The following is a 144179-nucleotide window of genomic DNA, read 5'->3' as shown; positions in this document are numbered from 1 at the left end:
ATCTTCTTATTCAAAAAGCCCTGGTCTTCGGGCTGCAGAGCCTGGTTTTCCTTCCCTATCTCAGAGGGCCCTACAGAAGGTAGGTGTGAAAAACCAGTGGGACAGAGCAGATTCTCAAGGCGGGGAAAGGTGTAGAGAGTAAAGCCTTTGTAAGTCCATACTCTGAAATTGGGCCCCATATCAGTGGTCAAGAGTTTAAGTGAAGGTATATTCCACTGCACTCTCATGAATATTGGTCTTACAAACAACACTGCACTCAGAGCCTTGGCCTGCCCAAGAGCTGAGCGTGTTAATTAACTCTGAGGAACTCCCAAGAAGGCCAGAGGACAGACAGCTCCTGGGGCCTTGTATGAAGCACAGGTAGCTTGAGTTGGAAGAGCCCCACCCTCTCCCACCCCTGGGATAACCTGGTCCAACCTCCCCTTACAGATGAGTAAACTGAAGCCTAGAGAGGTAAAGAGACTTACCCAAAAGACATAGCTGGACGCTGTTAAAGTTGGAATTTAGAATCCAAATTTCCTGACTCTTTCCACTAAATAAATCCCACTGCCCTCCTGCTGCTCCAAATGTGTGTCTCATCTGTCAGAGAATTCCAATAAAGGAACCAAAGAGAGTTTGAACACTGAGAGAGCGCTACATTTCTGGACTTCTAATCTCTGAAGAACACATTTTACCAAAGGAAGAGAATTGTGAAATCATTTGTTCTATTACATGGGGCTTCAATAACATTCAAATAATTTTCAGCTGAATTCTTGCTCATCAACAGTACAGCCTTGACCTTAGCAAACACATCAGGCAAATTGAGTGGATTCAGTTACACAATTATCTCCTCTTTGGTTTCTTTAGGGGTAAATGAAAGGAAATTGCTTTACCACCATTCCTAGTGAGGAAATTCACATCACAAACAAAAGCTGTCATTCTTTCTGAACTCTGCACGTATTCTCATTTTAGGATCTTTGCTCTTGCTATCCCTTCTGCTTGGTTATCCCAGAGCTTCAGATGGCTTCCTCCTCATCTTTGGGTCTCAACTCAAATACTCTTTCTCCAATAAGCCTTCTCTTGTTGCCTCAATTAAAGCAGTTCTAGGGCTTCCCTGGTGGTGCAGTCGTTGAGAATCTGCTTGCCAATGCAGGGGACACGGGTTCGAGCCCTGGTCTGGGAAGATCCCACATGCCGCGGAGCAACTAGGCCCATGAGCCACAACTACTGAGCCTGCACGTCTGGAGCCTGTGCTCCGCAACAAGAGAGGCCGCGATAGTGAGAGGCCCATGCACCGCGATGAAGAGTGGCCCCCGCTTGCCACAAATAGAGAAAGCCCTTGCACAGAAACGAAGACCCAACACAGCCAAAAATTAATTAATTAATTTAAAATAAAAAGCAGTTCTATGCTCAGCCCCAGTCACGCATCATCTGTAGTAGGTTGAAAGTGTCCCCCCAGAATTCATGTCTAACCAGAATCTCAGAATGTGACCTTGTTTGGAACAGATGTAATTAAGGTAACTATTGAGATAAGATCATGCTGACTAAGATGAGCCTTAAATCCAATGAGCATATCCTTGTAAGAGACAGAAAAGTACACACAGAGACACAGAGAGAAGGCCATGTAAAGATGGAGGCAGAGACTAGAGTGATGCTGCCACAGACCAAGGAACACCAGGAGCCACCAGGAGCTAGAAGGGGCAAGGAGAGAGTCTCTCCTAGAGCTTTTTTTTTTTTTTTTTTTTGCGGTACGCGGGCCTCCCACTGCTGTGGCCTCTCCCTTTGTGGAGCACAGGCTCTGGACGCACAGGCTCAGCGGCCACGGCTCACAGGCCCAGCCGCTCCACGGCATATGGGATCTTCCCAGACAGGGACACGAACCCCGTCCCCTGCATCAGCAGGCGGACTCTCAACCACTGCGCCACCAGGGAAGATAGAGTGTGAACCTGTCGACATCTTGATTTCAGACTTCTGGTCTCCTGAAATATGAGAGAACATCCTATTGTTTTAAGCCACCAAGCTTGTGATAATTTATTACAGAAGTCCTAGGAAATTAATACACCATCATGCTACCACCCACATTATCTTCTCCACAGCCCTTAACCACTTGTGGTTTCTTCACAGCTGTTCCCATCTTCCATCTCTTTCTTCTTCATAGAGACTCCTGCTTGTTTGGGGTGTTTATCCATCCTGTGTGTTCAGAGAAAATGAGCCCACCCCTGACCTGGGGGCAGAAGAATGACTAGTCTAAATCCAGTATAGTCATTTCACTCCTCTGACCCATGATTGATTTCAACATGGGCATAAAATAAACCCCTGGACAAGCAGTAAGAGGAAGTCTGTGGTGAGGCCTCTGATTGTCTTAGTCTGCTGGGGCTGCCACAACAAAATACCATGGATCAGGTGGCTTACACAACAGAAATTTATTTTCTCAAGATTCTAACAGCTGACAAGTCCAAGATCAAGGTGCCAACTGGTTTGGTTCCCAGTGAGGCTTCTCAGCCACCATCTCACTGTGTGCTCACTTGACCTCTTCTCTGTACACATGAAGGGAGACAGAAAGCAAGCAAGCTCTCTGATGTTTATTCTTATAAGGGCACTAATCCCATCCTGAGGGCCACAGCCTCATGACCTCATCTAACCCTAAGTACCTCCCAAAGTTCCCGTCTCCAAATACCACCCCCATTAGTGTTAGGGCATCAACATACAAATTTGGTGAGGACATGATTCAATCCATAGCAATGGTCATAAGAGATGCAATGAGGAGAAGCAACCATTCCTGTTTTGGGATATGTGAAGAGGTGGTACTTGGAGCTACAGGAACCAAACTGGTTCATGAGAGATAACCCCAAGGAGGAAGCCAACATCCTAAGGGTAGCCATGCAGTGGATGGAAGAGCTAGGTCTTCAGTTACACTGTTGGGTCTATGGATTAACCATCTCTGGAATGGCCCTCTCTGGGTTGTTTCTTGTTTGGGAATGTGTGTGTGTGTGTGTGTGTGTGTGTGTGTGTGTGTGTGTGTGAGTGATTATCCTTTAGGCCACTTGTAGTTGGATATTTTGTAACTTGAAAGCATCCTAAGTGATTCCTTGGTATCTATAGTTATAGAATATTGTCTATTTCATTTCTTTGTGTGCTTCTGTGTTCCACACGTTGGGGTGTAAGCTCCTCAACAGCAGGGTTCATCCACCTTGCTCCTAGGACTCTCTAGTTTTTAGTCTATGCTTAGCACATAGCAGATGTTCAGAAAATATTTGCTGAATGGTCTTACTTTGACAATTCTTCCTAAATATGTTCCCTTATATTCCTACCACCATCACCTTAGCGTTTCTTTATTAGCCCACACCTGGACTATTGCTAAAGGCTTCTAACTCATTACCCTCCCAACTTCTTCCCACATAAGAGCATATTAAACTCCTCTATTAGATTAACTTTATTAAAATCTCTGGTGGATATATCTCTTGCCTTTTTGAAAACATTTGGTGACGCCCCAGTGCCTGCAGAATAAAATCCCAAATCCTTCTATCTTCCTTAAAACCCTCCATAACATGACTCTCATCTACCTTGCCAGTCTTAGCTTTGTGGATTGTCTACACTGACCGTCCACTCCTGGCAAACTGATCTTTCTACTGTCCCCAAACTTGGCTTTCACTTTTCCTCATGCATGTCTCTGTCACATCCATTTCTCTGCTAGGGAGCTTCTCCTCCTCACAATTGAACTTGTCCACATTTTACTCATCCTTCAAAGTACGGTTCCCATCACAAAAATCTCACCTCTTCCATGGAGTCGGTCCTGACATGGCCTCACAGGAAGTAATGTCAGAGAGACTCTAGCACCATTATTTGCACACATACTCATGTTGCCCTGGTGTGTGTGTGTGTGTGTGTGTGTGTCTCCCCATTGGGATTGTGTGCTCCTGGAGAGCAGGAGCCATGTTTCAAAGTTGTTCGTTTTTGTTTTGTTTCATTTTTTAAATTAATTAATTTATTTATTTATTATTTTTGGTTGCACTGGATCTTTGTTGCTGTGCATGGGCTTTCTCTAGTTGCGGCGAGCAGGGGTTACTCTTCGTTGTGGTGCTCGGGCTTCTCATTGCAGTGGTTTCTCTTGTTGCAGAACACAGGCTCTAGGTGTGCAGGCTTCAGTAGTTGTGGCACTTGGGCTCAGTAGTCGTGGCACACAGGCTCTAGAGCACAGGCTCAATAGTTGTGGCGCACGGGCTTAGTTGCTCCACGGCATGTAGGATCTTCCCGGACCAGGGCTCGAACCTGTATCCCCTGCATTGGCAGGCAGATTCTTAACCACTGCACCATGAGAGAAGTCCCTGGTTTGTTTGTTTGTTTTATTTTACTGAAATATAGTTGATTTACAATGTCATGTTAGTTTCAGGTGTACAGCACAGTGATTCAGTCATATATACATGTGTGTGTGTGTGTGTATATATATATATATATATATATATATATATATATATATATATATTCTTTTTCAGATTCTTTTCCCTTATAGGTTATTACAAAATCAAAGTTGTTGTTTTGTTTGTCTCTTTGTTTTAGTTTTGTTGTTAGTGTCATTTTCTGATTTATCCTTCCAGAGCCTTGAATGAGATATAGAATAAGTGACAATATGTGAAATAAGTGACAGATTGCCTGTGTTACACAAACAGATGCACAGCATGATTCTCTGCTGGCTCTGACCCTAAAGCCTCCCCAAGTCCCCCTGGGAGTCTCCCCTGGAACTTAGGTGTGTTCTTACACAAGTCCTCTCAGCCACCACCCACCCACTGGAATGCAGTCTTCATGTGGCTTCTTGGACAACATTACCAAATGGATTCAGAGGTAGAGAAAAGGGCAGAAGGTGGATCCAGGTAGGACTGAGATAATTTGAGAAGACTCAGGAAATACCTCTTTGGGACTCCCAGAAACAACTGGGGAAACATTTGGATTGTCCCACACAATCAAGTGAGGAGAGTCAGAAGAATATGCTGCTTTACTTTGGGGTCCCCACTACTGCCACCCTCACTCCAGGACTTGCTTCCTGCTGTTGGCTGCCTGGAGTCACAGGGAACCCAAACCACATGTCACTGACCTACCTCTGCAGACAGAGAGCATACACCTTCTACACACACACAAACACCTAGATCATTCTCTGAATCAATAATCCTAAGCAGGGCTTAGGTCCTCCCAAAGTCTCAGAGATTTTGCATAACCACGAATTCAGTTCTGTGAGCTGCACCTCTGCCCCAGAACTCAGATGAACCCAACAAGTGCTGACTCAGAATGAAATCTAGCCCAGATGCCTTAGTGTCCTGCATTCCTCTGCCCGTCCCTTAGAAGGTATCTTCTTTACCCCCAAACAACCTCCCTCCTTGCCCCAAACACCCTCCTTTCTCTCACCTTTGCATGCTCACAGGCCCTTTAGATTCCACAATCAGTCATTTCAATACAAGGCTTATTTTTCACTTTGAAACTTTAAAACTTGAAACCCAGGGATCAAATGTTTACCCACTGTCAGCTTGAATCTGTTCACTGTGAGATGCTGCACCACTGAATTTTGCCCGTGCCACCATCTGTTTGAAATACAAGTGTATGTGAACGTTCTATCTAAAATACTTCTTCAGGGCTTCCCTGGTGGTGCAGTGGTTAAGAATCTGCCTGCCAGTGCAGGCAACAGGGGTTCGAGCCCTCGTCCGGGAAAATCCCACATGCCGCGGAGCATCTAAGCCTGTGCGCCACAGCTACTGAGCCTGCGCTCTAAAGCCTGCAAGCCACAACTACTGAGCCCACGTGCCACAACTACTGAAGCCCAGGCACCTAGAGCCCGTGCTCTGTAACGAGAGAAGCCCGCGCACCGCAACGAAGAGTAGCCCCCGCTCACCGCAACTAGAGAAAAGCCGCGCGCAGCAACAAAGACCCAGTGCAGCCAAATAAATAAATAATCTTTTTTTAAGTGGGTAGGTTTAAAAAAAATAAAAAATAAAATAAAATACTTCTTCATGAAATACTCAAGTCATCAAATAATTGAAAGCCTAGACCGCTGATCAGGTTGTAAAACTGTGAAATTCTCTCAGTTGTCAGAAGTAGTTTGAAATTAAACTGAAAAACGTCTTCTGGTCTCTAAGGAACAGATGTTAATTGTGGGAAGAGCTACAGAGAAAATGATGTCCTCCTGTAAGGTGCCAGCATTCTTCCTTAGAGTTCTTCCAAGGTCACAGGGCTGATCACCTCTTTGCTGCCATCCATGGTCCCCGTGTGGCTGGGAAGAACTCATTCACCACCGAGTTTATTTCCAAATAGTAGTTTACCATAACATACATAATTTTATTTTCTGAAAAAATACTTCAACCTTGTATATTGACCCAAGCTAACTATAAACATACCAAGGAAAAAGGTCCCATATAATCTGGCCATTTATGGACATAGTACCTGGGGGGAAACTTCAAATTCTCTATGTCATAGAATAAGAAATTTCTCTATAAGAGCTCTTGTTGAATTATAGCTGACAACAGTATGAGTAGCACAGTCATGCCACTGAATTCTTTCCAGCTCCAGCTCCATAATTCACCCACTCCCACATGTCCTCTCTTCTTGAACTTAGAAAACTTTTCTTAATAAGTGTCACTTATGGGATCCTAATGGGAGATATAAGAGGGGAAAATTTCAATAGCTATTCCAAGACTTACAACATTGTAGGGAACAAATGCTAGATTTAAAGACTAAAAATATAGGATTGAGTGCAGCTTCCACCAGATACTGGGTGTGTTACCCTGGGAAAGTCACTTACCTTCTTTGAGCTTCAGTTTTCTCATCCATTAATTGTTCATAGGTTCAGTCATTCGCAATCATTTTTATTATCTTCTCAGGTCCCCTTTAGCTATTGTGATAGAGAGAGAGAGATGACTGTATAGATAGATAGATAGATAGATAGATAGATAATGGGTGGAAGAGATGGGAAGGTAGATGGAGGGATAGAAAGCATTATGAGCTGAATTGTGTCCCCTCAAAATTCATATGTTGGAGTCTTAACCCCAGTACCTTAGAATATGACTGCATTTGGAGATAGGATCTTTAAAGAGATAATTAGCTTACAATGAGGTCCTTTGGGTGAGCCCTAATCTAAAATGACTAGTGTCCTTATAAGAATAAGAGGTTGAGACGCAGATACACACAGAGAGAAAGCGGCTACTTACAAGCCAAGGAGAGAGTCCTGAGAACAAATCAACCTTGATCTCAGACTTCTGGCCTCCAGAACTGTGAGAAAATAAGTTTCTGTTGTTTAGGCCACTTGGTCTATGGTAATTTGCTATGGCAGCCCTAGCAAACTAGGGTAGATGACGGATAGATTGATGATGATGATGATAGATGATAGATAGATATGTAAGTAAGTAGATACATAGATAGATGATAGATAGATAGAGAGATAGGGAGATAGATAATCTGGACCAGATAGAATGATCGTAATTAAGATTCTGGTGTTCAAAGTGAGCAAACCCAAGTAAGGAGCATCCCTTTTTGTAATGCTGTTCTGACAGAGTCAATAGTCTCTGTGTGGATGTGTGATAAATTACAAAGACTTGGGTTGCATTTTCAAAATGTAAAGAGCTAGAGAGTCAGAGGAGAACTCCAAATCCCCATTTTTTTCAATCCATCAACTGCTTCCAAAGGCTCATGGGGGAATTATGAAGACAGATGGCTCCAAAATGATGTAAATGCCTTGTTGCCAACTGGACCTAGGGCCTGAGCCCTAGCCGTGCTGATGTGGGCCAGACATGTAAACAGGGAGGACTTCTGTTGCCCAGAAGGCTTGAACAGCCCAAACCAACAGCAGCATAGTAGCCAACTTGGCCTCTTCCCTATGGATCACACTCTCACCTTGGCGGGGGTGGGGCAGTGTGCTATGGTCTTAACAACTTGGAAAAGGAAGGAAGGATGAACCCAGGAAACGAGGAAAGAGAGCTCTTCTCCCTGAGGCTGACAGCAGCTGCTCCAAATCATCATGCCCTGTGCCCTATCCTATTCCTGCCTGGCCTTCCCAGAACAAGACGCTCCCCCATGTGAGGCAGCTCCATCCAGAGGCCTGGGGAGTAGGACTCCAAGTGGGAGGAAAATGATGCAAGAAAGAGAAACCAGAGTCAACAACATAAATATATAAGCGCCTTTAAACTCCCCTAAAATCTCCCCAATTGTATCCTGTCCCTGGATGTGGGTCACATGCCAATTTCCCAACAATGGAGTTGTGATGGGGGGATGGGGAACAGAGAAAGTAGTCTGTAAAAGGCACTTTATGAATGCAAATAAGAAGACATAGGCTTCAGGGACTTCCCTGGCGGTCCAGTGGTCAGAACTTCACCTTCCAGTGCAGGGGGTGCGGGTTTAATCCCTGGTCTGGGAGCTAGGATCCCACATGCGTCGCAGCCAAGGAACCAAAGCATAAAACAGAAGCAATATTGTCACAAGTTCAATAAAGACTTTAAAAATGGGCAATAAAAGAAGTCATAGGCTTCAGTATCAAGATGTCAATGGTTTTTCATTAACAAATATTGCGAGCTTCTCTGTGCCAGGCACTAGTCTAGGTGCTCCTTCTGTTGGAGTTACATTCTAGCTCTGGTAAAGAGTGTGATAGGGCTTCCCTGGTGGCGCAGTGGTTGAGAGTCCGCCTGCCGATGCAGGGGACGCGGGTTCGTGCCCCGGTTCGGGAGGATCCCACATGCCACGGAGCGGCTGGGCCCGTGAGCCATGGCCACTGAGCCTGTGCGTCCGGAGCCTGTGCTCTGCAACGGGAGAGGCCACAACGGTGAGAGGCCTGCGTATCGCAAAAAAAAAAAAAAAAGAGAGAGAGTGATAATAAGGTATAGGACCTCAGAGCCTGGCACTAACTCGTACTCTTACCTCTCTTCTGGTATCTTATTGTCCTGTCCATTCTTTGTATCATTCTTTCTGTGTTGCCTTAAGTTGGCACCCTCTGTCCATCTTTCCCATTTGAAGTCCTCTGGGAATAAGGCTATGCTTCATTCTCTAGTGATTGTCAACAGCTCCCAGCCCAACACCTACTCATAGAACTTTCAAGCAGGTTAAATGTTTGTGGAAGGAAAGAAGGAAGAAAGGAAAAACAGAGGAAGGGAGCTTCTTCTGGCTTTCTTCTGGAGACTTCTTATTATACTTATTCAAGGAAGAATTAAGTTTCAGCTATTATTGGTCATATATTTTGAACTCTTTACCTCACAACTGCCATACGTTTATACTGTGGACCAATCCAACTGAAACAAACTTATATTTTAAATGTGTCATTTTTCAGAGCAAAGAATAAATCAGCAAGGGGCTCTCAGAAACAGACCATACTGCTGCATCACCAAGAGTGATTATTTCAGCAGCAGGCCCTAGGGTCTCTGACATTGCATGTCCTTAATTTATTGGAGGGGCTTTCCCAAGTGTTATTTTCGTAAACAGTCAGATTAATATAGGGGCTTTTTCTTGCATTCATTTAGAAAAATCTTATCCTGATGTAAAACATTCAAGCTCCACTGCCTACAAAGAAGCTAAAGTCTTTCTTCTGAGTTGTTGCCCCTGAGACTTCAGTCTCATCTTGTCTGAAGCATAAAATGCAGGCTTAATTTTGTTTTGTTTTCCTTAAAATGTAGAAAGCACTTCAGGTCAAAGAACTGGAGAGAATGTGAGTGCTGACTCTATATTATGCTTTTCGTTATTTTTGGTTTCCTTCTGTCCTTACTTTACTGTGGACTTTTCCCCCATTCATCCCCTTTCCCCCTGGGTACTGTTCTGACCTTGAAGGAACAGCTTCTTAACCTACCTACAGCCATGAGAGGCCTACCAGATTCTCACTACCACGGAATTCCATCAGGAGTCAAGATTTCCCAATCACAAGTCCGAGGGGCCTTCCTGGGTAACTTGGGCTCCATGCTGCCCCCTCAGAGGCCCCATGAACCACCCAAGATGGCTGGTTGTCAGTGTCACCCTTTTCCTTTTCCAGCCAACTATCTTTGAAAGAAAGGAAAAAAAAAAAAAGGCCTCTTTGAACACACCCATTCCTTTCCCAAATAATTCTGTTTAATGAATTCCCTATTAGGTCAAATCCAATGCGCTGAAATTTCTGCCACGCATGTCATTCGGCACAAAAGGGGTTTGAAAATAGCCAGAAGCTAGTTCGAGGAGAGAACATGTGAAGGGACTCGAAGAGGAGTTTCCCATCCATGGTCGGAGGTCCACCACTGCCTCGCTGTGTGCAGATTTGGGCTGAGCTATGCATCACATTGTTCATGTAAAGAAAAAGCAACTGTTCTCCCCTAGCGCCCCTTCCCTGCTCCAAATGGCTGCGATCAACAGCCCCAAGACCCTAATTGCCACAGCCTATTAGAAATAATGAGACTTACATGGCAGAAGCCAAGGGTAAAAGCGACATCTCACAACACAAAAGGTTAATATCAACATATACTGCTAGTGAGTGCAAAGGGCACATCAATTGGTGACTCATTACTGGGGGTTGACCCATGGGGAAAGTGTCATTCAGCAGAGAGGCTTTCTCAGGATGTGGCAGCAAAAGTTACAAAAGATAAGGACTTGCCTGTGGAACACGTTCAACTAATGAGAGCTGAAAATTGTTTGAAATATCCCAATGACCTCACAGATGGGGGATGCTGATTAAGGTGGCTACATGAGGCTCCTTTCTTGTCTGACAGCCCATTGAGAAGCTTTGGTGAGATGTGACTAACAGGCCGTGAAGGTGTCTCCATCTTCTCCGACATGGTCCATGCTTTGGGCAAAACAAACACGAAAAATAAGTCCAAATTGACACGCATGTTTGAGTTTAGTTTCCAGAGACATGTTTTGGGCAAAGAGCACTAGTGGGGCCGTCAGCTAGGATTTCTTTATGGCCAAGGGGTTTTGTGACTCCTTGCGTGACTAATCGCATGACTGCGCTGGGGGTGAGCCAACGGCAAATTTAGGTCTTGAACACTCGACAAAACAACCCCACTGTTCTGTGGGTGAAATTCTATGGAGCTTCATGTGTAATTAAATGAAAGTCTCACACGGGTCTACACCTTAATCATTCTCAATGCTGATATGTGGCACAAAGGAAGGATTTTTTGCCACATCAGAACGCTTCCATGGAACAATGGAGAAATGGAATCAGATTTTTGTTTGCTTTGTCCAACATTTTCTGAGACAGAGACATTTCACAGAAGAAACCCTGAAGTTCTCTGGGTCTTCATTTAATGCCTGGGACTTTGAAAAGAGACCACTTTTATGGATGCCCTGCCCCTACCTCCTAATAGAGATGAGGATGAGGACGCCTCTCAGACTGTTCATCTCAACTCTTTCTCCAGCAAAACCAGAAGTAATACCTGCTCATTTGCTACCTCATTTAAAATGACAAGAATCACTCATGTCTTGCAAAAATAGTCACATCACCTCATAAAAAGAACTTATCACTGGGTTAAATAAGATTATACAAGGGTTTTTATAATAACATTTAGGAAAAAATTTCTCAAGCTTTCCTAACTAGTTGTACTGGTTATCAATTGCCTCATAACAAATTATCACAAAGCACAGTGGCTCAAACAACAATTAACTTTTTTATCCCACATAGCCTCTGTGGGCAACCTCATAAGGTTGCAGTCAAGATGACGACCAGGGCTGTGATATCATGTGAAGGCTTGTCTGGGGCTGGAGGATTCACTTTCAAGCTGGCTCACTCACATGTCTGGCAAATTAGTGCCTGCTGTATTACAGAGGCCACAGTTCCTTGCCGCTCAGCCTCTCTGTAGAGCTGAGTGAGTGTCTTCAGGACATGGCAGCTAGCTTCCCCCAGAGCAATAATCCAAGAGAAAGAAAGATGGAACTTTCATGTCGTAGCCTCAGAAGTCATGTACCATCGTATCCACAATATCCTAGTGATTACACAGGTCAGCCCAATTCGATGTGGGAGGGGACTACCTATGGGTATGACTCTCAGGAGGCAAGAATCTTTGGGTACCATCTTGCCTCAATATTTAAAATATTAAAAGTATACCAGCCTGGGGCTTCCCTGGTGGTGCAGTAGTTGAGAATCTGCCTGCCAGTGCAGGGAACAAGGGTTCGAGCCCTGGTCTGGGAAGATCCCACGTGCCACGGAGCAACTAAGCCCGTGCACCACAACTACTGAGCCTGAGCTCTAGAGCCCGTGAGCCACAACTACTGAGCCTGTGCGCCTAGAGCCCATGCTCCGCAACAAGAGAAGCCACCACAATGAGAAGCCCGGCACCACAATGAAGAGTAGCCCCCGCTCGCCGCAACTAGAGAAAGCCTGCTCGCAGCAACGAAGACCCAACACAGCCAAAAATAAATAAATTAATTAATTTTTTAAAAAATGATATGAACTGACTCCTCACCAAAGAATAGATGTAAATAGCCAATAAATACATGAAAAGATGTTCAACATCATTAGTCATCAGTTGTGACATATGTATAACAATGCAAATTAAAACCACAATGTGATACCACTACACACCCATTAGTTTGACTAAGATTAAAAAGACTGAATGTATCACCAAATGAATGAATATGAAATGAGTGAATATGTTGAGGAATTGAAACTCTTATACCCTGATGATAGGAATATAAAATGATACAAGCACTGCCAAAACAATTTGGCAGTTTCTTAGAAGTTGAATGTACCCCTATCATGTGACAAAGACATTTCACTCCTAGGTATTTAACCAAAAGAAATAAAAACATATATTTACACAAAAATTATGCATGAATGTACTTAGCAGGTTTATTTGTAAAAGCGAAAAATTGGAAACAATCCAAATATCTATCAACAGGTGAATGGGTTAGTAAATTATAGTCTATCCATACAGTGGAGTACTACTCATCAATTAAAGGGATGAATTATCAATACATATAATAACATGGCTGAATCTCAAAATCACTATGCTGAATAAAAGAAACTAGGCAAAATAGACACCTGGGCTCAAGTCCCAACTCCACTTGGCTCTGCAACATTGAGCAAGTGACTTAATATCTACCTGCTTAATTTTCTCACCCATTAAATAGGAATAAGAATAATAATAATTGCTACCATTTACTGAGTTCTTACTATGTTTCAAGGTCTTTACTTTCAATATCTCAAAATCCTCTAAACTCCATCATATTTGAGATAATGCACGTTTAGTACTTACCATTATATGCAATAAATTGTAGTCATTATTATTACTTTCTTACTAATTTCTTATTAATAATAAATAAATGAATCTATATATGTTGATATATGTTTAACACAATAGATTAGTTTTTTCTGTTTTTGAACGTAAATGGAATCATATTTATGTATTTTGTGACTGCCTTTTTTCATTCATTATGTGAAAGACCCAGTGGAATGCCCTGTAGAGAGATAAAATGATGAATAAGACAGAGTCCCTATCCTCCAGAATCTTATAATCTAGAATTGGAAACAAAACATACACAGATAACTATGGCACAAGATAGCAATAACTAGAAGCAAATATGGTATTATAAGAGAGGGTCGTGGAAAAATCTCATAGAGAAAATAATGCTTAAGCTGAGCCTAGAAGCATGGTGGCATCTCACCAGGAAAAACTGCTGGGGATAAAGAAACTCTAGCTATAATAGCACAGAGAAGGAAAGCAGGAGCATTGAGAACAATAGCAAATAGTGCATCATTAGTGGAGCACAGGCTGTGTGAAAGCACGTGTGAGCAAGGAAGGTCAGATCCTGGAAGGTCTTGGATAGCGGGCAAGGAGTTTGGACTTCATTCTGAATATATTAGGGTATTTTGGTGTGTCTTGAGCCAAGGAGTGATATCGTGTTGTGTGTAAGCAGGATTACTATGGCAGCAATGTGGCCAAAGGAGAGCTGAGAGGTGGGAAGAGTGACTTAGAAGCTTTTGTGATGAGCTAAGTGGGGCCTGAACAGGGATGGTGGCTGAAAAAATGACAGGTATGTAAGAATTGATTTTAAGGTAGCATCAAATTGATATAGTGACTAATTAAATTGGACCAGAGGAGAGAAACAAATCAAAGGGACTCCAAAGTGGCAAACTTGCTTGACTGGAAAAATGGAAAGACCATTATTAGAAATACAGAAGTCAAGAATAAAAGGACATTTGAACAGGATAAAAGGAGTGATAACAAGAAAGGGGGAAATGAATATTTGGATTACATTAAAATTAACAGTTCTGTTTATCCAAAAAACACCATTAAGAGAATGGAAGGCAAACCACAGAGTGGTTGAAATATCTAACAAAGGAATCATCTCCAGGATATATAAAGAACTGGTACAAATCAATATGAAAAAAACAAACAACCCAATAGAAAAATGGACAGAAAGACATGAATAGGTACTTCACAGGATGCTTTGCAAATGGGCAATAAACATATGAAAAGTTGCTTGACTTCATTAGTCACTGGGGAGATATAAATTAAAGGCTTAATGAGATAACATTGCACACCTACCAGAAATAACTAAAATTAAAAAAAAAAACAGGCAATACCAAATATTGGCAAAAGTGTGGACCAATTGGATTCTCATACATTGCTGGTAGAAAGGTCAGTTGGTATTGGTATAGCCACTTTGGAAAACTGTTCAGCAATATCTACTAAAAATGAACACGTATCCAGAGACCCAGCAATTCTATTCCTAAGCAGAACAGAAGAGGAAAGCATATGTCCACCAAAAAAGCTTACAAGAATGTTTAAAACAGCATTATTCATATAACAGCCTGAAACTGGAAACTACCCAAATGCCTTTTAACAACAGAATGGATTTTAAGAAATACGGTATATTTGCATAATGGAATATTATTTATTAATAAGAATGAATAAACTATCTCTACATGTAACAACTTGGAACGATATTATAAAGATGATGCTGAATGAAAAAAGACAGTCACAAAATACATAAATATGATTCCATTTAAGTTCAAAAACAGAAAAAACTAATCTATTGTGTTAAAAATCAGGATAGTGGTTATTTGGGGGTGTTTATTTGGGGTAGTGACTAGAAGGGGGCAGGAGAGGCATATCTGGGGGTGCTGGTAATGTTCTGTTTCCTGATCTTGGTGCTGGTTACAATGGTGTGTTCCCTCTGTGAAAATTCCTTGAATGTGAATAAACTTCTGTTATACATTAATAAAAAATGTATTCCTAAAAAAAGCAAGTTTGGGGGTTAGATGATGCAGTCAGAATTAGAAATGATAATTTTTGTGGAAATACAGATATTAAACAAGGAGGAAATGTGGGTCTATGTTAGGAGTTGACAGGATCTTACTGGAGATAAATGCATTTGTCATTCATTACAATAGTCATAGATAATGATAAAGAGAAAGGAGAGAGAAAACTAAAGAAAGAATCTTGGGAATGTTTACCCATAGGTGTTGGAAAAAGAAAAATAGAGAAGAAAACAGATAGAAAAGGATCAAGAAATGAATGCACATAAGCCAACACAGAAGAACGTTTCATAGAGAGAAGAGGGGCAGCTGATCAGCAACTGCAGATGCAGGACAGGGAATTCCCTGGCGGTCCAGGGGTTAGGACTTGGTGCTTTCACTGCTGTGGGCCCAGGTTTGATCCCTGGTCAGGGAACTGAGATCCCACAAGCCACGTGGCACGGCCAAAAAATTTTTTTTAATAAAATAAAATTAAAAAAAAAACAAAGGCAGCACAGTGGTTAAGAGCATGGGCTTTGGAGTCAGAGTTTCTGGGTGTGAATCCTCCATTTCCTTGTCTGTAAAATGGGGCTGCAAATGGACATTACCTCATTGGGTTAATGCATCTGAACAGTGGCTAACGGCCAGTGATCCGGAGAGCTCCAGGAGGATGAGAAAAGTGTGAGAAAAGGCTGTTTGATTTAGTAGTTAGGACTTGAGATGTTAGCAGAGTAATGGCAGGGGGAGGGCAGAAGCAAGATTCCAAAGTATGGTGAGAAAATAGATTTCAGAAAGAGTGAACCAGTGATGAGCAACCAGTGCCCCAAAGGCCACAAGTGGATCCTCCAGCTTTCTAGCGCAACACTACTGTCAACCTCTCCAGTTCCCAAGTATTCATTCACTCACATTCCAGCCAGGAGGGTGGAGGCCAGAGGTTGGCCAGGTTCCCCATTAGGCAGAGACCTCCAGGCATGTGGCCCAGAAAGAATCATTGGTTTTCTCAGTTGCCTAGAAGTTTGAAGGCAGCCATAACTATCCTACAGAAGTGATGCTTGGGAGGAGTTCCTGTTTCTCAGACTAAGAAGCCTCCCCCAACAAAACCTACCCAGGAAGGAGAGAAGAGCCCTAGACGATTGTCCACAAAACACCAACTCAGTGGTTCCATCTCAAGTTTCTTTTCCAGTGGGCCACTGATTGGCTGCCCAAGGGATAAAATGCATATGATTTGGCAAAAGACACAAACCCACTTCTGAAAAATAAAGACAAAAAAAAACAACCTTAAAAGCAGCCAGAGAAAACTGATACTTTATCTATAGGGAGGAAATAATTAGGATGACAGCACACATTTCTCTCTTCAAAAATCATGGAGGCCAGAAGAAAGTGTTACAATATATTTCAAGTGTAGAAAGAAAAGAATTGTCGACACAGAATCCTATATCCAATGAAGATGTCTTTCAGGAATGAAAGGAAAAATAAGACACTCTCAGATGAAGGAAAACAGAATTTGTTGCTCAAAGACCTATACTAATGGATAGATAAAGGAAGTCTTCTAAACAAAAGGGAAATGGGGAAAAAAAGGAAACTTGGAACATCAGGAAGGCAGGAAGAACTCAGTAAGTAAAAATGTGGTTAAATATAATAGATTTTCCTTCTATTGAGTTTTCTAAATTGTTCGATATTTGTAGAAAAATTATAACACTGTCTGATGAGGTTCTAGATGTACATACAGAAAATATTTAAGACAATTATATTATAAGAAGGTAAAGGGACATAAATGGAAGTAAAGTTTCAATACTTCACTCAAACTGGTATGATGACACTAGTAGCCTGTGATGCGTTATCTATACATAATGGAACACTTAGAACAAGCCACTTTAAAAGAGATATACTTTAAAATACTACATATAAATCAATATAGAATTCTTTAGAATATTCAAGCATTTCATAATAAGGCAGGAAAATGAAAACAAAGACATGAGAAACAGAGAGAATAAGCAGAAAACAAAATGGCACATTTAAGCCCTAAAACATCAATAATTCCATGAAATGTAAATGGCTTAAATACACCAATTAAAAGAGATTGGCAGAGTAGATTAAAAAACATGACCCAATTGTAATCTGTCTACAAGCAACTCACTTCAGGGCTTCCCTGGTGGCGTAGTGGTTGAGAGCCCGCCTGCCGATGCAAGGGACACGGGTTCGTGCCCCGGTCCGGGAGGATCCCACATGCCGCGGAGCGGCTAGGCCCGTGAGCCATGGCCACTGAGCCTGCGCGTCCGGAGCCTGTGCTCCGCAACGGGAGAGACCACAACAGTGAGAGGCCCGCGTACCGCAAAAAAAAAAAAAAAGAAACTCACTTCAAACATCCTATAGACAGGTTGAAAGTAAATCACACACAGGGTGTCACTACACGCCTATCAGAATGGCTAACATAAAAAAACAGCAATGATGCCAAACGCTGGCAAGCACGTGGAGAAACTAGATGACTCAGACACTCGTGGTGGGACGTAAAATGGTACAGCCACTCTGGAAAACAACTGGACAGTTTCTAAGAAACTAAACACTTAGTTTTCTTGTAAAACTAATCTATCATAAACCTCAGCAATCGCACTCTTGGGTATTTATCCCAAAGAAATGAAGGCTTATGTTCACACAAAGGCCTGTATACAAGTGTTTATAGTAGCTTTATTCATAATAGCCCCAAACTGGAAACAACTCAGATATCCTTCAATGGATGACTGCTTTAAAAAAAACAACAACTGTGGTACATCCGTATGATGGAATGCTACTCAGCAATAAAAAAAAAAATACACTGCTGATACCCACAAAACCTGGACGAATATCCAGAGAATCATGTTGAGTGGAAAAATCCAGTCCCTAAAAGTTACATGCTGTGTGATTCCATTTATATACCATTCTGAAACTACAAAATTATAGAAATGGTGAACAAATTAGTGGTTGCCTGGGACTAAGGAGGGGGAGAGGGTGAGAGGGAAGTGTGTGTGGCTATAAAGGGGCAACATGAGGGATCCTCGTGGTGATGGAAATGTTCTGCATCTTGACTGTATCACTGTCAGTGTCCTGGTAATAGGATTGCATTATAGTTTTCAAGATGTTACCTTTGGGAGAAACTGAGGAAAGGGCACATGTGATCTCTCAGTATTATTTCTTACAAGTGCATGTGAATCAATAATTGTTTTAAAAAGTATTTCTTATGTCACACTCTTTTTTGTAACAAACACTTGATACTGAGAATAACATATCCAAACCTTCAAGAATCCCCAAATATCAGAAAATGGATGTGCACCTACAGGCCTGCTCCCATATCACACTTTCTCTGGAATCACAGGTCCGCTGGAACATCTTCAGTTCACCTCACTACATTTTCAACTTTTGCTGGGGTTTTATCCTTCTCTTTATGTTTATTTCCACAGAGCCATCCTTACTTCACAGAGTCACTGCACCCAAGGACGAATCAAGAGCCATGGATCTGCTTCAGGGGGCAGCAGATGCCAGGTCTTGGGATGCTCAAGTCTTGGCAGAAAAATTCCAAATTTCTGAAAGCATTAGTGAGGACCATAGTGCCAAATCTGGAGATGTCTAGGGCATGCCACGCCACTTTCTTTTTTCTGCATGAAAAAGAGGGGTCATTAATATCTATTCAGAAGTGCCAAAAACATATATAATGGCAGAGAGCAATTATTCAAAAGTGAAGATAGTGAAGGCCTTCTGTTTATGGCATGATTCTCTCAATCTGAAGTTTGAATATTTCAGGGTAGTGCTACATCCTAGACTTTCATCTCACACCGTTCAACCTGCAAGTTAAACACTAATCACACCCCGCTGAAAGCTCCTTACATTTATGTAAGATGTTGTCTTCGTCAGCTCGGGCTGCTAGAACAAAAATACCATAGATTTGCCGTCTTATCCACAAGAGAAATTTATTTCTCACAGTTCTAGAGACTGGAATTCCAAGATCACGGTGCCAGCATGGTTTGGTTCCAGTGACAGCCCATTTCCTGGGTTATAAACAGCTGTCTTCTCACTGTAGCTTCACATGGTAGAAGAGGCTAGAGAGCTCCCTGGGGTCTCTTTTATAAGGGCACTAATCTCAGCCGCTTTCTAGATATTTACTTTTATACGAGAAAAACCAGGATCTGTGCCTTGCTGCTGTCAGAACCTCACCTTAGCATCCAGAGGGGTGATACTTGCTGGTGGCCATAGGGAAAGAAATGAATGGTTCTCCCCCGTGACTCACACTGACTGGGGGTGGGGTTCTCAGCAGGAGCAGGCTCAGAAAGACTGCTTAGCGGGCACCCGGGGCAGCTGTTCATGGGGCCCCATGGCTGTTTCTGAAGGCCCTCTGAGCACCTCCCCAGCTGAAGTCCCAGCTGGACGCCAGAGCTGTTTTTTAACCCTAACAAGATCTGTCATTAAACGTTACCGGAGCCTCACTTTGCCTCTTTCGCTCCGGGCCTTGCTAGTGGAGGTCAAAGGTCACATCATCCTTCCACACAGGCTCCTGGGAATCCGGCTTTTGTTTGCCAGGCCTCATAGAGATGATGAGCAAGCATCTTGGTCCTTGGAAGACACACAAGAAACCAGCGAACCATGGTCTTTAACGAACGGGGCCCCTCCAAAGCCAGCCGGTAACAACCACTTAGGATATTTACAGCTTTCTGTCCGTGCAAATTAAACATAGGGAACGAAAAATGGAACTCTTTTGTCTGGTAAACTTACGTCATTCCTTGTTAAGACAAATTGCGAACAAACCTAGATTTTGTTGGGAAACAACTTTTGCTTCTGAAGACAGTCTTGGATGATGATGGGAGTGTTTCTGGGGACAAGGACATCCTGTACAATATTATTCTTAAGTGACATGTTTTTTGATAATTTCATAAACGCTTTAGCTGTATTGTTTTCTAGCAACGGACTATATCTTGGCCAAGAGCAATATTTCTCACTCGTTCATTGGCAATTATTGTTGAAACAGATACCTTGTGGGTGCATTCCTCAGCAGAGAAACAACACCAAAGCAACAAGAGCTTGGCAGCCTGAGGTATCACTTTTTGTTTGAATTATGGACATTTTTCTAAAGATAAATCAGCACTTTGGGTGCTGAGATTGAGGAAAGTGTTCAGTTTACTGTCTTTGCAATCTGAGAACCATGGAGTTAAGGGCAATGGATTTTGGCAGAGAAACTTTTTTTTTCCAAGAAGGCATATGTGCAAGCCCAATATGTCAATTTAAACCCAGAAGTGCTTTGATTCAAACCAAGTAGGAGACTAGAGCTCACCTGATCAGCAACCCCACTCCTCATGTCCACCCTAACCCACTGCCCCCACCAATGGGGTCCCCCAAAGAGGCTCTGTAGAGTAGGGCTTGAAAACCACAGGTCTGTCAAATGTGCCTGCACTGGCTGCTAGAAGACCTTGATACCTAATAGACCTTCTGCAAAGCTGTGTGAGCTTGGGGAAGCTCCATGGTCTCACTGTGTCTGGCTTTCTCATCTGGTAAGTATGGATCTCTTATTCCACCTGCCCAATGCGGTTGGAATGGATGTGGAATAGAGAGGAAAATCTGCCCATAAGCCCATGGCACCCCACCACTGCCCATAAGGGTTGTTTGTTTTTTTTCTTTTTTTGGCCACAGCGCTCGAACCCATGCCCCCTGCAGTGAAAGCATGGAGTCCCAACCACTGGACCGCCAGGGAAGTCCCTTAATGGTTGTTTCTTAAAATAACTTTATATAAGTCACCCATTGAAAGAATACAACTCAATGGTTTTAATATATTCACAGAGGTTTACAACTATCACCACAGTCAATATTAAAACATTTTCATCTTTGCTGTGCAAAAGCTTTTAAGTTTCATTAGGTCCCATTTGTTTATTTTTGGTTTTATTTCCATTTCTCTAGGAGGTGGGTCAAAAAGGATCTTGCTGTGATTTATGTCATAGAGTGTTCTGCCTATGTTTCCCTTAAGAGATTTATAGTGTCTGGCCTTACATTTAGGTCTTTAATCCATTCTGAGTTTATTTTTGTGTATGGTGTTAGGGAGTGTTCTAATTTCATTCTTTTACGTGTAGCTGTCCAGTTTTCCCAGCACCACTTATTGAAGAGACTGTCTTTTCTCCATTGTATATTCTTGCCTCCTTGGAATCTAAAGAAAATAAATGGTTCTGAAGAATCTAGGGGCAGGACAGGAATAAAGACGCAGACATAGAGAATGGACTTGAGGACACGGGGAGTGGGAAGGGTAAGCTGGGACGAAGTGAGAGAGTAGCATTGACATATATACACTACCAAATGTAAAATAGATAGCTAGTGGGAAGCAGCTGCATAGCACAGGGAGATCAGCTTGGTGCTTTGTGACCACCTAGAGGGGTGGGATAGGGAGGGTGGGAGGGAGATGCAAGAGGGAGGAGATATGGGGATATATGTATACGTATAACTGATTCACCTTGTTATACAGCAGAAACTAACACAACATTGTAAACCAATTATACTCCAATAAAGATGTTAAAAAAAAGAAAATATTTTTAAAGGAAAAAATTAATTAAAAAAAATAAAACATTTTCATCATCCCCAAAAGAAACCCTGTTCTCATTAGCAGTCACTCCCCATTTCTCCCCACCTCACATGCAGCCTCAGGCAACCTCCAATCTAATTTCTGTCTGCACAGATTTACCTATTCTGGACATTTCATATAAATGGAATCACATAATGTAGAATCCTTTGCGACTAGCTTTTTCCACTTAGCATGTTTTCAGGGTTCATCATTAGTTCATTTCTTTTTATTGAAGAATAATACTCCATTGTATAGATATACCATGTTTTGTTAGCCATTCATCAGTTGAAGGACACTTAGATTGTGTCCATGTTTCAGCTATTTTGAATAATGCTGCTCCGAACATAATTGAACATTAAAAACATGTACAAGGGCTTCCCTGGTGGCGCAGCGGTTGAGAGTCTGCCCGCCTATGCAGGGGACATGGGTTCGTGCCCTGGTCTGGGAGGATCCCACATGCCGCGGAGTGGCTGGGCCCGTGAGCCATGGCCGCTGAGCCTGCGCGTCCAGAGCCTGTGCTCCACAACGGGAGAGGCCACAACATGAGAGGCCCGCGTACAGCAAAAAAAAAAAAAAAAAAAAAAACATGTACAAGTTTTTTGTTTTTTGGTTTTTTTGTGGACTTGTATTTTCATTTCTTCTGGATATGTACCTGGGAGTAGTCCTATGTTTAACCTATGGTAACTCTATATTTAACCTTTTGAGGAGCTGCCAGACTTTTTCAAAACAGCTACACCATTTCACATTCCCACCAGCAGTATATGAAGGTTCCAATCTCTCCACATTTTTGCCAACACTTGTTATTATTTGTCTTTTTGATCATAGCAGTCCTAGTGGATACAAAGTAGTACCTCATTGTGATTTTGATTTGCCTTTCCCTGATGGCTAGTAACGTTGAACATCTTTTCATGTGCTCACAATGAGTCTTTATTTTTTAAGATAGTGGCAGGAAATGTAATAGTGTAAGATGTCAAGGTAGATGAAACTCTGTACGCATCCATTGTTTTCTATGTCTGTCAAGTGTACTTCTCATTTGAAGACTGAAAATATTTTTACTTAAGTTATGGGAACTATCTCCCCCAGCACTCCCTGCAATTCACCTAACTTCATTACTATGCCCTGAACTGAGGCAAACTCTATTGCAAAACATGTATTTCTACAAAACTCTGAAAAACAGATGAACTCCAAAATCGTGCCAATAATTCACTTTCTCAATAAATCCTAGCATTGCCAGGTGACTTGAATTTCACAAGGCTGACACTCTGCAAAGCCCTAGAGTGCCATTCACAATGTCAGCTATGTGCCTGGAGCCCCCTGGAGCTGGGCAGTCCCCACCTTGTGAGGCAGCCTTTCCCAACACACCTCTAACAGGAAATGTCCTTGAGAGTTGCTCGTTAGTCAAACACGGGAGTGATTTGCACGGACCTAAGGGGCATCTGCAAAATGGCCAAGTCGGGTGAAGAGCAGAGTGAGATCTGTTTTGTTCATCTAACTGTTGATTTCACAGCCTTGCTTGGAGCAATGGCCACCCCAGCATCCTCAGAAAGCTCTTTCTCAGCCACAGCCAGTTACTAAAGGCAGCTCTGTACAGAGGTTAGGAGACAGCATTGGCTCTGGTACCCAATGAGTCTTGATGAAAGCATCTACCACCACCCGTCAGCTCTGCGATCTTACAAAGATTCCTTCATCATTCTGAATCTCAGTTGCTTTATCTGTGCACCTAATAATACATTGTTCAAAGAGCTGTGAGAATTAATACAGTGTATATACAGAATTTTGCAGCATGCTTAGGACACAGTAGGTCCACAGCAAATGTTGCTATTACTGTTATTTTTATTACCAACAGTCCATTAATGCATAAGGATTTCTCACTTCCAGGTACTTATTTACACTTATGGTTTCCTCTGTCCAATATACTGTCCCATATGCTTTGCCCAAGTAATTCGTGTTAATCCTCTGACCTAGGTTTATAGGTACCTTCCCTGTACCACCAAGAGTAGGTGCCCCTTCCATGACCTCACAAGCACCCAATCTTACTCATAGTATGGTCACTATTACCCTGTCTCTAATTGCCTGTGTGCTTGTCTGCATCCTCCACCAGACCCTGGGCTCCTGTACTTGCTGGGAATTTCATATTTGTCCAGTTTCTGCCTGTGCCTGACTCTGAGTTACGGTCTCTTTGCCATCCTCAGTACCTCGATGAAAGGAAAAGAAAATAACAGTGACTGAGCTCACCACGTGCCAGTACTGTCCATATGTTAGTTCATATAATCCTAACAGAAGACTAGGTGAGGCAGGTGTTCCTTCCTCTAAGGATAAGGAACGGTTGGCATGGGAGTTTAATTAACTTGATTAACTCACCTTAACTTGCCTAAGGTCCCACAGGCACCGGGCTGGGGTTGGCATCCAGAGTAGGTGCTTCCTGCACTATCCCCACAAAGATTCTCCCTGTCTTCTTTAAGATCTAGTTCCCAGTACTCCACAGGGCTCAACTCAGCTACTGCTGGTTTGGTGCTGAGGAACCAGGAACCATGTTGTGGGGTGGGTGGAAGAACACATTTTTTCCCTTTATCCTTTATTTCAAAAACACTCAGTCATTTACTAATATCTGTTCTATTTGTTTAACTGATTTTGAACGTTTAGAAGGAGGTGGAGCAAACCCTCTCTGGGGCCCTTTCTCAGGGAGGAGAGCTCGGGTAGGGTTAGAAAGGGGGCTGAGGTCCGGAGATCAGGGATGGCTGCCTGGGGGCCAAAGATGGGGTGGACTGGCCAGTGGAAGGCAAAGGTTTGGTAGGAGACTGAAGACAAAAGCTCTGGTTGTGCATCTGACCAACCCTGCAAACCCCACACCCATTTTCTGAGAGGCTTTGTGGTTTGAGATGCTCACACATCTGTGGGTCTGCATGCCACAGCATCCTGGGACCTTCTCTGTGCTGTCCCAGCCCTGCTCAGCAGACAGGACCGTGCATGCAAAATTGCATGGAATTGTAAAAGCCTGGGGTTCAGGGGCAACCTCCCCTCCTTATCTGGAGACCCTTGTAGCGGTGGCTCCACCCAGGGAGAGACTGTGGATATAAACAAGGACTCTTTATTTATTTATTTATTTTTTTTGGTCAAAATGAAGGACTCCAGAAGCAGCACATCAGCACATCTGTATTGGAAGCACATCTGCTACGAGCCAGCATCTGCTTTGTGCAATGTGATTGTTAACGAACTGAAAATGATCCTGCTGCTCTTATTTCCAGGACACAGGAAGCAAAGTGAGGAATTTATTCATTCCTTAGTTATTTTTTTCAACAAATCCATATTGAGCACCTCCTCTGTGCAAAGTAGAGAAGAAAACTGGAATTAAGTTACGGTCTGTACTCTCTAGACAACGTGGGAGAAAAGGCAATGTGGTTGAGGAATTATACCGTTGATGTGTCTCATGCCTGTTGAGCACTCAGCAGGGGAGCTTATATTCTGCAAACTATAAGACACTGTTGAGAGAATTTATAAGATCTAGATCAATGAGAAAACATCCATGTTTATGGACTGGAAGACTTAATATGGTTAAGACAGCAATACTCCCCCAAATGATCTACAGGTTCAATGCAATCTCTATCAGAATCCCAGCTGAATGCTAAAAATTCACATGGAAACAAAGGAAACCAGAACAGCCAAGACAAACTTAAAAGAGAACAAATCTGGAGGACCTACACATCCTGATTTTTAAATTCATGATCAACAGTAATCAATACAGTGTGTTACTGGCAGAAGGACGGCTATATCGACGAATGAAATAAAATTGAGAATCCAGAATTAAACCCATGTATCTACACAAAAACTCGTACATAAATGTTCATAGGGGCATTATTTACAATAGCCAAAAGGCGGAAACAACCCAAATGTCCACCAAGTGATGAATGGATAAACAAAATGAGTTATATCCATACAATGGAATTTTATTTGGCCATACAGAAGAATGAAGTACTGATACATATTATAACATAGATTAACCTTGAAAACAATATGCTAAGTGAAAGAGAGCAGTCACACATAACAAAACACATATTATAATATTCCATTTATGTGAATTGTCCAGAATAAGTAAATACAGAGAGACAAAAGTAAATTAGCTTAGTGTCACACTTAGCTTAGCAAGAGGAATGGAGAAACTGAAGTATGACAGCTAGTGGGTATGGAATTTAGTTTTGTTTGTTTGTTTGTTTGTTTTTTGCGGCACGCGGGCGCCTCACTGCTGTGGCCTCTCCCGCTGCGGAGCACAGGCTCCGGACGCGCAGGCTCAGCGGCCATGGCTCACGGACCCAGTCGCTCCGCGGCCTGTGGGATCCTCCCAGACCGGGGCACGAACCCGTGTCCCCTGCACCGGCAGGCGGACTCCCAACCACTGCGCCACCAGGGAAGCCCCGGAATTTAGCTTTGAGTTGATGAAATGCTCAAAAATTGATTGTGGTGATGCACAACTCTGTGAATATACTAAAACCATTGAATTGTTGCACAACTCTGTGAATATACTAAAACCATTGAATTGTACACTTTAATCGAGTCTGTGAATTATATCTCAATAAAGCTGTAACAAAAAAAAGCCAGAAATGAACATTGTCTTACAGCACTTTATGCTCTTTTTGAAAAATGTCTTCAAATCGCATCTAGCTAAATTGTACATTAGACCCCCTTACATCCCACAGAAGGACAGAAGCTCACAACTGACTTCTCCTGGCTTCTGTACCTATAAAAGGGGTGAGAAGAATGTCTGCACTACTCTGACTTCACTACCCAGAGTCTTCCTCAGGGTTCATCCATCACACGCAGTGGACTCCTGAGAGTTCCTGTTGTCTTGGGTGAAAAATGTAACAGGGTATTTTTGTGAAGTCACAAGGACTGCTGTTCCCAAAACACACTGCTTGGTACAGAGCTCTGGGGGAAGGAGATGGGAAATGTTAATGGGCCCAAGATACTTCTAAGGAGGAAACTGACCAAGACTTAACACCTTTTCCCTCAAGAAGATCAATGATATTAGACCTGTGTAACACAATGGGTTTTAACAGAGGTTCTCAGGCAAGAAAGGACACCAAAAAGAATCTCAACAAGAAGGAAGGAGAGTCTAGAACAGAGACTGCCTCAAGGGCAGGCTCTTGGTTAGGGTAGGGGTAGGGGTGCTTGTAGAGCCCATCCACGTATCCCTCAGGGCCCCAGGACAAGAGCAGGCAGAATGATAAAGAACACCCAGGGTCCTGGGCCTGTAAGGTAGAGGGAGAGTCTGGAATTCCTGCCCAGAATACACATAAGTATATTGTACAAAATGGTATGACTGGCTTAGGATATGGTATTGCTGGTTTAGGATATTGAGATCTTACACTTAAGGAAAACTCTGTTAGCAGGCAATTCTCCAATGCTGATTTTAATAAGGTGTTACCTGCTAATTATGTAAAGATGATTGTTTTCCATTGAAGACAAATTAGCATTGTGATATTACTGGAAACAGCATGAAATGCATATCAACTTCATTATTTCTGGGACAGAAATTAGAAATGGAATTAAAAGGGTTTTTTAATGTGGTCATTGCCATGACCACTACAGTTGTTATTGAGCTGCAGCAAGTCAGCACATACACAGACACACACATGGGCCCCCAACATGAATCCGGTTCTGTCTACTTCAGGGCAGGTTCTTTTGCACGTTGCATGATTTGTTCTCAAATTTCTCATGTGCTTATTCAATTCACTGTCCACTTTTTACTTTCAAATTCCAAAAAAACCTAATTTGACCTCATGAGCATAGACACAAACACTGATGCTGATATCATGTGATCATAATCAACTAAAGATCTTCTAGAGCAAAGGTAGTGAACTCTTTCTGTAAAGTACCAGATGGTAAATATTTTAGGCATCGTGGGTCATACACTTTCTCCACTATTTTCAGCTCCACCATTGTAGCATGAAAACAGCCATAAACATTACATAAACAAATGAGCATAGCTGTGCTTCAATAAAACTTGCTATACAGGGACTTCCCTGGTGGCGCAGTGGATAAGACTCCACGCTCCCAATGCTGGGGGCCTGGGTTCGATCCCTGGTCAGGGAACTACATCCCACATGCGTGCCTCAACTAATAGTTCGCATGCCACAACTAAGGAACCTGCCTGCCACAACTAAGGAGCCCACATGTTGCAACTAAGACCTGGTGCAACCAAATAAATAAATATTTTTAAAAATAAGTAAAAATAAAACTTATTATACAAATAAACAGGTAGTGGGCCAGATTTAGTCCATGGGCCATAATTTGCCAACCCCTGTTCTAGAATATCCTTAAGCTATCCTAAATTTTATGTTATAATTAAAATGGTAACATGAAATTTTAAAGTGTTCTTGGAGAACTGTTGAACTCTTGAGAATGTGGATCTATGGACTTGTTTGAGAAAAACTTGCCTGAGGAAGCCAGAATATAAACACACAGACCAGGAATGGGGAACCTTGGCCCAGTTTGAGAGACAAAGTATACACCATGAAAATAACCTCAGGGACTTCTCTGGTGGCACAGTGGTTAAGAATCTGTCTGCCAGTGCAGGGGACGCAGGTTCGACCCCTGGTCTGGGAAGATCCCACGTGCTGAAGAGCAGCTAAGCCCCTGCACCACAACTACGGAGCCTACTCTCTAGAGCCCACAAGCCACAACTACTGAAGCCCACGTGCCAAGAGCCCGTGCTCCGCCACAAGATGAGCCACCTCAGTGAGAAGCCCACGCACCACAATGAAGAGTAGCCCCCGCTCGCCGCAACTAGAGAAAGCCCGCGCACGGCAACAAAGACCCAATGCAGCCAATAAAATAAAATATTTTTTAAAAAAAGAAAGAAAATAACCTCAGATGGTCCCTGAGGATAGAGGCTTGGACTGGCTATGCCTGTGTCCCACACTAGATTAAGTATAATGTCCTAGCAACAGATAGTGCTCAATAAATGACCATTAAGTGAATCAAGTGAAAATCTAGAGGACCTTCTGGTTCAAACTCTGACATTTAAAGAGCTTGGAAGTCATCAGTCCTGTACTCACAACAAGAAAAAAAACTAAGCAAATTGAAAACCAACAACTTTTCTTAGGAACATCAGAGAATTTAAATCACAGGACAAACTATCATCTTGAAATCTGGAGAGACAGGTGCATATGGAAAATGGAAGCTGAGATCAGCGTACCTGAAGCAGAAGCCACTAGAAGCAGTAACCAGTAGGAACACTTTAATGGTAATTTTGAGGAATTAATGGAGGCTGAGTGTGGACAATTTGAGGTTTAGAAACACTGGTGAGGGTTGGGGGCAGATTTTGGGGGAAGGAGGTTAGGCTACCTTTTCATGGTTTTTACCTCAAAGATTCCTACCAGGTTTTCACAGTGAAGATTGGAGGACAATTCCCTCCTGTTTCCAGCAGAGAGAGGAGGGAAGTAACCATTTTTAATTATACCAGGGGAAAAGTAACCCTTGTGACGTAAGTCCAGAGCATTCTCCATAAGTAAGACCTGTACTCTAACAGAAATTGACCTAAGAGGGCTTCCCTCATGACGCAGTAGTTAAGAATCTGCCTGCCAATGCAGGGGACACGGGTTCGAGCCCTGGTCCAGGAAGATCCCACATGCCGTGGAGAAACTAAGCCCGTGCGCCACAACTACTGAGCCTGTGCTCTAGAGCCCGTGAGCCGCAACTACTCAGCCCACGTGCCACAACTACTGAAGCCCACGTGCCTAGAGCCCGTGCTCCGCAACAAGAGAAGCCACCACAATGAGAAGCCCACGCACTGCAACAAAGAGTAGCCCCACTCACCACAACTAGAAAAAGCCCACACGCAGTAATGAAGACCCAATGCAGCCAAAAATAAATTTAAAAAATAAATTAATTAGGGCAGAGACTGCAGGTGGCGGAGGGGGAAAGCTTCGGAGTAGCGGAGGAGAGCACAGCAACAGGGGTGCGGAGGGCAAAGCGGAGAGATTTTGGCACAGAGGATCGGTGCCCTCAGGCACACACCAGCCCGAGAGGCTTGTCTGCTCGGCCACCGGGGCGGGCGGGGCTGGGAGCTGAGGCTCGGGTATCGGCTTTCAGTCGGAGCGCAGGGAGAGGACTGGGGCTGGCGGCAGGAAGAGAGCCTGAAGGGGTTAGTGCTAGCCCGGAGGGAGTCCGGGGAAAGGGTCTGGAGCTACCGGAGAGGCAAGAGACTTTTTTCCCTTTTGTTGCCTGGTGCGCGAGGAGAGGGCATTCCCCTCCCTCCCCTCTGCCTGAGTGAGCCAGAGCCCCCGAATCAGCGGCTCCTTTAAACCCGTCCTGTCTGAGCGAAGAACGGACGCCCTCCGGCGACCTACGCGCAGAGGCGGGGCCAGGTCCAAGGCTGAGACCCGGGAGTTGTGAGAGCAGAGACAGGGAAATCTCTCTGTGCAGCCTCGGAGGCAGTGGATTAAAGCTCCACGGTCCATTTGATGTGCCCTGCGTCTGTGGAGTGTATGAATGGACAGCGAATCATCCCAAATTGAGGAAGTGGACTTTGAGGACAAGATTTAAGACTTTCCCCCCTTTTTACAACGAATTATCCCAAATTAAGGAGGTGGACTTAGCAAGATTTCAGACTTCCCGCCCTTTTCTTCTTTTTACAACGAATTATCCCAAATCGAGGAGGTGGACTTGGAGAGCAAGATTTTTGATTTTTCCCCCTGCTCTCTTTTTGTGAATGTGTGTGTGTAATCTTCTGTGTAAGATTCTCTCTGTATAGCTTTGCTTCCACCATATGTCCCAGGGTTCTATCGGTCCGTGTTTTTTTTTTCAATAATTACTTTTTAATTTTAATAACGCTACTATATTTCATACTTTATTCTATTTTACTTTACCTGCTCTTTCTTTTTTTCCTACCTTCCCTTCCTCCCTCCCTCCCTCCGCTCCTCCTTTCCTTCTTTCTTTTTCTTTCCTCCCTCCCTCCCTCCCACCCTTCTTCTTTCCACTTTCTTTTTATTTCCTTCCTCCCTCCCTCCCTCCTGTCTTTCTTTCTTTCTTTCCTTCCTCCCTCCCTCCCTCCCTTCTTCCATTCACTCTTCCTTTTGCTTTCATTCCTCCCTCCCTCCCTCCTTTCTTTCCTTCTTTCTTTCCATCCTCCCTCCCTCCCTCCCTCCTTTCTTTCTTTCTTCCTTCCTTCCTTTCTTCCCTTCTTCCTTTCTTTCCCTCTCTCTTTCTTTCTTCTACTAATTCTTTCTTTCTACTTTTTCTCACTGTTATTCTGAGCCGGGTGGATGAAAGGCTCGTGGTGCTGCAGCCAGGAGTCAGTGCTGTGCCTCTGAAGTGGGAGAGCCAACCTCAGGACACGGGTCCACAAGAGACCTCCCAGCTCCACATAATATCAAGCAGCGAAAATCTCCCAGGGATCTCCATCTCAACACCAGCGCCCAGCTTCACTCAACGACCAGCAAGCTACAGTGCTGGTCACTCTATGCCAAGCAACTAGCAAGGCAGGAACACAACCCCACCCATTAGCAGAGAGGCTACCTAAAAACATAATAAGGTCACAGGCACCCCAAAACACACCACCAGACGTGGACCTGTCCACCAGAAAGACAAGATCGAGCCTCAACCACCAGAGCACAGGCATTAGTCCCCCCCACCAGGAAGCCTACACAACCTACTGAAACAACCTTAGCCACGGGGGACAGACAGCAAAAACAACGGGAACTACGAATCTGCAGCCTGCAAAAAGGAGACCCCAAACACAGTAACATAAGCAAAATGAGAAAGCAGAAAAACACACAGCAGGTGAAGGAGCAAGATAAAAACCTACCAGACCTAACAAATGAAGAGGTAATAGGCAGTCTACCTGAAAAAGAATTCAGAATAATGATAGTAAAGATGATCCAAAATCTTGGAAATAGGATAGACAAAATGCAAGAAACAGTTAACAAGGACCTAGAAGAACTAAAGATGAATCAAGCATCGATTAAAAACACAATAAATGAAATGAAAAATACTCTAGATGGGATCAATAGCAGAATAACTGAGGCAGAAGAACGGATAAGTGAGGTGGAAGATAAAATAGTGGAAATAACTGATGCAGAGCAAAATAAAGAAAAAAGAATGAAAAGAATAGAGGACAGTCTCAGAGACCTCTGGGACAACATTAAACGCACCAACATTCGAATTATAGGGGTTCCAGAAGAAGAAGAGAAAAAGAAAGGGACTGAGAAAATATTTGAAGAGATTATAGTTGAAAACTTCCCTAATATGGGAAAGGAAATAGTTAATCAAGTCCAGGAGGCACAGAGAGTCCCATACAGAATAAATCCAAGAAGAAATACGCCAAGACACATATTAATCAAACTGTCAAAAATTAAACACAAAGAAATCATATTAAAAGCAGCAAGGGAAAAACAACAAATAACACACAAGGGAATCCCCATCAGGTTAACAGCTGATCTCTCAGCAGAAACTCTACAAGCCAGAAGGGAGTGGCAGGACATAATTAAAGTGATGAAGGAGAGAAACCTGCAACCAAGATTACTCTACCCAGCAAGGATCTCATTCAGATTTGATGGAGAAATTAAAACGTTTACAGACAAGCAAAAGCTGAGAGAGTTCAGCACCACCAAACCAGCTTTACAACAAATGCTAAAGGAACTTCTCTAGGCAAGAAACACAACAGAAGGAATATACCTACAATAACGAACCCAAAGCAATTAAGGAAATGGGAATAGAAACATACATATCAATAATTACCTTAAATGTAAATGGACTAAATGCTCCCACCAAAAGACACAGAGTGGCTGAATGGATACAAAAACAGGACCCATATATATGCTGTCTACAAGAGACCCACTTCAGACCTAGAGACACATACAGATTGAAAGTAAGGGGATGGAAAAAGATATTCCATGCAAATGGAAATCAAAAGAAAGCTGGAGTAGCAATTCTTATATCAGACAAAATAGACTTTAAAATAAAGACTATTAGAAGAGACAAAGAAGGACACTACATAACGATAAAGGGATCGATCCAAGAAGAAGATATAACAATTGTAAATATTTATGCACCCAACATAGGAGCACCTCAATACATAAGGCAAATACTAACAGCCATAAAAGGGGAAATCGACAGTAACACAATCATAGTAGGGGACTTTAACACCCCACTTTCACCTATGGACAGATCATCCAAAATGAAAATAAATAAGGAAACACAAGCTTTAAATGATACATTAAACAAGATGGACTTAGTTGATATTTATAGGACATTCCATCCAAAAACAACAGAATACACATTTTTCTCAAGTGCTCATGGAACATTCTCCAGGATAGATCATATCTTGGGTCACAAATCAAGCCTTGGTAAATTTAAGAAAATTGAAATTGTATCAAGTATCTTTTCTGACCACAATGCTATGAGACTAGACATCAATTACAGGAAAAGATCTGTAAAAAATACAAACACATGGAGGCTAAACAATACACTACTCAATAACGAAGTGATCACTGAAGAAATCAAAGAGGAAATTAAAAAATACCTAGAAACAAATGACAATGGAGACACGACGACCCAAAACCTATGGGACGCAGCAAAAGCAGTTCTAAGGGGGAAGTTTATAGCAATACAATCCCACCTTAAGAAACAGGAAACATTTCGAGTAAACAACCTGATGCTGCACCTAAAGCAATTAGAGAAAGAAGAACAAAAAAACCCCAAAGTTAGCAGAAGGAAAGAAATCATAAAGATCAGATCAGAAATAAATGAAAAAGAAATGAAGGAAACAATAGCAAAGATCAATAAAACTAAAAGCTGGTTCTTTGAGAAGATAAACAAAATTGACAAACCATTAGCCAGACTCATCAAGAAAAGAAGGGAGAAGACTCAAATCAATAGAATTAGAAATGAAAAAGGAGAAGTAACAACTGACACTGCAGAAATACAAAAGATCATGAGAGATTACTATAAGCAACTCTATGCCAATAAAATGGACAACCTGGAAGAAATGGACAAATTCTTAGAAATGCACAACCTACCAAGACTGACTCAGGAAGAAATAGAAAATATGAACAGACCAATCACAAGCACTGAAATTGAAACTGTGATTAAAAATCTTCCATCAAACAAAAGCCCAGGACCAGATGGCTTCACAGGCGAATTCTATCAAACATTTAGAGAAGAGCTAACACCCATCCTTCTCAAACTCTTCCAAACAATATCAGAGGAAGGAACACTCCCAAACTCATTCTACGAGGCCACCATCACCTTGATACCAAAACCAGGCAAGGATGTCACAAAGAAAGAAAACTACAGGCCAATATCACTGATGAACATAGATGCAAAAATCCTCAACAAAATACTAGCAAACGGAATCCAACAGCACATTAAAAGGATCATACACCCTGATCAAGTGGGGTTTATTCCAGGAATGCAAGGATTCTTCAATATACGCAAATCAATCAATGTGATACACCATATTAACAAGTTGAAGGAGAAAAACCATATGATCATCTCAATAGATGCAGAGAAAGCTTTCGACAAAATTCAACACCCATTTATGATAAAAACCCTGCAGAAAGTAGGCATAGAGGGAACTTTCCTCAACATAATAAAGGCCATATATGACAAACCCACAGCCAACATTGTTCTCAATGGTGAAAAACTGAAACCATTTCCACTAAGATCAGGAACAAGACAAGGCTGCCCACTCTCACCACTCTTATTCAACCTAGTTTTGGAAGTTTTAGCCACAGCAATCAGAGAAGAAAAGGAAATAAAAGGAATCCAAATTGGAAAAGAAGAAGTAAAGCTGTCACTGTTTGCAGATGACATGATACTATACATAGAGAATCCTAAAGATGCTACCGAAAAACTACTAGAGCTAATCAATGAATTTGGTAAAGTAGCAGGATACAAAATTAATGCACAGAAATCTCTGGCATTCCTGTACACTAATGATGAAAAATCTGAAAATGAAATCAAGAAAACACTCCCATTTACCATTGCAACAAAAAGAATAAAATATCTAGGAATAAACCTACCTAAGGAGACAAAAGACCTGTATGCAGAAAATTATAAGACACTGATGAAAGAAATTAAAGAGGATACAAATAGATGGAGAGATATACCATGCTCCTGGATTGGAAGAATCAATATTGTGAAAATGACTCTACTACCCAAAGCAATCTACAGATTCAATGCAATCCCTATCAAACTACCACTGGCATTTTTCACAGAACTAGAACAAAAAATTTCAAAATTTGTTTGGAAAAACAAAAGACCCCGAATAGCCAAAGCAATCTTGAGAACGAAAAACGGAGCTGGAGGAATCAGGCTCCCTGACTTCAGACTATACTACAAAGCTACAGTAATTAAGACAGTGTGGTACTGGCATAAAAACAGAAAGATAGATCAGTGGATCAGGATAGAAAGCCCAGAGATAAACCCACGCACATATGGCCAACTTATCTTTGATAAAGGAGGCAGGAATGTACAGTGGAGAAAGGACAGCCTCTTCAATAAGTGGTGCTGGGAAAACTGGACAGGGACATGTAAAAGTATGAGATTAGATCATTCCCTAACACCATACACAAAAATAAGCTCAAAATGGATTAAAGACCTAAATGTAAGGCCAGAAACTATCAAACTCTTAGAGGAAAACATAGGTAGAACACTCTATGACATAAATCACAGCAAGATCCTTTTGGACCCACCTCCTAGAGAAATGGAACTAAAAACAAAGATAAACAAATGGGACCTAATGAAACTTCAAAGCTTTTGCACAGCAAAGGAAACCATAAACAAGACCAAAAGACAACCCTCAGAATGGGAGAAAATATTTGCAAATGAAGCAACTGACAAAGGATTAATCTCCAAAATTTATAAACAGCTCAGGCAGCTCAATAGCAAAAAAACAAACAACCCAATCCAAAGATGGGCAGAAGACTTAAATAGGCATTTCTCCAAAGAAGATATACAGACTGCCAACAAACACATGAAAGAATGCTCAACATCATTAATCATTAGAGAAATGCAAATCAAAACTACAATGAGATATCATCTCACACCAGTCAGAACGGCCATCATCAAGAAATCTAGAAACAATAAATGCTGGAGAGGGTGTGGAGAAAAGGGAACACTCTTGCACTGCTGGTGGGAATGTGAATTGGTACAGCCACTATGGAGAACAGTATGGAGGTTCCTTAAAAAACTAAAAATAGAACTACCATATGACCCAGCAATACCACTACTAGGCATATACCCTGAGAAAACCATAATTCAAAAAGAGGCATGTACCAAAATGTTCATTGCAGCTCTATTCACAATAGCCCGGAGCTGGAAACAACCTAAGTGTCCATCATCGGATGAATGGATAAAGAAGATGTGGCACATATATACAATGGAATATTACTCAGCCATAAAAAGGAACGAAACTGAGCTATTTGTAATGAGGTGGATAGACCTAGAGTCTGTCATACAGAGTGAAGTAAGTCAGAAAGAGAAAGACAAATACCGTATGCTAACCCATATATATGGAATTTAAAAAAAAAAAATGTCATGAAGAACCTAGGGGTAAAACTGGAATAAAGACACAGACCTACTTGAGAACGGACTTGAGGATATGGGGAGGGTGAAGGGTAAGCTGTGACAAAGCGAAAGAGAGGCATGGACATATATACACTACCAAATGTAAGGTAGATAGATAGTGGGAAGCAGCCGCAGAGCACAGGGAGATCAGCTCGGTGCTTTGTGACCGCCTGGAGGGGTGGGATAGGGAGGGTGGGAGGGAGGGAGACGCAATAGGGAAGGGATGTGGGAACAGATGTGTATGTATGACTGATTCACTTTGTTATAAAGCAGAAACTAATAAAAAATTAAAACATAAAAAAAAATAAATAAATAAAAAAAATAAAAGTGAAATAAATTAATTAATTAATTAATTAATTAATTAAAAAAAAAAAGAAATCGACCTAAGAAAAGGGAAATTAGCCATCTCTAACCCCCTCTAGTCTTCTTGTCTCATATAAGGGGAGGGAGAAGGCTAAGGAACATTTCTGAAGGCCACAGCCCAGGGACTCAGGCCCACTAAAATCCTGACATTTAATCATAAAATTATAAAACACCTCCCCCCACTCACATCCAATCACTACACCAGCAGGGCTCCACTACAATTACAGTGGCATACAACCAAGAGCTGCAAGACAAAGATTCTATTTAAGAAGTGTTTTGGGAGACATGAAAACAACACGAGAAGGAAAAAAAAAACAAGGAAACCAGAAGAAAATGGAGCCTCGGGCACCTACAGTGGCAGAAGACATTAAACATTGAACAGCTCACGCTAAAAGCCTCATTATCTCAGTTTCTTTACCCAATATATCATGTCCAGCTTTCAGCAAAAAAAGGAGATGACATTCTAGAAAGCAAGGAAAAACATAGTCTGAAGAGACAAAAGAAGCATAAGAGACTCAGGCATAACATAGTTTTTGGAATTATCAGATAGGGAGTTTAAAACAACTATGATTAATATGTTAAGGGCTCTCAAGGAAAATGAGACAACATGCAAGAACAGATGGGTAATGTAAACAAAGCAATGGAAACTCTAAAAGGAATCAGTGAGCTTGAAGATATGTCACCTCTAAAAAGAAATGCAAAGAGAAAGAATGATTTTTTTAAATGGAACAGAATATCAAGGAACTGTGGAACAAGTACAAAAGGTAGAACAAATGTGAAGTGGAAATACTAGAAAAAGAAGAAAGAGAGAAAGGAACAGGAGATACATTTGAAGTAATAATGGCTGAAAAAGTCTCAAAATTAATGACAGACACCAAATCGCAGATCCAGAGAAGCTCAGAGAATACCAAGGAGAATAAATACCCAAAAAATCTATATCAAACTACAGAAAGCCAAAGAGAAAAAAATTTTTTAAGAAAAACAGAAACCTGATCTGTAGAAGATCAAAGATAAAAATTACATTGGGGGCTTCCCTGGTGGCGCAGTAGTTGAGAGTCCGCCTGCTGATGCAGGGGACACGGGTTTGTGCCCCAGTGTGGGAGGATCCCACATGCTGCGGAGCGGCTGGGCCCATGAGCCATGGCTGCTGAGCCTGCGTGTCTGGAGCCTGTGCTCCGCAACGGGAGAGGCCACAACAGTGAGAGGCCCGCGTACCACAAAAAAAAAAAAAAAAAAAATTACATTGCACTCCTCTTCAGAATATGTTCAGGCAAGAAGAGAATGGAGTGAAAATTTAAAGTATTGAAGGAAAAGCCATCAACCTAGAGTTCTGTATCCAGTGAAATTATCACTGGATATACAAAGAACACATAAAACTCAACAATAAGAAATGAACAACCCAATTAAAAAATAGGCAAAATATCTGAACACACCTCTCACTAAATAAAAATACAGACTTTAAATAAGTACATGAAAAGATGACATCATATATCATTAGGGAATTGCAAATTAAAACAGTGAGCTACTAATACACATCTATTAGAATGGTTAAAAACAAAACAAAACAAAAAAAACTGACAGTACCAAATGTTCTACACTAATGCAAGATGTTAATAATAGGGAAACGGTTTTGGTGGGGAGGGACTGCATATGGGGACTCTCTGTATTATCTGCCCAATTTTTGTGTAAATTGAAAACTGTTCTAAAAACTGAAGTCTCCTAATTTTTAAAAAACCAGTACAGGGTAAATTGAGGATGCATGGAAGATTCACAGAGCAAAAGAATGACAAAGATCAAACGGGTTCAGAACTAGAAGAGACCTTAGGATTGGTCATTCGTTCATCACATGTTTATTGGACACTTGCAGAGTGTCACTCTCTGTGTGAGGCATGGTAGGTACAATGAGAACAAGATGGCCCCATAGCAGTAGAGAACTGAGTGAACAAGGTCAAATTATCCCATTTTGATACGTGTGTGTGTGTGTGTGTGTGTGTGTATGTGTCAGGGGTGGAGGAGAACTTTGAGAGGATGGTCACTAAGACATTAACAGTAGTTATTTCTGGATGGGCTTTATTTCCTTTTACTGGTTCATATCATTTCGTAGTGTTTCTATGATATGCATGCTTTGCCATTGTAATAAGAAAATAAAATAATAAAAGTAATTTTTCTTTTATTCTAAAGATGCCACTTTACAGAATACTCCCAGGCAAAGGTGAATTTGGAGCCAGGATTGTGAAAACATACGAATTGGAGTGGGGTGAGTAGGTGGGTGGAGAAAGGTCCTTTCTTGCAGGGGAAGTACACAGCAAGAGCCCTGGTACTGCACAGAATTGTCTTTGGTGGCCCCAGAGGACAAGCCCAGTGGCTTCTGCAGTGGATTTCACTCATTGGCAGCAACCCTTGACCACCACTAACAACAGCCAGCTTTGTGATCCTGAGAGGTTTTTTTTTTTTTTTTTTTTGCGGTACGCGGGCCTCTCACTGCTGTGGTCTCTCCTGTTGCGGAGCACAGGCTCTGGACGCGCAGGCTCAGTGGCCACGGCTCACGGGCCCAGCCACTCTGCGGCATGTGGTATCTTCCCGGGCCGGGGCACGAACCTGTGTCCCCTGCATCGGCAGGTGGACTCTCAACCACTGTGCCACCAGGGAAGCCCCTGAGAGTTTTTAACACTTGCTAATTTCCACTGAGTTTCCTCTACCCCTGTTTCCCAAAGGGTGTTTCACAGAAAACTAGTCCCCAAGGTATCAGTAGGTGGATTTCCATGGTTAGATGCTTTTGATAAATGCTAGATCAAACAAAGAAGAGCACAATTATTGAGAGCAAAACCTATCAAGGCCCTTTTTATTCTATGATACAATATGTAACTCCAAAACAGAGTATACAGTATTTCCCAAATTTATTTGAGAAAAAAGTCACCCTCTCTACTTTGTTTGTTTGGGTGGGGGCAAGAGAATTTTAAGGAATGGGCATCATCATTTGTTACACACTTTGAGAAGTGTTACTCTGCCATACGTCACATCAGTGATTCATGCTCCATGATTTATCTTCTTTGTCACTATATCCCCTAGTACCTTCAGCACCAAGCACAGCAGCTAGTACACAGAAGACTCTCAAATATTTGTTAAGTGAATGAATGAACTTCATTAAGAAAAATTGACTTAACAAAACCCTACACCTTCTGTTTCCCTTCCAGATTTTACTTACACTTCCCTACAGAGACCATCCCCACTTGAGCAATCCACATAGGCGTGGAAGAATTAAAAATCTAGACCCTTTCATCAGGACTCTTTCCCAGGGGTTTCTGTCACTGACAGATGAAATTCTCTTCCCAGCTGAGAGTCAGGGACAAATCAAGGAAGATGGGTCTGTGGTTCATCTTAGTGCTCCCCTTCAACAAATTCAACTTGCTTCACAAGAGTCAGCTGGGAATGGCCTCCAAAGAAAACAACCAGTTGGATTATATGAATGCGTGACTGTCAGAGCAATAAAGCCTTGCTCTTTCCCCTTCTCCTTCAAAAGTTTAGCAAGGACACGCTTTCCCCACATAGCCTGCATAGCCTCATAACAGCTGTCCCAGAGGATGGATTGCATATGGATTACAACTAATTGGGGTCAAGAGAGATTGCCTACAGTTCTGCCCAGAGCTCTTCTTGGGCTGAGAAAGTGTGTGCTCCCTCAGATATTTTCCTACCCCCTATGGTACTAGTTCCTACCTTCTACGGATTTCTGTCATTGAACAACTAAGAAGCTATTAATTTCATTTCTTCTAAGGACTGAAGGAGCTCCTTAGTCCCTCAAAACACAACAGAGGAAAAATCTGTTTAGCCAAAATTCAAGCCTAAATTTAAAATCCAAATATTTGAAGTGATCATGATGTCCACACGCTACAAAATACAACTTTCTTTTAAAAAGAAAATGCTGGTGATTGTACTATTTTATGTAGAATGCTGTTCAGTTTAGAGCCATTTCAAACTCTCAAAACTTTATACATGCAAGGAAAGCAAACTGAAAGTGAAAGTCACTCAGTTTACTCTTATTTCTAAGATTAGTTTCAACCTCCCTGGTTTTCAACACTCATGCCAGGGTCCAGACTACTAGATGCAGCCACAGCAAGGGATTTCCTCAGTCACATAGAGAACCTGGAATAAATTACTCCGGAGGAATGGGTGCCATTTCTAAGTTTGTGGTCGGCTTCACTGTATTTAAAGTAAAGGTTATTAGACACTAATGCTGCACAGATTTCCTAAATACTTTGTATTGCCAATGGCAGAGCCAGATGTGAACCATATCAGGAGAGACATGCATGACAGCATTTTCCTAAATGCCCGTGATGAATTATAATTTGCAAAGGGGAAAATTGCAGCTGTGTGGTGCCAGGGTAATTTCCTCCAAATACCACTCCCATCAGGTCATTTTCTCATCAGGGAGAGCTAGGGCTCTCTTTTGTGTGAAATTTAAAGGCTGGTATTAAAGACCTCAGTCGTCTGCCTGCCCTACCTTGAGACCAGCCAAAAGAATCCATACACCCCAGGACGACCTCTTTATTCTCCTCCTATATACTTTGCTTGGGTGGCTCCCTCTGGAATCCATAGCTCCAATGTCCATCAAAACCTGGCTCAAAGCTCATTAATGTCAAGGCGCCTTCCCTATCCAGCCTGTCTCCGTGCTGATCCTTCTGTACTTGGCATTCCCCATATTTATCTGTAAGTCGTCACTATGACTATTGGTGGGGCCACTGGAAAGCTGAGCATGGAATCCGTGCCCCCTTAAGGCAAGCGTGTGGAATGGACTCTCTGGTGTGCATTTTCTGCACTTCCTCCTTACCACCTTCACTGTAAGCCTCACCCTTGATTTTGCTTTGCTTGTTCATCACTTCTAAGTTGTTACTTTGCTTTCATTTATCTATTTTATGTGGCATCTTCAATCTTTTCTGGATCGAAGCAGAGGGTCAATGTGATTTTTTGGACCTTGTTAGCATGTGCTTTTCCCTTAGTACATGTCCTCTTGGAGGGTCTTACCTCCCACTACATCATATGCTCCTCTGAGGAAAAAATTATCTCAGAAGCAAGTTATCATCTTCTGTTCTTAGTTTTTTGGCTTTTTTTTTGTTTTTTTCCTAAGCATATTAAACACGAGGTTTATTTTAAGTACGAGTCCACTATGTGCTATACTGACAGTAGATACAGGGCCAGAATACGTTTGTAAATATTCATACACGTGTAAAAAAGACTACAACTTACACATACTTTATTTACTTGATTGAAAGCCTTATTGGTACATAAAATGCTTTCTATAGTTGATCTCAGCTTTGTTCACACGGAAGTGAGCTGTATCTGGGTTTTCTGTGCTCAAGACTGCTCAATTGCTGTTGCTGCCGCTATTGTTTTCTTTCAGGATCAAGGTGGGTACTTTCATATAAAATCTTGTTTTTAATTCCTTCTCTGGCAAGTCTTTCCTGGATTCTTAGCTTTGCATAATTATACCTACAATGGAACCAGCATCCTAAAGTCACCGAGATAAATCCTCCTACTCCAACGTCACATGACCTAACTCTACCTTCCCGGTCCGGGGCTCCCCGGGCTCCGGCGCAGCTGCCATGGGGATGGATAGTCGGTGCCTCCGCCCCGCCCCGCCTCGGCACCGCAGCTCTGTTCTAGTTTTTTGAAACTAACATTTTTTTGTTGTTGTTCTTCCTTTGATTAAAATATTATATGTACATGGGCTTCCCTGGTGGCGCAGTGGTTGAGAGTCCCCCTGCCGATGCAGGGGACACGGGTTCGTGCCCCGGTCCGGGAAGATCCCACATGCCGCGGAGCGGCTGGGACCGTGAGCCATGGCCACTGAGCCTGCGCGTCCAGAGCCTGCGCTCCGCAACGGGAGAGGCCACGGCAGTGAGACGCCCGCGTATCGCAAAAAAAAATTATATGTACAAGATCCTTTAAATATATTATCTGAACTCAGAATTATCATCTTTTGTTATACCCGAAGAACCACGTAATCAGGAAAATTAAATGGTTGGCCCAAGGTCACCCAACTAATAAAGACCCATGACTCAAACCCAGGTCTGCCTGACCCCATATCCCTTGGCTCTGCATGCCCTGAAACTGCCCAGCCCCACAATAGGCACTCAGTGCTCGGTACTAATTGATTTTTGAAGTACCACCAGGAAAACATGGTCTAGAAGGCAAAGCTATGGAAAGCTGAACTTGGAAAACTGAGTTGTAAAACAAATTGGCTTCATAAAAAGACTGAAGAGACCCTAAGCAGGTCTCTCTGGGAAAGACAAGTCAGACCTATGAAGGGAACCAACATGTAGGTGAACATAATACTGAAAGAAATGCCACGTGCTGATGTCCAGGTTTGGATACAGAGAAAAGAATGGATGGGGCATACTCGTTTGGATTTAAGTCCAGGGCAAACTGATCCCACTGTGCAACTATCACAAAATTTCTAGGGTTTCAATGAGGGTAACCTTGGTGATTATCTCCTGAGGGGGTCTGACAAAATGGGATAGACAGACTTTTTACATCTGAAGCCAGAATACAGAATCTTTGTTCACTGAGAGCCTTCACATATGTTATCTTCTCTATAACACTTTCCCTAGCTCCTCCTCTGTTTCATGTTTATATAATATTTACCACATGGTATTATACCAATGTGTCTGTGTCTGTCTTCCCCACTAGACCATCAGCTATTCAAGGACCATAATATAATCTTTTGGAAACCTCATACATATGCACTTCTCCCCAAACTGCTCTAATGATTGGATACAATGCCTATTAAAAAAGTCAAATAGAATTGTTGAGGAATTTGACCAATAATTCTCAAATTTATGTGGAGAAGCCAAGATCTAAGCGTAAACAAGGCACTCCTGAAGAGGAATATCAAGACTTATTACAAAGCTGAAGTAATGAAGACAGTGTTTGCTGGCACAGATATAGACAAACTGCTCACTGGAATAGACTAGAGAACACAGAAAGAGTGACAGAAAGAGGAGATGGAGGTGGGTGCTTGAGATATGATGGAGAAGGCACTGCAGATCACTAAGGAAACAACGAATTCTTCAGTAAATGGTACAGGATTCACTGGTTACTATATGGAAAAAAAAAACAACTGTAATCAGATCCTGCTTCATACCATACAGAAAAATCAAATCCTGGTGGGTCTTCAGACTCAGATGTAAAAGGCAAAACTCTAAAATACTTAAAGAAAATGTAGGAGAGTATCTTTAGGACCTCATGGTGGCAAAGATTTCTTAAACAAAACATGAAAGTACAAACTACAAAAGAAAAAAATTATAAATTTGGCCTCTTTCAAATTAAGAATTTGTTTCACAACAGATCCGTGATGAAAGTGATCAGAAAAGCCACAAACCAGGAAAAGATATTTGCAATATGTATAACCAATAAAACATATGTAAAGAGGATTTCTTTTAATCTTCAAAGTCCAATAATTAAATGAATAAATACAAAGCCAACAGCCCAGTAGAAAAATGGGCAAAAGACAGGAACAGGTAGTTCACAGAGTAGTAAACTTGAGGCGTCCATAAATACATCAAAGAACACTCAATCTGATTAGTAATCAGGGAGACAAATTAAGACACCAGTGAGATACCACTTTTCGCCCACTGGATTGGCAAAAATTAAGAAGTCGGACACTGTCAAAATCTTGGAGAGGGTGTGAGTCAATCGGAATTTTTATACACTGTTGACAGGAGTCTAAACTAGACCAACTCCTTTGGAAAACATAAATTGAACGTTCACATACTTTATAGCCTAGTAATTCTACCCTAGAGAAACCTGCACACGTGCCTAAGGTTCATTTGATTCTACTTCTTTCTCAGTATAAACTCTAGAGAAGCTTTTGCACAGCATTTATGTATAGGAACATTCACAGCAATATTGTAATAACAACCAGACAACCCTTGTCCAAAGTAGCTGGAGAATGAGAACAATTATTTATTCATACTTGTGCAATAAAATGTTACACACCATAGCAAAAATAATGAACTCCTTGCCACATGGATGAACCTTAGAAACATTAATACTGAGTGAAAAAAAAGCAAGTGAAGGGCTTCCCTGGTGGCGCAGTGGTTGAGAGTCCACCTGCGATGCAGGGGACACGGGTTCATGCCCCGGTCTGGGAGGATCCCACATGCCACGGAGAGGCTGGGCCCTTGAGCCATGGCCGCTGAGCCTGCGCGTCCGGAGCCTGTGCTCCGCAACAGGAGAGGTCACAACAGTGAGAGGCCCGCGTACCGCAAAAAAAAAAGCAAGTGAAAAGAAGACTGGGTATGGTATAGTATAATACCATTTTTATAAAGCAAGCAAAATTAAATAGTATATTATTTGATGTTGTATACGTATGGGCTTACTTACTTTTTAAAACCAGGGGTTTATAGAAATAAAATTCAGAATGCTAGTCACTTCTTGGGGTAGGCAGGGCGTGGTACAGGAAGGGAGCCCAAAAGCTGAAACAATGGTATTGGCTGTGATCTCTAAGGCCCACAGATCTTCCTGTTGCTATTCTTATTCATCATTACCTGTGTGATAGTTACATTCTTTTGCCAATATCAACTATGACATAATAATTATAAAAGGAAAAATCAGGTGGCCAGGCTTTTCTGAGAACACGGAAACAAGATTCTTCCAGTAACTGATGATTTTGCCGGTGCCCACAGGCTTGCCAACATCTAATGTTAGAGGTGGCCGGGGCAGCGAGGTCATCTAGGCCCATCACTAACTTTACAGATGAGGAAACTGAGGCTCAGCAACCATAGGCGACTGTTCCGTGATCACCTGGCAGAGGCAGGAGCCACATCCAGCTCTTCTGACACTTCCTACCTTGCACCAAGTCCCCAGGCCATTCCTTTGGTCTGGTGGATAATAAAAAGAAAAGGAAGCTCTAATCTTCTTTATCTTTGCCTCTCCAAGACCTGAAACAAGGCCTGACAATTTGTTGGCTCTCAAAATATCTGTTCACTGGATATTACGGAATTCTTGATGGATTGTCCTCAAGGTGTCTCTCAAGTGGTAAAAGGTAATTCTCTCTCCTGGTTCAAGAGCTTCAAACCAAAAAAAAAAAAAAAATTCCTGGAAGCAAAACAGAAGAAACTCTCAGTCCTGTCATTAGCAGGCATTCCCGGAACTCACATGTGTGGGCACACGGGAGGAGGCATCTGAGGGAAGAGAGGCCAGAGATCTCAGCAGTAGCCATGGATGGATTTCCCAGCTGGTTCCAGCAGGCCAGCCTCACGTGACTGACTTCTGTAGCTTGAGGTGTAGATTTCAGAAGAAAGAAGCCAAGCCCTGTGAATGTGTCTTTGTTGCCTCAGAGGCAAGGAGTTGCCAGGATCTGTGGTTTGGCTGCAGAATGAGCAGTGGAAGCACTTTCTCTTCCATTAGATCTGCAATAACAGCCTGGCTGATCCCAGTCATGTAAGTTCCTGGCAAGGCAAGCGGTTTCCATCTTACTTCACTGATGGCTTCCCTGAACCTCGGGTTTCCCCAGTCCCAGAAGTCTGTGTGGAGAAAGTCCCCTCAGGTATCATCATCATTATACATTTTTTTTTTTTTTTTTGGAAAAGGTTTATTGAATACTCACCTTTTATTCATTCACTTAAAATATTGTTGGAACCCTACTATGTTCTATATGTTTTAAACGTTCATTTGTTAATATGATTATAACCACAAGTTGATTTTATCCACACATTACAGATGAAAAGGCTGAAGCCATGTGAGTTTTGATAAGAAGTCCACAGCTGCGGAGTTGAATCAGTTACTCTTGCTGTGGAATAAATTGTCCCGAAATACAGAGTGTTAAGATAATAGAAACACGTTAAGCTTAAAATTCTGTGCATCAACCATTTAGGATGGTTTCGCAGTGTTGGCTAAGTTATGTTGTACGTTGGTGGTCAGCTCTGGGTTGGTTAGGCAAGAAGCTGAATGGTTGACTGGCTGGTAACTGGAGTCCCTCGGGTCTCCTCAAGATCGCCTAACTTCCAGGAGACTGACGTGGCCTTGTTTTCACTGTGGATGCAAGAATCCAAAAGCAAATCAGCCTAATTCAAATATCATTATTCTTCCTCCCCTGGTTTTTCCAGACCTTTCCTATCACCAGAAGGCTGAGCCAGGAACCTCGTTTGTGGGGACTTGGCAGCCTCCTTCTCTAACTCAGCAAAGGCTCTTAAAGGCTCTAACTTCCCGTGGATTTTATTTGGTCACTTATACCTGTTTACAGTTCAGCAACTTTTGTCATCGCAGCATATTTCCCCCGATCTTTTGTATCTCTACCTTGGGCTCTTGATTACACTTGAAATTAATTCCAAAATGTTTTGTCATAATTGTTTAAAATAGACTCTATTTTTTAGAGAAGTTTTAGGTCCACAGCAAAATCGAGTGGGAAGTACAGAGAGTTCCCTTATACCCCCTGCACTCACACGTGCGTGGCCTCCCCACTGTCAACATCCGCAACCGGAGTGGCACATTTGTTACAGTTGATGAACCCACCCTGACACATCATTATCACTCAACGTCCTTAGTTTACATTAGGGGCCACTGTTGGTGTCGTACATTCTATGTGTTTTGACAAATGAATGATGGCACGTATCCACCATAATAGTATCATACAGAATAGTTCCACCACCCTAGAAACCCACTGTGCTCCATCTATTCATCCCTCCCTCCTCGCTAGCCCCTGGCAACCACAGATCTATTTTTTACTCTCACCACAGTTCTGCATTTTCCAGAATGTCATAGTTGGAATCATACAATATGTAGCCTTTTCAGATTGACTTGTTTCACTAAGTAATAATATGCATTTAAGGTTCCTCTAAATCTCTTCATAGCTTAATTGTCCATTTCTTTTTAGCACTGAATAACATTCCATTGTTGGGATGTACCACATCCATTCACCTACTGAAGGATGTCTTCATTGCTCCCAAGTTTGGGCAATTATGAAAAAATCTTCTATAAACATCAGTGTGCAGGTTTTTGTGTAGACATGCGTTTTCAACTCATTTGGGTAAATACCAAGGAGCACAATTGCTGAATCATGTGAAACTGCCAAACTGTCTTCCAAAGTGGCTGTACCTAACTGAGTCACTTTGCTGTAGAGCAGAAATTAGCACAACATTGTAAATCAACTATACTTCAATAAAAATTTTTTTTAAATGGCTGTACCACTTTGCATTCCCATCAGCAATGAATGAGAGTTCCTGTTGCTCCACACCCTGTTCAGCATTCTGTACTGTCAGTGTTTCGAATTTTGGCCATTCTAATGAGTGTGTAATGTTGTTTTAATGTCATGATTTTATCAGCTAGACTGTAACATTTTTCTGGAGCTTGTACTTTCCTTGATATTTGTTTTTCCTGTTCCTTTCCTTCTTTCCTCTTATAATATCTTTGTACATTACAAGATGTTATGGTGGTTCCTTTTTAATTTCTTTTTATAGAAGCAGGTGATATTTTCCTGTATTAGATTTTTGCTTTCTTATATATGTTACTTGCCTGTGTTAGTCCACCATTTACGCTGAAAATGGTGACGCAGGAGGAAGGGGAGAGATAAGGCACTTCCATAGTTCTTTTCCTTTCAGTCCTTCCTTACTCATCAGGAAGTTGAGAGTGTAGGTAGAATGTGTGCATATCAGAAGTAAAGTGGGGTACTTCCCTGGTGGCACAGTGGTTAAGAATCCACCTGCCAATGCAGGGGACACGGGTTCGAGTCCTGGTCCGGGAAGATCCCACATGCCGCAGAGCAACTAAGCCCGTGCGCCACAACTACTGAGCCTGCGCTCTAGGGCCCGTGAGCCACAACTACTTAAGTCCACATGCCTAGAGCCTGTGTTCCACAACAAGAGAAGCCACCGCAATGAGAAGTCCACGCACCGCAACAAAGAGTAGCCCCTGCTCACCACAACTAGAGAAAGCCCGCGTGCAGCAACTAAGACCCAATGCAGCCAAAAATAAATAAATAAATAGATAGATAAATAAATTTATTTTTAAAAAAAGAAGAAATAAAGTGAAAAGAGCTGAGCTCATTGTGTGCAGTGTTTCTACTGTTCTGGTAAAGACCAAATATGTCTGCATGTGTGAGCTACAAAATATGAATTGTGTAATTTCAGTGATTGTGCATATAAGTTAAATGCGCCTATATTTAATAACTTAAAACAGGCATTGCACAATATAAGGATGAATGGTAAAATTCACACTAATAATATTAAATTTTAACTTTACTTACAAAAACATTAACTAGTAAATAAAAAAATCATAAGTCGAAAGAGAACACAGGAGAAAGGAAAAGCCTTATATTTTAGGACCTTTAATGGCACTTTTCCCCTGATTTTTGAACAAGGGTCTTGCATTTTCACTTTGCACTTGGCCCAACAAATTAGGTAGCCAGCCCTGCATAGGAGGTTAGTGCTGAAAAGACCCTACAGATTATCTAGCTCAATCCCCTCACTGGACAAGGAAGATGAGGCCCAGAGAAGTGAAGTGACATCTTGCTCAGGAAATGAAAAGGGAAGGGTAGGTTGGGAGGCACTTCATCCATCTTCAGACCTTGAGGAGTGAGCTAGGGGTTTACTGAAACACGCTAAATCCAGAGGGACCCACATCTCCCCATCTGTCCTTGTCCCGGTTTCCTGGTGCCCACCGGCTCCCATGATGATCCGAGGGTTCCCAGAGCCAGCCTTGTCTCCAGGGGCCAAGGGCAGTGGAGCCAAGCTCCCAGCATTCTTTGCAGCTCTGCGTACTTTGGCCACATTCTGACCATCCTTGATTCCCCCGCTAGGCATCACTCCCACACATTTAACGGCCAGACAATATCTTACATCACCAATTGTGTCCCGCCAACCCTGGGCACCTGGGGACTTTCAACAGACATGTGTTCTGTTCTTGGGAATGTTAGGCTTCTAGTAAGTCCATAAGGCTTTTAAAAGTTTGGGAAATGCTGTATAGCACAAGGAACTCTTCTCAATACTCTGTAATGATCTATATGGGAAAAGAAGCTTTAAAAAGAGTGGATATATGTATATTTATAACTGCTTCACTTTGCTGTACAGCAGAAACTAACACAACATTGTAAATCAACTATACTCCAATAAATTTTTTAACATCTTTATTGGAGTATAATTGCTTTACAATGGTGTGTTAGTTTCTGTTGTATAACAAAGTGAATCAGCTATGCATATACATATATCCCCATATCTCCTCCCTCTTGCGTCTTCCGCCCACCCTCCCTATCCCACCTCTCTAGGTGGTCACAAAGCACCTAGCTGATCTCCCTGTGCTATGTGGCTGCTTCCCACTAGCTATCAATAAATTAAAAATAAAATAAAATAAAATAAAATAAAATAAAATAAAATAAAATGGATACTTTAAAAAAAAGTTTGGGAAATGAATTGTTCAAGGTGGGGTTTAGGGGAGAACAGGGAGTCCTGATGCCGTGTCCTGAATCTTCCTCCCTTGGACAAATGTCTTCTTTTCTATGAAGAAAAAGCAGTAGGGGAATGAAGAGAGTGCTAGGAGGACTGAATTGGGAAAGATGTGAAGTCTTTTCCTGTTTTTCTGGTAAAATCCTTGTTGTGAGGCTTGGAAATGCTGATTTTGAAAGATTTAACAATTACTTTGCTGGCAACTGATTGAATAACACATGTAACAGGAGTCTTTTATCAGATGTCATGTCATATGATATTCCAGCCGGCACCCCCCCCACACACACACACATTTTGTTTTCACTTCTACAGGGAATAAGAAAAAAATGGACGCTTTCCCTCAAATTACAGTGAGATATTTTTTCCCTCCCCTACATCCCTAGAGCCCACGTCATTCCCAAAACACAGCAATGTTTGAAAGGACACCATGTACCATTTCATTCCTTTGGGTGGAAACATGATTTTGAACTCCACCCGGCCTTCCCTCCACCTTCATTAAAACTCTAGAAGTACATTTTCTTCGAATGATATGTTTTCTGGGATTTCTTGATGTTGCCTGAAAACTATTTCTTTCAAAACGTCTTGGCCCAGGCCATGGCTAGCATGCAGTGACAAAGCCGATTGGGACCGGGGTTGCGTAGAAGGGAAAAGGGCCTCCTCAGGGGCCATCACACCCTCGCTCAGCTTTCAGGCTGCTCATACTTTCTTGGGGAACGTCTTTTCCAGCCACCACCAGCCACAGGGTTTACAAACAAGCTCACAGCCTCTGGCTTCCATGCTGTGGGGAGAGCTTCAGGCTCCACCCCTGACCCTCTGGCCCTGCCTGGATCGCACCTCTCCCACGCAGCCCTCCCACCAGACCCTTCTCTTTGGTCGGGCTCTTTCTGTCCACTGGCTCCTGTGTGCTGGACTTCAGGATTCTCATTCACTTCCTGAGCTTCCTCACCAGGACTCAGAATTCAGTCCTCCCGCCCAGTTCTCCTCATGTTCTTGCAAGAACCAGTTCATCAGGGGAATTCCCTGGCTGTCCAGTCATTAGGACTCGGCGCTTTCACTGAAGGGGGCCCAGGTTCGATCCTGGTTGGGGAACTAACATCCCGAAAGCCGCCCAGCATGGCCAAAAAAAAAAAAAAAAGAACCAGTTCAAATGCAATGGCCCCTCCAGGCCTCCCTCGTTGCTCCCAGAACCATCCTAGAGCATCTGAGCAAGGCCAGGATTCTAGCAATTATCTTCGCCTCATCTTTGCTTCTCCCACTCAGGAGCAAGGACATATTTTTCTATGCCTCCCCGTCCACCCCAATGCCTAGCTCAGAATATGTAGGTAGGTGCTCAATAAAGACTAGCTGTACACTACCAAATGTAAAATAGATAGCTAGTGGGAAGCAGCTGCATCGCACGGGGAGATCAGCTCGGTGCTCTGTGACCACCTAGAGGGGTGGGATAGGGAGGGTGGGAGGGAGACACAAGAGGGAGTAGATATGGGGATGTATGTATATGTATACCTGATTCACTTTGTTATACAACAGAAAGTAACACACCATTGTAAAGCAAGTATACTCCAATAAAGATGTTAAAAAATAAATATAAAAAAAGATAAAATAAAATAAAAAGATTAGCTGTACAAATTAAAAGTTCTCCACTGCAAGCGCAGAGTTCTTTAACATACCTGCACAAAAACTCAGTAAACATACGTGGTGGGAACTTCGATTTCAGTTCGATAAATGTCTCTCAGTTTTGTTCTCAAACGCACCCACCCACTCCCCCCAGCATCACTGCAAAGGCCATCAGGGAGGTTGTCACACCCCTGAGATCTGAAAAGTCACGTGGGCTGCTCTGCCCAGCTGTAGGGCACTCAGGGCTGCTGTTGAGCTTTGAACAAATCCTGGGATTATTTATAATTGAACATCAGGCTCGGCGAGCCTTCAGAGCCATGAAGGAGTTTATTATTCTCCACCCCACATGCTTCCCTCTGTCCTCTGGCCTCCCCCTCCGGCCTGACATTCTGCCACACTCACAGCAGGCTCTCCGGCTTGCGGGGGCCTCAGGGCACCTGGGCTGGCCAGCAGCCACCTTCCCGCCGGATTGTTCCAGGAGTCCGGAATCGCAGACCACCCGGAACGCCCACACATACCCTTCCGACTGGGATGGAGCATCCAAGGATGAGAATGGCCAGCTGAGGCGGAAACTCCACAAGACTGACTTACTCCAGGCTTATCACAGCGGGGGCCTGCAGAGTCGGGACAGAAATGGACGCTGCTGGGACGGTCTGGATGGGAGCTCGGTCCTGTCCCCAGCCACGTGACCACCTCCCTCCGCATCCCCTGGGCCTGGGCCTACCCCGCCCGTGAACATAGCAAGCTCTTAGGCCTCTAACGTGAATCATGCCCAGGCCAGAGGACTAGGAAAGTGAAACCATAAAGAACATTAGCCCTGGAGAGGCAGGTAAAGATCCTCTAAGAGGGTGAATGTAAAACTATTCTAGCTGCAGAGCCCTTTCTTCAAAAGAATCTTACCAGAAAACCCAATGAGCAAAACGGATGAAACCCCAGGAAGAAAAGCCCTCCGCTTTCGCATCTATGGAGCCAAGGTGTTTTGATTTTATCTCCCTTCCATCTTGAGCAGCTGGGGCCCCTGACATCTCGGAGCCCACCTACGGTGTGCCCTCAGAGACTCCAAAGCCAGGCCAGCAGGCGGCCTTCTCTTGCCCGTGCAGGAATGGTGTTTATGGAAAGCCGTAGAAGATGGGCACATTGATGAAAGCGTTAGAATGTTCTCTCTTGAGAGTGGTAGAAGCCCAGTACAAACAAGCCTAATTAAGATGCAGCTTCGTTGTAAAGACCCTGGAGCATCCAATTACATGTCTGGGCTCTCAATGCCTAGAATTGGGCCTCGACGCCGTGAAGGCCCCTCTCTCTCCGCCTCCCCTCTCTCCTTACCGCTACTCGGCTTTATTACTCCAGTAAAGATGGATTTTCTCTGCGTGACTGAAAACATAGCCTGGGGGGCTCTAGATTCCCAAACATCCCTCCAACCTCCCCGAGGTAGGAGGACTTCACCACTAGCTCTTAGAACAGGGCCTCCGATTGGCCCAGATTCTGTCATGTGCCCATCCCTGAACCAATCACTGTGGCCCAAGGGATGGGTACATGCCTAAGCCGTGGCCAAGAGCGTGGAGTTCTGGGACTGGCAGCCCCTCAGAACCACAGGGAAGGGGGACTGGGAGAAACAGTTCCCCAAAGAAAGTGGGGGCCCCTGTTAGGTTAGTGATCGTGAACAGCCCAGATTCTCAACATTTGTGACAAAGACTCTCTTGGAAACAGGGCCCTAACCCCAAGGAATGATCCCCATGAGTTCAACTTCAAGCATTAGAGACCGGGGCAAAGAGGGCCTCGCAGAGCCCCCGGGACCACCCACAGAGGGAGCCCCCTACCCTCTCTGCCCACACCACCAGAGCTAAACCCAAGCATTAGCTGGGAGCATGTGTGTTACTTTTCCATTTAAACTTAATTCAACTTGAAAGGACTCTTCATCATATCTTGTGCAAGTGAGCAAGGGAGAGTGTTGGTTCAGTGGTGCAATAAATAACCTCTCGTTATGAGAAACATGATGCCTCAGTCCCTAAGCCATTTGGTAACCATAATCTGATATTACAGAAGCTTTTCTTGTGAGACCAGAGATATCTGAGCCACTTCCCTTTTCAAACAACTTCAGCTAATGGCTTTCCATGCTTTTAGTGGAATGAGTCCAAGCTCTCTTTGATTTGTGGTCACTTGTTTGGATCCTGAAAGGGGAGGCTCAGATTTGCAAGCAGGAATAATTGCCTGGGAACACTGCAGAGTTATACAATTCCTGTGGAGTTGGAGGAACCACTCATTTGGAGAAACTTGACTCCTCTACAGAGATGAAAATATTTGTCAAGGTTTCTCACTCCCATGCTGGCCCCTTCCTCTCTCTGACAGCTCACTTCAGCCCTCTCTCTGTCCCCAGTGTTCCTGATGCTGAGAATGTTTTCTTAGAAAGGAGGGGGCTCTTCTTGGATCCTACTACACAATGCCAGAAGCCATTTAGAAAGTGATGCAGCGGCACAGCCTGGCTGGCAGGTCCAACCACCGTATCCTTAGGCAAATGTCAGTCCTGGGAGTGCACCTAGAACTCTGCCTCTGAATTGCAAACTCCAGTCACTGGAGGGCAGGTAGAGTGGGAGCACAGCAGTGTGTGTGGCCATTAAACAGAGTTTCTCTTTCTAGTAGAAAGAGAGACACCATTTTGTAAAGTTGCCTGACCACCTGCATGCTTCTGGGCTAACCCGCAGGCCCATTTTAGGAGTCCTTGGTCCCATTTGATCTAAAAGAAAATGATACTAGAACTTGCCACTGTACTAAGTACACTTCACAGGGAGGGAGGGAGAACACCAGTGGGACAGCATTTGTTTTGACACTAGAAACCTGGCTTCATTTTCTGAACCATAACAACCAGAGGTTATCTCAGGCCTGGAAGGGACTTTTTCTTTTTAATAAGCTTTTGATTTTGGAATAAATTTAGATTTACAGAAAAGTTGCAAATGTAGTGCCAACATTTCCCATATACCCTTCTCCCAGTGTCCACTAATGAAAATATCTTTCCTGATTGCGCTGCATTTGTCCAAGTTAAGAAATTAACATTGGTACCCTGACATCAGCTACACTCCAGACATTAGTCAGATTTCACCCATTTCTCCATTAACGTTCCAGAATCTCACGTGGCATGTAGTCATCATGTCTCCTTCGTCTTTTTTCCAATCTGTGACCGTTTTTCTGTGTTTGCTTTTTATCATGACCTTGACCATTGTGAAAAATTACTGGTCTGGTATGTCATACACTGTCCCTCGATTCAGGTTGTCTGATGTTGTCTCAGAATAGCCTAAAATTATGGGTTTTGAGGAAGAGACCCAGAGGTGAAATACCTGGGAGGAATTTTTTTAAAGAACAGGTAGCTCAGAAGTTACAAACGAACCCACCTTCAAATCAAATCATGTTTTGCTCGTTCTATCTGTATCTTTGAGAAATTTTGTGCCAATTTTGTGTGGAAGTTTTTCAAGTTAGCTTTTCAGCTTCTCTTTAAAAAATAGAAAGAGTTGGTGACTGTGGGCTTCCATGACGGTTAGAGGTGGGTGCCAGGAAGCTATGGCTCGCCGTGGGATGCGTCCTCTCCAGGCACGATCAGTCCTGTGGCCTCCCCAGCTCTGAGCCTCAGCATCAGCTCCCATTGGTCATCATGTCGACAGTGTTGATTTTCTTACAGTAAAGAGGTGGCGTCTGTGTTTCTATTACAGCAGAAATGAACCCAGATGGCCCCATGCTTCAAGAGAAAGAAAGCAAGAGCAAGAAACGTGGTGAGTCGAATCTCAAAGAAACTGCATGTTTCCTAATGATAGGAAAGGGTGTGAATGCACACCCTGAAAACAGCCTGTGACCCTCTGTGACTATCCTTCACATGACACAACCCTCACCACTCATTTGGCAGCAAAAAGCGGGGGTGTGGGTCAAGAGGGAAGCCAATCAACAGGGAAGTAGGTGTATGAAGGGAAAGGATGCTGCCCTGGGTTCCCTTCCCCAAGGTCAAATTCATGTCACTGCCCAGGGATGGCCCTGTCACCTACTGGACACGGCCATGCAGTAGGGTCTACGCAGCTGGGCCTACCCTGGGCAGGAATTTCCAGCACTGCCAATTCCACCTCAGAAGAGGTCCTGCTAGCGGAGAGAGGATCTTCCACATCTTTTGTGCCCTCCCTAAACTATGGGCCTGCTGGAGGCACAGTGAGGCTCTGTCTGATTATCCTCTACAGTCCACCCTGCTGTGAGTCAGACATCCTCTGGCACATCAGCTAGAATTCTGAGCCCCAGCCTTCCCCGCTCCCTGACAGGTCCCCCAATCCCTCCTGCTTCTCCTCCTCCCCCACTTTCCTGTCCCACCCCATCACCCCAGCCTTGAAGGCTTTAGGATCTGAAGAGTGTGACCACACCAGGTGTTGGGGTGGTGACCAAACCAAGTCTCCAAGCGCTCCACTAATGTGCTGAGTCCTACCTGCTGCATCACCAAAGCAAACCTGAGGGGAGCAGGATCTTGAGTGAAAGGAGTGAGCACTAGACCAGGAGTCAGAGGATCTGGATCCAGTCTTGATTCCAGTGCTGTGCAGTGTTGGGCAAATCACCTAACCCCTCTGAGCCTGAGCTATCTCAGCTATCAAGTCCAGTGACATTTCTGTGATGTATAAATATGATTGAGGGACTTCCCTGGTAGTCCAGTGGTTAAGACTCTGCGCTCCCAATGCAGGGGGCCTGGGTTCGATCCCTGGCCAGGGAACTAGATCCTGCATGCCACAACTAAGAGCCCTCATGCCACAGCTAAAGATTCCACGTGCCACAACTAAAAAAGATCTTGCATCCTGCAACTAAAGATCCCACATGCTGCAACTAAGACCCGGCGCAACCAAATACATAAACAAACAAATAAATAAAGATGATCGAGCCACAGAGTCAGTTTCATGACTTGTTTCCTTTGCTCTCAAGCCCGAGTTATACCCTTCTCTACATGCCCAGAGCAGCTCAACTTTCTCCACCAGTGCCCCAACCTCACATTCCCTGCACCCCTATTCCTAATAGAACTGCCTGAGGACAACATACTCACATTGGAACATGGGGCCCAGCTCATACATGAGGACTTGCCTGAGGCAGGGGTGGGTCTGAGGGCTCCTTTGTGGCCCAGGACAGACCCTAAATCCCAGAGTTGACAGTGGGAGTGGTGACTCCCTAAGCTGACTCAAAGATACTTCTCTCAGATGAGCAGAGAAGGCTGAGCCATAGGCTTTAAAAATGTTCCAGAGAAATAAACCTTCATTGTTATCGCTGGTGCTGAGGCCCAATAGTTAGTGGCCAGATCAGGAGGCCTCCCAGGACTCTCTGTGGACATGGGCTGCCTCTGAAGTGCTGGAAATTTACCAAACCAGGAGATGGCCAAGCTCACAATAGGAAAAAGGGCAAACAAATCATATGAGCAAAGTGACAAAACCAAGAGAGGGAGACAAAGCCCACTTTGGGACTGGCCAGCGGGATCCTGGTAAGAAAAGATTCCTCGTCCAGGAACTCGGATGGTGTTTGTCATAAGATTATGAAACACTGTGGAACTTGTTGTTCCTGTAATTTGTCTGCTTCAGAGGAGCTAATGTTTATTGATTTCCTTCTGTAAGAGGCAGAATCATCAATTTGGGTTGCCGCTGTTGAAAGTTCTCAGGTTTCTGGAAGAAGCTTGAACAAAAAGAATTAGGCATCTTTATGCTGTTTTTTTGTGTTTTTTTTGTGGTACACGGGCCTCTCACCGCCGCGGCCTCTCCCGTCGCGGAGCACAGGCTCCGGACACGCAGGCTCAGCGGCCATGGCTCACGAACCCAGCCGCTCCGCGGCATGCGGGATCCTCCCGGACCGGGGCACGAACCCGTGTCCCCTGCATTGTCAGGCGGACTCTCAACCACTGCGCCACCAGGGAAGCCCTCTATACTGGTTTTATTCTTAATCACAGAGGTTGCTATCATGACAGGCTTCGCAGACATCCAAATCCTTATTCTTTTTCAAATTCTCAGAGGTTGAAAGTGTCAGAAGGAATTAACATTTGTGGAACACCGAACATGTGTCAGGCACTGAGCTGGGCCCTTTAACAAGTCCGCAGGAGGACTTCCCTGGTGGTCCAGTGGGTAAGAATCCGCACTCCCAATGCAGGGGGCCCGGGTTCGATCCCTGGTCAGGGGCCTAGATCCTGAGTGCCGCAACTAAGACTGGCGCAGCCTAAATAAATAAATATTTAGGCACTCGGGATCTTCGTTGAGACATGTTTAGTTGCGGCATGCGGACTCTTAGTTGCAGCATGCATGTGGGATCTAGTTCCCCGACCAGGGATCGAACCCGGGACCCCTGCATTGGGAGTGCAGATTCTTACCCACTGGACCACCAGGGAAGTCCCAGTAAATAAATACTTAAAAAAAAAAAAAAAAAAAAAAGCAAGACGGCAGGGAATTTAATCCGTGCAGGATCTCCAAAAATTATTATTATGCCTATTTCACTGAAGAGAAAACTGAATTGTAAAAAATTAAATAGCTTGCCCAAAGTTCCACAGATAAAATGGAGCCAAAGTGAGATTCTGATCCATGTCTGTGCGTCTCAAGTTCCTAATCTTTCCTTGGCTCATACCGACTCTTTGTGACTGGTTTTTCTCCAACATTTTACATAGTTTATTGTCCTATTGCATTATTTGAAACTTCCAAAACAATACTAAATAACGATACAAGCGGTCAATGCTATTTGTTCCAGATTTTAAAATGGCTTCTCTATTTCATAGTTTGATACAGTCGTCAGCATGTTTAAAAAGTTTTATTCTATCCCTAACTTACATGGAATTTTTATTAGTAATTGTTGCTAGATTTTATCAAATGCTTTTACTTTCTACTGCTATAATAATACAGGTTTTTTCTCTTTTAATCTAACACAGTAAATTTTTTTGATGAATTTCCAAATTTTAAACTATCTTTATAAACCTGAAATAAACATGGGCTTAATTTCCTTTCATTCTTTTTGTAACTTTCCACTGGATTGTTACTAATTCTTACTAACTTTTGTTTAGTATCTTAGCTTCTATATTCATAAGTGAAATTTTCTAGTTTTCTTTTACTATCCTCATCAAGTTTTAATATTAATACTACTTGGGAGCTATTTCCACCTGTTTCTCTGGCCTGTGATAGTTTAAATAGTAACCTACCGCAGTTTCATGGAAGCTGGCACAAAACTCCTGGATCAGAGACAAAAGGCAGTTTGTTACTCACAGCAATAGCAGTAGTGACAGATCAGCATTTTGGTGCCAATTTCCTAAGGGCAATGTGAAGAGGACCAGATGACACCTGCACATGCAGCGGTTGGACTACAGGAGAGAAGAACCCTGGGTTTAAGGAACCTGATAATTTCATAATGGGCACTAAGCATACCTGCCATTTGCTCCACTGCGAGACACACTCTGTCTTCCAGGGTCATAAGTAACCTGCCCTCTATTCTGAAGGGAACCACCATGTCTACCTTCCACAGTCGTTCACCATCCAAACATCCTGGAAAAGATGGCCCAGTAGTTCACTCGCAAATGCACAAAAAGGTGAGACCCATGGAGAGCTATTTCCCAATGGTGGACAACTGAGACCAAAAGGACAAAACATTAGTACTTGTTTATTCTTAGACAGTGGGCATGTGAAAGTCATTACATTCTTTTCTATCTTTTTCTATATTTTTTAAACACCCCTTGCCAAAAAAAAAAAAAAAAAAAAAAAAACAAGGAAAGAAAGAAAGAAAAAAGAAAAGAAAGAAAAAGGAAGAAGAGCTTTCTCGTAATGGAATCACTACTTCAAGATTTGGTGAGTGTTCCAGCAGAAAATGGTGACTTCCTTTTAGGGACATTGCAGAATTCCTGAACTGGATGGGTGGGGCAGGGTAAGGCCCTTCTACTTCAAGGAATCTACAATATTAGGTCAACTTAGAAGGCATTTCAGAACTCCTTAGCTATTCTTACTCAGTACCTCTGCATTTCATCATATTCATAGGTGAACAGGGACAGATAATTGGAAATCTCACACACACACATACACACACACACACACACAATTTCCAAATAACTCATGGCTGGGATTATCCACGTTTCTTAATCTCTTTAGTCTTTTCTTAATGAGGTCAGTGGGAGGGCTGTTATTTTTGCTCCTAAAGCACTGGTGTATGAAAAATGTCATGGTCACAGGAAAGTCAGTGGTGAACAAGATAAACATGACCCTGTCCCACAGAACTTACTACGTACAGGAGAAGAGAAATAATTCAACAGAATAATAAGATTTGATTGGCTCTCAGATTCACTAGAAATTGATTTAGCCCTCTCCCCTCCCACCTCTACTCACCCACTGACTCTCTAAGGAGCCTTTGCCAGAGGGAGTTGGTGTCGTTTTCCTGTGTTTGTCCCATAGAGAGTAATAGAACAGGAGGCCCAGGGAAACCATAGATTAATAAAAGATCCAGTAAGGTGCTGGTTGATAAAAGGTATCTGCTCAGGTAACTCTCCTCTCTTTAGCTCAGATTTCCCTTTTCATAGGAAATTCCAATGTCCAGCTTCACAGCTTAGTTGAATACTTATTGCTTTAAAGGACCCAGCAAACCTAACATACCATTAAAAATCCAAAATTAGGATATTCTCTCGACGTCTTTGCCCAAAATGCAACACCCCACATCCTTGGTCCTTTCCTTTCTTCTGCCCCTCTGATGCCATTCTTGTGGCCATAACAGTATGTCAAACATACACACACACACACACGCGCGTGTGCATTTGCTTTCTCTACATTTCTAAAATTTCCTCTTATTCACTCCAAAAGGATGTAGGAGTGGCTACTAATTCTGAAATAGGAATAAGATTAGCTAATGAGGATGGTCTTTTTACCCATCCTCTCAGCAAAAATCAAAACACAGCTACAGTTCAATTTAAGCAAATACTTAAATGAAAATTCAGATTTATAGAAAATATTAAATTGAATTAATGTTAAATCCATTGAATAGTCTTTATTTTTGAAAGCATCCAGAGTAGAATTCCTTTACTTAGCAAGCGTCCCTCACAGTTATTTCCCAAAAATATTTACTCTGAAAGAGAAAATGTACCTGCAGTTTGGCTTTTTCCCAGATTTGATACCAGAGATACCGAAAGTCAGATAAGCAATGAGCAAAATGCAAAACCAGATTCTAGTTTCCTTCAAAAACTGAAGTGACAATTCTAATCTGCTGCCATCTAAAACGCTGGGCTGCCGCAAATGATTTTGAAAGATGGACTTTATCTGCCCCCTGCTGTATTCTGAGTAAATGACAGGACATCCTAATTTAGCTGCAGGAGACAGAGCCGGACGTGGTGTGTACTAGCACCCCTTACTAGAATAGAAACGTTATGGCAAAAAGACCGTGCCTGGGCTTCACCACTGTGTCTCCAGAACGAAGTGTAGCTGGAATGTAGCAGGCATGACATTAATATGTGCCAAATGCATGCACATACAGGAAAGGAAGCTGTGTTCACATACTCCGTTTGCATAAGCATAATACCAAGCACATATAGGCCCAAGGGGGGGAAAATATTTTGCAATTCTCTGTTCATAAGTGTTTGAAATAAACTGGTGGCAATCAGGCATGACTGGCGTCCTCTAATAATTCCACGGGGCTAAGCAAAATAATAAATTGGAATATTCAGACTTAACAATAAAGATAGATTTTCTAAATGTTGCTTACTGCCAAGAAATAAATCTTTGAGAGCTTAGGATCTAAAAGCCACAAGGTTAAAAGACCATATGATTATTTCCAAGATGGAGGACTGGTTGAGATATCATAAAATTCACTGTGTTATCTCTTTCATCCCTTTCTCCAGAGACCCCTCCTGCTACCAGCCCTCTAGTCATTATCCGTATATCTCTCAAACACTAGTGAAGGCAAGGACAAAAATAATAGGCGTCTTCCTTAGTTGGGGGTGGATTTATTGAATATGAAAAAAGTCACGTTAGGGCTAAGATTTAGACATTTGATATACCTCCATACCTACCCTGAAGGTTAGGCTTCTCCGATGACTCAAAAATCAGTGTATGCAGAACAGTTCTAAAGGGAAGATAATTAAGTGCCAATGGATGTGATATAGAAAATGTCAAAAGAGAAATGTTTCCACCAGGGGAATCTTTCTACCAGTTGAGACTGGCACTTGGCCATTTCAGGTTCCTTGCACCACGCCACTAAATCAGCAAATAAGATGGGGTGCAGTGGGGAGTGCTGACCATTTCAGCTGAGGTCGTTGATCTTGGGTGTTAGGGAAAATAGCAGTGCTTCCTTAGGCCGGAGCAATGTTCACAAACTGAGGGGTCCTCCTTGTACCTCCCCATGGAATGCTGCAAGTTAGCAGGAGTAGAGCAACCTTAGAGAAGTAGAGGGCCACCAAGAACTCAGATGCTCAGGAATAAAGGTTAGGGGGTCACTCCACCAGGTAAAGGCAGACCAAGTTGTGGCTGAGGGCAAAGGTAACATGGAGTGGGTAAATATCAACTATAGCCTTATATTTCCCCTTGCAGGTGAGTTACGTTATATAAGAATATATGTTAAATTTTTCCGCTCTCCCTTCCCCAGATATATAGTGTATATAGCCTCTGTGGATTTATTTTACAATTTATCCATGGCTAACAGGGCATTAAGAAAAGAGTGTGTTTAAATTAGAAGAATGAACATCAGAATTCTGAATATGGAGCTGAATGCAATCAACTGAAATTTGGGGCTTCCCCTTTTGAGGAGAGAGTAGCATATTTTGTATAATGGATTGTTGCATTGTGTTCTGCAGGCTAGAGATTTAAGGATGGAAGGAGGGTGTACATTGATGTTGGGCCTCCAGAGGGTGACTGGGGTGGACATCTGTCCCTACCCCGAATCTTTCAAACAGCTTCTTCTCGCTTGGATAATTCTCCAAGTATAAATCCTACCTCCCTCATCTGGAATAACTTTTTTAAAATACACTGAAATTTTGAAATTAACACAACAGGTGTGTTAGAGTCTACCAATCTTACATGTGTAAGACTTTGTTTTGAAAGTGAATTTTCTGAGAAAACAGAGAAGGTCCAGGCCAGCAAAGGCAGCCAGTTCTGAAGTCAAGTGGTGACGGGACTGTCTCCACCGTCCACAGCAGAGTCCAAGTGTTTTGGCTGGGCTCCGTTACATGGTCAAATCTGAGGTGTGGTTCTGAGAGTTGTTCCTAGAAGCTCAACCTAGCTTCTCCAGAAATTCCACAAATTTCTAATCGCCTTTGTGAATCCCTTCCCAAGTAGACTAGCTAGAGAGGATCCTATTGTTAGAACTAAGGCGTCTGATTAGAATAGAAAAAGTTAGTAGCTATGTGCCCAAGGCAGTTTGCTTTGCCTCTCTCAGCCTCAGCTTTGTCATCCTTGAAAACTTTCAAGCACTGTTGTAAAGATCAGAAATAATACAAAATGTCTTATATCTAAAAAAAACTCTATGGAGAACAGTATGGAGGTCCCTTTAAAAACTAAAAATAGAACTACCATGTGACCCAGCAATCCCACTCCCGGGCTTAATTCAAAAAGACACATGCACTCCAATGTTCATTGAAGCACTATTTACAATAGCCAGGACATGGAAGCAACCTAAATGCCCATGAACAGAGGAATGGATAAAGAAGATGTGGCACATATATACAATGGAATATTACTCAGCCATAAAAAGAAACAAAATTGAGTTATTTTTAGTGAGGTGGATGGACCTAGAGTCTGTCATACGAGTGAAGTAAGTCAGAAAGAGAAAAACAAATACTGTATGCTAACACATATATATGGAATCTAAAAAAAAAAAAAAAGTTCTGAAGAACCTAGGGGCAGGACAGGAATAAAGACGCAGACGTAGAGAATGGACTTGAGGACACGGGGAGGGGGGAGGGTAAGCTGGGACGAAGTGAGAGAGTAGCAGCTGCATAGCACAGGGAGATAAGCTTGGTGCTTTGTGACCACCTAGAGGGGTGGGATAGGGAGGGTGGGAGGGAGACACAAGCGGGAGGGGATATGGGGATGTATGTATATGTATAGCTGATTCACTTTGTTATACAGCAGAAACTAACACAACATTGTAAAGCAATTATACGCCAATAAAGATGTTAAAAAAAAGAGAAAAAGAAAATGGGGTTAGACTAGGTAGTGGTTCTCAGTCCTAAGTGCACAATAGAATCACCTGGGGAACTTTTAGAAAATGGATAACCAACAAGGACCTACTGTATAGCACAGGGAACTCTTCTCAATGTTATGTGGCAGCCTGAATGGGAGGGGAGTTTGGGGGTGAATGGATACATGTGTATGTATGGCTGAGTCCCTTTGCTGTGCACCTGAAACTATCACAACGTTGTTCAGCAGCGATACTCCAATATAAAATAAAAAGTTAAAAAAAAAAAGGAAGAAGGTGTCAGTGTTTATCTCCAACAAGTTCAAAGTATTCAAGATAATTGGTTTTTATATTTTCTAAATTTCTTGCATTTTATAATGAAAGGAAAAAAAGATGTTTTTATTTGGGGGGATTGTTTAAAAAAATGAGTTTACAATATAGTCCCAATTCCCACTGTTCACACGTGGAATTTGGTCTGTCTGACCCAGTCTGTTTCTGGTGACAGGAGCATGACATAGGCCTTGACGTATTAAGAAAAATCATGAAAACTTGGAAATAACCAAAAGACAGTTACAGCATGTCCTTTCAAGGTCATACTGGTACGTTGTTTAACATTCCTGCCAGGGTATTTCTTAATCTAGGGCAGTGGTTCTCAAAATGTAATCTAAGGACCCCTGAGGGTTCCCAAGACACTTTAGGGATTTTGCAAGGTCCTCCCTTTCCAACTACATAACTGTGTGAGGCCAACTTTTCCTCATATACTTCAACCAAAACAACATATTGCAACATATGAAAGCAGAAATTGATATAAGGCTTCAGCTGTCTTCTGATAAGCCAATTAAGGGTTCTATTTGCAAAAGTGTAAAACAATGCCTTTTTTCTCAAAATATATCTGAAGTTATTTTCATTAAAAAATGTTAACATATAGTGGGCTTGTTATTTTTATTTTTAAAATACAGTTGACCCTTGAACACACGGGTTTGAACTGCGCAGGTCAACTTATAAACGGATATTTTTCCTTAGATACCAACTGCTGTGCTACATGATCCATGGTTGGTTGAACCTAGAGATGTAGAACCCAAGACAAAGGGTGGACTGTAAAGCTATTCCTGGATTTTTGACTGTGGGAAGGGTGGGTAACCCTAACCCTCACCTTGTTCAAGGGTCCACTATAACTAATACTTAAACATTTGTTTTAGTTTCTAATAAGGTTAATATTGATAGATCATTGGGATCCTCAGTTTTTAAGAGTATTAAGGGATACTGAGAACAAAAGTTTGAGACTCGCTGAGCTACATACTTGACTTTGCTATTCATTTTGGAGGGCTCAGATCACTCAGCACACTCATTTCAAAACACCCTTCCTGGTAGACTGCATAATTCCTGTTCCTCCGATTCTGCTTCAAACCAGCTTTGCCATCTTATCAGTTTCCTCATTAAGGAGGTGAATAAATTTGACTAATACTCATTATATATGTATGACAGTCAAGTTTGATCTTTTGAAGATTATACCTTGATAGGAGGTGTAATCTCTGCTGATTCATAAAGACATTTACGATTTAGCCCTGGAGTTCTTTTCTTTGCATTCAAATGTGGATGAAGCAAGGAACACTATGAAAATCTCTTACTCTTAAACATTTCCCTAATGAAATGAAATAATACAACTGCGATGATCAGCTGTGCCTAAAACTACTTTGTTCCTCGAGGAAAGTATTTAAGACAGAATCAGTCCTAAGCTTGGGAAGCAGAGCGGCAGGGTTTTTTTAGTTTTAAATTTTATTTATTTATTTATGGCTGTGTTGGGTCTTTGTTTCTGTGCGAGGGCTTTCTCTAGTTGCGGCAAGTGGGGGCCACTCTTCATTGCGGTGCGCGGGCCTCTCACTATCGCGGCCTCTTGTTGTGGAGCACAGGCTCCAGACGCGCAGGCTCAGTAATTGTGGCTCACGGGCCTAGTTGCTCCGCGGCATGTGGGATCTTCCCAGACCAGGGCTCAAACCTGTGTCCCCTGCATTAGCAGGCAGATTCTCAACCACTGCGTCACCAGGGAAGCCCAGAGCGGCAGTTTTAAAAGAATGTCTAAGGTTAAAAATGGGTCTGTAATTTGGGAGAGACAATATTCACTTTAATATGGAAGAATATACTTTTTTAAAAAATTTATTTTATTTTTGGCTGTGTTGGGTCTTTGTTGCTGCGCGTGGGCTTTCTCTAGTTGTGGTGAGCGGAGGCTACTCTTCATTGCCGTGCATGGGCTTCTCATTGCGGTGGCTTCTTTTGTTGTGGAGCACGGGCTCTCAGTGCGTGGGCTTCAGTAGTTGTGGCTCCTGGGCTCTAGAGCACAGGCTCCATAGTTGTGGCACATGGGCTTAGTTGCTCTGCAGCATGTGGGATCTTCCCGGACCAAGGCTCGAACCCGTGTCCCCTGCATTGGCAGGCAGATTCTTAACCACTGTGCCACCATGGAAGCCCTGGAAGAATATACTTTTAATCTACTGTTAATAGCTGTCCTTTCCGACACAGGCTCCACCTCCCTCTCAGGTAAACAACATAAGAACATAATTTCAGCTGTCTGCAGAAAACTTTCCTAGTCAGTATAAAATCAGCAGAAATTGATCACCCTACTACCCATTAGGAAACACTTCTCAAATCCTTCGGCTCCAGTGCACATCAGAATGATCTGAGAGGCCTATTAGACATACAGATTTGAGTTCATTGTACAGTGTGGGGCGGGGCAATACTGTGCATTTAAAACAAGCACTCCGGGTGATTGATTTAAAAATACATAAAAACACACTTTGAGAAATTATCTAGACAATTAAAACCTGCTGAACTGATCTCTTCCATTTTTCTAAGAATCACCGTGTATGCTTAACATCTACATGCCAAGTCTGTCTACGGGGTCCGTAAGGCACTTCACAATCTGACTGGTGTCTCACAACTTCCTCTCCCACCACTCCATCCATCTCTGCCCTACAACCCCCTCCCATCCTGGAGCCCAGCTGGCTCACTGCTGCAGTCCTCCTTGCTGTTGACCTCTTTCCCTCTCCCTTCCCCTGCCTGTACAGTACTTCATTTTTCACAGCAGTGCAATAGCATGGACAGTTCCTGGCTATTTGGACTCTAAAGCCAGTAGACGTGGCTTCCAATCCCAGAACGCTTTGGTAAAAGTGGCCGACCCTGGGGGGGCCTGCTCCTACATAGCCACCGAGTCCCTGTACAGGAAGCACTGTCTTGAACAGGGGAAGCAGCAGCTGGAGCCACAGGAGGCAGACCTGGCTGAGGAGTTCCTGCTCACTGACAGCAGCGCCATGTGGCAGACGGTGGGAGAAATGGGCTGCTTAGAAGTGGAGGCCGAGGCCAGGATGGAGAACTTGCGAGTGGCAGTTCCAGGTCAGCCCCTAGCTCTGACTGCTGCTGGGGGCCCAAAAGCCAGACAGACAGCTTATCACCATGGCAACGGACCCTACAATGATGTGGATATCCCCGGCTGCTGGTTCAAGCTGCCTCACAAGGATGGTAACAGCTGCAATGCTGGCAGCCCCTTTGCCAAAGACTTCCTGCCCAAGATGGAGGACGGCACCCTGCAGGCTGGCCCAGGAGGTGCCAGTGGGCCCCGTGCCTTGGAAATCAACAAAATGATTTCTTTTTGGAGGACTGCCCATAAACGTATCAGGTCCCAGATGGTGGTGTGGCTGCCCAGGTCAGCTCTGCCCAGTGCTGTGACCAGGCACCCAAACTATGATGAGGAAGGCCGCTATGGGGCCATCCTGCCCCAGGGGGTGACCGCTGGCACCATCACCATCTACAGCCCATCACATGGGCTGTAGAGCCCACGTGGCTCATTGCCAGCAACGCCCGACCTGACCGAGCAGGCAGTGAGTTGAAGGCCATGGTGCAGGCCCCACCCAGCTATGTCCTCGTGGGTGCTGACGTGGGCTTACAGGAGCTGTGGATTGCAGCTGTGCTTGGAGACGCCCACTTTGCTGGCATGCATGGCTGCACGGCCTTTGGGTGGATGACACTGCAGGGCAGGAAGAGCAGGGGCACCAATCTACACAGCAAGAGAGCTGCCCCAGTGGGCATCAGTCGTGAGCACACCAAGGTCTTCAACTATGGCTGCATCTATGGGGCGGGGCAGCCCTTCGCCGAGCGCCTCCTAATGCAGTTCAACCACTGGCTCACGCGGCAGGAGGCAGCTGAGAAGGCCCGACGGATGTATGCGGTCACCAAGGGCCTCCGCAGGTATCGGCTGTGAGATGAGGGCGAGTGGCTGGTGAGGGAGCTGGACCTCCCTGTGGACAGGATGGAGGATGGCTTGGGTTCCCTGCAGGACCTACGCAAGATCCAGAGAGAAGCTTCTAGGCAATCACAATGGAAGAAGTGGGAGGAGGTTGCTGAATAAGCCTGGATGGGGGACAGAGAGTCAGCAATGTTCAAAAAGCTGGAGAGCACTGCGATGTCTGACACACCACGTACCCCGGTGCTGGGCCGCTGCATCAGCCGAGCCCTGGAGCCCTCTGCTGTCCAGGGGGAGTTTATGAGCAGCTGTGTGAACTGAGCGGTGCAAAGCTCCACTGCGGACTACTTACACCTCATGCTTGTGGCCATGATGAAGTGGCTGTTGGACGTGTTTGCCATCGATGGGCGCTTCTGCATCAGCATCCATGATGAGGTTCGCTACCTGGTGCAGGAGGACTGCTACCGTGCTGCCCTCGCCCTGCAGGTCGCCAGCCTCTCGACCAGGTGCATGTTTGCCTACAAGCTGGGTCTGAACGACTTGCCCCCAGTCAGTCGCCTTTTTCAGTACAGCCGATATTGACCAGTGCCTCAGGAAGGAAGTGACCATGGGTTGTAAAACCCCTTTCAACCCAACTGGGATGGAAAGCAGATACGGGATTCCCGAGGGTGAAGCACTGGATATTTACCAGATAATTGAACTCACCAAAGGCTCTCTGGAAAAATGAAGCCAGCCTGGATGGTAGCTCTGCCTGGAGGCTCTGTATTTGCTCCCGTGGAGTTTCATCGGGGCGATGCAGGCTCCTAAACTCAGGCTTTCAGCCGTGCTTTTTGCAAAAGGGCTTGCCTAAGGCCAGCCGTTTTTCAGTAGCAGGACCTGCCAAGAATGATTGCCTCTAATTGACGGTGCAATTGAGTTCAGAACCAAGATGCCAACGTTGGTGCAGGCTGTAGGACAAGGGGGCATTGTTGCTTGTTGGGTAAAAAGAAAGCAGAAGCCCCAAAGTTCCCATTAACTCAGGCATTTCACTTCTTTTTCCTTTTCTTCTTGGCTGGTTCTTTCCTCTGTCCCTCATGCTCTGATGCAGTGCCCTAGAAGGGGAGAGGAGTAACGCTCTAAATGGGGTAAGCCTGCTCGGAGGCAGTGGAAACAAAAACAAAGATCCTTTATCTTCTCACCAAAAAAAAAAGTGGTCAACCTGTGAGTCTCAGATGACTCCTCTATCAAAACGGAGGTTAAAATACCCACCCCAAGGTTATTAGTACACCAGCACTGGCGGTATTTCGTTTAGATGCTAAATGTGTTCGTTTGGGGGTTTTGCCTCCTGTAAAACCTTCAATCCTCCCTGGAAGAACTAACTGCTCTCTCCTCTGTTCTAAGCAGTGCTAGCATTCCTAGAGATACTCGATGTATATAAAAACCCTTATCTCCTTACTGCACAGGTCTGTAAACCCAATTCTGTTAAGGACTTAAGAGCAGATACTTAAGAAGCTGCATTAGATCAAATCAGTATACTAAAGTTCTAAAGAGAATCCAAATCCTTAAGGGTAACCTAACCTCACTCTCCCCCAAAGTTATTATACCAGATACTTTTTACTTAATGATCATGTTCCTTCGCATTTTGAGGCCAAGGGGAAATAATGCAAAACACTGATACTTTCGGGCCCATAGCTGCCACGTAACCACCTCGCTCATGTATAGCGGACGGTATATGTTTAAATACAGAAGGTGGGTGAAGGCGATGAAGTTGAACAGTCCAGCCCATGTTAAAATACTCTGAGGGCTTCCCTGGTGGCGCAGTGGTTGGGAATCTGCCTGCCAACGCAGTGGACACGGGCTCGAGCCCTGGTCTGGTAAGATCCCACATGCCACGGAGCAACTGGGCCCGTGAGCCACAACTACTGATCCTGCGCGTCTGGAGCTTGTGCTCCGCAACGGGAGAGGCCGCGACAGTGAGGGGCCCACGCACCGCGATGAGGAGTGGCCCCGGCTCGCCGCAACTAGAGAAAGCCCTCGCACAGAAACGAAGACCCAACACAGCCAAAAAGAAAGAAAGAAGCTTTCATTAAAATAAAAAAAAATACTGAGCATTTACCATATACAAAAATACTAGATAATATGAAAGATTAAAAGATGCATGAAGTATGGTTTCTTCTTTCCAAGGAGCTTAATCCAGTTGAGGAAAAAAGAACTTACTGATACTGCTTTTCTCCATAGACAAAATAACAATGACCACCACCCTCCAAGATTCATCATGTTTTTTCTCTTCAGGAAGCAGAGGGTGTAACATTAAGCGTAGGTATGGTTTGGAAGGATAGATGCACGTTTCACAAACATCATCCCCATAAAAGGGATTCAGAAGAATGTCTACCAGGATTTTGATATATGTTCTCAACTCATTCTCCTCACAACCCTGAGAGGTAGGTATTATCTCCATTTTATAGATGAAGAAGGTGAGGCTCAGCTGTTACCTAAGTGTTTGCCCAAGTTCACAAAGCTTGGAAGTGGTGGTGCTGGGAACAAAGCTCTGTTTTTAACTCCAAGGTCCATCTCCTTTTCCTGGAGTTGAAATTCAAGTATTCATCCAGTTCTAGGTTACATAAGTGTTTAGGGAGTCTTCACACTTTGTGTTTGGGAAATCTAAACTATGCCATTTTAGACGACCTTTCTTGCTTGCTCTGTCAGTAGCTATAGACCCATCTTCCTCCACAATGACCATGTTGTTTGCCATATAAACGTATTTGTCAGAAAGCTTAAAATTAACTTATTTAAATAACAGCCCAAATTACTCCTATGCCCCACCAAAAAAAAAAAAAAAAAAGAATCATTATGGACAAGCTTCAGGAAGTAGTTACCAGCAGATGGAGACTTAAGACAAGCAAAACTGAGTACAAATTTAATACGCTACCTGCTTCTTTTCATATTTGATTCTCTCACCAATCCTGTGAGAGGGCAGGAATTGTCATAAAAAGTAAGGAAACTGTTAGCAGAGATCCAAGGTCTAGTGCTCTCTCCTCAAAACCCCACTTACCCTCAGAAGGGTCAAAGCAACCATGTGAGCATTAAAGAATTACTTAATGGCCTAGAATGTCAGTTATATGAAAAAAAAATATATCATGTACAGGGTAATTCTATTTTTGTGTAAAATAAAAATTGAGTATGTTTTATGCAATATAGCGACGTGTCAATAAGCACAGGGAAAGATTTCCACAGCACACACACCAAATATATGGTTACCTCTGGGGTGTATCAAAAGGACCAGAAGATTTTCACTTCTTGCCTCATGTGACTTGTTTTTTTAATATAGTATTATGGGTAATTTTCACCTTGTTTCAGTATTAACAGAATCTTTTTTCTCCACATTTAGTACTTTTCAGAATGCAGCTAAGACAGAGCTTTGAGTTAGGAATGTTACTCATCTGTGTCTGAAACCTTCCACTGACTCAAACCCTTGGAGGTGTGGAGTTGCAGAATCCTGGTTTGCAAGCCTGAGATACCCGAGACACCTTTTTTGATAAAGTGGTTTCCTACCACACGACTGTTGTACTAATGTGCTAAAAGTGCTAATGTATATTTAAGTGCTTGATTGAGCTATGCAAAGGCTATAGTCCCGTCTTCTCCTAAGCTTTTTTACACCCTTTAGGCACTTTTGACCTGGTCAACTGCTAGCTTTGGCACTGAAGAATCGAAAAAGTCACAAACCTAAAGAGAACATAATAGGAGCTGTATCGCACTCAAGTATGTCAAGGGTAGATCAATTCTTCAGCCTAAATTCCAGCAAACTGCAAATCTGGAGAGAAAAATTCCTAGGATCTGATAGAAGACTTAGGTAGAGAAGGTGGCATTTCTCTGTCCTGCTTGGGAAAGCTCTAATGTAGCTTTGTTTGCCCAAAAGCCAAGTGGAAGGATTCTCTCTGACAGAGGCTCCAGACTGAATCCAAGTAAGACAGTCATTTGATTAGTAAACTCTGGCCAAGTAAGATGGCTGCCTGAAACAGCTGCCAGCTCTCCAAGCTGATTCTCACCATCACCCCACAACTAGGACACAAACGGAAAAACACTGAGGTGCACAGATCAATTATGGTCAAAGTATGGGAAAATTCAAGCCAGGAATGAAGCTGCTGAAACCTAGAAGTGTGTGCAACAGACCCAAGCAACCCGCACTAGCAGAGAAGCAGCTCATCAGAAAGCTTTCCGTAAGGCCGTTTGACCTCAGTGGACCACTAACAGCAACGTCAGTGTTTTCTGAAATTTCATGGTATATTTTAATAGGTTCTTAACCAAGTTAAGACCAAAAAAAATTTTTTAATCCCACAATAATGAAACAATGTAACTAACACCAGCAGCACTCACACCTACAGCAAGGGTCAAGTCCCTAGCTAGCCCAATTCTGGAAGTAAAATAACTAAAGGAAGCCCTGCTCAAAGTTCTGAAAATATAAACCCTCAGAAATTAAATACTGCTCTTCAGCTTCACAAGTAGAATATGTTCAGTGAAGCAAGGATGACTAACTATCTTCATGAGAGACATACAAGGCATACACAATAGTAGGGTCACAAATGATTGTCCCTTCCACAAAAGTAAATTATTTATGTCTTAATTAGGAAGATAGACTGTTTGTTATTAAGTTTCTTTTTTAAAAACCTACCTTATAAATTACTAAAAAATTATACCACAGAAAATATACTAACACAAAACTTATTTCAGCAAACAGTTTTGAGTTTGTCTTTATTCCCTTTTATTGCTTCTTGCTTAGCAATGTCCAGAGTCTTCCAGCTGAAACCAAAGTACTTTCTTAGAATCCTTTATAGAATTGTATCTTTGGGGAAAACACTCTTTCCAACAAGAAATACTAAGAAATCCAATGGTTTAGATTTCACAACACTTTTGCTTAAAAATAAATAAATAAATAAATAAATAACCAACCTGTCTTTAATTTCAGAAGAATTGCTATTATACAACAAACTTTTTATTTTTTCCATTCATAAAAACAGTCTACAGCATTCATAAAATAGGGTGGTAAAAGAAATAAAAAGAGACACATTTCAGGTGGATTCTGTTTAAGAACAGATGAGTTGGTAGCAGTTTAATACAGATGGAAACAAATACAATCCATATAAAAACAGGATTTGAAGCAGGAGGCAGATATATCAACCAAAGTAAATTTAGAGCTTTCGGCCATGCAACTCAACATCTGAGTTCTCTTCACTTAAAAACCAAACTAGACGCTTTAATAGGTGTTCATAGAAAAGGTTACAAAAGTATTACAGAATGTTAGCCTTACATACACCACAAAAAAGAGAGAAACAAAATTAATAAATCCCCTAGGCTAATCACAAGTTTTCCCTAACAGAGACAGACACAGAAAAATAACTTTTTACAAGCTTAGATTCGAGGTATGAGGTACGATACCTTACAGCTCTCACTTGGGTGTTTCCCACTCATGCTCTTTTCAGTATAAACAAATAGGTTTATGTAATGGAATACATATTTGAAGAATTCCTTAAAAAAAAAATCACAAGTTCCATTTTATATATACAAATTTTTAATTATGTACTGAAAATAAATTACAGGAAGGAACTTTAAAATGCAACAGAGGACAAAGTCACGATAAACATTCCCATTGAATTCCCTTGGGGGGAGGGGGTGGGGGGAGGGTGGTGAGATTGCAGTGCTCAAGATAAATATCACAAATATATCAAACACTTCAAACTGTCTATGCATTCACACACTGACATGAGCCACAAACATTCCTTCACAGGGACTGTACTCATTAGCCTACCACAGAACCAGATTTTGTCATAAACTACAAAACTTTTAATACAAAATCGTATTTATATATTTATAATTCATATACATGCCCTACCTGTGATTTTAGAAAATAAAAGCTACACACTGTATAGACACTCTTAACTCATAGCTGTAGGCAACATTTTTGGATGGAATTTCTCCCCCAATAAATTAACGGCATATTTTATGTACATGAAGGCTAAACTGCATAAAGACAGTTCAGTTTCCCAGATATGCATCTCCTTTTAGGGCAGGTTTATAAATTTAAAAAGGCAAGACAAATGTACACCTCAGAATCACTTTCTTAGCTATAAGATTTTTCATGTAATTTCTGTGAAGTTTCTGATACATGCATTTATGTAATACTGGTATTGAAGGCAGTAAAGCAATATATACTTTTAATGTCGTGGCTCAATAAAGGCTTCATTGTCATTCCAATCTGATTCTTGATACAGTGATTCATAACTTCTCTAAAAATTAAAATTTCAATGGGACACTGTGTTAAAGAGACTCTAAATAGATTTCTTAAAATATTTCCCTGAAATATCCTTTACATAAGACAAATTTCACTAACATTAGATTAAGTAAAAAGGGAAAAAAAAGAATTAAACATGGTACAAGTGCGCATGAAAACTAATGCTCCTCAGCCAGTCTTCATGTCTTAGGAGCCATGAACAGAATGCTTAAAACCAACAAACAATTTCACACTCTGTGGCAGCCATCTGTGAAGCCAGTTATACTAAACTACTTCTACAGTTGATTGTAAACTTTGGTTTATCTTTGAGTTCTCATTGTACAGCAAGCATGAAAAAAAGAAAGAGGAGTCCATGAGGAGATGAACTGTCAGTCTGTCTTTAATCTGGCATGATGAGACACCTGGTCAGTCAGGCCTGCTTTGATAGAGTTTGTTACAGACTGCCTTATGTTTTCCTCCATCAAATTATCACCCAGGGGCTTCAATACCTGTGGTATGAGAAATGTGCAAAACAAATAAAAACATGAGGTAAAAAAAGAGTTACATATAAAAATAGATATAAAAATTCAATTCAAAGCAATGAAGAAAATAACCAGGAATGTGGGAAATAAAAAGGTGCTTCTCCCAAAAAAAGTTATGATGCTACAAATAATGCAGTTAGACATTTTATAATGCAACAAAAATTACTTTCCTCCTATTCAAACCATTTACAATTCCTATGAGATGGATGTGCAATTCCATACCCTATATGCAGCATCAAATCTGGTATGTATACAGCATTTATGCAGACCGGCCCAGACGGTCCTGCTTATTGTCCTACATGTGTAAGTGTGAACACTTCGGATAGAGAAAAAAGTTTAAAATACTGTCTAATTTTTCTTCTTGTTATTGTTGGATGACAGTCTCTGTCGCTGTGCTGATGAAAGAGCACGATGAACCATTCGACGTCTAGTAACTTCAAACAGTTTGGAAAACACCTAAAACATGGGAGTGATTCGTTAGGAGAATGACTCAGAGTGCCTTGAAGTTAAAGAACTTAAGACTATAAGAAATTGAGACTTTGTAGGTTTCTCACCTTCCTGGGACTCCTCTGAAGCAAAAGAAAAGAGAAATGCAAAAAAATTTAGACAAGTGTTGACACAGCACAGATCTTCTGACTAGTGATCATCTTACCTCAACTATACTGAAAATAATTTTACACACTTTAGATTCTTCCATTTACATGTCTTGTAATAATGGCACCTCTAAAATCCTAGAATCAATGCTGTACGGGAGATGAGTGGTTTTCAAAAGAAGACAATGTACAACTATCGAAATTCATGTTGCAGAAAATTAGTAATGGTCCAACATTTTTTTTTTTTTGCGGTACGCGGGCCTCTCACTGTTGTGGCCTCTCCCGCTGCAGAGCGCAGGCTCTGGACATGCAGCTCAGTGGCCATGGCTCATGGGCCTAGCCACTCCACGGCATGTGGGATCTTCCCGGACCAGGGCACAAACCCGTGTCCCCTGCACCAGCAGGTGGACTCTCAACCACTGCGCCACCAGGGAAGCCCCAACATTTTTAAAGTAGGTAATATTTTAAGTGACATTGTGATAGCTTTTTTTTTTTGAGGTTGTGATAGCTTTTAATCCATCTTCTGTCAGAAGATATCAAAGGAATATAAAGAATGAGATTATTTTTAAGATATAAAAATTTAAATTTTACAAACATCCAGACACAAGCTTCCAAATCAGATCTGAATAGAGCATTTCTATAAAGAAGAAATATAAAATCCAAATTAATATAGTGGGTCACTGTATAAAATAATAATGACATTATTAATAGAAAAGTCAACATCCAATCAACTTCTTCAGTCTTTGAATTTAAAGCCAAAACCAACATGGACCTGCATATCTTAGATCTTCAAATAAGCCCAATACTTCATCAGCCCAGAAATGGTATCTGAAAACACCTTTTCTAACTGTCCATCAGTAATAACTGTAGTTTTCATTCTGGTCCTTGACATGATGCTCAAGTATTTCATGATGATCATTTTAATGACAACATCCTTAAATGAAATTTTCTGAACACAGGCAATTCCAGACAACAGTTGGCTGATATACAACAAGGCTTTCCTTAGTAGATACTTGTCAGGCACAACTGTGAATTCTGGTTTGAGGTAAAAAATCATGATTTGAATTCTGGTTGAGATAATGGATTATGATTAAGAAAAGCTGGTTCTCTGTTTGTGGTGCTTTGCTTTGTTCATTAATATTTCCGTAGTATAGAGGTCAAACAAAGTTTCTTTGATGTAAGAATTCCCTATAAGATTGTTCCTTGTAGTACATTAGTAAATCACTACTAACTTCATGGAAGGCAATGAAGACCCAATATTTTTCCTGGAATATAAGCATGCCTTGGTTCTTGCCAATATTAGTAAGAAACTTCTTTTGCTTTTCTAAAGCAAAAGAATTACACTTCCAAACTTCTTTCCTTACCTTCATAACTCTTGCACTAATTATATTTTCTTTTCTTAAAAAAAAAAAAAATCCTTAAAGACTCTGGTCCTGCCCACTTGTCTGGTATAATCAGGCCTATGACTAAGAATCTATCCAAAGGATATTACAGATGTAAGCCAACCAAAGCACACTATAATTACAACTTTAAAGGGGAAAAAAAACAGTTCATACTTTATATTCAAATTATGCATCTAAACAAAAAGGAAAATATCCTTTTACCATTCTCCATATAAAGGAAAAGTAGGTGTGCAAATACTTGGGGTGGGGAATGGGGGACTGGAAGGAGGGGTAGGGAGTCACAGGGATAAGATTAGTCACTGAAAAACCAAAAGAGATACCAACCTGTTCCCATAGTGTTTCAGCAATCTGATCAATCACTGTTCCAATTTCTCTGAACTCCCCAGAGTATTTAACATATGCCCAAGTACAAAGAGACGTCAGTGCTAACCCCATGACAAGGTTACACAAGACGGCTATAGAGTTTAGGCCAACGAAGCCAGTCAGTCCTGAGATTATATACATAGCAAACATGACTGCAAATAGTGTGGCAGGGGTACGAGCAGCATAGAAGATATTTTTGCCATCATTGTGCTTTATAAAATTTGCATAGGTTTCTTCTATTTCAGCCTCAAGCTGGTCCTGATAACGACGGCAGAATTCATCTCCACCCATTTTTTTTACTGAACGAAACTGTTTAATCGCCACTTCCTTGAAATCCAGGTGTCTTCGCTCCAGATCTGAAGGTGCAATGTAAGGCTTGTCCCCACCACATACCTGTACAGGCAGGGTTACATTAGGACAGATTACATGCTGGAAATAATTCACACTTGAAAGCAATTCCCTGATCATAATTTTTAATCTCAAAAAGTCAAACCACCTACATGGTTTAGTTTTAAATCTGTTCATAATACTTCACCCATTATCATAACCTACTTATTTCTTATATGTTTAACTGACTCAAGCAAAATAAACTTTCCAAAATTAATTATATTGGTATTAATTATATACCAATAAAGACAAAAAGAATTATACTGCAATCTGTACCTGACTTCACCTGGCCCAGCAATACACCAAAAGAGTACAAAAGATTGCTGGCAAGAAAGTGGGTAAAAGATAACATAAAAAAGGTACTTTAATGTTTGAGTTAGCAAGCTTAGCAAAGAAATTGCTATTGCCCTTAAGCTGATGTTGCTTGCATCAGAAGCTACTAATAACAGCACTCTGAATCATGTGTCAGAAAATATTTCAGTGTGGTCTATGTAATAACTTACTACCCATATCCTGCACTCTAACCATGGAAATTATATTTTTAGTTTATTTCCAGCAGAGATGATAAAGGGAAATTTGGGAATGATGTAACATGACAATGTATAAGGAGCACAAATTGGTTCAATTATTTTAAATATAAAAATCTTCTATCTTACTCTAGTGTAAAATTTAAATTTTAGTTACAAACCTGCTCCATACTTTTGCAATAGATCTCTCTTGCTCCTGCTACTGCAGCAAGATTATTAGCTTCAGCTGTTGCCTAAGAAATAAAATAAAATGTGCCAATTTTATGTGAAATACCTGATAACTATAAACTCTGATTAAGACAATAAATTATGTACAATGACCAAGTCTGAAAATGAATCAGAGAAAATATTATCAACTTCCAGTTTTCCTTTCTAATTGAAGGAAACACCAGTATAAAGGATATAATAATTGCTTCTAATAGTACTACCTGCTTAATTTTGTTTTGCTTAGGTTTGTTAAAGTGGGTTTGTAGAAAATACCACATATGCCCAGGAAATTATAGAGAATTAAACACATACAACCCTAAAATGTGTCAAGTCCCCAGGTGCAAAGAATCAAGAATTACTCATATGGTCCTCTCTCTCATAATCAGTATTACACACAACATACATTTTAAAATCCACAAAACTGCTTATTGTATGGGTTTTATGAAAAAACAGTTTAATCCACTATAAAACTGAGAAACTGCCCAAAGCAGCAAATTTTTTAAAAAATGAATTAGGTTAAAGTAACATTGTCCCTAAAGAACACCTTTTTAAAAAAAAGAAAAACAAAATACTAGAACCAGACGTGAATCATTAATATCAAGAGAAAATAAGCCTTATTTCAAACAACGTTCATTGTCAATGACTCAGAAAGCAGAAGCAAGGCTCTTGGTTTGGCAAGGCACATATGAAGCTATCTTCTGAAGCAGAAATTCTCCTACACTTTTTGAGCAACTGAAGAGAAGGCACCGAGGACCCTCATTTCTGGTGTGCAAGGTGTGCGACCTGTAGTTACAAAAACTCATTAAAACTTCAGGACCCATGCCTTAAGTATCTAAAATGTATTTGCATGGAAAGAAACACTACCCCATTTCCAACATTTATCTCTAAAGCAAAGATTTTTTTTTCTCCTTCGTAAATAAATGTATGTACAACACACACACTACCTGAAGCATGGACTTTGGATGTGGAAGTTCCTCTCCTTGATAAATTTTAATGTAAGCCTAAAAATACAGAAGACTCATTATATTCATAGGTTATGCAATTTGGCTCCACATCCCCAAAGAAAGAAAAATCATTAAATAGAAAAATGATTCACACTATTATAAGGAAAGTCTAGGCTTTAAAAATCATACACTCTCATTCCAACAGAGTTAACCCTATTCTCAACATTATTGTGTATGTTGCTAAATAATATCCTAGAGAAATGTCTCTAAATATAACTCCAACTTGGCATAAAAGTTATGTCTCATATTTAAAAGTTATATATAAAATGCCATCTACTTTATGAAAAGAAATCCATAATTCTCCCCTAATGCCAACATTTCAAATAAATATGTAAGAAAATATTTTAACTCAGTATTTTACTTTGACCAGCTTAAAGTATACTTCAGTTCAAGGGAACAAAAATTACTGAATTTGTGGTTTAAGAGTAAGAAAGAAAGATGAAAAATTTGGGGGGTTGGGGTTTTTTTTTGTTTTTTTGCAGTACGCGGGCCTCTCACTGTTGTGGCCTCTTCCGTTGCGGAGCACAGGCTCCGGACGCACAGGCTCAGCAGCCATGGCTCATGGGCCCAGCCGCTCCACGGCATTTGGGATCTTCCCGGACCAGGGCACGAACCTGTGTCCCCTGCTTCGGCAGGCAGACTCTCAACCACTGCGCCACCAGGGAAGCCCAAGATGAAAGTTTTTAAGTAAGTTCCATATAGGAATCTTTCACCTCAACTTTCTACTGACTCTAAATTCATAACTGAACAAAGATAGTATGAAAGTGATCAACTGTCCATTAAATAATACAAAAATACACTCTTAGTTAACTGTATTTCCCTTCCGTCTATTTACAGCTACAATGAATAAATACAAACCTCTACAATAGTCTTGCTCTGGCAAGCAAGCTATAAAGACTAGAGAACAGGGCTTCCCTGGTGGTGCAGTGGTTGAGAGTCCACCTGCCGATGCAGGGGACACGGGTTCGTGCCCCGGTCCGGGAAGATCCCACGTGCCGTGGAGCGGCTGGGCCCGTGAGCCATGGCCGCTGGGCCTGCGCATCCAGAGCCTGTGCTCCGCAGCGGGAGAGGCCACAACGGTGAGAGGCCCGCGTACCGCAAACAAACAAACAAACAAACAAACAAAACGACTAGAGAACAGCAGAGGGGGAAAAAAAAAATCTATGCATAATTTACTTGAGCTCAAACCCAGTCTGGATACTTTCAGCTGCTCTTATCAAGTCCCAGACTCCGAGAGAAGGCTTTTGTGAGAACTCAGGACACAGAATTATGCTCCCAATACCTATTATCATCCTCAAATGATAGAGAGGTATTATAATACCATGGTGAATGGTTCTTCTTTCCATATCAGAGTTGGAGAAAAAGTAGGATAACTCTACAAAGAATAAAATCACTGTCTAGAAGATACATGTTGTCTGCTACAATCTTAAATATTCTTAAATACTGATACATCCAATTCAAGGCAAAAAAAATATAAATTTTACTTTTTTGCTTTAAAATAAAGAAATTTCTTGTACATACAGATGAGTTTTAAGTCAGCTATATTTCTAACTTAGACAAAGCCATTTAATGTAAGAATTTTCCTACCTTAAAGTATTCTACAAGATCTCTACAAGTGACTTTAGATCCACTTATCTCTTTTTCTACCAAATTTTCTGGGGCAAGCAGCAATGGAACCAGATTTCGAAGCTCTCGTTTAAACTCTTCATCAATATCTAGTGGACACGAAATTAGTCAACATGTTAGTAAAAAAAAAAAATAATAAAATAAAGTAAAGTCCCCATTGGTAAGAGTTAATAAAATTCTATTTCATAAAATAAAAATATGCTACTTAAGCATAGATTCATTTCAAAAAACTCATCCAAACACGTCACACTGTCACATCTCCTAGGAAAAAATATAACCACCCCTCCACTCTACTACCCCACTTCCCTCATCTCCCAATAATTCTTTCAGCCCAGATAATAAATAAAACTGTGGCCTACCAGAACAAATTCCACATCAAGTATTTTAACTAAACTATTCTTTCCAAATGGCAAGCAATTCATGAAATTGTATTAAATTTTAATACTAAATTTTGTTTCTCCAGCCATACTGTTAAAAGTTTAGTCAATCCTCAAGCCTTTTGCCATCATGCTCAAAATAATCCTAAAACATACGCAAAAAATTACACCATCACCCCCAAACAGACTTAAATCTAATTACATCAATATAATATATTGGTAATGCTTTTTAGCAGACTGCAATCAGATGAAATACTGAAATGTTCTTAGCCTTCAGTATTTTTAGGACATCAGTGCTGAGCAACAGACCACCTTATAAAATGTTAATCAATATGCCAGGTGTTTGCAACAAACCAATACATTATAATCACACCATTAATAATGCATCAAAATGTCCTCCAGTATAAAAGAGAAAATTTAAGGAACCATGTATTTTTTTTAACTTTCAGCCTCTAAAACTTAAGTTCTGATTTTAGCAAGAATGGGAATTCCCACCTTTCAATCTCCCATCAAAACTAGGATTAGTTGCAACTTTAAGACCAGGATGTGGCAAAAGGAAGCAACCAAGATTTGAGAAACAATTGTGAATGTGCTTCCTTACATTCTGTAGCTCTTCATGTTGATTTTGTTTTACCTGGGGACAGAAGGGGCAAGGTGAAGGTGCAAACAAGAAAAAAACACATTTTTTTAAGAAAACACACATACGTACTCACATGCATGCACACTAACTCAGATGCTAGTCTAGATGTGTGTTTCTTGACAATAAAATTTTACTAAAGACCTATTTCTAACCATTTGATAAGACCCCACTCTTTCTTAAACCAAAAAAGATTTTTCCCCATGTTAGCTGCCAAGGATATGAATAAATACAAATAATAATTAATCATAATATCTAACACCAGAACAACAGGTGTGGTTGTGATTTATAAACCAGTAAATAAATTAAGAATTTGCCTTTAAAGTACTTATAATGGCAAAGAGAAAAACGAAGTGCTAATTTGCCTACAAATAAAAAGGTCAGCCCCTGAGCAAAACAACAGATAAGGCGAAAAGCTCCAATGCAGTCCAAAGAGACTTAAAAATTTATTAGGATTTCGGCACTCACTCCAAATGATTATTTATGATTTATGCTAGTTTATCAGTGTTTTGCAGAAGAGAGACTGCTATGTATTTCTGGAAGGAAATCCTAATGTTAGATTTTTATTAACTACTTATCGCAATATAACTCACATATTCTTCCAAACTCTTCTCAAAAACCATTCTAAAAAACATGCACCATTCGTAATCAACAAAATCTGGAAACTACCTAAATCTCCATCAAGAGTAGAATGGAAAACCTGTTGCCTGTTCATACAATGGAATACTGCATAGCAATGAGAATAAGTGAACTAAACTACATGCAACAATATGGATTCATCTCAGAAATGTAATACTGGGCAAAAGAAGCTGGACACAAAAGAATACATACTGCATATGATTCCTTTCATAAAAAGTCCAAAAACAAAGCCTGTTGGAGGTCAAAAGAGTAATGAAGGGTTTGGGGTGGGGGGCCAGGAGTTAGTGGATACAGGCAGTTGCTTCTGGGTGGTTACATGGCTATGTTCAATTTGTACAACTCCTCAAGCTGCACACTTATGATCTGAGTACTTTTCTGTATCGCTTCAATAATATATTTTAAAACCTCCTTATCTTTGAAGTACATAATTCTGAATTTAGTTAGTATGCCTGATGTGCTGTGGGTTAATTTCTTCTGAACAAACCAGGGAAAACGCTGATGAATGAAATTATCTCTGACAAGTCTAGAAATGCCTTTCAAATAATCCAAGAAATGAGGAGTTGGTTTTGATCTCGTTTTAGGATTAAGAAAAATTACATTATACCCTAAGTCTTTGAATGTGGCTGCGAAATTAAATGCATTTTTCCATAGGAAACAAACAAAATTTTATTACCCCAAAGAGCTAAACCTCCTACTTATGAATAAAGGTATTTTTATGTATCTTTTGTGGACGTCAGTAGGTAGGTAGTATCTGACCTGAGGGTTTCCCAAAGTACTTCCATGTTATTTTCCAGGAATGACTTGGTGTGGCATTTTGCATAGGCCAGGCCAGGAGTTTGGATATTTGGGTCCTACTCCCGGTTATCAATGATTAGTTAAGTGACCAAAGGCAAGTCACTTTTCTGGATCCCAGTTTTGTGTGTGTGTGTGTGTGTGTGTGTGTGTGTGTGTAAAGCCTATACTAGATAATGTTTAAGATCCCTTTTTTCTCTATATGCTGCCACTCTACGAGATAGTATTCCTTGGAAAGAGAGTCTCACATCATCTGTGTTCAATGCATCCACACTAGATTATCCAGCCTGTCCCAAATGCTCAGAAGCTCAGCTGGGCCAGAAAGAGAAATGCATGCAACCTGAGCAGATCAAAAAGTTAGTCTACTTCAAACTTTTATCCTTTGAATATTGATTTATTGAAGGGGCAGTTGGCTCTGGAGAGAAATATCCATTCCTTAACTTCTACTTGAGGGCATTTCTATTGTGCTCTTTCACAGGAGTGCTACCAATTTACTTCTCATCAATTATGTATGCAGTTATCTGGGTTAACTTGGGATACTCAATTTGTTCCAATGACACTTAGAGGTTGGTAGTCTAAGCAGCAGTCCAGACAGTCCACACCTTCACCTGGGGCTTAGTGCTTATGTTCTCCTCTCTAAGAAATGGGGGCTTACCTGCAATCTCTTTTCAAGGAATTGTTTCCCACCTTCCAAACCATATGAATGTTCATAAGGGTAACTCCAGTCTCGAATCAAAAACATGAGTGTCTACAGAAAGGGAAAAAAATTGAAATCATTTCTTATAAAATTTTACCAAAAATTACTACTTTAATAACTGAAGCACCCCTTATTCCCTAAAAACAATCCTTATCAAAAGCTATAGTAACCAAATGGCTTAATACTACTCATAGTTATATCAAGAGCCTACATAAGCCAACAATACTCCCAGCTCCTATACCAAGAAACTACCTCCATTTCAGAACCTCACTGTGTATAAAGAGTCACCACAAGCAATAATACAGGATATTTTAAAAAGAAACAAAAGACATATTGGGGTATACAGGTCATAATTTTAAGTCAAGATTGTGTAACTAGAAGACCAACTAACCTAATTCTAGACCAATTAGTTCTTTTCACAGAATTTTTTATTCCTAAATGCTTAAGTTCCTCAACTCAGCACTACTGACACTTTGGGTCAGATAATTCTTAGTTGTGTACGGCTGTCCTACATTTTGTAGGATGTTGAACAGCATGTCTGGCTTCTATAAACTAGATGCCAATGGCATGAACTTCCTCCCCAAAACTGTGACAACCAAAAATGTCTCCAGACACTGGCAGATGCCCTCTGGGTGGCAAAATTACCCCAGTTCAGAAAAACTGATAGAGGCCAAATAGAGTATATTTCATCATATACACAAAATGACATCATAACCTGCCCAAATATTTCATAAAAGTGATCACCTGAGCCAGACAAGACTGAGGCAGAATCAATGTAACCCACTAACAGAATCACCAGTGATGCTATCACACAAGAAGGACTTCACACACTGATGAGCAAACAGGGTGGAGTCATTCTCACCTACTATAACACAACTAACCAAATAGTACGATGTCTACTTCCAGATTACACTTATTTCAAAAAAGAATCTATCTGAAATTAACTCTGCTTTTTTTTAAATCTCTAATGGTAAGACTCCACAGAAGCAAGCAGAGCATATGCTTCTCAAACCAAGGTTAATTTCTGACTTCATATTATGCACCTAGCATTTAAAAGTAATGAAAAAACACATGGGGGAGAGATATAATAAATTCTGAAACTTTTCTATTTGAAACAAAAATAAAGAATAACAGGTCTAACCTCAACTTGTAATATACCACACACACACAAACACACACACACACACACGCACATGTACAACCAATAACATTTTCTAGTAGTTTATCACATATAAAAGAAATTTACATGACTGACTCAAGTTTTGGAAGTAATATCCAGTCAAGAGAAATGTTATTAACCTCTTTAAGTAAAAGTATTAAGAACCAGTCTATATTCATTTGTTCTATTTCCTATCCTGTAAGCTGCTACTGATAAGATGGTGATGACATTACCATAAATTAGTTTCAATTCCACTAGATCTGTTGCTAAAAATGAGTTTCACATAATGTCCTCATATCTCCAGAGATACAAGATGATAGCTTTTCATAGATAAATTTTTTTTTAATGATAAAATATTTATTTACCTGAAATGGCTTCTGGTAGATTTCTTCCATTGCAAGTCTGCCGTATTCTGTAAATAACTATTAAATCAAATTATTTAAAATAATGCCCCCGAAGAGGTTGAAAGAAGACCTCTGTAAAGCTATTCTATATCAGACGACTAGATGTCAGAGCCTTTAAAATCATTTGAAAGCCAAGCATTTAATTTTTTAAGACTGCATATACTTTACAATTTCTTCTAGTTAAGAAGTCGTACATCTGTTTAAAACCATATAATGGTCAATCTTCTTACAATATTACAGGTTCTTGGTGTAAAGTCACAACAAAGTGGGAATTAAATTTTCAATACTTTGGCATATATTCTTTGAGACATACATACTTGCAAGTGTTGAAGATCATCTTCTTGAATATTTTGAGACAAATTATACACCTGTTAAAACAAATTTTTGTTTTTATTAGTGTTTTACTTTGAATACCCAGCCGTGTATAACTTTACTTGTGGAAACGAAGGCTATTTTACACCTGAGCACAAATGAATGACTCAGTCACTATCTTAACCAGTGGTTCATGAAAAGAATTTTCTTTTTTCTTGACAGTCAGGATAAAACATTAAGGGGGAAGCAGTGGTGGTAAACTATGTAAAAATCATGAATATACGCATATGGGGCCAAGAAGGCAGCAGACATTTAAAAAAAAAAAAGTATATTACATAGTAAGTTTCTTTAATGTTACAACATGATTTTTTTTTTTTTTAAGTGAAGAGTTTCCCCAACTACCCAACTGTTTTTCTAAGTCAATGAATGTGAAGGGCATAGTTCTCTTGGTTTGGCCAGAAAGTTCGTTCGGATTTTTCTCTGTAGGATGTTACAGAAACCCCAAACGAACTTTTTGGCCAACCCAATACAAAGATAAATTCCTCCCTGGAGCATTCATAGCATATAGTTTATGGTTTATTCAGTGGGTGCCTCAACTAACTTGACTCTAATATTACGGTTATCATTTTACTTAAGCAAACTCAGTCTAAATAACTTAACATGAAAATTTTACCAGACTGTGGTAGCTAAAACACACACACACACACACACACACACACACACACACACACACACACACACACACGCACTCTTCCACTTTCCAAGGCCCATACACCAGAGCTGATAACGGAAACTTAAGTACTCTCAAGAAACAGCAACTGGAGAAAAGATTCACTAGGTCCAATCCTTCTGAGTCAGGTCTTTAAAAGATGACCTAGACCACCAAAGGAGAAAAGTGGATGTCCACAGTGGTCACCTCTGCTAGGAAATAACTTATATCTAAGAAAATAGGGTTACTCCAAATATAGAACTATTTGTTCTAACAGCAAATAAGTGATAATCTACTTTAATCACTTGGAGGTCAAGAATATAAACAGCCGATATAGCCCGGCAAACCTAAAATGATATTCTCAGTTGACTAATTCCAAACAGGTTCTTAAAAAGTAATTAATGATGAGGTGATTAAACTCTAGATTTAAACTTAAAAACTGAAAGAATAACCAACCTATTCTCACCCATATGGGCCTTAGCTTTTAGAAAATAGGACCAGATCCCTTCATTGTCAGGGCCAGGTTGTAAATAGCAAACAGAAAAGAAGATTTGTTTATTGTAGATCATTAGTACTTAGCATATTGTGTTGTACTTAATAGATGCTCAGTAATTATTTTTTGAAAGAATAAATGACAAAGGGATCAATTTGTCATTGATCTATCAGCCAGATAACTTATGTAAGGAAGGAGAGAAATCTAGCCTCAAGAATCAGGAAAGAAGCAATAATAAAAACTAATTTTAGGGCCTCCCTGGTGGCGCAGTGGTTGGGAGTCCGCCTGCCGATGCAGGGGATACGGGTTCGTGTCCCGGTCTGGGAGGGTCCCATATGCCGCGGAGCGGCTGGGCCCGTGAGCCATGGCTGCTGAGCCTGCGCATCCGGAGCCTGTGCTCCGCAACGGGAGAGGCCACAACAGTGAGAGGCCCGCATACCACAAAAAAAAAAAAAAAAAAAAAAAAAAAAAAAAAAAACTAATTTTAGGGACTTCCCTGGTGGTCCAGTGGTTAAGACTCTGCACTCCTGGGACTGCCCTGGTGGCGCAGTGGTTAAGAATCCGCCTGCCAACGCAGGGGACACAGGTTTGAGCCTTGGTCCAGGAAGATCCCACATGCCACGGAGCAACTAAGCCTGTGTGCCACAACTACTGAGCCTGCGCTCTAGAGCCCGTGCTCTGCAACAAGAAGCCACCGCAATGAGAAGCCCGCGCACCACAATGAAGAATAGCCCCCACTCGCCGCAACTAGAGAAAAGCCCACGCACAGCAACACAGCCATACATACATACATACATACATATACATACATACATACATACGTACATAAATAAATAAAAAAAGACTCCGCGCTTCCAATGCACGCGGGCACGGGTTCCATCCCTGGCTGGGAAACTAAGATCCCATACGCCGCAAGGTGCGGCCTTAAAAAAGAAAAAAAAATTAATCTTCTTGATTATTTAGTTTACAAACCGCTTTCTTATGCATTATCTCATTTGGATCTCATTTCTGACTGCCCACAAAACCACATGTGAGATAGGCAAGATGGGCAAAATCTTTGTTTTATGATAAGAAAGTGGCTGAATGGCTTTACGTGTTTGTCCAAAACCAGTTCTCTTGCTATCATAAAGTTGAATAAACAAGAGAACACCATGGTATAAGTTTTAGGACAGAGAACTTATAATTTAATGCAAGCCACAGAGCCAGCTAATCTGAAGGGCTATAATGCGATAATATAAACACAAAGATGTGGCTTCTGCTTGCCTCAAGAAAATGGCAGTTGTGCTGCCCTGCAAGATCAGAGAAAAAGAGGTAGGACAAACTGAAAAAAAGAGACTCTGAGGGTCCCCAATAACATCACTTAGTTTGTAGTGACATATTCCCATCCCTATAATAAAAAGAAGCCACTTCTCTTTTATCTCATAATAATTCCAAAACTTGTTTCCACTCTGACAGCTAGATACACTTCAAACTGAGGAAGAAAGGAAATGGGAACTTTAATAGAAACTGGTCGTACATTCCAGATATTAATGGAAAGCACAAAAATTCCAAGACACTGTGACGGTATCACCAATAATCTACCATCCATAAGAAATATTTATCTCAGGAGAAGCACATACTTTTTAAAATATCTGCAAATATACATCTTGATACATCACCAGCTGGACCTAACCACCATACTTCAATAATTCATTTTTCAGCCAGAGAAGTATCAACCACAGATGAGCTCAGGAAACAGAAAGTAAAGAAATAAAAAATGACCTGTGGTGGTTTAATTCAGTGCAATTAGTCTAAATTATACAGAAAAGAGATGGCCTAGCCTGAAGAGACTAGAACTTGACAGAACCCAAACATAACTCTAGGGTACAGCGTAAGTGAAAAAAACAGAAAGGATTTTACCCCTTTCTAAATGAAACAGGTGCTCTAAGTCCTTAGTTTATTATATAAACATCATTAAGGTTTCCTAAATACGAATTATTATGCCTCTACCTCCATTAGTTCAAATAATCATGTACGAGTTGTCATACATATCGAGTAGAAAACTAAATTTAATTACTTGGTTTTGTTGTTTGTTTGTTTGGTTTAGCCAAAAAATAAAGAAACACTATATTTTACTGTATATGACTGAATTGAATTGAATTCAATATCAACTGAATATCCTTGAATTCAATTAAGGATAACATGCAATAATATATATTCCTTTAAAAAGAAAAAAGCATAGATGCTATGATGAAATACCAAAGGGATTGGCTATTGGTTCACTGCTTCCCTGGTAAGCACTAAAAGTATGAAATTTCACATTGTAAGCCAGAACAGCAAGCACAGAAATGTAAATGACCAATACTAAATGTAAATAGTTTCTCTAATTTTAATCTTTTTTTTTCCTTCAATCAAAAGGCATTTTGAGGAAGAGCAAAGGTATTAGGATTGTCTGACCTGACCATACCACAGCATCTCTGTATCTCACCTGGACAGAGCTAGTCATAGTGCTCAGAGCAAACACTGTTGCACAATCTTTGATAGTTGACTGGCTATCAAAGGCACCCTGGGTATCCATTAGCAGCACAGCCACCTAGGAATTTAAAAGTTTAAAATACTAAGTAAAAAATTCACCAATAGTGACTATAAAAGTCAAATATAAAATGGTTAATATCAAAATCAGTAATTAAGTCAAGAAAAGTCCTCTAACTTAAGTATCTCACATTTTGACATAATAAAATCCACATATGTTAAAGTTATCAAATATTAATAGTTCTGTGTTGTTTTGCTCAAGAAAGAATATGGAAGAAAAAAACAGTAAAAAACTATAAAGAGAATCTCACTTTTGTTCCATTAGGTCTGTCGATCACAAACACTTCATTCCAGACTTGTATGCCTGTTGTTTCTCTTTCGCAACCACCTCGCCATGTAAAGCCAGTCAATGGTTCATTGTTTCCACCAATCCAACTTTGAGAATCCTGTTAAAGTCAAGCATAAATAGAAAATAAAACACAAAAATAAGAACTCAAAAGGAATATAAGAAATCACCCACTCTTCACAACATTGTAAATCAACTACACTTCAATAAAAATTAAAAGAAATCATCCATTCATTTTATAGATGAGGAAGGTACATCCAGGGAGATAAAATATACTGTAACATTACACAAGTACTTACAAAAACAGTCCCAAATCCCATCTAGGGTGTTTTGGCTAAGAGAGATGTGGTCTTCCTCCAAACCTGAACCTTCTTGAATAGCTCACATTTTCATGCTCTAGGCTTCTAAATAAGTGGGGTCACACCCACTTCCCCCATTTTGGGAAGATTTCCTATGTTTAAAAATCATAAAAAAATAGATACTAGGGCTTCTCTGGTGGCACAGTGGTTGAGAGTCCGCCTGCCAATGCAGGGGACACGGGTTCATGCCCTGGTCCGGGAGGATCCCACATGCCGTGGAGTGGCTGGGCCCGTGAGCCATGGCCGCTGAGCCTGCGCATCCGGAGCCTGTGCTCTGCAATGGGAGAGGCCACAACAGTGAGAGGCCCGCGTACCACAAAAAAAAAAAAAAAAGATACTAGCTATTTTGATACCTCCTTGTACAAAACTAAGTTCCAGACAGAATGGCTGTCAAAACAGCGTTGCTCTCTTAGAATAGCTTATACTAAAATGTTTTCACACTGCCTTAATTTTCTCTTTAAAAAATATCAACTTTAAAAATAACCACAAGACTTGTTTGAAACCTGATTCAAACAATCCAGCTATAAAACTCTTTTTCGAAATCAAAAGGGAAATCTGAATCCAGACTGGGTATTATATTAGATGGTGTTAAGTTGGGATAAAGATGACTGCTTGGTGTGATAATGGTTTTGTGGTTGTATTAATAATAACAATAAAGTCCTTAACTGTTAAATATTCAAGTATTTATGGTGAAAGAATATGCTCAGCATTTGCTTTAAAATATTTCAGCAAAAAAAAAGAATAAAAGGGCAGAGAGAAAAACAGATGAAACAAGACCAGCAAACTGTTGATAGGTATACTGGGGTTCATTATACTCTACTATTTTGGGGGTATATTTAAATTTTTCCATAATAAAATGTTTTAACGTACCTCACAGGGCTAGACTGTTATAATTAAATATCATAAAATTATATAAAAGTTACTATACCATAAGGTAATTTATCTAGAAAATTAAATCTGGACTATAATAAATAACTTTGACATATATTAAGAGCCCTAGGGAATTCCCTGGTGGTACAGTGGTTAAGAATCTGCCTGCCAATGCAAGGGACACGGGTTTGAGCCCTGGTCTGGGAAGATCCCACATGCCGCGGAGCAACTAAGCCCATGTGCCACAACTACTGAGCCTGTGCTCTAGAGCCAGCGAGCCGCAACTTCTGAAGGCTGCACGCCTAGAGCCCGTGCTCCACAACAAGAGAAGCTACCGCAACGAGAAGCCCGTGCACCACAACGAAGAGTAGCCCCTGCTCGTCACAACTAGAGAAAGCCCACGCACAGCAACAAAGACCCAACACAGCTAAAAATAAATAAATAAATACGTTTTTAAGAAAAGAGCCCTATACTTTAAGTATACTTAAAGCCCATATACCATTTTCTCAAAGTACCTCCCCCCACAGGAAAAATTCCTTTGTTTCAGAAATACTTCTAATAAGCTTTACTATATAGTCCAAAACAGATATCAAAGTTCAAATTAGGGGTGGAAAAAAGATGGGTATGGTAGGCTCAATGAGGGATGAAGCAATTTATGAAAACGAGATACAAGGTGGGGGAAAAAAGTGTTGTCCAGACCATCACTACCTAATGTGAAGATCCGTCTTAAACTTCAAACCATCTATAATTATTATTATCCCAAAAAACTCCCATCCCCAGTAGGTTACCAATCCTATTAACTACAAAATTCTCTTGGATTCTCTTCTTCACTTTCAGTATCTTCAACTTTTGACCCTCATCCCTCTGTTGGTCACAAGGCTGCCTGCCACATGGCACAATTCTATTCACATTATATACTATGCACTTGTGCTTCAGGAGGCACCCTTACAGGGATTATGGTCTGCCCCTGGGCTATACTTTAGATGTCCCAAATAGCCTGGAACCTCCCTGTCGTACTCTTCAACCCATCCTTCCCATAGTCACTTAATTTTCTCAACAAGAAATGTAATCTTGCCACTGTCCTACTAAAAAGTCATCTGTGACTCCCCATTTATTTACAGGACCATCTAGAGACCTGCTGCATACAATCCACCTTTAACTTACTTTTTCTATCTCTGCTCCTGATAGTACTCATAAGTTCCCCCAACACACACACACACACACACACACACACACACACACACACACACACACACACACACCCCTCTTCCAGTTTCTACCACTCCAAAAAGGTCACTATTCCCAAATACGTATGTTGTTTAGCATCTCTATACCTTTGTTCCACCCGCTGTCTGCCTAGACTGAGCCAGCTGTCAAGAAACTCCCTCACTTTGTCACAGCTGTGACAAAGCGAGAGAGTGGCATGGACATATATACACTACCAAACGTAAAATAGATAGCTAGTGGGAAGCAGCCACATAGCACAGGGAGATCAGCTCCGTGCTTTGTGACCACCTAGAGGGGTGGGATAGGGAGGGTGGGAGGGAGGGAGATGCAAGAGGGAAGAGATATGGGAACATATGTATATGTATAACTGATTCACTTTGTTATAAAGCAGAAACTAACACACCATTGTAAAGCAATTATACTCCAATAAAGATGTAAAAAAAAAAAAAGAAAGAAACTCCGACTTTTGTGGACTCTTAAAGCATATTATCGACACTGAAGGTGGTTATCTTTAAATAGCTTTGTACTGCAGTTCTTGTGTGAATACGGAGAGCAAGGGCTGTAAACTCCATTTTTGTTTACAAAACTGTTCCTACCAAAGTGCCTTGCCCTATTCTAGGCTCTCACATGTGGCATCTCATTCCCCAACAATGTCAAAGTGGTATTTAATGAACTGATTATTTTTAAAAGGTCCAACCTACACAAGTAACTTAAAAGAATCTACCCTATTAGAGAAATGTTTTTATTCTACATCTTGTTTCCCTAACTCTCCTATGAGAATGTAAGTTCCATGAAGAAAGAAAGTTTTGTCTTTTTTTTCCTCTCAAAACATAGAATAGTACTCCCAGAAGAGAGAATAGTGTCTGGCTTGCAGTAGGCACTCAAAATATTTGCTCAATAAATAAATACATTAAAAATTTTAATTATTAAGCTTCAATGTGTTCCCTTTTGAGCATGTGTAAGAGATACCTAAGAAATATGATCCTTTTAGGGACTCCCCTGGTGGCGCAGTGGTTGGGAGTCCGCCTGCCAATGCAGGGGACACGGGTTCAAGCCCTGGTCCAGGAAGATCCCACATGCCTCAGAGCAACTAAGCCCGTGCACCACAACTAGCCCATGTGCAGCAGCAAAGACCCAATGCAGCCATACATATATACATAAATAAATAGGTTTACTAAAAAAAAAGAAATATGATCCTTTTAATTATTCCTAGAAACAATTACATGAACAAGAGAGTAAAAATAAATTTTAAAACATATAGATGACTGATATCATAGGCTAAGATGTTTGTTAACCTTACCCTCTCCAAAGAAACTTTAAAAAGAATTGGTGTCTCATTTAAAAAATCTATTGACTATATATCATCTCTTCTTAGTTTACCCTGTAATGGAAATGTTTACTAAACTGATTAGTCAATAAAAGGATGAAATAAAAGGTAAGTCAGAGAACCTAGATAATTAAAACCACTAAGTTTTGATATTTCAAAACATGAAATTAAGAAGTCTTGCTATTTCTCTAACATACTGAATACGGATAAATTTAACATATTCATATATACTCATTCAACAAATATTTATTGAATCCCTACCATGTGCCAGCCACTGTTTTAGGTTCTAGGGATACAGCAGTGAAAAAGAACAAACATTCCTGCCCTCGAGGAGCATTCTAATGAATTCTAGAAGCAGCCTTGCTGATAACAGATACTATTTGCTGACATAAGTTAGTAAAAGCAAACTTAAGAACTTGAAAAACGGTAATCTGACACCATTTACTACTGTAGGGACAAAAAAAGGCCTTAAAACTCGAAATTTCTAAAATGATCTTAATCCTCCAGTAAAATTAAAAAATCTTATTGAATAAATCTCAGTTGCAAAAGGCAATATGAAAACACCTGAACTTTAAATGTAGTCAAATATTATAGTGAATAAACATAAACCCTTGCCAAGAAGACTTACCAGTGTAATATAATTATCAACAATAAAGAACCCAGGCTTCCCTGGTGGCACAGTGGTTAAGAATCCACCTGCCAATGCAGGGGACACAGGTTCGAGCCCTGGTCCAGGAAGATCCCACATGCCGCACAGCAACTAAGCCCGTGAGCCACAACTACTGAACCCACGTGCTGCAACTACTGAAGCCTGTGCCCCTAGAGCCCGTGCTCTGCAACAAGGGAAGCCACCACAATGAGAAGCCTGCACACTGCAACAAAGAGTAGTCCCCACTCGCTGCAACTAGAGAAAGCCCACGTGCATCAACAAAGACAACGAAGACCCAACACAGACAAAAATAAAATAAATAAATTTTTTTAAAAATTTAAAAAAACAATAAAGAACCCCTACCTACTCTAAATAATAAGAAACAAATTCTTATTTCACCACAGGAAAGATAACATTCTCTTGCAACAAAGTGAAACAATAGCTGGTAAACTTGAAACACAGACTTGGTGGTCCAACCAAGGTCTATATGTATCAGACCATACACCCTGTTCCCAATCTTACTGACTCCAACAATGGGCAGGCCAGAAGAATAAAGGCCCATTCAAAAGCCATAGTAACTCATCACAGCGAGGAGAAAAAGGGACAAAAAGGATGAAATTAAAGACCCAAGTAACTATACAATAAAAGAGCAGATCCTTCCTAGTTATGAAGCATTCCCCATAAAAACATAACAGATGGGACTTCCCTGGTGGCGCAATGGTTAAGAATCCGCCTGCCAATGCAGGGGACACAGGTTCGAGTCCTGGTCTGGGAAGATCCCACATGCCGCGGAGCAACTAAGCCCGTGTGCCACAACTACTGAGTCTGCGCTCTAGAGCCCATGAGGCACAACTACTGAAGGTTGTGTGCCTAGAGCCCGTGCTCCGCAACAAGAGAAGCCACCACAATGAGGAGTCCGCACACCGCAACGAAGAGTAGCCCCCACTCGACACAGCTAGAGAAAGCCCGCACACAGCAACAAAGACCCAACACAGCCAAAAATTAAATAAATAAATTAAAAAAACATAACAGGGCTTCCCTGGTGGCGCAGTGGTTGAGAGTCCACCTGCTGATGCAGAGGAAAACGGATTAGTGCCCTGGTCCAGGAGGATCCCACATGCTGCGGAGCGGCTGGGCCCGTGAGCCATGGCCGCTGAGCCTGCGCATCCGGAGCCTGTGCTCCGCAACGGGAGAGGCCACAACAGTGAGAGGCCTGCGTACCGCAAAAAAAAAAAACAAAAAAAACCATAACAGATGAAAATCTTAATCTGTATAAAACTAGTACCTAATTCTGGAGATAGGTTATTAACATTAAACACACAAATCAGTGAATAGAATGAGTTAATATACACATTCTGACCACCAAACATAATTTACAGTTTTCATTTGAATAGGTAAGAATACTCTACAAGTCCTGGAACAAATTAAGCAACACTAGACTCTTAAAACAGTTTTAAAACTGTCTAACATCTTAACCACCCTCATGTCCAACTCCTTCCTTTTGTGGCTGGACAAACAGATGATATTATGACTGACCCAAGGCACTAGCTCAAACAAGGACAACTATATCAACTTAGGTACACACCAAAGAAGTGTAAATAACCTTTTTTTTAAGGTTCTGGTTAAAAGGTGACCTTGACCTGGAAGACATTATGCTAAGTAAAATAAGCCAGATACAAAATAACAAAATTGTGTGATTCTACTTATATGAGGTAACTAGAGTAGTCAAACTCATACAGAAAGTAGAAAAGTGGTTATCAGGGGCTGGAGGAAGGGGAGGAATGAGGAGTTTAATGTGTACAGAGTTTCAGTTTGGGAAGGAAAAAGTTCTGGAGATGCACTGGTGATGATGATTGTACAATAATATGAATATACTTAATGCCACTAAACTGTACACTTAAAAATGATTAAAATGGTAAATTCTGTTATGCATTTTTAACCAGTTTTTTTTTAAGTGTACTTGAGTGCTACTAGAACAGAAAGGCGAAACACCTCTAGTTATTAAATTAAGGTTTGGCATGGAGATTTGACTTCACAGTCTTCCACTGGACTTCCAGCCTCAGTGCTCCCATATATAAAGCTAATGTAAAAAGCACACCAGCCTCACAACAAGAAAAAAGCTCAATACGAAAATCAACAAACTTTCTTTCTTAGATCAGAGAATTGAGGTCACAGGGCAAACTGCGCACCAATATCTGAGAGACAGGCAAATACAAAGAATCACAAGCTGAGGTCAGTTACCAAGGAGCAGAAGCTGCTGGAGCAACTGGAAGAAACACTTAAATGGTAATTTGGACAAACTGCTGGAAGCTAAGAGTAGACTAGCCTGAGACCTAAGACCTCTCGTGGAGGTTCAGGCTTCATAGGCCCCCACTTTCTTGGGTTTTACCTCAAGGAGCTCCCTGAGGTTTTTTTTGTTTTGTTTTGTTTTTGCCATGGTGCACAGCTTGCAGGATCTTAGTTCCCTGACCAGGGATTGAACCTGGGCCACAGCGGTGAAAGCACTGAGTCCTAACCACTGGACTGCCAGGGAATTCCCTGCAACCATTTTCAAATACACTCAGGAAAGTAAGCACTGATAACAGTCCCCATTAACAAAGGCCTGCCCTCCAAGACAAACTACCTTATCAGAGCTTTATCTAAGCCTGGAAAGGGCAGTTCATCAACTCCAGCCCCTCTATCCTTCCTGTCTCAAGTAAGGGGAGAAAAAAAATTGTTAAGGCTAAGAAACACTTCTGAAGGTCACAGCCCAGGGACTCAGGCCCACTTACAAAACTGAGACTTAATCATAAAATGATATAGCTTTCCTCTCCCACACCTTACCACCACATCAACCAGGCTCCACTACAATGACAGTGGATTACAACTGAGAGAGCTGCAAGACACATTCTATTTAAGGAGTTCTCAGAGAAACCCATGGATAATGGGGGAGGGGGAGAAAACTGAAGTCTCTGGGACCTAAAGCAGCAGGAAACATTAAACACATCTCTGAGCTAGAGCTAGATTAACATAACACCTCACACTAAAAACTGAACTGTCAGTTCCTATTTTGATATTTCATGCCTGACTTTCAACAAAAAAATTACAAGCCATGCCAAGAGGTAAGGAAAAACAGACTGACGAGACAAAGCAACCATCAGAACCAAACTTAGATATGATGCAGATTTTGAAATATGAGGTAGTAAATTTAAAATAACTAGGATTAATATCTTAAGGGCTTTAATGAGAAAAGTAGAAAATGTGCAAAAACAAGTAATGTAGGCAGAGAGATGGAAACTCAAAGAATTAAAAGAAAATGCTAGATATAAAAAACACTGTAATAGAAATAAAGAATACCTTTAATATACTTATCCACAGACTGGACACAATAGAAACTTCCCAAATTGAAATGCATAGACAAAAAAGGATAAGAATAACAGAACAGACCACTCAAGGACTGTGGGACAATTGCAAAAGGTGTAATATAGGTGTGATGGAAATACCAGAAGGAGAAGGGAGAAAAGCGTAAAAGAAACATCAGAAGTAATAATGGCTGAGAATTTTCTAAAATTAATGACAGATACTAAAAAACAGATCCAATAAAGTCAGAGAACACCAAATAGGATAAATACCAAAAGATCTATACCAGACATATCACAGTCTAACTGCAAAATAACAAAGACAAAAAGGAAATCCTGAAAGAAAACAGAGACAAAAAACACTTTACCTGTAGAGGAACAAGGAAGGATAAGAATCACTTTGGACTTCTCACACACAAACAGGAAGAGAATAGAGTGAAATATTTCAAGTGCTGAAAGAAAAAAGCCACCAACCTAGAATTCTGTATCCAGCAAAGTTATCCTACAAAAGTGAAGGAGAAATAGTCTTCCTTAGACAAAAACTGAGGAAGACTGTCACCAGTACACCTGCCTTGAAAGAAATGTTAAAAGTTCTTCCAAGGGAAAGAAAATAATATAGGTCAGAAACTCAGATATATATATAAAAGAATGTCAAAGAAAGACAAGAAAGTAAATCTTTTATTCTTCTTTCTCTTAATTCATCTAATAGACAACTATGTGTATGAAGTGCTAATAGCAACAATGTATTGGGTGATTATGGTACATAACACAGAGGATATTAACAACATCATAAGACATAGGAGGGAGGCATTGGGAATACTCTGTCATAATGTACCTGCTCTACCCCATGAAACAGTATAGTAATATTCTAAAGCAGACTAAGACTAGTTGTAAATGTATATTGCAAACTCCAGGAAACCAGTTTTTTTTTTAATGTTTAAAGAAGTATAATAGATATACTAAGAAAGAACAGAATGTAGGATCATATAAAATAGTCAATTAAAGCTAGAGAAGGCAGAAAAAAATAAAAAAGAACAAACAAGTACAACAAATAGAAAATTACAAACATAAGAAATAACAATCCAATCCTATCAAAAATCACTTTAGATGTGCATGATTGAAATAAACCAATTAAATGACAGAAACTGTCACTGTGGATTAAAAAAAAAGACCCAAATATTTGTTGTCCACAAAAAAACCAGTTTAAACATAAAGAAAAGGAATGGAGGAAGATATACCACACTGACACTATTCAAACAATAGCTGGAGTAGCTATACTAATTTCCGACCGAGCTGACTTAAGGACAAGGAAATTATCAGGATGAAGAGTGGTATTACATAATAATAAAGGGGTCCAGAAAAACTTAACAGTTATCTTTAATGTGTATGCACTTAACAAAGCATCAAAATACGTGAGGCAAGAACTGAACTGCAAGAAGAAACAAGACAAATCCACTATTATACTTGGAGACTTCAACACCCCTCAGTCAGTAATTGACAGACCCAGAAGACAGAATATCAGTAAGGATATAGTTGAACTGAACAGCACCAACAATCAAGTGGATCTAATTGACATTATATTGGGTTGGCCAAAAGGTTCATTTGGTTTTTTCCATAAGATGGCTCTAGTAGTGCTTAGTTGTCTTTAACTTCATTCGAAACAATTTTGTTAGACTGTATTGTGACAGCTGTCATACCAGCATGCCTTTAAAAAAAAACTTATCAAAGTTGGTGAATTTTTGTGTAGCCATTTTAATACTGAAGATGGAAGAAAAAAAGCCACATTTTTGGCATATTATGCTTTATTATTTCAAGAAACGTAAAAATGCAACTGAAACGCAAAAAGATTTGTGCAGTGTATGGAGAAGGTGCTGTGACTGATCTGACGTGTCAAAAGTGGTTTGCAAAGTTTCGTACTGGAGATTTCTCTCTGGACGATGCTCCACGTTCGGGTAGACCAGCTGAAGTTGACAGTGATCAAATTGAGACATTAATTGAGAACCATCAACGTTATACCACACGGGAGATAGCCGACATACTCAAAATATCCAAATCAAGCAATGAAAATCATTTGCACCACCTTAGTTATGTTCATCTCTTTGATGTTTAGGTTCCACATAAGTTAAGCAAAAAAAAACCTTCTTGACCATATTTCTGACGTGATTCTCTACTTAAATATAAGGAAAATGTTCCGTTTTTAAAACAAATTGTGACAGGTGATGAAAAGTGGATACTGTTCAATAATGTGGAACAGAAGAGATTGTGGGGCAAGTGAAATGAACCACCACCAACCACACCAAACACCATTCTTCATCCAAAGAAGGTGATGTTGTGTATATGGTGGGATTGGAAGGGAGTCCTCTATTATGAGCTCCTTCCGGAAAACCAAACGAAAATTCCAAAAAGTACTGACCAAATGAAAGCAGCACTCGACGAAAAGCATCCAGAATTAGTCAACAGAAAATACATACTTTTCCATCAGGATAACGCAAGACCGCATGTTTCTTTGATGACCAGGCAAAAACTGTTACAGCTTGGCTGGGAGGTTCTGATTCATCTGCCGTATTCACCAGACATTGCACCTTCGGATTTCCATTTATTTTGGTCTTTACAAAATTCTCTTAATGGAAAAAATTTCAATTCCCTGGAAGACTGTAAAAGGCACCTGGAACAGTTCTTTGCTCAAAAAGATAAAAAGTTTTGGGTGGATGGAACTGTGAAGTTGCCTGGAAAATGGCAGAAGGTAGTGGAACAAAACGGGGAATACGCTGTTCAATAAAGTTCTTGGTGAAAATGAAAAATGTGTCTTTTATTTTTACTTAAAAACCGAAGGAACTTTTTGGCCAACCCAATAGACTCCTTCATCCAACAACAACAGAATACACATTCCTCTCAAACTCATACAGAACATTCCCCAAAATAGGACATATACTGGGCCTTAAAACACACCTTAAAATAAATTTTAAAGAACAGATCATACAAAGTATGCTCTCAGACCACAACTGAATTAAACTAGAAACCAGTAATAGAAACATAGCTGGAAAACCCCATAATACTTGAAGTTTACACAACACACTTCTAAATAACACACGGATCAAAAAAATCTCAACAGAAATTTAAAAATATTTTGAACTAAATGAAAATGAAAATACAACCCATGAAAATACGTAAAATGCAGTGAAAGCAATAGTTAGAGGAGAATTTATAGCATTGGGTGCATATATTAGGAAAAAAGATCGAAAATCAATCATTTAAACTTCCACCTTAGGAAACTAGAAGAGTAATATAACCTAAAGAAGCAGAATAAAAATACAGCAGACACCAATAAAGCTGAACACAAGAAAATAGCATAACAACACAACAGGGAAAAAAATTAATGGAACCAAAGCTGGTCCTTCGAAAAGATCAATAAAATTGATTTGACAGAGAAAAGACAAATAATAATATCAGAAATCAAAGAGGAAATATCAGAAATCAAAACTACTAATTTCATGGACATTAGAAAGATAGTAAAAGAATATTAAGAACAACTCTATGCCCAAAATTTTGATAACTTAGTTGAAATGGACCAATTATTTGAAAGACACAACCTACCAAACCCACACGAGAAAAAATAGATCTGAATAGACCTGTATTTACTAAAGAAATTTAATCAATAATTAATAACCTTCAAAAAAGAATGAACCAAATTCAGACAGTTTCACTTGTAAGTTCTACCAAACATTTAAGGAAGAAATGATACCAGTTCTCTCTAAGCTCTTGCAGGAAATAGAAGTAGAAGGAACACTTCCTAACTCATTCTATGAGACCAGTGTTATCTCAATACCAAAACCAAATAGAGACATAACAAGAAAGGAAAACTAAAGGTCAATATATCTCATGAACATAGATATAAAAATACTCAACAAAATATTAGCAAATTGAATCCAACATTGTATAAAAAGAATTATACACCATAACTAACTATTCCAGGGACACAAGGTTAACTCAACATTCAAAAAATTAATAATGTGATCCATCACATCAACAGGCTAAAGAAAAATCATATGATCACATCAATAGATGCAGAAAAAGCATTTAACAAAATCCAACATCCATTCATGATTAAGAAAATAAAAACCCTCTCAGCATGCTAGAAACAGAACTTCCTGAACTTGATTGAAAAACATATACAAAAATATTCTACAGCTAACAACATACATAGTGTGAAAACCTAGATGCCTCTCCCTAAAGATTAGGAAAGAGATAAGGATATTTGCTCTTATCACTTTGTACTCAACATTGTACTGGAGACTCTAGCCAGGACAATTAGCTAAGAAAGAGAGAGATAAGAGGTACTCAGATTGGAAAGGAAAAAGGAAAACTGTATTTACAGGTGACATGATCTTATATATAGAAAACATTAAAAAGTCCACTAAAAAACTATTGGAACAGGAACTTCCTTGGAGTGCAGTGGTTAAGAATCTGCCTGCCAATGCACGGACACAGGTTTGAGCCCTGGTCGAGGACGATCCCACATGCCGCGGAGCAACTAAGCCCGTGTGCCTAGAGCCCGTGCTCTGCAACAAGAGAAGCCACCGCAATGAGAAACCCGCGCACCGCAACAAAGAGTAGCCCCTGCTCGAGGCAACTAGAGAAAGCCCATGCACAGCAATGAAGACAAAACGCAGCCATAAATAAATAAATAAATAAATTTAAATAAATAAATAAATAAATAAAAATTGTTCACTTAAAATGATTAAAAAAACACTACTGGAATGAATAAATGAGTTGAACAAGGTTGCAGGATACAAGATCAATACAAAACAATCAACTGTGTTTCTGTAAACTTGCAACAAACAATCTGAAAATGAAATTAAGAAAACAATTCTGTTTATAACATCAACAAAAAATGAATAAATTTAACAAAAGAAGTGTAAAACATACTCTGCAAACTACAAAACATTTTTGGAAGAAATGAAAGAAGATCCACATAAATGGAAAAACATCCCATGTTCAAAGATTGAAATGCTTAATATTAAGATGGCAACACTACCCAAACTGACCTTTTAGATTCAATCCAATCACCAACAGAATCCCAGCTAACCTCCCATAGAAACTGACAGACTAAGTCCAAAAATCATATGGAATTGTAAGGGACCTAGAACAGACAATCTTGAAAAAAGAACAAAATAAGAGAACTCATTTCCTGTTCTGAAAACTTACTACAAAGCAAAGGTAATCAAGACAGTCTAGTACTGGCATGAGAACAGACATACAGACCAATGCAACAGAACTGAGAGTTCAGAAATAAAGCCACATGTCTATGGCCAACTAGCTGTCAACAAGGGTGCCAAGACCATTCAATGGGGAAAGAATAGCCTTTCCAACAAATGGTGCTGGGACAACTGGATAGGCACATACAAAAAAAAAATGAAGCTGAACCCTTACCTCATACCATTATCATTCATTATTATATATTAATGTATTATATATAATTAGTGAATATATGTTATATTAACATATTCATAGAATTATAGCATTATTCATAAGCCAAAAGGTGGAAACAACCCAAATGCCCACTAACGATGAATGGATAAATAAAATGTGATATATGTATACAACAGAATATTATTCAGTCTTGGGCTTCCTGGTGGCACAGTGGTTAAGAATCCACCTGCCAATGCAGGGGACACGGGTTCGAGCCCTGGTCTGGGAAGATCCCACATGCCACAGAGCAACTAAGCCCATGTGCCACAACTACTGAGCCTGTGCTCTAGAGCCCGTGAGCCACAACTACTGAGCCCATGTGCCACAAGTACTGAAGCCCACGTGCCTAGAGCCCATGCTCCACAAGAGGAGCCACTGCAATGAGAAGCCCACGCACCACAACAAAGAGTAGCCCCCACTCGCCACAACTAGAGAAAGCCCACACGCAGCAATGAAGACCCAACGCAGCCAAAAATAAATAAATAAAATAAATAAATTTATTTTAAAAATAAATAACCGATTAATTCCAACATGACATGAAGGAATTTTATTCTAGAAAAACTTGTAATTCACTTCTCAAGTTTACAAAAGACTGATTTCTTTCCTTCTATATTTCAAGCAAAAACAACCTATTTTCATAATACAACTAGCAGCTTAAAAAAAAAAAACTGTGTAGGAAGCTATTTACTTTGCAAGAAAATGAGACCTAAAAATCAGAACTTCCCCTGTAATTTGGAAATGTTTGGTAACAATCTCAGAATATTCTTGGTTTTAAGAACTTAGCTACTGAAGTTTTTGTTTTTATCCAACAGAAAAGAGCTCACATTCAGCTTTGTTATGATTCCTTTACTAACTAATCAAAATTAAAACACATAACTATTTCTAAATCATGAAGTAAAATATTTACATTTGGCTCCTTTGGTGAACTGCTTTACATAAATTGACTCAGGTCAATACCGAAGACATACGAAATCAGTACAGTAGGTCCTCCTGATGTGAAACCCACAGATACAGTGGGCTGACTGTACTACACCATTTTATATAAGGAACCTGGACATCCAGGGATTTTGGCATCCACTGGAGGTCTTGGAATCAATACCCACCCCAATCCTACCCCCACTCTGGGATAGCTAGGGACGACTGTATAAAGCCACTGTTCATCTCCTACCTTCTTCAACTACCATCCCATCTTTGCAGGCATATAGGTTAATGAAATATTCCAAAACTATCCCACTGGTTTTTCTCCTTTACTTTCATCTCCTAGGAAAAGCATGACCCACCACTAAGTCAGTATAAGTAGAAGCCTGTTATTCCTCCAAATCAAACACTGTTTAATGTGATTTTCAATTGACAGAATAAGATTATCTACATCAGGAATCCTATATGGAAACCTTATGAATGAAAATTAATAAAGACATTTAGCTTAGAAACCACTAACTAGGTGTGTAGCCTCAGGTCCTCCTTAATATTCTGTGGCTTCAGTATCTTACCCACAAAGGAGGAAATTCTATTAGTTCAGAGATTACAAATATATGACACGTGTGGGCTGCTACCCCCCCTCTGAACAGCCACTACTAATTGATAAGAGATCAAATAAGAAATGGCACCTGGGCTTCCCTGGTGGCACAGTGGTTGAGAGTCCGCCTGCCGATGCAGGGGACACAGGTTCGTGCCCCGGTCCGGGAAGATCCCACATCCCGCGGAGCGGCTGGGACCGTGAGCCATGGCCGCTGAGCCTGCGCGTCCGGAGCCTGTGCTCCGCAACGGGAGAGGCCACAACAGTGAGAGGCCCGCGTACAGCAAAAAAAAAAAAAAAAAAAAAAAAGAAAAAGAAATGGTACCTAAGGTGAAACTTGCTAGACAAGTGATCTAAGCTTCCTTCCCCTTCTAACATTCTGTCTGTGACCTACTTGGAATCAAATACATTTGCAGTGAACAGCTCAGACACAGATAGAAACAATATACACAAGCTAACTTGAGGAGTTAGAGCCTCAAAATACAGAAATTCTTTATCATCTTTAAACGTACAGACTTTATTTTTTTAAAGAATAAGTCACTATTTATACATTTCTCTATTTCAGATGTAAAATTCTGGAAAATAATCAAGTCTAAGTGGAAAAACCTTAAAATACTATATCTTTCTCAATTTCCAACTTGTGTAAAATAGTGTTCTTTATCATGAACTACATTCTTGATACTCAGGCATGCTTGAACATGCCTGAAGAGATCCCTATGGAAAGAATATTGAAAAGCTTCCTGAAAATCAACTAGGAATGTTTGCCTTATGACTTATCTCAAGTAGGATGCATGTCCAGTTACAGATTTACACAGAACTTGTAAAGGTGAACACCCTGACAGACATTTAGACAATTATATAATTTTGTCAAAGTGTTATTTCTAGCACCTTCATGTGGCCTTCTGAATGTCTAAAGCCTCCTCCTATAAAGACCTTCCCCCTAAGTGCTCCACTACAAATTTCCAATTCCTCCTTCTTGGTTCCTATCAAACTCTCATTCCCTCAGCCCAACTTTCAACTGTTAGAAAACTACTCTGACTCCAGCGGAAAAAAAAATTTTTTTTTTTTTTTGCTTTTTTTCAGGGGAGAAAGTCAAAGTCAGGGAGGGGGAGGGAAATAATTGTCTGGTACCATCAAAAAGTGAAAATGTGTAGAGAAAGGGTGACTCATCAGTCAAAATAGAAAATAAGTTCTTACTATGGACCAATTACCGTGCCAGGCATGGGAGATATGGTAATCAAGTTAAGGCCCACTCCTGACAGTAAACTAGCCAGGAAAAATAAGTAACTAAAGTAGTATCAATGAAACATAGGACCTGTGCCATATGGTCATAACACAGTCTTAGAAACCAAGGAAGGCTTCCTACGAAAAAAGATTAGCCAACAGTACAGCAACATTTGACAGATAACACGACATACTCGAGGAACTGCAAAAACTATAGTATACCTGACATACAGAGACAAGGGATGAGACTCAGAGATCATGGAAGACCATGGAAGTCACTTTAAGGAACTGAACTTTATCTCAAAAAGTAAGTCTCTGAAGGAGACTTATTTGAGGAGCATAAGTATACCTTTACAGAAGTCTCTATCAGCCTACTTCACCCACTGTTGTAAAGGCGATTGAGAAGGGGAAGGTGTGAGGAAATAACAAAAAGCGAGAGACTGAACAGTGCTTCAGAGACTTTAGAGTATACTCAGACATCTTAGGTTAGAGCTACAATGCTTGGAACACAGGTGCTCAATCATATGCCTCAATATGTACTACATGCAAAAAGGAATTACGGAGATGAAGAAGAATCAAGAGCTCAAACAAACTTACATTACTGTCTTAACTGAGAAGTCTTATCAAGAACTGTATTTTCGTAAAATTAAAGATACAGCTCTTACTGTTTTTTGTCTATTATTTTTAAACAGTATTGGTTGGTAATTTTTGTTTTTAACTCAGTTCAATTTAAAAGACACTATTCACCTTGTTATACATATATCTAAGCATGAAGTCCAGTAGAAATGATTTCCCTTTACGAAAAGCTCCTGCCACGGATACCACTACTATGTTAAGATCTCGTATGTGCTCCTGTAGCAATATCTGCTCCAAAGCTTCTTCATCAAGCTCAAAGTTATGGTCATCTTCATGTGCAAGAACAATCTGTACTGGACATGGTTTCTTCATAACCTCATCAGAGTTTACTAGGTCATCATCTTCATAATTCTCACCTAGAGTTAAAAAAGAGAGAAACAGGTTACCTTAATTCCTGCATTCTAAACTTTTCCTAAAGGATCACAACTAAAGCAAAATTTCAAATAACTTCTCCTCCATTATAGGTCATTTGGAAATAGTTACAAAAAGTGATGCTCAAACACACACTGGATTTCTCACTCCCTCTGTAATAGGACCAAGAATACCAGTCAGTTTCCTACTATATATAGAGATAAGCAGGAATACTAAGTAAGGCCTCTATCTCAATCAGGTCTTAACAGCTAAATGTGAGCAGCAGCTGTTCTTGAACACTGTATTATTCTATAAACAACTTTTGCTACTGTATGCACACACAAACCAGATGTAGTGAGTGGAAAATCAATTTCACCTAATAATTCAGATTCCAATTTCCCTATAGGCATCACCTGGAAATTACTCCAAGTTACAAAGATTAAAATATACATATAAATTGTAAACATTATTTTTCATTCTGAAACTTCAAGGGTTAAGGTCCTAAGAAATTTCCAAAAATGACACATGATAAAGCTAATGGTTCCCTAATTTAATAAGAGTTACCTAAAAGTATAGCATTCCTTATTAAAACAAAGCACAGGATTAATGTTTTAGTGGAAGACATAAGAAGAACAGTCAACGAGGTGCAGAGATTCATCTGTCTCTAGGGCCCTTTTTCACCAAACACCACAGACACCCCTTCAAAATTATATAGCTCCTAAAAAACTCTTTTGTTCACCCAGCACACCAAAAGAAGTTAACCTTTGCAGAAGAACTTTACTGAATAGTGATGAAGAAATAACTACAGAATATGTAACAGGTGAGAGAGTTTTTTAAAGTTTAGGTTTCTGTTTTGTTTTGTTTTTTTGTTTGTTTGTTTTTAAACCCACTTAATAGCTAGTTTCAGAGACTATGTACCTTGTCTGCCTTTCTTCTCTATCAATTGCTTGATCCCACTAGCAACACTCCTGGGGACTTTATCCTCTCCCACATCAACATTTTTAAGACTCTCCCCTTGAGGTTGTCTACTAAGTGCCAGTCTCCAATCTAAGGAGACATACAGTATCTACTGTGTTCAATGCAATGACAGCCCCTCCTCACCGAGGAGACAGCCAGTCCACTGAGGAGTGGCACATTATTAGTGCACCAATACCTTATCCACACAAACACTATTCTCAGCACGAAGATTATATACCTACATTAATGAATTTTTAATTTCTTTACAGAAAGAAACATCTAGCTTATCTGATTTGCAAAGACTATTAGAGCCTTTACCTTCACATCACAAGGCACATTTAACTGTACAAAGCAAAATCAACACTATTTCAAAAGGTGTTGCAAACAGTAACAATATAATGTAATATAAAGAGCAGTCAGTTTCAAAGGAGAATTTTTGAAAGTAAAAGCAATCAGTATTTAATTAAAAAGCATATTATCACTGCTTGTTTCAATGCTATACAGATATAGCCAGGTATGCTATTTGAATGCACAAAAAGTAAACCTTCCAGGAAAAGTACAACATAGTTAAATTCCAATTTAATATATTACCAAACAGTATGCAAATTGTGTGATTAAAACCTTCCAAGCCTAATTAGTGGTTAAGAATGAACCAGGAGGGGCTTCCCTGGTGGCGCAGTGGTTGAGAATCCGCCTGCCAGTGCAGGGGACACGGGTTCGATTCCCGGTCCGGGAAGATCCCGCATGCCGCAGAGCAGCTAAGCCTGTGTGCCACAACTACTAAGCTTGCGCTCTAGAGCCCACAAGCCACAACTACTGAGCCTGCATGCCACAACGTGGCACAACGTAGCCCGCGGGCCTAGAGCCCATGCTCTGCAACAAGAGAAGCCACCACAATGAGAAGCCCGCGCACTGCAACGAAGAGTAGCCCTCGCTCGCCGCAACCAGAGAAAAGCCCGCGTGCAGCAATGAAGACCCAACAGAAGCAATAAATAAATAAAATAATAAAATAATTTAAAAAAATGAACCAAGAAGCAAAACTGCCTAGATGCGTGTCATTTAACTTCTCTATGCCTGCTTCCTCATCTGTAACATGGGAATAATAACAGCACCTACCACATTAAGTTGTCATCAGGATTAAATGATTTGAAATATGTTTGATACATCGTAAGCATTACAGGTGATTGTCATTAAGGTGACAGTAATTTTAAAATAATCAATCCTAAAGAAAAGCTTTTATTTACACCTTAAAATGCTAAAACTCTACAGTGACCTTCAACTGACCAGTGTAGCTGTGTAACAACATCACCATCTACCTATTTGCAGGCACAAACCTGAGGGCTGTCCATGATACATCCCTCCTTTTCCTTACCCCTAAATCTAACCAATAACGAAGGTCTTATATTTGTCTTCATTCAAAATCTTCTGATACCATCCCTATTCTCATCACCACCATCTTATCTCACTTAAGGTGGTATTGAACTGGTCTCCCTTCTTGCCCCCTCCTCCAAACCAGTCCTCACAGAGTAGCAACTGAATAATACGGTTAAATGTAAATGTGATTAAGTTACTCTCCTTAAAATCACTGCTACAGAGCATTAACAACTAAAATCCGACATGTGCCTCATAAAATCTTGTACTCACTGCCAAATCTCTCCTGCCCCATTTGGTGCTATTTTCCCCTGTGTAAACTACAAATAGACAAGCTAACCTTTTTTCAGATCCTTATGCTATTAAGCTCTTTCTAGACTCTTATTTCACCCATGATATTCCTCTGCCTGGAATACTCTTTCCCATGTTGTTCCCCTAATTAATTCCTTAAGTCTCAGTTTAAACATCATTTTCTCAGGAATATCTTCCCCCAAGGTTCCTAACCAAATTTAGTCCTCCTACACTCCCCCAATCTTAATCCACCCATCATTTGAATATTTATGTAAGTACTTATTTATTACATGTCTCCCCTCCTAGACTGCCAATCCTCTGCTTAAAACCCTCAATTAGTTCCCCACCATAACCAGAAAATAGAGGGGAAAAGAATCTTCTAAATTCCTTACCACAGCCTCCACAGTTCTGTGTGATCTGGCCCCTGCAATCTGCCCCTCTTGCTGTTCCTTGAACAGGCCAAACCTGTTTCCCACCCCAGAATCTTTGTCCTGTGTTCTCCCCTGTCTGGAATGCTCTGTCCCTAGAAATTTACGTGGCTTGCTCCTCCATCATCTAGGTCTCAGTGCGAATGTTATCTCCTCCATGTGGCTTTCCTCAACCACTCAGTCTAAATTACAGACCCCTCTCCATCACTTTAACAAAACAGGGGTTTTTTCCACAGCCCTTTTCAGTATTTAAAATAACTTTTTTCATTTGTTTACATGTGTGCCTTATATCTCCCCCTCCATAGAAAGTATGTGCCACAAAAATAAGGATCCCAATCACCCTACTGACCACTCTCTTAGTACTTAGAACACGCTTGGCACCTAGCAGGTGCTTAATAAACATTTCTTGAATGAATGAAATTTACATATTTTACTCACGAGTTTTACACATGTCCCTACCTATTTTATAAGCAAATTTGACAATCACATAATTAGTTTGGGGAAATACTTCCAGCAACTCAAGAGTAGTGTATTTATCGCAAAATTACAATTAAAAGTATGAAGTTCTACCAAGCAACACATTTTAATTAAAAAGAACTCAAAATTAATAAGTGCTAATGTATCATAATGACCAAATTTGGAGATTGCTGATTTTGTTAAAATCAACAAGTAGTCTTATTCTTAATGTAAAGAAAGCATTAGTTGGTTTCTTAAAAATAAGAATAAAAACAAAAACAAACCATTTGGCAGGAAATCTTTACTACCTTAAAATTTCACCTAAATTAATTGACTACAGTGGCCAGTTTTCTTTTATTAGCACGAATAAAGATAGATACTGCAGATATACAGGCAGCATATTTGTCACTACTTCTAGTCAACAAACCTCTAAAGGGAAGTGTAGCGAATATGTTTCATGGGTATCATGGAGTACAATGACATGATTCAGCTAAATTTACTCCCCCATCATAATTTCCCTACTAAATTTGGACTAACTACAGATAAAGTACTTCATTCATCAAACACTGATATAGGCCACCATATAAAAGAGAATTATATGCAAATTTCTTTAGAATACCTATAAATATTAATACTCTGTGATCACCTACAATTGGAAGTCTTTTAAAATTTAGCATTACTTAAGATTTTAAACTGGAGTTAAATTCTATATAGAGAATAGTGATTTTATTTCCACTCTTTAATGCCAAGAGATTGCTGGAAAAAGAGATTTCAGTCCTCCAATAGATTTTCCTAATTCACTGTTCCAAGTCAGTTCTCCCCAACGTGGATCTTTCAGGGTCAAAACTGAAAGACACCTACAGACAATCAACTGTTCCTCAAATATTTCTCCATACCTTAACACTAAGTGTACTTAACCTATTTACCACAAGGCCTACAAAAAGACACTGTCTTAGTAAAAAAGTGGGGAAAGAGAGATGACCAGGTGGAACACAAGAGGATTTTTAGGGCCATGAAACTATTCTCTATGATGCTAATGGTAGAGCTGTATCATCATACATTTGTCAAAACCCATAGAATATACAACCCCCAAAGTGAACCCTAATATAAACTACCGACTTTGGGTGATAATACTGTGTCAATGAAAGTTCACTGATTGTGACAAGTGTACCACTCTGGTGTGGGATGCTGACAGGGCGAGAGGCTGCAGGTGTGTGAGGAACGGGGGCGGGGGGTCAGGGGTTGGGGGGTGCGCATGCGTGTGGCCAGACTCTACTTTGTGCTCAATTTTGCTGTGAACCTAAAACGGCTCTAAAAAATAAGTCTATTAAAAAAAAAAAAGAAAAAGACACCTGTCTTTTTTTATTGCTATTTAATCAAACTTTATCTTAACTCATACATTCAGCACATATTCCAACAGGAAAATTTACACTTCAGGACTGACTAGGTACATTTGCAAACTTCAATCTTAATCATAAACTATGACAATAAAAAGGTGCTACAAATCTGCATTACAATGTTACTAACATTAGATTACATCAACCCAAAACTAAACTTGTATAAAGAGAAACAGAAGTATTTCACTTTTATTATTCACATTCCAAATAAAAACTTGTAACAAATTTTTATGGATAGTAGCCTGGACTCAGTGCACTCAGTCTATCTATAAAAATTAGCTATTCAGGGCTTCCCTGGTGGCACAGTGGTTGAGAGTCCGCCTGCCGATGCAGGGGACGCGGGTTCGTGCCCTAGTCCGGGAGGATCCCACATGCCGTGGAGCGGCTGGGCCTGTAGGCCATGGCCGCTGAGCCTGTGCGTCCAGAGCCTGTGCTCCGCAACGGGAGAGGCCACAACAGTGAGAGGCCCGCGTACCGCAAAAAAAAAAAAAGAAAAGAAAAAGGAAAGCAAAGTGATATTTTGATGTCTGGTACTTGGACCTCAACATTTATACTCCATAAGAAAATGAAAATAGTATCTAAGTATTCAAAAGTTTAATCCAGCACATATTTTAAAAAGGTTATACCATGGTAAACCTATTTGTAGATATTTATTATAAGAAACAAAGATGCTAACACAGATATATAAGTTGGTTTATCAGTGTTATTTATGGTAGTGAAAATTAATGTTAAATGTCTTTTTAAATATTTATTTATTTATTTATTTATTTATTTGGCTGCGCCAGGTCTCAGTTGTGGCATGTGGGATCTTCACTGCAGCATGTGGGATCTTTTTTTTTTTTTAGTTGTAGCATGCAGGATCTAGTTCCCTGACCAGGGATAGAGCCCAGGCCCCCTGCATTGGGAGTGCAGAGTCTTAACCACTGGACCACCATGGAAGTCCCTAATGTTAAACTTCTTAAAACTGGAAATTGGCCTAATATATTTTTTTAAATAAATTTATTTATTTATTTTTGGCTGCGTTGGGTCTTCGCTGATGAGCGCGGGCTTTCTCTAGTTGTGGTGAGTGGGGGCTACTCTTCGTTGCGGTGTGTGGGCTTCTCATTGTGTTAGCTTCTCTTGTTGTGGAGCATGGGCTCTAGGTGTGCGGGATTCAGTAGTTGTGGCCCACGGGCTCAGTAGTTGTGGCGCACGGGCTTAGTTGCTCCGCGGCATGAGGGATCTTCCCAGAGCAGGGCTCGAACCCGTGTCCCCTGCATTGGCAGGCGGATTCTTAACCACTGCACCACCAGGGAAGTCCCGGCCTAATATCTTAACTACATGTTGACATGCAGCTTTAAACCACACACACACATTTAAAATATCAAAGATAGTCTTCAACTCAGTATAAAATAAGTGGGGAAAAGGCAAATCACAAAGTAGTACAAATATTCCCCAATTCTGTTTTGCCTTGCTTTTAAAAACACAGGTACACTTGGGAGTTGGGGGGGAGAGAGAAACAACATTTGAGGCTTCTTCTTCCAGTCATTAGAGTAACTGCTACCAGACTGGCCCTCTGCCACAAACTATAAATCTAAACAAAATATATAAGGCACCTGTTTTCAAGCACTGGACAACAGGCAGAAGAGAGTAATCCTTGAGAAAAGGTCACACACACACACGCCTCCCATCCACTGCCACACTCTGCTAAGAACAATTTCTTAAACACAGCGTGGGGAACCAAAGCACAAGCAAAGATCTGAGTTCAGGACTGCTAAAAGCAGTTGGAAGCTGTGCAGCAGGACAGAGAAAAAGGAACTATGCAGAGGTAGAGCCCAGAAATCCTTGGCCAAGGGTGATGAGCTTCACAGGTGCAGGGGAACACACTGTGCAAGGCTTACCAAAAAATAGCAACTACAGGGTTGTAAGAGGAACAGAGATACCAGAAGTCAAACAGTACTGGGACACTGTGGCATTTTGGCCCAGCCATGATGAATAGATGAACACTTCAGGCATCAAGCTAAAACACCAGAAAGGCCACATCTTCAAATCAAAGACCATGTTCTAGAGTAAGGCCTACTGAAGATTCACCCAAACAAAGCCTAATACTAAGACTTGAAAAGAGGGGAGACAGTTTTAGTCCCCTTTAGAGATTTAGTCCCCTCCAGAATCTCCACAATGTGTAACATAAAGTATATGAACAGAAATTATTAGAAATGCAAAGGAAGAAGAAAATGTCGCCCACAGTCAAGAAAAAAAAGCAGTTGATAGGGTTCCCTGGTGGCGCAGTGGTTGAGAGTCCGCCTGCCAATGCAGGGGACACGGGTTCATGGCCTGGTCCGGGAAGATCCCACATGCCGCGGAGTGGCTGGGCCCGTGAGCCATGACTGCTGAGCCTGCGCGTCCAGAGCCTGTGCTCCGCAACGGGAGAAGCCACAACAGTGAGAGGCCCGCATACCACACACACACACCAAAAAGCAGTTGACAGAAAGCAATCCTGGGACTTCCCTGGTGGTGCAGTCAGTAAGAATCCGCCTGCCAACGCAGGGTACAAGGGTTCAACCCCTGATCTGGGAAGATCCCACACGCTGCGGAGCAACTAAGCCCGTGCACCACAACTACTGAGCCTGAGCTCTAGAGCCCGCAAGCCACAACTACTGAGCCCGCGTGCCACAACTACTGAAGCCCGCGTGCCTAGAGCTTGTGCTCCACAAGAAGAGAAGCCACCGCAATGAGAAGCCTGCGCACCGCAACAAAGAGTTGCCCCCACTCAACACAACTACAGAAAGCCTGCACACAGCAACAAAGACACACCCAGCCATAAATAAATATATAGATAGATAGATAGATAAATAAATAAATAAATGCAATCCTGCAATGGCCCAGATGTTCAACTTAGCAGATAAAAGCTTTTAAGAAGACATTGTAAATATGTTCAAGGATTTAAAGGAAAATAAGTTCTTAATAAGTGAATACTTAGGGAGCCTCAGCCAATAAACAGACTATTAAAAAACAAATGAATATTCTAGAACTGAAAAGTACAATAATTAAAATGAAATATTCACTGGATAGACTTAACAGCAGATTGTAAACAGCAGAACAAAGTGTCAGTGAACTTGAAATCACACCAAAGTTCTCTAATTCAAAGAAGAAAAAAAAAAAGAATGAAGAAAAACTAACAGTCTCAGGGACCTGTAGAGCTACATCCAATATGCAGTTAGAGTCCCAGAAGGAGAACTAAGAGAAAAAATACTGAAAAAATATTTGAAGATATAATAGTCAAAATGTTACTAAATTTGATGACAGAGACTTACAGATCCAAGAAGCTCAGCAAACCTCAAGTAGGGTAAACACAAAGAAAACCACATCAGTCAGACTGCTAAAAACCAAAGGTAAAGGGGAAATTTTTAAAGAAGTGGTGTGGTGGGGACTCCCTGGTGGCGCAGTGGTTGAGAGTCCACCTGCCGATGCAGGGGACACGGGTTCGTGCCCCGGTCCCGGAACATCCCACATGCCGCGGAGCGGCTGCGCCCGTGAGCCATGGCCGCTGAGCCTGCGCGTCCGGAGCCTTCGCAACGGGAGAGGCCACAACAGTGAGAGGCCCGCGTACCGCAAAAAAAAAAAAAAATCTTTAGTCTTTTAAAGACACAAAACATTCATACAATCTGTTATTTGCTTCAAAATAGTCTGGTAGGGAGGCTGGCTATGGAAAATAGATATAACAAAGTGGCCATTATATTGATAATTGTTTAATTTGGGAGATGTATATACACAGGGTCCTTATGTTGTTCTCTTTACTTCTGTACATATTTGAAAATTCCATAAGAGTAAGTGTGTTTTTTTTTTTTAAGTGGTGAAGCTAACAAAGGCTTTATTAGGAAATGAAGTAGATCTACGTTCGAAAGATAGAGATACAGGCTACAGCTATTAGAAGCGAGTAAAAGTCTCTCAAATATTCTAGAACACTGCTTCTCAATCTTTCTTCTGCTTCCACAGCATTTTAGTGATTGGGAGGGGCAGGAGGGTGCTGTGAAGGATCAAAAGAAAATGTTATCAAAATATACAAGGTCGGGCTTCCCTGGTGGCGCAGTGGTTGCGAGTCCGCCTGCCGATGCAGGGGACGCGGGTTCGTGCCCCGGTCTGGGAAGATCCCACATGCCGCGGAGCGGCTGGGCCCGTGAGCCATGGCCGCTGAGCCTGCGCGTCCGGAGCCTGTGCTCCGCAACGGGAGAGGCCACAGCAGTGAGAAGCCCGCGTACCGCAAAAAAAAAAAAAAATACAAGGTCAAGTGACTATAAAATTCTGAACCCACGCCATCACTCCCCTCACTCCACTTCTCCAGAAATACAGTTCTAAACACATATCAATTCTTGCCTCCTAAAAGCTGGAAGAAAAAACCCTATTCTAAGAAATGTATTACTAGTTGGCTAACTAAAAGAATATACTCAGTCTTTAGAAGGGAGAACTGAAAAGAATCAGGTTTAAAATCAAATGCATTAAACCCCTAAAAAGAAAACTTTAGGCCCAGATGGCTTCACTGGAAATTTGGTGAACTACCAACCATTTAAGAATGAAATTATACAAATTCTACACATACTTTTACAGAAAAAAAAGGAAAGGAACATTTTCCAACTCATTTTATGTAGCCAATATAATTATCCCAATATCAAAACCAGACAAAGACATTACAAGAAAACAAAACTACCGACCAACATCCCTCATGAACAGACATAAAAAGCCTTAATCAAAATCCAGTATTCAGAATACATAAAGAACTCTTACAACTCAATAAGAACAATTTTTAAATGGCAAGAGATGCTTCAAAGAAGATACATGAATGATCAATAAGCACATGAAAATATACTCACACCATTAGATGCTAAGGAAATAAAAATTAATACCACAATGATATACGACTACATACTCACTGAAATAGCTAAAATTTACAAGACTGACAAAAACAGAATTGGTGTGAAACAACTAGCACTCACATATATTTCTGGTGAGAGTATATAAAACGATACAACCAGTTTAAAAAACTTTCTGGCAATACATTATATAAAGTTAAACACATAGCATACAACCAGCAATCACGCTCCTAGGCACTTAGAAGAGAAATTAAACATATGACAACAAATAACTCCAACACAAATGTTTGTATATTGGAGAAGGGGACATTTTTTAACTCCTACAAGAGTTTTAAGTTTTAAGCATCGAGAGACTATGCATACACTCCCTAGAATGTCAAGAAATTTTAGGACATTCAAGTTCTAGTACAGATGCTTGAAAATTAGCCTCAATAGAGCTGGAAGAACTGAGGCCTGGATATTGCCCCACACCGCCGAGGTGACCCAGCAGATCTGTGACAATGTGCATGCTGTGAGCCACAATAGTGCTTGAGTCTCAGCCAGTCTTCCCAGCGTAAACATGGCTGCTGCTTCCCTTTCCACCTTCTAAATCTCGAATACATTTCTCTTTCAGCCAATTCCAACTCAAATCATTCAAGGAAACATGTTTCTGGCTCAGCTGATCTCACACAACCCCAAGTCACCATAGTAAGTAGTAGACGTTACAAAATCCTATAATCCATAGTCATAAATGTATATTTCTTTGAAGCTCATTGATTCCAGATAAACCTGGGTACTAATTTAGACTTTACCGCCAACCAGCATGTCAACTTTAGGAAGTCACTTAAACAACTTGACTTTAAGATACTGCACTGGCTAATTAAGGACATTTCGATGATATCTCTAAATTGCTTTCCAACTCCATTATGTCCTGACTCTAAGATCTACCTTATTATTTTTTAATTTAAAAGAACTGAGTATAGAAAATTCAACCAATAAACATGATCTTTGATCGTTGTGCATACCTGTATGTTAGTTCTAAATGTATGAAGTTTCACAATACTTATTTTTTAGAGATACATACTGAACTCTTTGTGGAGGAAAAGACATGATGTGTGGGATTTGCTTCAAAATAATAAGTGAAAGAAGGAAGTGCCAGGGAAGAAAGGGAGTAAACATGAAACATAATAGGCCATAGGGACTTCCCTGGTGGTCCAGTGGTTAAGAATCCACACTTGCACTGCACGGGGAGCAGGTTCGATCCCTGATCGGGAACTAAGATCCTACATGCCACACAGTGTGACCAAAATAAACAACAACCAAAAAAAGGCAAAACAACATAAAAGGTGAATTCTAAAGGGCTTCCCTGGTGGTGCAGTGGTTAAGAATCTGCCACGTCCGAGCCCTGGTCCGGGAAGTTCCCACATGCCGTGGAGCAACTAAGCCCATGCACCACAACTACTGAGCCTGCACTCTAGAGCCTGCGAGCCACAACTACTGAGCACGCATGCCACAACTACTGAAGCCCGCGAGCCTAGAGCCCGTGCTCCGCAACAAGAGAAGCCACCGCAATGAGAAGCCCGTGCACCAAAACAAAGAGTAGCCCCCGCTCACCACAACTAGAGAAAGCCTGCGCACAGCAACCAAGACCCAACACAGCCAAAAATAAATTTTAAAAAAAATCAATAGGCCATAAATTAATAATTGCTGAAGTTCATAACTATTGAATGTGGGTAATGGGCTCATTACACTATTCTCTCTACTTCTGTATATGTTTGAAATTCTCCATAGTAAAGTGTTTATTAAAAAAATTAGCCTCAATACTTAAAATTAAATCTAATATATCACTCACAGGGGCTTCAGAGATTATGCAGCCAAATTCACTCTTTTTAAAGATAAGGAAAACACAAGACTAGACCACTGTTTGGAGGGAGAACTGGGCGTGGTCTTATTAATTTAATGTTATTTCCTCTACATTAGTGCTTCTCAAACTTTTAAAATGCATACAAATCACCTGGGGATCTTGTTCAAATGAATGTTCTGATTCAGGAAATCTGGGATGGAGCCTGAAACTGCATTTCTAAATAACTTCACGGTGATGCCAACATCAATGGTCCTCTGAACAGAGTACCAAGGATCATGATATTTTACAGGTATTTAGTACATAAAGATCGTTCAGTTAATTTTACTTCATGTAGTTTCTAGTGATGCTACTGTTTTCATTGAAGGAAAAAAAAAGTTTTCAAGCTAAACTATAGTCCTCCATTTTTCCTAGGAGACTGCTAATACTCTGATAAAACTAACCACTCTAGTCGAAGTACTGTGGATTCTGTATAAAGTGAAAAGAGGCAGTGTACATAGACATCCCTACTTTAAGAATATAAATGTACAAATTTGGTCTGGAGTCATCATCAGTCACCTGGGTGAGCTTTTAATAGCAGGCTTCCCTCTCCCTGCCCAAAAAGATGCCACCTGGAATAAGAATACTGACAAAGACACAAACTTGGACTTCAAAAAAATTTAAGGAGAGAAGCAGCTACTACAAGAAAGGGTTTAACTATTTGCTCCTATAAAATAATGTTATTAGTAACTTATAAAGTTAAATTTCTCTCATATAAAACTGGAACTATGATGCAAACTGCAAAAATAAAAACTATAAAGACTCCAGAAGACCTACTAATAATGTCAGATATCAGATACTTTCCCCCATCAGCTTCGCCCACTTGACCAACAAGACCATCCTAAGTAACCAAGCTTTAAAAATACTTTTAAAGAGCATATAATGTAGTTCATATTTCCTTCCTTCATTACTATCAAATCAGGAGATAAACAAAAAGTTGTTTTCCTATAAGATTCAAACAGGGCTTCCCTGGTGGCGCAGTGGTTGAGAGTCCGCCTGCCGATGCAGGAGATACGGGTTCGTGCCCCGGTCCGGGAAGATCCCACATGCCGCGGAGCGGCTGGGCCCGTGAGCCATGGCCGCTGAGCCTGCGCGTCCGGAGCCTGTGCTCCGCAACGGGAGAGGCCACAACAGTGAGAGGCCCGCGTACCGCAAAAAAAAAAAAAAAAAAAAAAAAGATTCAAACATTTTTCACTTGAAATCTACTCTGTTTCCACAGTAACCAGCACTGATGTCACAGAATCTTTGCTGTTCCCATTTAAAAAACACTGAAGATAAAAATGCTTTTATGCATTTATCTAAACAGATGAAGAAAATTGTAAAATAGATTACAAAATATTTTTCCCAAAGTTTATCATCAAATATTAACTAGCTCTTAAAGCATACATTTAAATAAGAAGTAAGTATACTCCATAGAATAAATAATGGCTCAGGAGACTCTAAGCAACAAGACAGAAATTCAGAAAAATTCTATTTAGGTTCCGCAACTTAGAGTCCTCAGTAAGGTTCTTCTCTATTTTCTTCTAAAGGAAAGTCTTGCAGAAAATCTCACCCAAGTCACCCAAAGGGTCCGGCATCTTTTGTACCTTTTTTCAAAGGCACAATACTGAAACTTTTTGAATTTAATTTTTAGATAAGTTACTTATATGCTAGAGGAATTCTTACACAAATGCACAGAAGAGACAAGGTTCCTTGTTCACTGAAGTATTGTTTGTAACTGCAAAAAAAAAAAAAAAAATTGGAACCTAAATATCCACGGATAAACCATGAAATAGAGAATTAAAATTAATGAATACGATTAAATGTGTACACATAGATAAAACTCAAAACCAATGTTGAATGAAAAAACAAATCAAGCCACAAATACACAGTTTGAGCCACTTTCTAAAAATTTTTAAATATAGCATTATACCATATATTGTTTATGGAAAAAAATAAATATATATATTATAGGACTATTAAAAAATCAGGAAACATACATACTAACTTCAAGATAGGTGTATATCTAGGGAGGGAGGGAAGAGGAAAAAAGAAAGATGTCAGGAGAACACTAACTTAGAGTAACATTTTATTTCTTTTTTAAAAAAGGATTCAAAACAAATATGGCAAATATGATGTATTAGATCTATGCAAGGGCACTTGGGCATCTATTATATTTTCCTCTGTCATTTTTGTAAGTTTGAAATACATTACAATTGTTTCTAATAAAGTATTTTAAGTTGCTTAAGAATTTACTTCCATAGGGAAAGGAACTTATTTATTGAATGACTCTGTAACTTTATGCTGGGCACTGTGAGAGGAATCCTCTCAACAACACTGTGACTTAGCAATTATCCCCATTTCAGAGAAGAAATGTGGACATTCAAAGAAGTTTAAAAAAAAAATTCTTCCAAGATTCTACAGCTAAAAAGTAGTATAGGAATCAAGATTTCTATTTAAGTCTTTTTATTAAGCCCATGCTGTTTCCTCTATACCAAACTGCCTTTCAGTGTTACAGGATAATTCTTATAAAGATCAATCTTTGTCCCCCAGTGGTATAGCCATAGAAAGAAGATGCAAATCAGTCCGTATTTTTAAATGATGCTTATCACTTAAAGTAAATCCCTGATATTAGCTCATCTATTCTTATGAGTAAAAAATAACAAGTACAGATTATGTATGGGTTTAAAGGGTTTGGTTTTGTTTGGGAAAGGTGGACTGATAAGCATCCTGTATTTGAGATTTTAAGGTCTGGATTAAACTGGATTTCTGGACAAAAACTAGAGTAACCAAAATAATCAAAACTACAAAAACACATAACTATTCCTTGACATAGCAACAGGAAAAAAAAATGTTTGCTACAGAATAGTCGATTCATCTGAAATTTAATTATACATGGGTCTGAAACCAAGTTATACTGTCAATATTTAATAAGCCCCAGCCACATCATAAAACAGTGAGTCCCATGCACACTAAAGCTTAAAAGAACCACCTGGGTGGCTTGTTTGGAATACAGACTCTTGATTCTCATCTCCAAAGTTGATTCAGCTCAGATATGGGGTCCAGGAATCTACATCTGTAACAAACACCCCACTAACAACCACCAAGGCAATTCTGATGCAGGGGTGAAAGGACTAGAAGTGGGGATGCATAAGCCTTTATTCCTTCAATAGTCACTGAACACCTACAACATGGTTCTAAGAACTGCAGATTCAGTATCAAACAAAATAAACAACAAAGAAAATCCTTCCCTTAGGAATTTATTACATCCAAAAGGTGAGGAGATAGAAAACAAATATATGACATCAGCTGGTGTTAAGTGCTATAGAGAAAAATAAAACAGGTTAAGGGAAATGAAAGCCGGGGTTGCCATTTTACAAAAGAACAGTCAGGCAAGCCTTCTCTAATAAGGAGACATTTGAACAGAGAACTGAAAGAAGTGGCTATCTGGGAGAAGAGGTGAAAACATTATTAGGAACTTTCTCATTCCTTGAAATAATTTACTGTATGAAATAATTTTAGGTGTTGTTCCTTTTACTATAGAAGAGAGAAAAACACTTAGAGTGCTTACTCTATACTACTGACTATATAATCCTCAAAATCACTTTGTGGGATTAGCTAAGAGTTTCCTTATTTGTATAAAGGAGGACACTGAGGTTTAGATTAAGCAGTTTGCTTAAACAAAATTTAACATTTTGTAAGTAATCGGATCATGATGTACACCCAGGTCTTTGTAACTGTCAGATCCATCATTTTCCAACTATGCACGTTCGTTAAACAAACTCAGAAGTGAATTCTTATGTGCTCAAGATTTTTAGAAAGCTTAAAAAAGTTATCAAAAATAGTTTGTTTAAAAGCAGAGAAGTTTATTTCTCATCTTCATAACAAATCTTGGCAACAGCTATTTTTCTCTTTATTTTTTCCAAAAATCTCCTTGTCAAAACTTAAGGATTTATAGTCAGCAAATCATTTATACAGTCCCCCAACATTTGGGAAACAATTTTTTCTTCATAAGCTATGTAGAAGGGCAGGTTTTAAATTGCAGACTTTTAAAACATAAGATGCAATAAAATTATACTTTCCCATATTTAGTAAGATATGCATATATATGTAAATAAATGTGCAACTCATTGTTTCATATTCACTGATTCCAACAAGGCTCAGCACACCTATACAATGTGTCGTGAACTGAGGAAGGTTCTCCCACCATACCTACTTCAAACTAGTAATCAGAGAACAAGGCACTATGCTAGATACTAAAGTAGTACAATTTGCTACTAATAGTCCTTACTCTCAAAGTTCTGACACAAACAAGTATAAAAGGACAGTACAAAGAAAAAGAGCTATATTGGATTATTTAGACTAGGTTTATCAGTGAAGACACCCTGGAGAAGGCTGTATCCATGAGACTCAGATTAAGCTAACCTTAAAAGTTTAGGCTAAGAATGCGAGGCATTATCCTGAGGAGAGCCATGGAAAATTCTGAAGCAGAGTGATAGGATCAAAGCTGTGCTGCAGAGATAAACTGAAAGTGATGAGTGAGTAAGAAGTATAATGAGAGTCTAAAAACAGGGAAATCAGATATAAGGCAAATGGAAGAGCCTGAATGTAAGGTGAAAAGCCCAAAGTCAAGATGTGACAGTAAAAATAGAAAGCGATGCATACAAGAGCTAGCTAGTTCTTCAACATCCTTCTTTGGAGTAGTCAACAGATAACACTAAATTATTCCGTATACATTCTCTTTTCTATAGGCCTTTATAAAGCGACAATGTACTAAATTTCCATTTCCAAAAGTATTGTTGGTACAGTGACTCCAACGTTTTCTAACACAGCAATCGGGAATCCAACAAAACCAGAGTACATACGTTGCCTCAATTTAGGCAAATAGTTTAACCATTCTCTCTGTGGCCCCCAAATTAACTCTGTAGTAAGTTAAAAGATATTAAACTCATAGAAGAGCTATTGAAATTTGGGATAACCAGTTAACAAAGGAGTTATTTTTTAAAAATACATACAAACTTAAATTTAGAATAGCGTTTTCATGACAAATCTCAAATAGGTATCTGCCAAGACTCTGGAAATAAGACACTAAAGTTCCACTTTGCTCCAGCTCTCAACCTCAGATGACTTGTTACAACTGCAGTTTTAAAAAAAAGGAAAGAAAAGTAGAGTATATACTCAAATCCCAACCTTGGCTCAATACAGGCAAAATTCCTACTAAGAGAGCAGTTGTAAAAAAGAAATAGTGCCAAAAAGAGACAAATAAACATCCTTCCAGCTAGATAAAATGTGACTAATTTGAAAAAAACAAATGGGATAAGAGAATCAGAGGTTCTCACTATACTCTCCTTTTGTCCTTTCCTAAGTTTGGCAATTCTAGAGTACGTGTCAGGATTCCTTGTGGCGGAGAAATACACATGCTCAAAAATAGGGGCAGGGAGCACACATCTTTACAGTTTTTAGTCACATTTGGGGGACTATTCAGTTTCTCTAGGAATTATTCAGTTATTTAAATCAATTCTTTGCTCTACTTGGCTACAGGAAAACTCATATTCCTTTTTTTAGTAAACATGCTCTAACACATTTGATTTTTCAATTGCTTCACCTAATTGCTTTCAAATACTTTTTAAGCATCCCTTTTAGAAATATTCTTAGAAAGCAGGAACAAGGGCTTTAACTAAAGCTTCCCAACATACTGCCTATCTTTCTATCTTCAAACAAGTGGTATATCCTACAGCTCTGCTAAGACCCCACCCATTCTTCAAGGACTGATAAGCCCAACCTCCCCCATGAAGTCTTGCTCAACAATATTAACACACATTAATTTCTACTTCTGAAATTATAAACTTAATGATAAACTTTACTCACAAATATGCATAAGGTCTATCTGATCTCCCATCTACATAAAAGCTTAGAAACAGGGATCTGTTCTACACTTTTCTACGTAGGCATTAATTACAAGCAACAGAGAAGCCCTTTTATAAGGCAGGTGCTCAATACAGCAACAAAACATCAAGGGGACAAAAAAGGTAGTTCTTTGTCCAAGTATGGTCCTCTATCTGCCTGTCTTACTCCATCTCTTTACTCCCAAAAGAAAACTAATCTCAGCCCCTTCACGTTCTCCTTTACCCTTGAGAAGGAATAACTTTCTTTGTACACTCAATACACGTCAGGTGTTTTAAGACATTATCTTTTAACCTTAAATTTCTAAATTTTTTTTGTTAAGGAAGCCAAAGCTTGGTGGTGGTGATTTGAACCCAGCTCCTCAGCTTGGAAGCTTCTACCACACTACTGGGCACTAAAGCAGATGCCCATACTCTGGCATTATAAAGAGACAGGAATAAACAATCAATATATCACAAAGAATTTAAAACAATAAAAACAGAAAAAGAGAAAAAAAAAAAAGAAACTCCCAACAGCATACCTAAATATTCAAAACAGACTAGCACTAAGTTAATAAGTTGAGAGTTGCCAATTTATTTAAGAAAAACACCCATATGGAACCATTTTAAATATTTTTAAAACAAACTATTCTATTTTTATATACTAGTATACTATTTTTAAAATAATAAATAATATACAAATAATAAATATACCATTTTTAAAACATATTATTCATATGTTTGTTAAAAAACAGACACGAAAGAGAATTTCTTGTATACAAAAGAGCTTTCACAAAGATAAGAGAAACACTGAGAGCTGGTCAAAGAATACAAAAATGCAATTTAAAAAAGAATTCACGTTCAATTACCATATTAAAATTTCAACATCAACTGTAATTGAAGAAATGCAAATGAAACAAACAGTGAGATCCCCATTTTTCCTATGTGTTGGCATTTATTTTTAATTAACACCCACGTGTGAACAAGCACAAATCTAACCTTAATGGAGACAGAATAAATGGATACAACCTTTTTGAATGGATTTGCTGATGCGTGTCTTCAGTTTTGAAAATGTACAGGCCATTTTACCCAGAAATCTACTTTTAAGACCTTACCCTATATGGTCAAGGTTTATCTATAAAGATGCTTAGCTAGCATTATTCACGAGAAACAACTCCATAACCAAAAGGAAGATTAGTTAAGTAGTAGAATAATGCCATTTAAAAAATCATGTTGTAGAGATTTAATCATATAGAGAAATACAGTATGAAATGAAAAAGTAAATTATAAAATTACAGTAAGGGGCTTCCCTGGTGGCACAGTGGTTGAGAGTCCGCCTGCCGATGCAGGGGACACGGGTTCGTGCCCCGGTCTGGGAAGATCCCACATGCCACGGAGCGGCTGGGCCTGTGAGCCATGGCCACAGAGCCTGCGCGTCCAGAGCCTGTGCTCCACAACAGGAGAGGCCACAGCAGTGAGAAGCCCGCGTACCGCAAAAAAAAAAAAAAAAAAAAAAATTACAGTAAGATACTAATCTAGGAAAAATTAAACTATGCATTTTAAAAAGGATGTATACTAAAATGTTAGCAGTGGTTACCACTAGTTGGTATGATTTCTACTTTCTTCTTTTTTCCTTTATTTGTATTTTCCAAAGTGTCTACAAAGATTTACTGCTTTTGGAATTAAATTTTAAACTTTTATAACAAAGCATAAATTACCGTATTACTCAATTAGGTTAAGAGCTGTGATCACAAGTCCTGTTAAATCACAAGCTTAGCTGTAACTTAAAAGGCAGTAAATTTCTGTCTTAATATCCAGTTGTAAGACATTTGGTATATGGTATATTGCTCAACCTTCACAAGGACTTTTAGCCTACTTCAGGATTTTTTGAGAAACAACATCCAAGTGTATGCAATAAAAAGCTTCTTGACTCTAAACAAAAATTCCACATAGCCTGCTCATATTGTCAAATCTATCTTAAAATTAAAGGGCTATAAAACAGCATTTTCTGATGATTAATAACTGTTTTTGTCAAAAACACTAAGAAGAGGGGTGATTTTCGTGTCAAAATTTCTCTCCAACTTATCACTCAAAATTCAACTTCCCCTCCACCATTTCAATAAAAGTGAACTTAATCCAGCTTTTAATATCTCATAAACCCATTCATTCAAATACAAAAAGAGTAGCTCGCTGAATGTGCCAATTTCACCCCCTTTACAGAGTTTCTTTGTAGAAGGCTTTGAAGTTTCTAAAGTGCCTTCATAGATTATTATCTATTCAATAACCCAAAAAAAGACCTACAAGCCTGCTAGGGTAGATATTAACCATCAGGAAGGAAAAAATTTTATTTCATTCTGAAGGCCATAGGAAGTTTACAGTACTCAAAATTAAGTCTTTAGTTAAAATAAGTATGTTCTTATCACTACCCATGACTCTTCTATAAATGACTATTACATGAAGGGGAAAAAAAGCTTTTTATGGGATTCATGATTAGTGTGGTTTCAAGTCAATCACTTTTTTAGGCATTCTTGTGCATAAGAGACGTAAATTAGATTTTGTACCTTTATTGTTTGAAAACCCAATGTTCTCTACTGGAAAACTGCCATGACCTTAACTAAGAAATTAATTCACATTGAATCCTGTAACTGAAAGACTATTTTGCCACATGATTAAGTGATTCTCTAAAATGAAAGTTTATTAAAATAAAGATAGCTGAGAAGCATGAGTGCTTATTTTTATCTTATAAAAACTGAACAAAGACCTTTTAAATCACCTATTTTAAAAATTAAATGTTTAGTTCAAAATCTCTTAAATAACCACATATTATAGTAATAAGTACCATCAAATAGAATGTTTGCCATTGGGTTAAGCACTTTAATCACATTTAATACAATAACTCTAATCATGAACACATTATCAGCATTTTACAGATAAAGTTAAAAATTTACCCACCATCCTTACCCACATTAAACCTTTGTCCACATTATAGGAAAAAAAAATTAGAAGAGACTTTCTGATTGCAAATATACACATATATAATAGAACAAGTAGTCAAACTGGCACATTCTTACATATATATTACTGTGTCTTACACACAGCTCTACAATTTACAAAACACTTGTACCCTATCACCTCATTTGTTTCCCACTACAGCCCTTATGGGATTATTATCACTACTGTACGTGAGGGGTTTCAAGCTCAAAGAGTTTAAACCAAGTCACTCAGCTTTTGATTCCTCATTCTTTTTCTACTACACGATCTTGATTCCCTGTGATTAAAGAAACACTGCCCCCACAATCAGAGTATTACACAATAAACAGGTAAAATGTGCTACAGAGCCTAGATAAACAACATCAGTCACATATTTCCCCAAGTTATTAGTTACTGCTTATTCTGATGCCAATCACAGAAATACAAGTTATACAAATAATTTTATTAAACTGGTACCTTAGCAAGGGAATCCCCTAGATTCTACTTGTATTGCCCAGATTAACCCCAAAGCCTACTTTATTAATTCTTCTACTTCTTTCTACAGTATCCATCTTTTGCCTTCCTACTTTAAAATTTCCCACTCCACTTAGTGACCTGCCCTATCTTTACTTTTTAACTGTCCCATCTTCTCATTAGTATGATTTCAGACTCCATTCAACAAAGTTTTACCCAGTCATCCCTAATGATATGCAATAATTTGCAATGAAGAAAGGCCCCTACCCTCCTCCAAGTCTGGTGAGGAGCAGTGAGAGTTCCTCTGAGTGGTTTCTGTGACTGTAGACCAGTCACAATCACTCCCTTCAATGGAATAACTTAATTCCCTCACAGGAAGGTTTTAAGAATAAAATCAAAGCAAGGTGTTTAAAGTGCTTTATAAAGTATCAAGTATTATCCTACTGACATATTTTCAGGTTGGTCTTTTTTTCTGGATATCCACTTTTAAAGCTATGGAGAAAACCCTCAATAGTTCTTCTGTATTATGGGTGGTGAAAAAGAGTAAAGGATAGGAAGAAACTTACATGAGTAATGAATTAATTGGGGGATCAAGTTTAGTTATTCTATATTCACATCTTTCTTCCTTAAGTTAAATAATACCCAAGAGAGTAAACAATACAACCCTAAAATGGCTAGACAATCAGAATACGATTACACTTAAAAAAAAAGAAAGAAAGAAAGAAAGAAAAACAAAAAAAACTGTTTCCCTGCACCCACTCTGGAAAAAACTCCTTCTGTAAAGCTATAAATCACTATTACAAAAAAGTTTAACTTCTATTCCCATCCCTTACATCTCTGGCTCTTTGACAGCCTGCCAAACAGTTTGCTTACAATCCTGTGTGTCAAAAAGGTCTTCCAATTGAGCATAAACAACTTTTAAAAATGTATCTTACTACTTACTAGGTTTCACAATTTTAAATATGTCTTGAACTCTAGCATCAAACTACATGACAGTCCTCCAGGTATACTCTTAGAAGCTGCTTAACAGCAGATGAATGGAAAAGACACAATTTTGGAAACAGTCTAACAATTACAAGAAAGTTACTTTCACTTGTGAATACTCAAAAACTTTATCCTAAAGTTAAAACACAGAGGTAAACTAAAAATGAATCCGAAAATAGGTGCCTTGGACTTAAGGCCAGAATCTCATTTTAACTCACGGTTTATTTGCCCTATAATAAGTACCTCTTTACTGTAAGCTCTTTCTTCCCCAACTAAAGAATTTCAAAGGATTTCAAAACACTTTACTAAATACTTAATCACATCCACAGATTCTTAGCATCCGACAAAGTCATTAGAATAGAAGAGTTCATAAGTGCTTTATAAAGGTCTTACAATATAACCCTAGAAAGAGTAAGCACTTCTCTTTGAGAGACACAAAGCACCTTCCTAAGACTAAACTACTAGAGTGGCACCTGACTCACCCCAACTCAACTCTTATGACTTTATCCAGAAAGCAGAGGGAGACAAAGAGTTTCTTCAGCCAAAATCAGATGAGTCCCTACTCAATCACAGCCTGTTTGCTCTTACTTTAAACACAAATCTCAAAAAGTTTACTTGGTTTTTAATGTATTAATGGGTGACTCAGAGCAAATTAGCAGGGAGAGGGACTATTTTAGGCAGTCATTTGATAGGAATGGCTATCAAATGAAGGACTAACTCCACACACACACAAAGACAAAAACCTGTGAGTAGCAGGCGGAGCATTTAATAAATGATGACCCCTATTTATCAAGTCTTAAGAATAGCATCTCGGGGCTTCCCTGGTGGCGCAGTAGTTAAGAATCTGCCTGCCAATGCAGGGGGCATGGGTTTGAGTCCTGGTCTGGGAAGATCCCACAAGCCGCAGAGCAGCTAAGCCTGTGCGCCACAACTACTGAGGCTGCGCTCTAGAGCCCGTGCTCCGCAACAAGAGAAGCCACCGCAATGAGAAGCCCACCACCACAATGAAGAGTAGCCCCCACTCGCCGCAACTAGAGGAAGCCCGCGCGCAGCAACAAAGACCCAACTCGGCCAATAAATTAATTAATTATTAAAAAAAAAAAGAATAGCATCTCTTCTCACTGTGCCACAGCCTAAAAACGATGTTCATAACCCTGAGTCATAAAGCAATGCTTCTCCTAATAAGGCAAACACATAAAACGCTTTGAAACTACATCTAAAACGGCATAAGTAGATAAGTAAATAAATACGCACCACCTCCCCTCTCCAGGGTCCAAAAGGGCTAAATTAACCAATCCATCAGCATTCCAGAACAACTTATTACTTGAGAATTCCAACCACAATAGGTCTAAGGCAAACACCTCTCTCCTCTGGCAGCATTTTCTTCTGTGTAAACAGTTCTGTCAAGTGCTTTGGTTGGCAAGCAATAATAAAATCAGCTTTATTTCCTGTCTTTTCCCTTAGCAAAACTTATAGTTTGTCATCACCTCTGACATACGTTCCACACGTCCAAGGTCTACCATGAATAACGAAGTATATTTTACATAAACTTTTTCTTTTAAAGTGAGTCTTTTATCAAAATGTTTTACATTTTACCTCACAAAACCTTTATCAGATTGTGGAGAGAAATTTGAAAAACACAGTTCATACTTAGCATAGTTAATAAACTCTTATCTATGCCATGGCCATACTTACCTAACCGTAGGCTTTTACTATTTATAAGCCTTGGAAAAACTTTATGCCTTTAAGTAACATCAAAATTCTCAATCAGGATTTCAGGCGTTCAATTCACACCACAGTGAAGGATCAAATGCTAAACTCCTAAAAATAGGGCGTTGTGAGTGAGAGGGACACACAACACTCCGCCGCCAAGGCAAATGCGTCTTCCAGGGGGCAGGGGCGCTCCTTGTACACGTACAGTAGGAGCTCACATTCAGCAAAACCGGGGAGCGAAGGATCAGGTGACTTCACACCACGGACACTTTCAGTCCGATCGGACCTCACTGTGATCTCAATATTAGTAAACAGCTCATAACCCCAGTTTTGACAGTTAAATCTGAACTTGCATCCTAAACACGCGCTATCCGCATGAATGGGTTCGGCAACCAAGGGTCCCCGGAACCCGAGCCCCCGGACACAGCCCTGGCCTGCGGACCGCGGTTCCCTCCTGGAAGGGTGTCTGGAGAACCTTCCAACCTGGCAGCGAGGTGTCTCCTCCCCCCGCGAGCTGCGCGTCCTCCTCCTCTGCTGGGCCCATCACGACCTGGTTAACCCTTCCTCCCTTTCCGCGCGAAGGACAGAGGACAGCGAGTGCCGGCCGGGTGACAGGTCGCCCGGAGCTCCCTAGGACCTCCCCGCGCCGCCGCCAACCTCCCCGCGCCCCGGGTCTGCGACCCCTGCTCCAGGCCGCCCCCTCTGGGGGGGAGGACGCCGCTACAGCCACGCGGCGGGCGGGAAGGCAGGGGGCCGGGCCGGGCGCAGACGCGCGCGCCGCCCGTGCACCCGACAGCTGCTGGAGCCGCGGCCGGAGGACCGCCCTTTCAGGCCGCGCGCCGCGGGAGCTCGGGGGCGCGGCGGGGGCTAGGCCCGGCGACCAGACGCGGCGGCGGGAGGAGAGCCGAGCCAGCGGCGGACGACGACCCCACAGCCTGCGGCCGGTGCCAGCGAGCCCAAGCGGTCCGCACCCTCTCCCCACCCGGGCCCTGCAGCCTACAGCTCGCCGGCCCGTACCTAGGAGGGTTGTGGACGAGACGTGGTTAACCCCGGTGTTTGGGTCGCTGGTTCGCCTCCGGCGCCGCAGCCCCTCGTGCGACTGCTGCCTCCGCGCTGCCTCGTCCCCCTCCGCCATCTTGTACCGATTTAAAATTAACTCCCCACTGACGTCAAACGCCGCCGCCGCTTTATCAACCTCCCGGGAGCCGGCGGGGCGCCGGCGGGTCCTAGTGCCGCCCTCACCAGCGCCTCCTTGTCCTCCCCACGCCCTCCCTCGTCCCGCCCCTCGGCGCCCTCGCTCCGCCTCCGCCCTGCTTGCCTTGCAGCCTGCCGCTCGGTTTTCCCAGACTTCCACCTTGGGGAGAAATTGGGCGGCGCCCCCACCGCAATCATCTCACACTCCCACCGCCCTAAGTCCGGGACCACACCCCCTTAGCGCTGAGCGGGTCTGTGTAAAAGCCGAAGGGCTCTCCAGAGAACCAAGTCCCTCCTTCCCAATCGAGTAACACAATTCTCTTTGCAGCTCTTCATAATCGTTGACTCGTGCACTGCACGTGAGGTTGCTTTCATGCTCTTTTCCTTCTCTCCTTTTTATCTCCTCCTCCACTGCTATTCTCCCCCCTCCCTCCTTCGCTCCCCCCGCCCTGCACTCCCAAGCTATTGCTGGTGCCCTGCTTTTCCTTTTGATCTTTCTTCGCACAGGTCTCTAATATTGTTTCCCATCTAGAGACCATCCTATGCTTTGTTTGGCATAGCTTCCTTCTACTTATGAGGCCCTCCTCCTGTCTTCTTACTGTGCATACCCTTCCCCTGCTGCTCCTAGCCCCTTACAGGTGCAAACCAGAAAGCACTCTAATCAGAAAATGTATTGTAGCTGGTCCTTTCCTAACTGTGATGAACCTTCTTGTGGGGATCCAGTGACATCCTATAGAAAGTTCAGGTCACTTTTAAAAATAAATATCTGCCTGTGGAAGCTTCTGTGAAACATGGTCCCTATTCTTTTGGATTTTTTCCATTATCACCAGCTGCACTAGAAATTCCTTCTCTCTGATAAAGGCATGTGTCCAGGTGTCCAAATCGCTGCCTTGTGCAGGTCTTCTCACAGACTTTCATCCAGCATGACCTCTAGGAAAGCACTGTGTGTCACCAAATCTTGCAAGGTGCCATTCTAGAGGGGTTTGGGGGGCTGTTTATTCATCTGTTTTCTGTATTATTGGAAAGGGATTTGGAGCTCCTCCTGGACTTCCTAAGTCCCTGCATCCTGGTTTGATACCCCGGGACAACCTAAGCCCCAAGCCATAAGCCCTGCTTGATGATGGATTTCCTCTCATAATCTCCCTATGAGGCATCTATTTAATACTGCCACAGTCTGCTTTATGCAGGGTATCATCTAAGGTGTGAGACAAGATGCAAAGATGAGTATTTTTGCCATCAAAGAATAAACTTCCAGTTACAAATTAGCAGTTAACTTAGCCCTGAGCACACCCCATTAGGGACCCCCAGAGGGTTAAGGCTGCACTACTAGTCAAGTGACCTCCTAACCAGTGTCCTTTCCACTATCAGACAGTTTATCCCATCTGCTACTACAGTGCCCTGACAGGTCCAAATCTCCTGACTCCAAGGAGGGTAAAGAAGCCAAACGCAAATACAGTCAAGAGATTGAGCATTGTCCCATGGTCACCTCAAATCCATATGTTTAAACGGCCTTCCTCCATTTTCCCCCATCAGCCATCCCTCTTCAATTTCTTATCACAGTGAAACCTCAGTGTTACTGCAGACTTCTCCCTCCCTCTACACCCATCAAGTCCCAGTGAAGTCAATTCTGACTTCTAAATTTCCCTCCAGCTCATCTCCTCTCCATCCCCTCAGCTTCCCTCTTGATTCAGACCCCATTATCTCCCACTGGACTTATTACAACAACCTCCCTGCTGTTCCCCCTTCTCCTGTGGGTCCTCCACACAGACTGGCTTGAGTTTTCTTAGATGCAAATCTATTCATGTGATTTCTCTGCTCAGGATAAAGTCCAAGCTCTTCAAAATAGTTGACAAGACCTTTCATGATTTGGGCCCTACCTATGCATCAAGCCTCGTTTTTCACTACTCTGTCATTTATTCCTTTATTCTTTCATTTAACAAATGAATTTTGACACTGTTGTGTGTGCTGAACAGACAAGGACAAACAAGACAGACAAAATTGGTTTCCTTGGTTTTTGTTTCTTTCCACACCCACACAGGCCGCCCCACCACAAAAAAGTGAGCATCCAAGAGCTCAAAGATCTGTCTTGTTCAGGCTATATCTCTAGCACCTAAGCCAGTGCCTAGTACATAACAGGGTCTCAAAAAATAGTTGTGGAATAAATGAATGAATAAACAAATGAATGAATTAATGAATGAATGGGTTACAACCTGATTTTACCACTGATTCACCTAATGTTTCTAAACTTCCAGGTCCTCATTTTTATAACTAACTATATAACAGGATTCTTATGGGATCAAGTCAACGTATTGAGAGCATTTTCTTGGCTCTAAAATAGCCAACATTTATGGAATGTTTACTGCTCAAAGTACTTTACATATGGTAAGTCAATTAATCCTAACAGTAATCCTAAGCGGTAAATGCTAATGCTATTCTCATCTTACAGATGGAGAAACTGAGGCACCAAGTGGTGAAAAACTTGCCTAAGTGGCAGGACTGGCATTTGAAGGCAAGCAATCTGGGTCCAGAGATTATGCTCATATCCACCATAATAGTGTTCAGCTTATAGACTGTGAATTCCTGGAGGGCAGAATCCATAGCTTATCCACAGCCAGGTCTTTGGGATTCTGCTTTCAGTTAATGTAAATTGTATTAAAAGCTATTTCTACCAAATAAACAACTTAAAAAATTTTCAAATCCTATTAATAATTGGGCAAAGACATCCACAGACAATTCACCAAAAAGAATTATCAAAGTGGGCCTTAAACATATGAAAAAAGGTTCAGTTTTACTCATAATAAGAGAAATGTAAATTAAAACGACACTGAGACACCATTTCTCACCCGTCAGGTTGGCAGAAATTCAAAAGCTTACGATTACACTCTGTTGGCAAGGATATGGGGGAATGCAGGCACTCTCCTACATTGCATCCTCGCTGGGAATGCAAAATGGTATAACCCCTGTGGAGAAGAACTTGGCAACATCCAACAAATTTCATTCCCATTTACACTTCAACATGCCAGTCCCACTTCTGGGCATTAACCCTGAAGATACAACTCCAATAATCAAAAAAAAATTTTTTTTGCAGAAGGTTATTCACTGCAGCATTATTTACAGTTGCAAAATATTGGAAACTATCTAAATATCCAAGTGTAGGTGATTGGTTATGTAAACTATGCTAATTACTCATGATGAGCACTTTTTAACTGTAAAGAAAGAAGAGGAAGAACTCTATGAACGGATATAGAGTGATTTCCAAGAGACATTCTTTTTTTTTTTTTTTTTGCGGTACGCAGGCCTCTCACTGTTGTGGCCTCTCCCGTTGCTCCGGACGCGCAGGCCCCGTGGCCATGGCTCACGGGCCCAGCCGCTCTGCGGCATGTGGGATCCTCCCAGACCAGGGCACGAACCCGCATCCCCTGCATCGGCAGGCGGACTCCCAACCACTGCGCCACCAGGGAAGCCCCCAAGAGACATTCTAAAGTGAAAAAGCCAAACTGCAAAAGAGCCTATGTAGAGCCTACCTTCTGTGTGAGAGGAATAAGAAAACATACAATATCTACTTGCCAATCCAAAAAGAAACTCGGCGAGGTTAAATAATAAAGTTAGTGGCCTCCAAGGAGTTGGGAGTGGGGGGAATAAGATAGAAGTAACACAGAACACAGTACACCTTTTTATCTCGTGTTGACTTTTGGAAACGTTCTACATGATAAAATAAAATAAAATAAAATCAACAAGAAAAGGAAGGGGGTACTAAAACTGAATGCAAACCAAATAAATATTAACCGTATTTAAATGAATAACAGAACCAAACTGAAGAGGGAAGAAAAGAAAGCCAACGAATCCAAGTAACCTACACACATAGTATTGAACTACAAATATTTCTTGGTCCTGGTCAGGGTGGAGGGAGAACAGCAAACAAGTCCTGAACTCTTTTCAGTGGGCTTGTTTTTGTAGAGGTATGGGCAAAGCAATTCGGAACCTATTTTCAACGTTTTATAGAAGTAAACAAATGAGTAAGTGTGTTTTATTGTTGACAGCCAGGGTTCTTGATGGGAAAGAAGGGACACCCAAATAACAAAAGGGGGAGGTAAGATAAACTATATGGGATGGATTAAGTTGGAGGTATTGATACTGACCAAAGGTTTCTAAAATATGTGTCTGAATATGTGTGTGTATGCAAGTGTAAACATTCATGTATATGTGTTGCATATGTACAGATGTGTATATACATGCATATATTTCCTAGCTCTGTCCACAGAAAAGGCCTAAGCAAAGACACCCGGGTAGTAATGATCATACCTAGTGCCCACTCTTGATCTCTAATACTATTCCCTTCTAAAAAGAAGTGGAGTCATTGGAGAAACGGCTGGTTCCAGAGCTGGGGTAGGGTGGGCACAAGGCGAACCATGAGCATCAACTTTGTGGCAGAAATTAAGGAGGCAGTCAAAAATATGATGGAGCCTATCTCAGAGAGACTTTCTTTCTGAGTCTTCTAGGGAAGGAAACACAGGGTACTGGGGATGTGAGATGTGACTGGAACCAACCCTAGGATCTTTTTCACCTTCGTGGAAATGGTGTAAGATAGAAGGAATCTTCTCCCCTGTAAGAGGTAGAGATTTGGGTATCTATTAATGGAAACTATTACCTTGATTTAGGGGCATCAGATGGATAGGGCAGGGTTAGAGTAGGGGAACAGGTAAACAAATATAAAACAGTGACCACCATAGAAAAGATGTTGAATATTGCTGTGGCTAAAAGATAAATTGCTCTCTGAGAATGAAAAAGGTTGTGTTCGGGGCAAACTGCATCTCTGTAGACCTTATCCTTTCAGTGATGTGTTTACTAGAAGTATAATTTAAGGTACCCACCATGTTTGCATACCATTGCTCCTTTGTGTGAAGAGATGTGCTTTTTTGTCCAAGAATGGTTGACAGAAGATGAATGAGCCATTTCCCGGAGGCTATGTGAGACCAGATCTGGGCACAGGCAGGACTGCTTCAGGGGCCAGTAGACAAAAAGAAGAACAAGGCTGGGAAATTCCCTGGCAGCGCTGGGAGCACTAGTGAGCTTAACCCAACCACCGGCATCTCTTGGTGGACTTTGCAGGCTCCTCTCATTGACCTCGGGGGCAGTGGCCACTGATTGATCCCAGAAGTTGTACAGTGACTGTGGCTAACAAACCGATTTGCCACATTGGCTTTGGCTTTCTTTGGGATTACCATTTTGAGGGAGGGGCCAAAGAGGAAATTTTTTGCCAGGAAGGAGAGAAATCAAAGTTCTTGCTGGAGTAGTTGTGAACAAGAAGAGGGACTCTGAATTACTGATTGGCAAGGAAATTTTATTTATATACAAAGCTGATAGGCCAGGGTCATTGAATTACATCTTATAAAGGAGATCAAATCCAGAACATCAAGGGTTCCTTGAGGCTAATACTAGTAGCACCCCGTACGTGGGTGCACGCCTCTCTGACACAGCCGTGCTGAACTCATGTCGAGAATTGTGGACATCTTGGAAGGCACTTGCTCCATATGGAACACTGTGGGCAGATGGCTTTCCATCCAGCTTGCTGCTTAATATTAGGTGTCCATTGTTCTCTGAAGCAAGGGACAGCTGTCCCTCATGAATGTGAGAGGGAAATAATGACCCTTCTAATCCATATTTATTCTCAGACGTAATGATCTGAACTGGGTACATGAGCATCAGTGTCACTTAGTGAAAAGAACACCAACTCTGGAGTTCAAACCCCAGCTATGCCCCTTGGTTTTATGACCTTGAGAAAGTTAAGTAACCTCTTTGATCCTCAGTTTCCTCTGCTGTAAAGTAAAGGTCTCTTCCTAGCATTTTTTCATGATAATTACAGATAATATAGATAAAGTATTTAGCCCAGTGGCTGGCACATGGCAGTAAATGATAACCATCATGATTATTACTCCAATCAAGTCTAAGAAGAAATTGAAGAATGGGAGCATAATTAAAAATGATAATACCTATTCATAATTTCATTTAATCTATAAAATACCTCTATGAGGCAAGCATTATTGGTACCATCAGCCTTTTACAGAACAAGAAACTGGGGCTTTAAAAGGTGGCATAGGGCTTCCCTGGTGGCGCAGTGGTTGAGAGTCCGCCTGCTGATGCAGGGGACACGGGTTCGTGCCCCGGTCTGGGAAGATCCCACATGCCGCAGAGCGGCTAGGCCCGTGAGCCATGGCCACTGAGCCTGTGCTCCGGAGCCTGTGCTCCGCAAGGGGAGAGGCCACAACAGTGAGAGGCCCGCCTACTGCAAAAAAAAAAAAAAAAAAAAAAAGGTGGCATAATTTGTTCAAGCCCACATGATTAGCAAATTGAGGAGTTGAGATCTAAATGCAGCTCTGTCTGCCTCCAGAGTCTATGTTCTTAACTATCTATCTCCGGATAACACATGGTTTAAGGGCTAGATGCTGGAAACGCTATAATCATAAGAACCATTTATGCTGACCACAAAGTAGCTAGAAATAGCTTCTGGATATCCAGGAAACTGTTTCAGGTAGCTGGAGCGGAGGTAAACATCACTCAAAGTCCAGCCCCAAGGGACTTCCCTGGTGGCGCAGTGGTTAAGAATCTGCCTGCCAATGTAGGGCACACGGGTTCGAGCCTTGGTCCGGGAAGATCCCACATGCCACGGAGCAACTAAGCCCGTGCACCACAGCTACTGAGCCTGCGCTCTAGAGCCCACAAGCCACAACTACTGAAGCCCGTGCACCAAGAGCCCGTGCTCCGCAACAAGAGAAGCCACCGCAATGAGAAACCCCTGCACCACAACGAAGAGTAGCCCCCACTCGCCGCAACTAGAGAAAGCCCACACACAGCAATGAAGACCCAACGCAGCCAAAAATATACATAAATACGTAAATAAATAAATTTATTTTAAGAAAAGTCCTGCACAAGGGCACCCATGAGCACCGTGACAAGCACTCTTCTTGAAACAATGGAAACATTACTTGCGTGATCGACTTCTATGGAATTCAAGGGTATCTTGTGGTCACTAAAGTAGTCTAGTAGTGGGAGTAACAAAAATCCCAATTCGTGAACTGGACTTGCTTGAGAACATTTTGAGAAGTAGATAGTGACTGTTTTTTTTGGGGTTTTTTTTGCGGTACGCGGGCCTCTCACTGCTGTGGCTTCTCCCGTTGCGGAGCACAGGCTCCGGACGCGCAGGCTCAGCGGCCATGGCTCACGGGCCCAGCCGCTCCGCGGCATGTGGGATCCTCCCGGACCGGGGCACGAACCCGTGTCCCCTGCATCGCAGGCGGACTCTCAACCACTGCGCCACCAGGGAAGCCCGTGACGGGTTTTTTAATTAAGATCAGCATACAAAAGAACACTGGCAAGAACTCTTCAGGAACTATATTCAATAACACCTTCTCAAAAATAACGTTGAGGGAGTGAACGTAGCCACTAGGATACCGAAAATGTGCTAGAAGCTTGAAGCAAACACTGCCATGTGCTTTCAACTCCTCTGAGAACAGGGCAGTGAATGATATCCACCCCAGACAGCCCATCCAGACACACCTAACAGCGCCCCCCACCCCGCATCACTCCCGCCCTCAGGAATGCCTTTGAAGTTACAGTGGGAAAACCATGTTTCACAGAAGGAACTACACATCTTAGCCTCTTTTAAGATTAAGACAATATCCACTTTGGCCTTATTAAAATCAACATATTGTATTTGTAACTGGAGTGCAGCGAAATCTTTCTTTCTATCTCACACCCAAGCTTAATTCCAAACTCCCCAAAACTGGCTGGCTAGTTGGCAGGCAAAACACTCCACCTTGACGATACCCTTAGAATTAATTGTCCCTGTTGTAACCTACTTAATCCTTGGATTCACTGCCACCAGTGTAGTTTCATCATCATATTCTGACTGTTAAAGCTGCACCTCACCTCAAACACTTCCCCCCAGCCCAGTGCCATTTCTCCACACCCCCAATCTTCTTGAGGTCTGTCTTCAGGTATAAACACTTGGAAAGGGAGTTCCTTCTTTCTTTTCCCATAACAGTTCCTTGCTCAAGCTGATATATCTGCAGGTGATACCACTGCCACCTGATCTGACTGGCGAATATTTATCTTTCAAGCTTGTCCTGATCACCCTCTAAGAAGGTGAGCTATTATAAGACATAATGGAATGATTGTTATTTTAACATTCAGTTTTGGGGTAATTTGTTATAAAGCAATAGATAACCAGACTACATGCACAGAGTGTACTACCGATGTGTGAACATGAACATATATATATAGAAAAGTATAAACTTATATCAATACATAACAATAATAGACACTGAATTCAGGATAGTGGTTATCACTCTGGTATAGTTACTTGTTTCCTTTTGCTGTCTAGAGCAGTGGGTTTGTTTTTTTTTAATAGATCTTTATTGGAGTATAATTGCTTCACAATACTGTGTTAGTTTCTGTTGTACAACAAAGTGAATCGGCCATATGCATACATATGTCCCCATATCCCCTCCATCTTGAGCCTCCCTCCCACCCTCCCTAACCCACCCCTCTAGGTCATAGAAAAGCACTGAGCTGATCTCCCTGTGCTATGTGGCTGCTTCCCACTAGCTAACTGTTTTACATTTGGTAGTGTATATACGTCGATGCTACTCTCACCTCCACGGTGTCCTCATGTCCATTCTCTATGTCTACGTCTTTATTCCTGCCCTGCCACTAGGTTCATCAGTGCCTTTTTTTTTTTTTTTTTTTTAGATTCCATATATATGTGTTAGCATACGGTCTTTGTTTTTCTCTTTCTGACTTACTTCACTCTGCATGACAGACTCTTAAGTCCATCCACCTCACTACAAATAACTCAATTTCATTTCTTTTTATGGCTGAGTAATATTCCATTGTATATATGTGCCACATCTTCTTTATCCATTCATCCATCGATGGACATTTAGGTTAGAACAGTGGTTCTTACTTTGTTGTTGTTGTTTTGTTTTATTTGACAGTGATACAGATAATAAATGGCATTCATTTACAGGTCGTGTTCCTGTAGGCATGCACAAATATCCACTGTTGGCCACTGTCAATTAGACTACTGGCTGTGCAACTCCCAACAGGAGCAGATCCAGGATTTGTGGGGTCTAAAGCATCTACAAATTTGGGGAACTTCTTTAAGAAAACAAATTATGAATCAAAAGTAGATTTGAAAGTAAATATTTAGAATAAGAAAAGAAATCCCAAATTTTATAAAGTTAACATTCCACAAATGTACAGAAAATTTATATTTTTATTGATTAACCTCACGGCATACATCTCATACTTTTTTTCTGACTTTTTTGGCTGCATGGTCTTTGATTGGCTTTTCATATTATGTGAATTGGGATATAATTTTCTGAAGAGAAAATGAAGACAATTTAGTTTTTCCTCCAACATAGTTAATAAAATTTTCATTTATTGATAGCTTAGAAAAGTCTCTTTTAGCTTCATAACGTTTTATTATTGATATGTAAATTTTTAGGATTATTGTCAAATTTGGGAAAATCTCTACCAGGTCTCTTTAGTGTAGGAGCTTCAGATTTCAGGGCATATCAAGTTTTCTTTTCAGTGACTAATCTCACATACTCTTTGAATTGAAAATGCATGGGGCATTTATAATTGTATGTGCTGCATTTCGCAGTAGAGGCTTAACAGGAGAGAAATTCCATTTTTCATCATCACTGATGAGTACAAAATCCTCTTTTTACATTTTTATCCATCTAGTGGTTGGAAGAATTTTCCAGAGGCTAGTTTCTGGCTACATACTTTTCAAACATTATTTTCCCTCCACTCCCCACATATACACTGTCGACACTTTTACTCCTGACCTTGCACATGTTCCTATCTCCTTTGAGTCTGAGAGCAGGAAGAGAGACAAAGGGGACATGTGATCTGGTCTGCCCTGTTAGGGCTTATATCAGGAAGTCGCTGTTAAACAGAAAGCAGAGAGAGTTTGTGCCCTCTCCTCCATTTAGTACTCAGGGAGCAAACTGCTCCACTAAGTGTCCTTGCTCCTTCAAGAAATGGTCATAGCAGATTAAAAACGATGGTGCGGGACTTCCCTGGGGGTCCAGTGGTTAAGACTCCATGCTCCCATTGCAGGGGGCTCAGGTTTGATCCCTGGTCAGAGAAGAAGATCCTGCATGCCGAGTGGTACAGCCCAAAAAACAAATAATAAAAATAAAAACGATGGTGCATGGAGGTTAAGTGGAAACAGGCCTTATTTATCCCTTCTGAGCTCCCTTTGGCTGGGGCCTAGAGGCCACCACATACACCATGGAGGACTAGGAAGGTAGCTGATTTGAGAACCAGAGGTCATCGTTGTGAGTACAGAGTGTTCACCCTAAGCTAGGAGTCAGATGGAGGTTGTAGGCAAGATTCAGACAGGTATGCCACTCCAAGGTGACCTGAACCAGCAAGAAAGAGCACTGGGTCCTGGACACACCAAAGAACAAAGCACAGGCAGGTCAGCTCCAGCTCCGCAGATGAGTGCAAGGTGCCTAGGGACCAGACTAGCCAAGCCACCTCACAGCAGAGTCCAGCAAGGCCCCCAACAAGAGCACTGGGATCCAGATGTGTATCTGGGACCCTCCCCTTGCCAAGTGGTCAACCGAATAAGCTCTCCACTCTGTCTGCAACCTTGTTTGTTCCTTTAGCTAGTGCTTTAGGAGCAAGTAGAAACAATGGAACCTAACATACTAGAATTAGATTTCAAGTCACAGGGGAAGATCCCTGGAATCCTCTACTAAGACTTATATAAGAGCACAAGGAAAAAAAATATTTTTCTATTTCTTTAATTTTGTATCTGTATGAGATGATAGATGTTCACTAAACTTATTGCGACAATCATTTCATGGTGTCTGTAAGTCAAATCATTATGCTGTACACCTTAAACTTACACAGTGCTGTATGTCAATTATATCTCAATAAAATTGGAAGAAAAAAATAAAGTGCATTTCTTGTACACAGCACACAAAAAAGTAACATTTATCAGGTACTTGTATGTGTCTGGTAATTCATGTTACCATAATAAATATATTTATATTATATTACTTTTTATTTTTAGTTAAGTTTCACATTAACTCCAAAGCAGAGGTACTATTACTATTTCCATTTTATACCAAGAAGCCTGAAGCCAAGAGAAATTAAATAATTTACCCATGGTTACCCAGCTTATAAAATAGTGGAGCTAGGCTTTGAACCCACTGGTAGAACTCAGGAGTTCACACTTGGAACTACTAAATTCTGTTCTCCTGTAGCAACTTGAAGAACTCCAGGTGTATGATACCACTAGCTCCTTGGGGTTGGCCTGACTATCCCCTGCTACATGTCCCTTCCTTGTCACCACGTGACATCAATGGCAGATCTCAGAATATAAGATTGCTGCTCCAATGTATCAGGTGTAGTCTGCTTCTCAAATCCAGAGCCCAGACTGCTTTGGAGGAGGGTCCCCTGTCGCTGGAGAAGAACTACACAGCAGCTGTCACCACCCTGTGGATACCACAACGGGGCATGCTGGCAGTGGCTGACCACGCCTTCCATTCCAGAAGCCTATGGTGCATTTTAAAGACACACTCACTTCCAGCACAACCATGTTTTAATCCATGGAAATTCATCCTTAAAAATAACCACACTTGCTAAGGATACCCCAGAAACTGGAGCAGCAAGGGGTCTAGATTGCACTTCTGACTCCGTGATAAGAACCCTTGAAAACATATTTAATCTTTATGGACTTTCATTTCCACCAAACTGAAGGGGATGCGACATACTACTATCATTTATAGGCTGGTTGATTTGTTTTTTCTTGAGCAAGTATTCGTTTTCAGGGTTCTTCTCTGACCAGCCTTGCCACCTTCTCCAACACTCATCAGCATCTGCTTTCTTCAGAGCTCTTGAGGACAAAGCCATATCCTTGCTGGCAGAGAGAGCTAGGATCTGTGCCAAGTCTGCAGACTGCTGATGCTCCTAGAGCCTCTGGTCTACTGGGTACCATGGCTGAAAGATTCCATACAGAGACAGCGAGATCAGGCTCCAACCAGCCCTGCCATGCTTTGCTCTAAGCAGTTCTGCGTGTGCCTAAAGATTCCCAAAGTCTTTCCTGAAGGGAGACTTTGCAGTTTTTTCCTCCCACCTCTTGCTGCCTCAAAGTCCCATGAAGCCATTTCCTCAGTTTCTGGTCTCACCCCTCTAACCAAGGTCTCCAGCAGCTTCCAAGAAGACAGGCAGGGAGCAGATGCTGTGCCTCTCCTCTACCTCCCGCCTCTCAGGCCCTACTCTCAACTAATCCTACCTGTCCTCCCATCAAGGGCACTGGAAATTTGACCAACCCAGCACAAAACGATGCACATTAGTGACGACAATGG

General features: G+C 41.0%; 1 protein-coding gene and 1 pseudogene across 5 annotated transcripts; one reads left to right on the top strand and one right to left on the bottom strand.

The window, feature by feature from the left end:
- The first annotated feature begins 59159 nt into the window (after nt 1-59159).
- On the top strand, nt 59160-68760 carry LOC307064231 (DNA polymerase subunit gamma-1-like; annotated as a pseudogene). The gene is made up of 2 exons: nt 59160-59240; nt 66949-68760. The product of its transcript is annotated as a DNA polymerase subunit gamma-1-like (transcript).
- Nucleotides 68761-74666: 5906 nt separating this feature from the next.
- Nucleotides 74667-131734, bottom strand: ATL2 (atlastin GTPase 2; the record flags this gene model as incomplete). Of its 4 annotated transcripts, none has more annotated exons than XM_079720853.1 (14): nt 74667-74786; nt 75374-75388; nt 77140-77571; nt 78254-78325; nt 79244-79300; nt 80891-81018; nt 81802-81940; nt 84030-84122; nt 85596-85652; nt 85952-86002; nt 89616-89720; nt 89971-90105; nt 106732-106976; nt 131617-131734. In XM_079720853.1, the coding sequence occupies 14 exons, from the start codon at nt 131732-131734 to the stop codon at nt 74667-74669; spliced, it is 1767 nt and encodes a 588-aa protein (XP_079576979.1). The 4 variants fall into 4 exon arrangements, with proteins under 4 accessions (XP_079576979.1, XP_079576978.1, XP_079576981.1 ...); XM_079720855.1 differs by lacking the exon at nt 74667-74786 and adding an exon at nt 75168-75275; XM_079720852.1 differs by lacking the exon at nt 75374-75388.
- Nucleotides 131735-144179: the final 12445 nt, after the last annotated feature.

Source organism: Hyperoodon ampullatus (genome assembly GCF_949752795.1).
Source record: "Hyperoodon ampullatus genome assembly, chromosome: 15".
Taxonomy (NCBI): Eukaryota; Metazoa; Chordata; class Mammalia; order Artiodactyla; family Ziphiidae; genus Hyperoodon; species Hyperoodon ampullatus.
This window is presented reverse-complemented; position numbering and strand designations above follow the sequence as displayed.